The sequence below is a fragment of the Ascidia mentula genome, chromosome 3 (assembly GCF_947561715.1).
Source record: "Ascidia mentula chromosome 3, kaAscMent1.1, whole genome shotgun sequence".
NCBI classification, from domain to species: domain Eukaryota; kingdom Metazoa; phylum Chordata; class Ascidiacea; order Phlebobranchia; family Ascidiidae; genus Ascidia; species Ascidia mentula.
In genome coordinates, this window is record NC_138568.1 from 13549566 (window position 1) to 13667806 (window position 118241).

Consider the following 118241-nt stretch of genomic DNA (forward strand, 5'->3'; position numbering starts at 1 on the left):
TGAAAATCGACCTGGCTAAAGCACGTGACTCCCTGCTCAATCAACCCGAAAATTTATTGCAACGCATCAGCGGTTGCCTTGTGACATCACTGAGTTTCTCTATGACAGGGGAGTACAAGACGGGCATTCCCCGCGGGCGAAATGATTTACTGATTTACGGTCTTTACAGAAAACCGTGTTCGTGTTCGTGTTCGTGTGGTGTGACGGCCTCGCGGTGCCAGGCGCGGAAAATTCTGCCGTTACAGTTATATATTAGGTTTCTGCTTCCCATGATTGCTTTTTAGGCAGATATGCAACCTAAAACATTACGTCATCACTTGTATGACGTGATTACATGTCTTACGCCATCTTTAAGGTTGACGCGATGACGTATTAAAAATTTTTCAGTCAGTAAGGTGACTTGTACAACACGGTTAAAAAGTGTATTATAGCGCGTCATAATTAAAATCATTCACATATTTTAAAAGATTAAGGATGAAACTACTTGAATTACATTTAAATAAATTCTTGTGGTTACATTAACTTGAGTTTTTCCCCGCCGAAAAACGCCAAAATCGCATTTAACCCAATGCATTTTCATTTTGCGTAAAGTGTTACTCATGCGTGACGAAAAGAGTTTCCATTCCATGTTTTAGTATTCTGTGGTGGATCAAGTGATGGAAAAAACTTTGTGACCCGGTTTAAAAACCAGAGGGATGTTGGTTGATAAAAAAAATTGCCAAAATATGGGATGTATGGTTAATATTGTTTAAATTTGAGAAGTGGCGCGTTTTTTCTCGCGAACAAGTTTAATATTTTTGGATAGTATGTACGCCAAAGAATATCTGCGCTTAAGGATTTCAGATGCTTACTTATGGTTATGACATTGCAAACATTTCATATTCGAATATAAATGTAATTTTTTTTTAAATTTTTTCTTCGTTGCAAAGTTCAGCCTGTGATCTATGATTTTTTTTGTCAATTAACATCCCTCTGGTGGTGTAAAATCATCTTTCTGTGAAATAAGGCAAAAATCACCACCGTCATTTGGGCGAAATGGAAATTGGTTAAGACCGAAATTATTTCACGCATGCGTGAACACGGCTTCAACAATTGTGTTCACACAAAATAAGCATTAACTCACGAAAAAACATAAATGAGTTGTAATAACAAACATTTCAATCAGCAAAGTCTCCAATATTTGCAAAACAATATCTATACTTTATAATTGCAATTTTTGAACACCTATAAAGTATATCGCAAAGAAATGGGTTTGACTGCGGTCACGCTGTGTGAATCCCAGCATTCGGGTATTTATGGCGCTGCATACAAGTGCCAATTTAATAATGTTCTGGGACATAGAATTTTTTAAAAATTGGTGTAGAATAGGCTCAGAACATGTAGATTACATTACAATAACGTTTTTTGAACACCTATAAAGTATATCGCAACGAAATAGGTTTGACTGCGGTCACGCTGTGTGAATCCCAGCATTCGCGTATTTAACATTTAATAATGTTTTGGGCCATAGGATTTTTTGAAAATTGGTGTAGAATAGGCTTAGAACATGTAGATCACATTACAATAGCGTTTTTTGAACACCTATAAAATTCTATGTCCCGGATTATTATTAAATTGGCACTTGTATGCAGCGCCATAAATACGCGAATGCTTGGATTCACACAACGTGACCGCGTTCAAACCCATATCGTTGCGATGTACTTTACAGGTGTTCAAAAAACGCTATTGTAATGTGATCTACATGTTCTGAGCCTATTCTACACCAATTTTTAAAAAATTATGTGGCCGGAACATTGTTAAATTGGCACTTGTATGCAGCGCCGCTAACGCTGACTGCTACTCTTTGAGTCAAAGCCTTTGACGAATAATGCGCATGCATGCTGGGATTCACTCAGCGTGACCGCAGTCAACCCATTTTTGTTTTTTTCGTGAGTTAATGCTTATTTTTGTGTGAACACAATTGTTTGAAGACGTGTTCACTCATGCGTGAAATAATTTCGGTCTTAACCAATTTCCATTTCGCCGAATCTGCCAGAATGAGGTTGGTTTGGTTGTGAAGTCATAGAGGTGAAAACGTGTATTTTATTCTTGACACCGAATCGTATCTGCCAAATATGTCAAGAAATATAAAACTTTTTCAATGTCTTCATAAAACTAGCTTAACTGCTACCATTCGCTGCGTACTTTCAAGAAGTTATTCTTATTCAACTGGGCGTGATTTGTTGTCAGAGGATTTACCTGATTTGAGCAATGCCTTAGGTAGAGACAGTTATTTAAAGGATTATCTACAAAATAAAATTCAACAGTATGGTTTCATCAGGATGGATATATTCAACAAACTGGAAATGCAATTAAAGAACACTCACATATGCTCTCAGTCGGCAGCAACTCAGTTAATTTTACACAGTGGAAGGTTATGTGCTGAACTGGAACCATCTGTTCGAATTAAGGCTGCTAATAACATATTTTTTCTCATTGGTAACAAATCAACAGAATTTTACAGTGCCTATTTCCAAACCCGTTTAGAAAATTGTGACTGGTTTTCTCCTATGTTAGTTCAACAAAACCTTGTGGAGAGTGGACACAGTCTTACACCACAAGCTATTATGCCATGTTTGGCTCAGTATTGTTATAATGGCCATGTTGACGACGCGTTAAATACAATAAGCACAATGAAAGAAAGCAGTTTCGAAGTTCCATCCACTGCCTGGGGTTACTTGGCACATGCTTACTGTCTGGAGGGCAAAGCGGACATTTGCCGCGAAGTTGTCCATAAACAACTTACTCATGGTGAAGCAACTTGGCATTTATATCTGCAGGCATGCATGGGCTATTCCAAAGTAGGGAAAAACACTGAAGCTGTAGATATGTTTTGTAAAGGTGTTAATGACATTGGCGGGACAGTGGATATGGTGCTGTTTGTTCAAATGTTAGAAACTTTACTAAAAAATGGAGCTTACCAAGAGGGAAATAAAATAGTAACCTATTTGTCTTCATATGAACCACAGTTATTTATGCATGCTGTTCATCATCTTGCCCCCTGTCCAGATGGGATTAAAATCCTCCATGAAATGCAAAAAAGGCTACCCACACCCATTTTAGGAAATCAAATGGAAATTGAAAACACAGCATTTTGTTTTATTTGGCAGTGTCTTGTTCACTGTGACACTGCTGAAGAACTGTGGACATACTTGATGCAAGCACAGGTTACATTTGTCAATTTAGATGTTCTCGGTTATGCCCTAGAGACTTCCCTTACCAATTTTCCTGGAATGGCAGAAAAGCTGTTGCTTTATCTTAAGAGGGAACATATATGTAAGGACCATTATTTTTTGCCACTTTTGCTGAATGAATCAGTTAATATTGATTGGCAAAATATTTTTACTCTGTCAGAAAGTGATTTTCCGCAGAGGTTGATGCAGTTGGTCAGCGAGGTTATAGCAACTGAAACACAAGTAGAACAACACTGGTGGTTTGGCTACATGTATTTAACTAAGTTAAAGCTTTATGATCTGGGTAAAGATTTTCTTGAAAATTCCACCACTTTGCCACAAGTACAAAACTTTATGGATACAGTGCTTTCCCCTCGCCTGAAAACTGTGTTTTTGCAAAACTCCTTTGAAATAGTTAATCAGTGTCAAGTGGTGCACATGTTTCCCATGGCAAACTTGCTTAAAGTCCTCATTATTGCTTTATGTGATTACGGTGATATTGAGGCTGCTAGTAAACATGCTGTAAATTTACATACGCAGACTGGTCATTTGGACATTGACCTGCAGTTAAACTTATTGCAAAGTTCCCTTATTAACAATTGCCAGTTATCAGATGATATATTTTCTTTGTTATCATGTGATGTAAGAAAGTTGGAAAACCAGATGAAAATGCATAACCCGACTGCTGTCATAGCAACAGTGCAAACATTGTTGGAAGTGGAAAAAAATATGTCTGACAATTTTTTGTGTACTCTTGTGGATAGATTACCACAAAGTCAGTACACGACACTGGCTCATCAATCTAAAGCTTTGAACCAACATCAGCACTTAGTCATTACCAAAAAGATTTTGCAAAATTTCTTTGAATCAAATCCAGACGAAGCATATGATCTGATGATGTCCTTATGCAGCTTGCAAAACAAAATATTTGCATGGTGTCTGGTGATCCAACAATTCTGTGAACTATGTCTTATTTACAATCAAACTTTTATGTTTGAAAGACTTCTAACTGATGTGGAGGGTGAGAATAAGTTATTTGCAAAGGTATCAGCCTATCTTGCTTTTGCAGGTGCAAAAAATGAAGGAAATTTAAATATTTCTGCTGTTGAACACACCAGACAATTTCATTTAATTATACTTTACCTATCTGAAATAATAAAAACACATGGATCAAAACATCTTGTTAGACAACTTTTGTTAACAGCAAAAAAAAAGAATGATCAATATTTGTTTGAAACAATTTTTTCGAATTTAGTTGCTGTTGGATACAAACCGAGCTTGAGGCATGTTTTTCGAAACCTCCTCAGTCCTCAAAATATCAGCAATGTAACTGGATCTGTTTACAGAACTGTCACTCATGCGGAGGCTTTGATGGAAGCTGATCAAATTATGAGATCTTTTTATATCAAAAGTCCAAAGTGGGAATCAAAACTAAATTTCTATTTATTTCGACAAGCACTGTATTTGATGGCAAAAGATGCAACAAACTTGGACAAACTCTACCCTTATTTGTTGAACAGATATAACTCATTTGATCACCGAAAAAAGTCATTAGAATACTTCAAAAAAACAAGGCATTGGCATGATATTTTGTCTAATGCTATGATTACCAAAGATTTCGAAGATATTTACCTTGAAGTAAACCTCCTAAAACAGAAGAAACAAAAGTCCCGTGTAAGTAGTGATATTTCAATGTAGTTTCATGTATAATTTAACTTTTCTGAACATGGTTTAAAGGTAAAACTCCTTACACTGGTTGCACTACCAAACTAAATTTGTTGCTACATGCTACTCTGATTTTCAAAAATAAAATTTTTGCATTGTGTATGTTTACTGAAAGCATTGGAAGTGTGTTCACCATGTGAAACCTACATGTTGTTCCAAACTAATTAATACACAAAAATAAAAAAAAACTTGTTTATTGCACCGACTTCACCAGAAAAGGAAGCCAAGACACATATTTGCAAGTTAATCAGTTGGGTAAATTTTCTTCAAAGCAGGTCTCATGTGATATTGTGCTCCATCGTAGAAATCAAAATAGTCACCAATAGATGGATGTTGTATTTTTGTGTCGAAAAGTATTGCAATATTCTCCTCAACGACATAGGTTACTTGCGGACTTCTGCGGTATCGTGTGTCAACCAGAACAGCATAACTAGGCTGTTGTTTCCATTGCTAAAATAAAAATAAGAGATGTAAATTTTTAGCGCAGGGAGTTATGAGCTATTTGAAGAAACCTGGTTAGTGCCGTGGTTTTGTTGTATCCAAAATTCTGGTGCCTTGCAGGTTTTATCCCAACCCACAATCACCCCATGGTAGCCAAATAGCTTGTGTTTAATGACTTGCCCCACTCTAAACTTGATTTTATTTGACTTTCTATTCCGGGGTTCCATAGACACTATAAAAAAGGGTAAAATTTTTATCAGAGAGGATATGTGTTGAAAGTAATTTTCATTTGCATGGCCAGGGTTGAAATATATCAATTCCTTTTGTGAAACGTGGCACTACATTGTAGCTAAAGAAAAATTCACAAGTTCAGATGCACTGTCAGTACTTTTAAGCTGATCATTAGGTTGGCAGCTTAGGCATTACTGGTAATTTTTAAGCTAGTCAGCACTTGGGTTTTACAGTTATTGGGAAGACAAACTTCTCAAAAAGGTAGCTAAACATTTAGTTATCTTACAAGCAAACCATCCATCTGGACTTCGGTAGTAAAATACTTCCTCGGCAATACTTTCTTGTGGCTGGTTGGTCTTAGTTTTACTGGTTTTAAATGCGGTTGGTACACTATCTCTTTTGTCCACCTTTAAAAAATTTTTGTATTTATGGATTAAAAACAATAGAGTATAAAGAGACTGGCCCATGTTGTTATTAACACTGTCCAGTCTCTATATACTCAGAATTATGAGAAAACCTGTGAGTTGTGTTCCTGAAATCAATAGAGAAGTCAAAGATTTAATAAGTATAACAAAACTTTATTAAAATTTTGTCCTAGTTGAACATTTTGACTGAAATAGGTACTGATTTATAGTTAAATAGAAGGACTATTTATTAAATACCTTGAAGGTAATTCCTTTTGTAAGAAGCTGTTCTACGCATTGGTGGATCCAAATATGCCAAGAAGAAAAACTTAAATAGGATTTCATAAAGGTTTTTGCATTCTTCATCAAACTGTATATTTAATTTTTGGATAGTTACAACGTAATAATAAATATTATGTATCAGAAATTACCCATGTATTGATTCCACCCGGCTTGATTCTGTTTTTCCAGTCCATTCGTATAAAAAGTATTGTGTCGGCACAGCAAACATAATTAAAACAAGTTGCAGAGCTTGCATTCGATTTAGCTGTATTTCAGGCATTTGTGTTTATTTATTGTAATTTGTCAACAAATCACGGTCGTTTCGCGCGAACAAACGTCGTATTCGGGAATTCCCCTCAAGTTAAATCTTTCTTCGGGACACGTCATCTTACTGATGGGATCGGATGAGAATTCAACGAATTTTCATTAAATGCGAATGTATTTTGAACAATTAAGAAGTGCAGACGACGACAAAAATGCTGAATTGTGAAAAATATATATGGACCGCCGATTGCCAAAACTGTAACAATATGGGGTAGTGGCGATAAGTTCAGTGTAAATTTAAGAGAAATCTGCTAAAACTAAGAACATGAGCAGTCATTATATCTGGCTATCTGTGTTGCAATAATAAAGGACTGTAAAGTCCTACTACGATGAAAATAGAGACTTGGATTGTAAACGCAAACACGACACTTACACACAATGAGCTATAGGCTTAAGTCGACACACATATATATACGTTGTATGCAATCTTTCTAATAATTGATTAATCCGACGAATCCGGCTATGCATATTCGATGGAGTTAAAACGTCAAACATATTTTTTGGAAAGACAAAAGTCCCCTGTGTCTCCCCCGGAATTTCTACACGTGATAAATGTAGTCCCAATAGGCCTATAGCTTGCTGGGGTAGGTTGCAAAGTGTTTAATTACTGAATAGTTTATCATGAGGTTTGCAGGCTTGGCAGCCCAGGCTTGGCAGCCCAGGCTGTATGTAATATTACTGCGTTAGTTTTAACTTATATTGTTATTGGGCCCACTTGTATCAGGATAAGACAAATGAAGGGTTTATTTGTCATTAATATTCACCCCTTTGTCCTGCTGTTATATGCTCAACGCTATTGGATGTTACGCAGCCCGGCCTATCATCACATCAGTGCAATGAGGCTTTTCCTTAAATACCACGGTGGTGCCAAAATTCTCGTGACGTAGGCTACAATAAATACTCAACAAGCAATTCTTTTAGAAAGTCGCATTTACACATGCACCAATAAAGGCATTGTGCTATAGCCTACTTCAGTGTAGGGGTTTAACGAATCATGTACAATTACCGCGCTTTCAGGACAGTTGTTTTTTTCTACTATTGAAATATCCCAATATAGCAAGACAACATTCTTGCAGTTCGAAAAATGGAGACAGTGTAGTAATTTGTTGTTTAGTTGGCCAACGAGTGGTATTGAACAATAAGTTATAGATCGTGTTGGCCTGAGTCTTAATTCCTATATGACGCATTTTGCGGCCAAGAAAAAAAAGGTAAAAACGATGTCTAAAAAAGTTTATAAACTGTTGTTAAAAAGAAAACTTCAACAATTCATGCAGCTTGATTGGGATCCCTTTATTGCCGCCAACACCACGAACTTCGGGGCTGTGCTTTTACTATTACCGTTTTGCTGACAGAGGTTTTCGTTCTACTTTCTGACAGGTTTCGTTCTGCTGGCTGCCTGATATTTGGATGAATTACCCAACCACGAAGAGTCAAGACCATGCAAATTCAATGGATCGGTCGTGTTTGGTATGAAATCATCTCAATTCAACATATTCGTCCAAAACAAATTTTCTTTCAACGTATAGATTGTAGAGCAGAATCTAAAATAGGGATATAGTATTGTTCTGTTAATGAATGCGGTCGGTACAGAAGCAACAAATTCTTGATGCCACCGCTTCATACACAGGCTACATCGAAAACAGGTCGATTGCACACTTAAACCAACCATTGGCATGTGCCACATGAAGACCGGTCCAAAAACAGTGTCTAGGTTTACCGTTCCAATTGGTGCAAAAAGGTTGGGAACCTCTATTGTGGTCTTACATAACTTCTCCGCGACCTATTCATCGGCGACGACTATTGCAGATGTTTTGACTAAGATTTATACGTCGACATTGGCAGATCTTGCGTTGTATAATTCACATGGTTAGCTTAGGAAAAATCCCCAACGCCTTTAGGATATAAATGAAAACTAAGCAAAGCTGTAGTATACGAGAGAGACGTGGAAAAAAGGCGACGTCCTTTCTTTGCATGAAATGTCTGCTTTCGTTTTTGCCGGTGATTTCACATTTCAGTCTCAAAAGTTTGATTTTTGATGTACTAACTTTTCATAGTTTTTGCTTAGGCATAACCTTGAGGATTTATAACCAGCGTTTGTGACAAAATAGTACTATAAGCATAGGGGTATGCCCATTTGTAATAAAACAAGGCCATATAAGTTTTTTTTTTTATTCTTTGCCAATAGATATTGTTTGCAATGCTACCGTTGGTGTAATGCATTGACGCACCAAGCATGGACAATGGAAAAATTGTTTGGGGTCCGCATGCTGAGCATGGGTTCATTTTGGGAACAATTATTGATCTAGGTCATGATACGATCACTGTAAAACCTTCAGCTCAAAATGTTAAGGTTAGTATTACTTGTCATGACAATTGTACACATTAATTTTGTTTTTTTCGTTTGTATTTTCAGACTGCTGACTGATTTTACCCTTGAAATTCTCAGTACATTCATATTGTAAAACCAAGCACTAGCCATTATAATGGTTTCACAAGAAATGCAAATATTACCCTTTAATATGATGTAATATGCTCAACACAATTTGGCCTTTCACAAATTGTTCCAAATTTTCTTGATAAAATCATGCATAATTATCCATTATGATATATTGGTGTAATGTTTTTAAGCTTAATAGCATGTTGTCTTGTTGTGTACAACTATATCAAACAAATAATTTTTTTATTTTGCAGCCAATAACCGCTCCATACAGTCAAGTTTTTCCAGCTGAGCCAGATTCTAAGAAAGATGCTGATGATAATTGTGCTCTTATGTACCTTAATGAAGCAACTCTTCTACACAATCTCAGACTTCGATATAAAGCTGATAAGATATATGTAAACAACAAATTTTAGTTGTTTACTGTTTTTTATGGTTTCTTGGTATTAAGAGCTAAAAATATTAAATGCCGGCAAATGTAACTTTACAACCTTTCCAAAAAGTATACTATTTAGTCACTTAGCTGAAGATAACATGGTTTAATTAGTACACTGTGTACCGTACACATGACTTATGACAATAATTGTGTGATGTGTATTGTGCACATGTATTTTCTTTCTGCTGACAAAAAACAAAAGCTGTATCCATTAAGTTGTTCTATGATATTTACATTTTGTTTTCTGATTTTGATGTTTTTTTGTAGACGTATGTGGCCAACATTCTCATTGCTGTCAATCCATATCGAGATATTCCAACCCTTTACAATGAAAAACAGATCAAAAATTACAAGGGAAAATCTCTCGGTGTTCTGCCACCTCACTGCTATGCAATTGGTATTGAAGTGTTTTTTTTTTTGGTTTTGAATTTTAAAGATTAATATATTTTTATAAATTTTGCTGGTGTCTATAAAAAATGTATTTGCTGTTGCTGTCTGACACATCATTACTTTGTTTTGTACTTGAGGTTTGATATGCCCTTTTCTGTATTTTTTCATACTTATTTAGTAATGATTTGCCAAAAAAGTTACATTAGGTATGAAAGTTTCCATTCACTACATCTATTCCTAGTCAGCAGCATTATGTCATTTGTTAATGATTAACTATGGTTTGTATTGATTCATGATACTGGTGCCGACAAGAACCATGCCCTGAAAATGGTGGCAGCTTCACCATCCAACTGTGAAATATTTTATGATGTGTACAAAACCATTCCATTCTCACTGCATGCCACTTTTTTTAAAAATATTTATAATTAGAAGCAAGCATGTCATTTTAGGAACATATCTTGGGTTCTTAACGTTAATTTCAACTAATATTATAGAATGGTTCCAAAACAAGTGTAAGGTACATCAACAATGAATTTTATAAAAATAATAATTGTCAAAAACATGTCATTTCAGTTTTGTTATTGTACAGACAATCAAACAAATCTGTTGCTGATTATTTATTGTTTTTTTCCTTTTTTTGGACAATATTAACTTTAAATGCAAACATTTTTCTACGTTTTTACATTTTTAACGTTGGTATTTTGTAACTAAGCCATGTTATTATTAAGTTTCTTTATATCTTGTTATTAGCCGACAAAGCTTATCGCGACATGAAAGTGAACAGCTTGTCGCAATCCATAATTGTGTCAGGAGAAAGTGGTGCAGGGAAAACTGAAAACACTAAGTTCGTTCTCCGATACCTTGCAGACACATATGGTTCAGGAGAAAAAATTGACAAGCGAATTGTTCAAGGTAAAAATTTGTGTCACATGTGTTGAATAGCATGAAGATTTTGCTTTTTTGGACCATATTTAATATGTAAAAATTCAGTCGCCCAAAAGATTCAAGTATTTTTTTGTTGGGCTATGTATTATTGTTAATGTTTTTCACTGAATAATAATGGACAATAAGTAAGCAAACAAATAATGCTTTTATATTTTTAGCAAATCCCATACTTGAAGCCTTTGGCAATGCAAAGACCATGCGGAATAACAATAGTAGCAGATTTGGAAAATTTATTGAAATTCATTTTCTGAAGGTTTGCAATACAATTCTCAGGACATTCTTCCCATTTTGTAAAATCTGCCTGGGTCTAGAATAACATAAATCTTGTAATGGGCTTTGGGTTTAATTTACGCAAATGTTGCTATTTTTAATTTTTATACAAATATTTTTTTAATTGCCTTAAGCTGATCCCAGAGTAACTAAATTGTTTGAAAATGCTGTATGTTTTGCTAAAAAACTTTATGTATTGTGTGAAAGTAATAACACGAAAAGCCATTTCCTGATGACACAAATGTATTTGTGCAATAAAGCTAATATTCTATTTAACAACGCAACACATGTGTGAAGATTGGCTGACAGAGTTGTGCACTTGTTACCAGCGCATCTTGACCACAATATACCTCGCACAACACTGAGTGTTGGGTCTATATATTTATCCCAGTGTCATGAGTTTAAACCTCACTGGGAGTTTGACCTTTCATACTCCGAATTGTAGTTCAAAAGTGGCCGATCCAGCTAGACTGCAATGCCAGGGCTGCCAATCTTGTAATCCTACTTCATCAGTAGTATGAACTGACTACATCACTTCACAGAAGTGAGAATATACTTTTTTTTTAGGGTAAAGTTGTTGGTGGTTTTATCTCCCACTACCTTCTTGAGAAGTCGCGAATTGTAACACAGGGACCAAGGGAAAGAAACTATCACATATTCTACAGACTTTGCTGTGGAGCCCCAGATGAAATACGAAGCAAACTTTTTTTGAAGAACCCTGACAATTTTAAGGTAGCCTAATTGTCAATAAATGTTGAAAACCAATATTATTTTGGCTAACATTCTGTTTTGAATGAATATTTTATAAAAAAATAATATCCTAAACTCATGCCAAAATACTGATTACTATAAAAGCTGTAATTTAATGGAAGTAAAGTATAACACATTCCTGTTTGTATTTCAGTACCTAAAAAATGGCTGCACCCAGTATTTTTTGACAAAAGATGATATGCAAAAAGTTAAACCAGATCGACTCTCGGAACAGGTAAATTTGAGTACACCTCTTTAGGTTATCATTTTCAAAAAGTAAATAAAATTTATTTAGCACAAAGAAAAAGGTCAACTGCATGATATTCTCCTGAATGACTACAAAGATTATGACAGAATTGTGTCTGCAATGAATGAAATGGGTATTTCTGAGAATGACACAATGGAAATATTTCAAGTTGTGGCTGGTGTTCTGCATCTGGGGAACATTTTATTCGAAGATGCAGGAGGTTCATCAGGTAAAAATCATGATAACACTTAATAAACAGGCTTGTTTATTACATATTGTAGTTTAACATTTAAATGATGATGATACAAACCTCAAGCAAAATATATTTTAAATGCATGTTATGGCAAACTTGATTTGGTGTAAACGCTTGAAAAAGTGCATGTATTCTTGACCAAAAAAAGATTTGTATTGTACCCAATAGTTGTCAAATATATAAAGGTGGTTGCATGGTCAGTGAAAGCAGCAAGCAAACTGTAAACATTACATCTGAATTATTGGGGTTGGATCCTACATCACTTACTGAAGCATTGACAACCAGGTCTATGAGGTTAGCTGGAGAAACCAACACCATTAAGTGAGTTGTTTTATTTGGCCTTTCGGTAATATTTTTAGCAGCTGTAAAAATGTGCAGAGTACCGCTGAAGATGGATCAGTCATCCAGTGCCAGGGAAGCACTGGCAAAGGCAATCTACTCGCGGTTATTTGATCATGTAGTTTCCCGTATTAACGAGTGTTTTCCATTTAAATCATCTAATGGTTATATTGGCATCTTGGACATTGCTGGATTCGGTGAGAATAACTCATTTTACATTTTGACCTTTGCAGGCAATTAAAGCTAAATTAAAAAACACATTAAATTTTGACGAGATTAAAGACAAAAAAAAGAAGGATATGGATATAAATACGGCACTGTAGTAAGAAATAAAAAGTGTTTGTTTACTTAATTGAGTTTTTGAATTATGACACCAGGTATCTTGATGTAGAATGTTTAAAACATTAGTAGTGTTTTTTCACCTCTTATAAATATGCTTCGCCCCATCTTGCTTTATTAGTCAGCTTGATAATAAGGAACAGTTTTTCTCTCTTACCTAGCTAGACAGAAACTATTTCATTTATCACTAGACACCCATTTGTTGGGTAACAAACTATGAACAAAACAACCTGCACTATTGAGACATAATAGATTGAATCATTGCACTGTTTACATCTCACTGCTATTTTTTGGCTTTTTTGCAAAATGATTTCTTTAGATTTGCTACGAGTTTTCAAAGTAATGTACACGTTATGGAAGAAAGTTTTATCCAACACTTTGAATTGTCTCAACAAACTTGAAAGGTTATGTTTTGTGTTTGCAGAATATTTTGAGGTGAACAGCTTTGAGCAGTTCTGTATCAATTATTGCAATGAAAAATTGCAACAGTTTTTTAATGGGCGTGTGCTTCGTGAGGAACAGGAGTTATATGCAAAGGAAGGGCTTGGAGTTCATGAAGTAACGTACGCTGACAACCAAGACTGCATAGGTAAACACTAATAACTTGGATGATTCTTATTGGTAAACACACCAGGATGCTATCTGCCTTTAATCTAAAAAACTAGATAACGGCTAGAAGAGACAAACAAATTTATGCAAGATTATTTTTATACAAATATTGTTATCATAATAAATGACGCCTTATTTTGATTTTTATGTGAAGAACGCTCTTAAAAATGTAAGGATTTTTACAGACTTGATTGAATCTCCACGTGTTGGCATTCTTGACATTTTGGATGAGGAAAACAAACTTCCAAGGCCTGATGACAATCACTTCACATCGGTTGTGCACAGCAAGCATAAAGGACACTTTCGAATTTCTGTAGGTTAAAAACAGAAATTTTTTCTGATCAATGGTTTTATAAAACATGAGAAATTGTTTGCAATCTAATTTGTTGATGTCTTTTTTGAGTAAGATTAAATGCTTATGAATAACTTGTTAAAATAAAAACTAACCACTAACTTGTTCAGATACCCAGAAAATCACAACTTGCAAGTCATCGTAATATTCGAGATGATGAAGGATTTTTGATTCGTCACTTTGCTGGTGCTGTTTGCTATCAGACAGTAAGCAATTACTTTGTTTTACACAGAAAACATACTGTACCTGCAAGTTTGTAGCATCTGGTTTTGTATTTACTTTTTTAACAGGTACGGTTTGTTGAGAAAAACAATGATGCCCTTCATAACTCATTGGAACAATTGGTTTGTGGCAGCAAGCACAAACTTGTACGAACAATATTTGTAAACAAAGGCACGCAATCGACCAAGGGTAAACTGGCCTTCATTAGTGTTGGAAACAAGTTTAAGGTACATCAGTTATCTCATATATTCTATGATTAGGCTTAAATGGTGATAAACATCAGACAATTTATTCTTAATATGCCATTATTATATTTCACTTTTCATTGACTGAACAACGCAGTTGTTTGTAACTAATTATGTTTGACAAATTTATTTGTAATTTATTTTTGCTTTCCGGGATATATATAAAGTTCCTGTATAATTTATTGCTACTGTAGTAAATGTACAACTTGTAGCAACACTGGCTTTATACATAGGTTAATTCTAATAACCAAAATCAAGTCAGTTCATTAAACTTCCTAAGTGTTGGAAGCATATTCCGGGTAAGTGTGCTGGTATGACTCTTCACAAATAGCTTTCGTTTTCATGATGACTCACTAACATTTCTGGTGTGAATTTACTTTTCTGATTTTGCATGTTTTATTAGTTTTGGATTGCTGGAACATAGCATGTCACTTACTTTTATTGGAATTGTTCTTTTTTGTCTTGGTTGCTAGGAGAGTAGAATATTAACAAATTGGGTGGATATCTATTTAATTGACTCGATCAGAGTCCATGTTTTTGTTGAGTTTTGTCAACTTTCAACAAGGAATTTCATGTTAGAATTTTACATGAGTTGTAACTGGGCTGAAAAATTCTCCTTTTGTGTAACAAACTTACAAAACAACATTTTTATCCATTTTGCATTTTTCATTGCTACCACAAAGACATTGTAATAATGAGACATTTCACTCTGGCAGTTTTTAAAGCAAAACCTGCAATTATTGCTATGGCTTACCTCAAGTTTATGATGACCATTGCATCCAACCATGATGTTGCCAAAAAGTTCCAAACACTTTTTTTCATTGTTTTTTTTTTTTGTTTTGTAAATGTTTTTCCACACCTGGTTGCGTTGTTGGTTTACATTTTTTACACCAGTCAATTTGTTTTAAGTGTGATAAATTTTATTGTTAATCAATTTTGTTTTGTGTACACACCACACATAAGCCAATTTTTCCAGTTGTGAATCCTAAAAAAATAATTGCGCTGACAGACCCAACTCACACAACTGCTGGAGAAGCTGAATGTCACTGGATCAAGCTTCATACGATGCATTAAGCCCAATCTATCCATGCAGGACAGCTTGTTTGAAGGTGGACAAATTCTAAGTCAACTGCAATGCTCAGGTCAGTAATAATGTGAAATTGTTGTTGGATAGAAAGTATAACATGTATGTTGGGTAGGAATGGTGTCTGTACTGGATCTTATGCAAGGGGGATTTCCATCGCGTGCACAGTTTTCTGATGTCTACAACATGTACAAAGCTATAATGCCAGCAAAACTAAAGCGACTTGACCCCCGACTTTTTTGCAAGGTTGTCATTTTTGTAATCATAGTAAATTTGAATCTATACTAGTTTAACTGGGTATACTATAATGGAAATTCAATAAATAGTGTGATTTTTTCATGCCCAAGCAAGTGGAAAAGATGTATTTTGAGGTTTAGTTTATTAACATGACATATACTCCACAAAATACACAAATATGGACTTGGTGTAAAAAATCATTTTCACCAAGTTCGCAAATGTTGATTGTGAGTGATTGTGACGCTATTGAGTGTGTTGGCAGGCCCTCTTCAAAGCGCTTGGACTCGACGAAAAGGATTTCAAGTTCGGATTGACAAAAGTTTTCTTTCGTCCTGGCAAGGTAGGAGAGTGCTCTCGGTCGTCCATTTACCAAACCCTTCACTATTATAACACATCAACGCTTGTGAAACCACGTCAGCTCTTGTAGCGCGATTCTTAATGCAACTTGTTAAAAATTCATAATTGTACTTCATGTCCATGATTAATAAACTCATGCTTAAGTTAATTGATTCCAATGTCACACAGGGCAGACGATTAAACGTATTAGTCTGATAATGTGGGAGTCACTCCCCTACAAAAACAACATTAACTTTGTACAAAGGGTAATAATTAACTGTCTTTTCGCCTGGTGCGCTAATGCATGGGTGCTTGAATGTTGAGCTTTATCTAATGTTTGCTTCCGAGGTGAAAGTACATGTGTTAGACTTTTAACGTACGAACTACAATATCAAGAACCAAATTAAAACAACTAACAAGCGATACGTTGATCTTGTAACTTTAATAGTTGTTTCTTTGTGGGTATTTTACTGTTCGTTGTTACATGTCAATTTCAACAACTAAAATCAACCCGCATGATGATTAGAAAAGTTCGCCGTGTTACAAGCCCTCTTACTAATCGGCCAAATTGCTTTTATGATTTAATCTAAATAGTCATTGAGAATGAAGTACCAAGAGTACAAATGAACATTGTTAATGACATGTGCTTGTACATACAATACACAGTAAACGTAACAGTAAAGTGAAAGTCGTTCAACTTCCCAATAAAGTAATGAAATATTGAAGTTAATTCCCACACTTAAATGCTTCAATAATTCATCGTGGTACTGCCCTGTACAGTCTATATGGAAACGTCATATTCTAATGTGATATTAATTATGTATTTGTTTGGGAAACATTCAAATAGATTCGCATTCTGTTCTGTGGCGAGTTGGTCAACCACATTTTATTTGAGTAAAATTGTTCAACAAACGTTTCCTTTGTTAAATAATTCCACTGTCCACACTAACTCCGGGCCTACTCTTTTTATTTCTGTTTTAAAATGTTTAAGTTCAACTTTCTATTTTGCATCTTAAAGTTTGCGGAGTTTGACCAACTCATGCGTTCCGATCCCGAAAATCTGAAAATTCTCATTAAACGTGTTGAGAAGTGGTTGATCAGAGCCCGATGGAGGAAAGCTGTGTGGTGTGGACTGAGTGTCATCAAATGTAAGTTTACTGAGACAAACACTTACTTACCTGTTAAACATATTTTTATCAAACGTTAAGTGATAAATAGTTTTTGGTGTTTAATTTTGTCCCATTTTGCTTTGCCATGTAAGTGTTTTGATGCCACAATTTGTTTGTGTTGCAAATATATTTCAATATTAACTTGTGCTGTTGTTATTCTGTAAGATGCACGTTGATTGTTTACATTTTTTGTGAAATTTCTAGTAAAAAACAAAATACTTTGGAGACGTTCTCAGTACATCTGCATACAGAAATACATGCGAGGATATTTGACCAGAAAGAAACACCGACCTCGGTATGAAAACACTTCAACTGACTTACAATTTATTCTACTTCGTGACGAAAATGCATTAAATCTGTTTGGACTAATGTGTATGTGTAGTTGAATATTTATTCAACATTTTTTTTGCATATTTAGCAAAATTCCCTGTGTTGCCATTGACCCTTTAACATTCACAGCATCCGGGCTCTCGCCAAAGTGATGCCACTTCTTCGATCGCTGCCGAACATGCGTGATATGGTGAGCGTCCTCAAGGACAAGAAGGAAATGATGGCGAAGGTTGTGAACCACGAAAAGGCACTTCGATCTTACATCAACAAGATAAAGGTATATTTAGCCCTCTTTTTTTTTATTTTTTGAACAAAAATATCTCATATTTGTGTTCGTTTTTATTCATGATTTCAACTTTTTTCAAAACTAAAAGAATCTTTTCGCAAAGGCCACAACAATGGATGTTGCTGTGATGGAAAAATCCTTCCAACAGCTTATTAAACAGGAAGAGATTCTTCTGAAAGATCTTAAATCCCGAAAGTTAGCTCAGGAAGAGGCAGAGCGAGCCAGGAAGATAAAGGTAATTTTTGAGTCAAACAGAAGTTTCAACTACACTTATCAAAACCAAGTGGACTTCTTGGTAATTTTCGAGTTTTTGAATATTTCCTTTTTAAGGAACAAATGGAATTGGAACGAAAACGTCGGGAGGAGGAGGAAAGACGGAAGAGGTTAGAGGAAGAAGAGAGGGAACGGAAGAGAAAGGAGGAAGAAGAAATGAGAAGAATGTGGGTCTAAATTATTGTATTGAGAAGAATTAAAAGAATTAACATTTCAACCAAAAAGAAAAGAGTATAAAATGAAAATATAAACTATACTGGAACAATGCTTGAACCAAGCTACCCTGTCGGGGTGTCCTTCAACAACTGTATCGAGAGTTTCTGTGCAAAACTGAAAATAAGGTTCAAACAAGCTATAGATGTTAAATTAATAACTGTAGAGCTGTCTGTTTAATTGGTATGTTCAGCTTTACACAGAAACCTTGGAATACAATTTATTTGTGTTTTTAAACAAAGTTGATTCACCCCCAGTGTAAATATACTCAACGTTTTTGTGTTAAATGCAGCAAAGCTGAAATGGAAGCAAAGAGAAAACGTGAAGAGGAGGAGGAGCGTAAGAGAGAGGAGGAACAGAAAAAAATTCAGGTGACGTCGTAACTAACAATCCTCATAAATTGTTTAAAAAACTTTTTTTTTAAAAAAAGATGTTTCTTCATATTAGGCTCGAATTGAAGCTGAACTCGCTAAACAACGAGAGGAAGACGAGAAGAGGTATTTGTTTTTATATCAAGCAAAAACGTATAAATTTTTGTTCTGACAGAAGATGGTGAAAAACGTAATGTATTTTCTGCACGCAATATCCCATTGTCACTGAAAAAATATTTCTAGGAGAGCGATTGAAGAACAGGAGAGAAGAGACCGTGAACTTGCATTGCGTCTTGCACAGGATGACACTCATCCTCAGTTGGTTGAAGAACAACCTTCAAATGCTGCTGTTGTACAACTGCAGCAAAGGTGGATGTTTTCATGTTATATCACGTTATAAATATTTTTAGATATGTGTCCGTTTTTTTAAAGAACAATAAACCGCGTAGTTTACTTAAAAAAACGTTCAAATCTATTGATGTCATGTTATGTTATTGGTGATCGTGTGGGGGAGAGCAACCGAACCACGCTCCAGTTGTTTAAGATTATGTACTTTGTGCAGGGCTATAGCTGCTATGTCGTCGAACGTCGTGTCTGGAGGGAAAAAACACGATCTTACCAAATGGAAATATACTGAACTACGAGATACAATCAACACTTCAACAGGTTTGATAAAAAATTAATTATTTCCTAATGTGTAAGATAAAAAGCTTAACATGCCCAAAAAAATTTGACGTAAGATTTGCCTTTGGTCAAGACAAGATACTGCAGCTGGAAAACGATCAAAAAGTAGGCGAAAGCGAATGTACTCATATAAATTTATTTTTTATCATCCAGATATTGAAATGTTGGAAGCTTGTCGCGAAGAATTCCACAGGCGACTCAAAGTTTATCACCACTGGAAGGCAAAGAACAAGGCAAGAAACCAAACACAAGAAGAAAGAGCACCAAAAGCTGTCGTCGATCACGGTGAACCAAATCATATTTTCCACGCATCTGTTTTATTCACGAAAATTTTTCTGGATGTTTTTTTTTCTTTATTTTGTTAAACCTGTGTGTAGTCATCACGACGAATCAAATCCCTGTTTAGGTTTTAACAACATAAAAAATGTTTATTTTTTACCAATTAGCCGCCGCACATTCGAGTCCAGCTCCGAGCTCCTCCTCAGCTCCACCTGTCGCTGCTCCACGCGCAAAGGCACCCACTAGCGGATCAAATCCGAACACCGCACAACGATACTTCAGGATTCCATTTATCCGACAAGGCGACCAAGGACTCGATCCTCAACAACAGAAGAAGGGATGGTGGTATGCTCACTTTGATGGTCAGTACATCGCACGACAGATGGAGCTCCATCCAGACAAAGTCCCTCTGCTTTTAGTTGCCGGTAAATGCTGATTTTTGTCAGTTTTTACATTTCCGTGCAGAATTACAGAAGCACCGATTAAGTTACCAATAAACTTATAAGCTGTTACAACTAAATGGTATATGCATTGTTTTTTTTTGTGGTTTAAGGTAAGGACGACATGCAGATTTGTGAATTGAGGTTGGATGACACTGGACTCACACGAAAGAAAGGCGCTGAAGTACTGGCCAGGGATTTTGAACAAGTAAACCCACTTAACAATACACTGTTTATTGAAAAGGAAACATTTACAGCATTTTCATTCCTATGTAAATATTGCATAAAATAATAGGATTGTCTCAAATATTCTTCCAAAAAAAGTTCAGTATGATTGAATTAGGGCAAACGTGATACATTCGCACGCCACAGAAAACGCAATTATTTAAGAAAAGTTAATAAAGCTTTCCATCTTGTTATTAAGGTTTGGATCCAAAACAGGGGAAGGGAATATTTGTTGGCTGCAATTAAAGCCAAACAAGCTCGTCCAACTTTCGCCACAGCCATGATGCAGCAATATTCATAATGGGACAATTTGCTTGTAGTTCATTTAGATGTAAGAGGAAAGTCGTGAATGTAGACAGGGTCGCATTGATTTAATTTCAGCTTATGTCGAAGTTTGCTTCTCGCTATTTTATGTTCATTATATGATAATGTTTGCACCCTAGATCAGTTCATGGGTTTCAAGCCGCTTTTTACTAATCGAGTTTCAGTGTTTCGCATAAAAGTTTTAATTCCACGTGTGCAATCAACCAGCATGGCCTGTAATTGTTTTGTATCTCTGTACTATTGAAATGAAATATTCATTTGTACTTTTCAAAGTTTCCTGTACTACGAATACATTCCCTCGTGATTTTAAATGCAACATCCCACATCGCATTTCGAACCGTTTTGACCATTTGGATTGAATATTTTATGAAAGAAGCTTGTAGTTGTAGGAAATGTTCGATTTTAGGTCTGTGATTACTTTTGGTTTGCGCTCGTGCCTTCAAAGCTGCTCTATATGTTAATGGTACTCCTGGCTTCGGCCAATTTCCTCCGCATTTCATATATGTGCAATTTCGCAAATCACTGTTTGTTGCAAATTTTTCGGTTACTAAATTGTATACAACCACTTGAGCTGCCTATTTTAATAGGTTAATGAGCATCACGTACCAGCATTATTCAACCTAGTAAATTTACGTTAACTTAGTTTCCAGACCAACATTTTGCAAAATATTTATTGCCTTAATTTTACTCTATAATGAATTCTACTTTTGTAGATTTTGATGATTGTAGATTTTGTGCAAACTTGTACTTAGCAGAAGGATTTGCGTACAACATTATGTGTACGTTTAATCTTTCACAATACGTTTGATCGCCATGGTGTCGATCTTGGTTGACGATTTGTAGCAAACCGTTTTAGTATCGTGTAGCAAAATCGGTCGCCGTACCATGTACAAAGTAGCAAAATATCTTCAATCCGCTTGTCTTATGAGACAATACGTAATTTGTTGTTAGAAGCCAATAAATGATCCCACGGATGTCTCTGTTTGTTTTTCTATTGTTTCACCCACGCATTTCATCCAAAATGGATATCCTGAATAACTCCATCTTCATACATGTCAATGTATAGGCAGTGATGCAGCCGATGAAGATTTGGGTATAGACAGTGGTGGGATTCAGACGGTTTGCACTGGTTTTATAGAACCGTTTTACGAAATTTTATGAGATCAGCGAACCGGTTAGCATTATTGGTTACCGTCAATGGATTTTTGTAACAGAACCGGCTGACAAAAAAATTGAATCCCACCACTGGGCATATAGATAAATGTCCCAGCTAATATGCTGTCTTGAATGAAAGACGTTCAAAACATTGACTTGTCCATTGCTAGCCAGCATTTAAAAGCATCTTTAATTTTAATTAAAAGTTATTTGCTGTAGATTGTTTGCGGACAGTTGGAGGAAACGAAGCTTTTAATTTGTTTGTTCAAACACAATGCACACAGAGCAATCAGTTTTATGTTAGCATTTGCTCTTTTATACCAAAATTATTATTTTTCTTTTGCATTAGGTATGTTGCGAATAACGGTCAGACGTAAATACGCATAATCAAAATACACGAACAATGGATATAAATGGTGTTCTTATTATCAGTAGTTACACCATTTCAGCTTTTCTGCTGATGGTTCTGTTGTTTGTCGAAATTCTGATCAGACCATCGTGGAGGCAAAACTTTACTGGGTGGGTTGTTAAATTGCAAAGCGTTTAGATGTCAACTTTACCAATAAAGGCTTGTAATACAGATTTATTTGCTGGTTTGTATGTAGGAGTGCAGTGGGAATTAGGGGTATAGACTAGGTTACATGCTTTAATGTTGTTAGCCCAAAGTTTCGCAACAAAAATATTGTTTGGTCAAGTTTTAAAAGTTTATTTAACTTCCAAGCACTCAGCATATAAATATACGTTACTAATTAAAACTGGTAAAAAATTTACATAATTGAAATACAAAAGACAAACAAACTTGGTGTCCCGTAACAAAATAAAAGGCGCAATTATGTTCTGGGTAAGAGAGAATTAATTGGTTGCAACAGTTGTCAATACAATACAGATGGCATAAATATATGTGCAAAAAAAGCCATGGTATAAATAAAAGTAACGTCTCAATTAAAGGCCTAAGGTTTAGCTTAGCTTATCTCATACGATTATTGCAATTTGCAGAGTATTTGGCCGGTTTCGAACTTCCAAATCACAAGAAACTGCATCGTCATTTGGTGAGAATTAATAACCGTTGATTGAATTTCAGCTTTTAATAATGCAACGAATTTTCCAGGTGCCGCATCTGACACGGTTTCCAACAAGCAGTTATATGAAGTAAATAGTCAATCAAAAACGACTCGGACACAAAATGCAGAGGATAGCACATGTGCGTAAAGGTTTTAGGCCATAAAACTTTCAATTCTACTAAAGATATTTATTTAGACTAATATGCCACAAAAATTACAGCTGTTTATAAGGAACATAAAAATCACCAACTAAGCTGCAAAGCTACAAGCAGTACTAAAGTCAAAATGGAAGAAAAAATTATTCTGAGGGACAAAGATTTGATGGAACAAAATTTATTAGCACCCACGGAAAATATAAAAAGTAAGCGCTGCAATAAAGCAGGCCTACGTATTGGTTGCTAAAAAAACGGTAGTTTGTTGAAAAAATTTTTCAGGGAGAGAAAGGAAAACCGAACAAGATCCCGGTGCCAATATTCGTCACTCCATGTATGTTCTCCTTATTTGGAAAAAAATATTTTTAAATTCTCGGCTCTTACAAAAATATTTATATGATTTTCAAAGCTTTGCTGGGGACTTGCACGTTGCTCCAGGGGTTTGCGAGTTATCTTCGCCGCCCGCCAAGCTGCAATCAAGGGAGTTACGATCAAGTTTAATGGACATCCCAACCTTCAAAACAAGATCTGCTACTGGAACTTCCTTTCTTAATCGACTCATTGTACCATCCCGAGACATAGCTGGTCACAACAAACAAATGAAAAATGTGCCGCCACCGCCTCCTCCAATCGAACGTAATTCTACAAGTTGATAATTTTCGTACAACGTAGTATATTATATCCTACGTGGGTGAAAATATCGATGGTAATCATTAGTTTAAGTGGTGCCAAACGGTATAATGACGCTGGGTCATTGACGTACATAGTCAGGTGAAATTATTTGAAAAGTTTCAATGCTGTGGTCCTAAGCTTTTTTAAGTTGGATGTCGCCGAATACAAGGCAATTCTGAAGATAGTTATTGGCAAATATAACATAAAAACCACAAAAACTATTAGATACATTTTTTCCTTAGACACCGATGTAGCTATCTTAGACTAAAGATTTTGTTCAAACTCAGCAAACAGCGTCCCACGTAAAATACATCGCCAAATGAATAATGAGGCTCAGTTTTAAACACATTCGCAACCTCAAATACGTTTTTAGTTTTATAAATACATACTGTCCAGAACTACGCAGAAATAATACCATGCTTTCGCATAGCAAGGCAGGATCGCCCCACTGCGCAGGCCCTTTATATTTGGCGATCACAGCTCTAATATTCTGATCATAAGGTTTACAGGCTTCGCAGCCAAGCTGGATCAGCCACTTTTCCCGACAAGTCGGAGCGAGATCTGAAAAATCAAGCTCCCGGTGAGGTTTGAACTCACGACCCTGTGCTAACCTAAAAGGTACAGGAGCTCAGTGGCTTCACGGGGTATATTGTGGGAAAGTGCCTGATCCAGCTTGGCTGCGAAGACTGTCCAGAACTATTTTGAAGGGCACATCTTTGCAGATTTAACTGACTTTTACGAATAACTTACGTTTGTGCTTTTTACAGATATGCATTCCAAACGCCAAAAACAAGTTGATCCTGTAGATTTCATAGCTCCCTATGAAATCAGCAACTCAGGTAGGCTATGATAAGCCAATATGGAAAAATACTATTTCGCAATTAAACTTTGTTGATATTGTGTTATCACATTTACTATCAATAAAAACTCAGAAATCTGCAATAAATCTTTCACGTGTAATTTGAATCACAGAAACCACTACAAAAAATACTGGAGATGAATCACAGAGGCAAAACGGGTGAGTCTATTTTTACTTTATTCTGATTTTTTGTCATGGCAAATTTTAACTGAAATTCTTTTAACGTAGCAAAGGAGAGGATTCAGCTTACGTCGAAATGGTGCCAATTTCATCGATTGTAAAGAAATGTTGAAAATGGGTCGACGGTTTAAAAGATTAAATAACGGTACGGCATAACTACGATCGAATGAAAACTGCATGGGTCTAATTATAGTTTCACCACTCATCAAAATAAACAGACGTTTGGGTGTTACCAATACTCCTTTTTGAATAACGCTGTAGTCTAGCATAACATTTCAAAACTTTTAATTTCAGGGATCTTTATATACGGCATGAGACGAAGTAATGAGAAAGTGATGTGGAACAAAATATCTGGCGTGTTTTTTAATGCTATGTTTTCCGCCACTAATCTCTTTTTAAATTAGTGACGACTTTTGTGAATTAACAAACATTATCACAAACGCACACTGACGGATATGATAGTTTTTAGATGACCTGCACAACAACCATACAATTACCACAAGAGCATTTACATGGTTTGATTTTGTAATTGAACTTTCTAGTGCTTGAATTTATCATTAATTTCTCGTACAATGCTGCTCCTGTTTAAAATTTTTAATTTGATTATATGTGATAGAAGACACCAATAAATAACGCCCAAGGCACAGATTTATACGATAACATGTATTTGCAAATAATAACATTGCACCAAGCTAGCAAGGGGCAAACCCCCACATTCAACTGTTAAAATTCTATGCGGAATTGTTTGCGTTATTTGATGAATGAAAATTAGAATTATTGAACAATGGGAGAATATACAGTCCCAGTTAAGGACACCAACTCGAAGGAAAAATCCACTGGCACATTTGAACGTTTTACCTCATGGCCCAATTACTCCATGATTGCACATATGTTACTGATAACCCACACCGGGTTGTCGGGGCCTGTAACCTCTGCCAGCAAATAAACGATGAGGGTTGGAACCCCCTGGGGGTGCCTGACCCTGGGCTATGTACCCTGGTTGTGTTGCTGGGGGGCCTCGAGGTTGTTGGTATCCTTGTTGGGGAATTGGGTTTGGTGGTTGGGCATATTGACTTGGCTGTGTCGGCTGCGGTGAGCCAGTGTATGGGTTGGTGACTTTTGGTGATTGTTGTTGACGAGGGTCCTGTCTTTGATGATGTTGTTGTTGCTCATATGGATTGTATGAAGCATTTTGGTTGCCTGGAGTACCATAGTTTGCCTGTAGATAAGTATATATATTCCTAATGATATATACATTTTTCAAGAGCGGTTATTGTTCAAGATTGAATTTTTTTTTTTTTTACCAACACAAAACCTTTTCTGCAACACCAACAACCATATGCTAAAAAATTGATAGAGCTGTGTTTAGTTGAAAATCTTTTCAGATTTAAATTTAATAAATTAAGGCCTTTTACCTTGAAAATTAATGCTTAAAAGTATTAAAATTTTCTTCTACCCATTTGTAGGTGTTTATATGCAAATCAGTATTTGCTCATAAAGCACCAGTTGTAACAATTTTTTATCTTGTTAGTTTCATATGAAGGGAAAGCGAAAAAACACAAACCTGTGGAGCTGTATTCATTGGGTTGGGCATATTAGATGAAGTGTACTGAATACTTGTCACTGGATGATTTCCCTGCAATGGAAGCTGTTGTTGTTGTTGATGTTGTTGTGGTTGCTGTTGTTGTTGTTGTTGATGTCCATAGGGGTTATTCCCCATGTAGTTGTTTGACTGGTTCTGTAAAATTAAAGCTTATGTTGAGCAAACCAAAAATATGCACCAACTGGAGTTCACACTCAAGACAAAAGAACTAAAATACTTTTTGTCTGGTCAGGTGAGCAACAAGTCACATAAAACACTATGATGAACCAACCTGTGTCTGTGGTGGTTGAATTGTCTGTGCAGAAGAACCTGACATTGTGGTTTGAGATCCTGGTTGGTAACTATTTGGCATTTGCTCTGGCAGTGAGTTCTGTGTTGGAAAGTTCTGACCCGGGTTTGGAGGCATCATGCCAAATGATTGGTGCAAAGAATCCACTGATGTCGGAGTGGTGTGTTGTTGTTGTTGTTGTCGTAATTGTGCAGCTGAAGAAACACTTCCTAGACTTTCTACAGGACTTGGCACTCTGTCAGCTGCAAATAAATCTACCTTTGATAAATGACTAAATATGTGTCATATACCTACAGTACTGCTAGTGCACTGTTTTAATAAGAAACTGACTGTTAAACATTTAAACATAAAAACGAACTTTCGCGAGCTTGATTTCGCTTCCTTAGGTGCATCTCAAAACAGTGCACCAGCAAGCACTATAGGTATAGACCAGAGACTGACACGGTGCATTGAAGAAATTGAAATATGTCAGATAATGTTTATGGTATTGATACAAACATTTAAAAAAAAACAAATTAAAAGGGGGCAGTATGATTGTTTATTTTAAAAATACAAAATCAATTTGTCCTAATAAAGTGGAATTATTAGTTAATGCCTTATTCAAATATTTTAATAAACCGGTTACAGGAAAAGACTACTTGCTTAAAAACAGTAGTTCAAAAAAAGAGGATCATTATAATCTTTTCTAAAAACTGAAATTGGTTATATAGGAGATGGAAAGATAATGACTCTGTTTTGATTGGCTCTTGTCACAGTTCTGATATACAGTAAACCAGAATAATATTTAGCATAATCATTTTTAGAAATCCACAATTTGCAACAATGTTTAAAAGAAAAGTTTCAACATTTAAACTGTTTAAATGAAAAGTTACAGCCCCTTGCGTAAAATTAAAACCAGTGCCCTTACTCGTTTTATCAGGGTTTGGGGTTGGTTGGGCAGCGCTATTCAATGAAGTTGTTAGTGGGTCAAAAGCAGGTTCATATGAAGGTTGACTGACAGCAACTGGAGCCACTGCTGGCATCTGTTTTTCAGGCTGAGTCTTTGCCTCTAAAGAACATTCGGATATATACAATAGGTCCGGTTTAAGCGTACTTATTTCTCTTTACCAGGAGCTACATGGGTAGGATTTTCAGTCTTTACTTCATCTGTTGTAGTTTCTGAAGCAAGTTGATCCAAAAGTTTGTTTACTTGATTCCTGATTTGCATTAATTCACTTCGAATTCCAACCACGTTGCCCACTTGCTTAGTAACTGCTTGAGGATGTGCTTTGGCTGTAACATAGTAAACTTGAAAGTTACACAAAACTGTGTATATAAGTTTTACTCATTTATCGTTTTACAATTAGAGATGTAATTATAGTTTTAAGTAGTTTCAGTGCTTTTACTTGTTGAACACATAAACAATTTACATATTTAAACAACTCACTACTTAACTAACTCCCTGCTTTACGCATCCTAATTCTGAATTGTTGAACTTACCAAAGTAAATTTTGTATGTTGCTAAGAAGATTTCAAATGTGCCAATACTTTATAAACAATGCAAATGTTTTTTTTCGTTTTATGATGAATATATATATATATATATATATTTATTTATTTATACTTACTAAAAATTGTTAGCTTTAGTATTCTGCTTAGTTGTATTGCCAAGTTCATGTCAGAGTCATCGAAAATTGTGATGAGGTCTCCATCTTAAAACAATATAGATGTTTAGAACATATTTACTCTTGACATTGTAAAGCTAAACAATGCAAACACACCTTCATCAGCATACTTAATTGTAACTTCTTCGTTTGTTTCCAGAGTACCTCGAAAAACTCTTTGCATCATCAAAATTAACTCGTCGTAAGTAAGTTCTTCATTATAAATAGGAATTCGTCGTATGTCATCGCCCAAACGCGCCTTTATTATGAGCTTTCCAGCCAAATCTGCGCCGGCCGACGACTGGTTGTGATTTGTTGATGCAGCGTTTAACATAATGAACAATCAAAGAGGTGTCGAAGCTGGAATTAACTAGTGAAAAACCTGCGAAACAAGTAGCTTACTGTAACCCACAGGTACGTTTTCTGAAGCACAAGCAGCATAAACCTGTTTAGTCATGTGGCTGCGCCTGCGTGTCACTGTCACCCCAAGCGTTGCGTAGTAAATTCCTTGGCCACGAAGTTAAAATCAAATATGTAAGCGATTTGCCCATTAAAATCGTTTAATTTATTGTGTTTTGTTGTAAATAAAGGATAATTGCAGGGCATCGCAAAATAGTCAATAATTAGAAGTTGAAACGGTCCATCATAGTGTTCAAAAACTTAAAAATATTATTTACATAACATTAATTTGCAACTACACTTACGAAACTTTTTCTTTTGATGTCAAAATATACTGATTTACAAAATAATTGAAATTTTAACCACTCATGCGCGGGTGTTTCGAAAATGGCTATTACGGCTATTGCGGCTATTACGGCTATTACTGCTATTACTGCTGCCATCGTAGGCATTAAGCCTAGGTATTGTAGGAATCGTCAACAATTTGCATAAAACAGTTATGCAAGTTCGTTAAATTTGGTTTGAAAGTCTTCTCCCTATACAAGTTGGTGAAAAGCATACATGAACAACACAACATCTAAAAAAGTGTACCTAAAGAACTAAACAGCTAGTTAACCTCAGGAAGATATTAATAGGTTATCGTATAGTAGTAACAGTCGTAATAGCCGTAATAGCAGTAATAGCAGTAATAGCAGTAAAAGCCGTAATAGCCGTAATAGCCGTAATAGCGGTAATAGCCATTTTAGCAACACCGCTCATGCGCATCGACACTGACTGCAGGTACAACTTTTTCTTCGATCAAGTTTTTATGAAAACTGAAAAGCTGTTGTGTGTGTGTGTTTGTGCTGATTTTGCCTTTCTTGCATCGACTTTTTATGTTCGTACGTACAAATCTAATGTTGTCAAAATAAAACATACGCGGTAAGATGTTTGTGGCTTGAGTTCGTTTTAAAATTCGTCAAAAGTTGTTGGAAGCTGGTTTTGTTAAAGGGAGGCTGTGGTCAGCATCTGCATCACACCATCATCCACTCAAGATAAGACGTAACTGAAAGTAATCCAGAATGGCAGTAAGATCACTGACAGATGCCTTCCTTCTTCTTAGGAACAATGCCATGCAAAACAAGCACATGTTTGCAAACCACAATGTAAATATAGCCAATATGTATTAATGTATTGTATACATTTTGAAAACAGTATTTTATAATTTGCTTGCCTAGAAATGATGTTAGCTATAGGCCTACTGACTTTGTTTTAAGTTTTCTGCATTGTGTTTGTGAACTAGTTCTTATTAGCTGTAAATAAATAATTTCTTCAACAAGAGTTTTGTTTTGCATGTCTATTTACACTGAAAAAAAATTCAGAATGTGGCATATGAAGATGACACGATTGCTTTGGTTGGAAATTCTTCTGATGTTGAATCGTCAGTTTCATTTAGAAAGCAAACATTTGCTGACTGGTTGGTTTGATTACAATATAATTCATGTTTTCTGACATGCATAAATTAAACTACTGTATTTGCGGCGTTTCAGGACAGATACTACACAGGAACTGAACTACAATTTGGCAAGAATTGAAGATAAAAGTAAGTACAATAGATGTGATTACTTTCTATAACTGCACTATAAGTGAATCTGACTTAAATGATTTGTTGTGTAGACAAATTTTAAAACAAGCAAACATAATATTTTGATGTTTCACTGCAGTTCAAGAACTTACATTGTTACACGATAAGCATCTGAATCGACCGACTTTGGATGATAAAGTTGACGAAGAACAAGCAATAGAAATTCTTACACAAGAAATCACTCAGGTACATAAGTTTCTGTGTGCCTGATTTTAGGCTTTTTTAAAAGTTTAAACTTATATCGAATTGTTTTACAGCTATTTTACAGTTGCAATGGAAGTATACAGGTTATTGGAAGAAGATGTCAAAAGTCCAGAAACCAGGAAAAAACTATCCTAAAAAATGCCATGTCTTCATTTGCAACAACGTTACAAGATATGTCCGTAAACTTTAGAAAATGCCAGTCTGCTTATTTGAAAAGTTAGTTTGCAAGCTTGTATGACGCAGTGCATCATTTTCTTGTTTGCATATATATTGCAGAATTAAAACGAAGAGAAGAGAGATCAAACCATTTCTTTGGGCAATCAAGTGCACTAATGGTGGAACAAAATGAAGATGACATTGATGATGAGTATTTTGAAAAGGTTTGTTTAGAAAATAACAAAATTTAGTTTGTCAAGTTCGAAATGATTTATTCTCTATAATTAAACTCTGTGATGTTTGACATATACTAACATCCCACAGGGTTTTTCACAAGAGCAAATTGCTTTTGTAACACAAAATGCTGTCAACATTGACCAAAGGGAAGAAGAAATACGTTCTGTTGTACAAAGTATCACCGATCTTTCGAATATATTTCGAGATTTAGGAAGCATTATTGTTGAACAGGCAAGTTTTTTATTTCTTGACCTGAGAAAAAGACCAACGTTTAAATCAACATTAGTTCAAAGAAAAATGTCACTAAACTTTTATATTTTACTAGGGAACAGTTTTGGATCGTATAGATTACAACGTGGAGCAAACTGTTGTGAAAGCAGAAGCTGGTGTTACGCAACTAAAAAAGGTCAATTAAATTTATGTTGTTTCTAGCATTTAGGTCTGGTGTATTTTTTTGGTAAATTATTTTGTATCATATGAGACTTTGTTGTTGTTTTTTGTTAATATGCATCATTAGTTGGGTTTTTATGTTGTATTTATTGTAGGCGGAAGAATACCAGAAGAAGAATCGCAAACTAATAATAATAATTGTTATGGCCATTGTAGTTATAGTTCTTGTTATTTTGCTCATTGTGAAGCGACATTAAAAAGTTTTCAGTTTGGCCATTCGTTATCATTGCTGCTACTTCTGCTTTTTAGCAGCTTAACAATCATTTGTTTGAATGATTGTGGTCTTTTGACTAATGGCAACTGCCTATATTTCTTCCAAATATGTTAATGTATCTGTACCAGTTAGCATCATATAGGCATGTCATAAGTTATTGTTTAACAATAAAGTAACCTTATACTTCCCACATGCATTTAAAGTTGCAGATCCACTTTATTTTTCTTTCTGTGTAAACCTTGTTTTCTTATCGCTCCTTTCTAAATATTGCCAACAATTATCTTCACCTTACTTTGACAGTAAGCACATTGCACCCTTACTTATAAACAGTTGTCATTGTTAAAGTTATATGAATGCTGAACTACCTTGAAACTTACGACAAATTCAGTTGACACTGTGACAAGGTTCGGGTGCGTAGATGTTAAGTTGTGTAAACATAGTCCTTTTCGCTTCTGTTTAACTTTTTTATGAAAAGGTTTTTATGTTGTGTGACCATGTAGTGCAATAAAATGTTTGTTCTGTATTAGCTCAGGCTTTTAACGAATGGTGTTGATTTTGCAGAATGGTAGGAGTATGGATAATGTTGCCGAGCCAAAATCTAATCTCAAAACCTGTTAAATGACAAACGCAGACGTGTAATGTAGGAATAGTTTTGCAAAAGTATGCAAATTAGCGCGGGGGTTTCCCGGTTGGCGCTGATTCCAAGTTGGCGATGCGCTCATGCGGTTTGTTTCGATACTGAAGGAAGGAAGGAAGACGAACACGGACCGCCACAGCGATTTTGCTAAATTTTGAAGCCGAAGCTCGATTGAAGTTTGCACAGAAGCGCAAGTGGTTGTTAATATTGAAGTTGGTGGAAATGGCCGGCGAAGTGGAAAAGGCTCAAACAGCTCAACCTTGCGGTGATACTATATTTGGCAAGATTTTGAGAAAAGAAATTCCTTGTGACACAATATTTGAAGACGATCAGGTTAGTGACCAAAATAATATTTTAATGCAATTGATGCAACTGTTGTGCATGTATGCGCCCCTTCATAATGATTTTTAATCCTTGCTTGCTGCACAAATCAACAATATCATAATTTACATAGGCTGTCTATAAGGAAGATAAAGTAGAACAGGATGAAATGTACCTAAATAAATCACCATACCTCGAGTTGTATACTCAACTTAAAGGCATACATTGGCTCTCTTATCAAGCAGACATTCATGCTCAACATAGTTCATTTGCAAACAATATATAACTTTAATGTAAAGAATGGCAAGGACATGCGTGCAATCTTACCATTTCAGTGTCTTGCATTTCGTGACATCAATGCTGAGGCACCTGTTCACTTCCTGGTCATTCCCAAAAAGCCTATTCCAGGATTATCCAAATCATCTGATGAAGATGAACAGGTAGGATATAATAACTGACTAATGTTATGAGTTGTTCCATAGCGCCTGCAATTGTAGTGTTGGTGTATACTGTTTTTTTGTCATGATATAAACTATAGGCTATCCAAAATGCATTTTTTGCAACATCATCAACAACCATAACATAACAAGTATAGTTTTGTCATTGTCAAGTTCATGTAGTTTTATGTATCAAAGGTATAATGATAATTTGTTTTGACAGCTGCTTGGTCATATGATGGTTGTTGCCAGGAAGTGTGCAGAAAAGGAAGGTCTTGCTGAGAGTGGGTACAGACTTGTTATGAATGATGGTCGACATGGTGCACAAAGTGTCTTTCATCTTCACCTGCATGTTTTGGGAGGCAGACAAATGCGTTGGCCCCCTGGCTAGCTTTGCAATATTTGGATATACTTTTCATTTCTAAAGTGCACATCACCAAAACATCATGAAAAAAATTCATGCCAATTCAATAAACGAAAGTAAACCTATGCAATTCTTATTAACTTAAAGTGCCCATATGGAATGATTTCATTGCAGTACAGGTGTAAAATTTCATTCTGGACACAACTGTTTTCTGTAAAAGATGGTTCCATCAATCTTATATACATAAAAATTGCAAAATGTAAAGTAATTGTAGGTAAAAAAAGGTTTTATGGCTGAAATGTGTTCGAGGCGTGTGCAAAACATATACATGCATATGGGGGTATAGTTATTGTTCTGCAAACTTGACAATGTTTGCGTTTATTTTCGCGCAAAAGTTTGATAGCATGGATGCAAACGAATTTTTGTGGCAAAGGATTTCAGCGGCAAACATTGTTGCGTAGAATTATAAGTTAGAATATATATCTGATTTAAATAAATATATATATTTTCATATTTGATGTCTTTGGATAGGACAGCCTATGAACTTCAACGTGTGAAAAAATCAAGTCGCTATGTTGTAAGATGTAGCCGAGTTACCCGCGGCCAAATTTTGTTACCGGCGATTTTTTTAACTGCAATTCCTCTGGACAGTTTTGCAACGCTTTCAACTTGAAAGCCACGAAATCGCTACAATGAAAAATGTTTCTTGCGTTGTTTTACGGGCAGCTTGATACCTGCTGCAACCCAAGATCTCTTGGGTGAAAATATTGTGAATGCAAATTTTCGTAGATTTAGTATGGACAAGTGTCACACCACAGTGCAGGGTTTTTTCTCAGACCCCCCGTCTTAGATCATTTTGCAACCTGATTAGCGTTGAAAATACTACAAACAATATCAACAATAACGAATATCAAAATAGCGGTAAGTGTGAATTCTTCAGACGCGTAGTAAAAGAAACGAAAGAAAGAAAAAAAACTTGTAGCCTAAACAACTTTAAAATCGTAAGATACAACGATAGTGTAAGAACCATTCAAAAGTAGACTAATTGTACAACCAATGCAGTTATGAATTACTGCAGTGATTACTGCTAATACGCACTGTTTGAAACGTACTAATTTTTTAAGGTATCATTACGAACCCCCTTGCAGTCGTTGCGGACCCCTAGGGGTGAGTATCACACTACAGAGTATACCATGGGCACACAGTGGTTGATTGTACTATGACGTCACAAAACCAATTTTTCTCTGTCGCGTCAATTGACAAACTGATTTTCAGCAGAAACACGCAAAAAAAGTTATTAATCATTTCAATTTAACGCACAGACAGCAATTAATTTACAACATAATGTCATAAATTAGTAAAACTAAAGAAATGAACGAGAACTAAAAATGCTAACCTTTTTGTTACGTAATAAGGGCGAATATTACGAAATATTGCTCTACGCATACAGCTGACCAAACCCACCCTCTTAGAAGAAAAACAAAAAACGAATGTAATCTAATTATGTATTAAGTTGTTTCATAAATGTACGTTTTCGACCATAATGAAGAATGGTTTAAATGAAGTTCAGAAGCAGCGACGGTGCAGTTATGAACAGTCACCAGCCAACATGTTGCTCGAAAAAACAACCAAGGAAAAAATGGTAGAACTTCGTCAGTTACTTTCTGTGGGCGGTATGTCAAGTTCATGATTCTTGTGCGCGTTGAATTATCGGTTTTGCAGTATTAAAAGTAGCATGTTTTTTGCCGTGGCCAGGAGGCGCAATAATTAGGACAGTTACAAATAACCTGTTTAGACGAGTATGTCGAATCATATCCACGTGACCTAGCTGAGAAGCTGGATGTTTCGAGTGACGTTGTAGTAAAAATGATGGGCTTGGAAGAGATGCAAGCATTGCGCAAGAGGGCAAAAATTCTTTCTCGTCTGGAGGACTGTAAAATGCGGATAGTGACTGCACTTGAAATGGCCGATGAAACGGTCGGTATTGTTACTTAAGCACATACAACGGGTTCCCCGTTCGGGTGTGCCTTTAGTCGGGAGTGATACAGTCGTATACGCACGATCAAGAAGTGCACAGGCAATATACATTATTGTGTCATCAAAACCTAACATTTTTGCACAGAAATGGCAAGAATTTTCTTCAAATAACTTTCAGCAGCTTTTTAAAAGTTATGTGTTGTGTTTAGGTTTTTGGTTGTTTTAAATTTGTCTTTTCTTAGTTCTGGTATTCGTTTAACATTTGGTGAACATTCTTGCCCTATATTGTTGGCTATGTTTTTGAGGATTTAAGATTTTCTGGTATGGTTGGTACGTTAACACTGTGCGAGTACACGAGCAGAAAAATGTTTGAGAATCATTGCTTTACGTGTTCAAGCTAATTTTTACTGCGCAATAGTTGCAAGAAATCAAAGTTTTACTGAAGCTAATAGGCCGACGACATTCCTTGGGGAAAAGATGCAGAAGATGTGGAAACTCCAGATAAGGGAAGCAAAATCACTTTTAATGACCCAGATGAAGAAAAACTGTCTGAAGAAAAATGGAAACGTAAAACTGAACAATCACAAATACTCTGTGACATCTCGCAGTATATTCAAGCCTGCAAGACAAAGTATGAATGTTATTTATAGTAAACCCAGTCTTGCGTGTGTTGTTTAGTTTTAACAAATAGTTCCATGTATGCAATTTCATCAGTTTAGTCAGATGTCTGCAATCTATGGTCTTGGAGCCACATGTAGCTCTGTAGCGACAGCAAGAACATTTGGAAAACAACTATATAATTTCAAAAAAACATTTCAAAATTTTGGTGCACAGGGCGATTTTTCAAGGTTTTGTAAGTTTACTAAAACGTACAATGACGCTTTTTTATATTTTGTTTGCATTGAAGGGTCAAAATAATCTTATGCGTTTAGCGATACAGACCATTTCAGGGCTCAGTTTTTATGGCAACCTGCTGTTTATTCCAAAGCATTTTGACTTATGTATAAAAGGCAATGGACATATTTGACGTAAGTCTTATATTTTGTCAGGGATTCAGACATGGCAGAATTAATTGACTGGATGTCCAACTTTGCCTTCGAAATTACTTGGGATGAGGTTGGAGTGAAACCAATCGAAGAACGTGAAAGCGAGGAAATTGATACTTACCGGTAATTATTTTTATACGGATTGTTTTGAAGTATAAGTCGACAACCAAGATAAACTGAATTCTTTTAAATAAAGCTAAATTATTTTTTGATTTGCTGCCCAATCGATGTTACGTTTTTCCAAACCACGACAGGCAAAGAAAAAATTTTATTTTTTTGTCTCTTTGGAAAAATTGTTGCAAAATATTTTGTATGGAATGATGGTGCTAGCATAAGCAATATAAATTTGTTGAGTAAATTTACATAAAAATCGATAACTTCCAAAGTTATTGGATCTATTTTTGGGATGTTAATTTAATTGTAAATTACCTTGGCAAAATATGCCTCGAAAAGCAAAATATTAGCTTAAAAACTATTATTTTATCGGAATCTTGATAATCTTTGTTATAGCGGGATGGTGCTAGCATTACAAAAAGCATGGAAATGTGCGCGCAAGATTGATCAACTTATCCAACTAATTGTGTCGGATGACACGTATGACGTTTTATCAAGTAAATTTCCCGCGCATATTGCAGCTGCTCGAAAAAAGAGAAAAGCCATGCCTTCCCGTAAACTTTGGTGCAGGCAAGTACATGTCATTGTATTTTTTGCTAACTTAAAGTTAAAATTGTTCATGTACGTCGATGTTCTGAAAAATGTATTTAACTCAACGTGTTTCAGTATTAAATTACGAAACAAGCTGGAGCAGTACTGCAAGTTGCGACAGGCAATAAAAGACCCGTCTAGGAAGGGAAATCAGGACAGCTTGCCAAAACAAGAAGTGACCGTTTTAACTGCAGGTATAACTTTTACCATTGACCATGTTGATGTCTTTGTTAAAGAATGGCACTGGGTGTATTAAATTTATTGGCTCCAAATAAATAAAACTGCAAAAAATACAAAAACAATAGGACAAGAACCAGCAAATAATCCATACAAGGAAGTTGAAGCAATAATTTTGAGAGAAATCAGCAACTCGTGGAAAGAAGCAAGTCATGATATAACTTACTTCATAAAAGAAGTTATAACGCACAGATTTACAAAGGTAGCCAACATACTCGTTTATCCAACGTTTTGTTAAACTATATGTAAGTTTAAAGTTATTTCTGAAAAATAAATGGATTTCAAAAAAGTGGATTTGTCGGTGCTTTTATGCGTAGAAAGGATTAAAACTCAGCGATTATAGTAATTAAACGACTGAACTATAAAAAATAAATGATTTTTAGCCGTCATGTAAGAAAAGGCTGGAACGTGGTTTGCTGTTGTTGGAATTCTTAAACGCTGCAGTTGAAGGAAAGTTGATGGAAGCCAGTCAAACATCAGTTATTCTGAAAGACACACAAGCCACGGTTAGCAGGTGAAAAATATCTTGACAATGACGTACAACATGCCATATTGTGAAACCTAAAAACTGTTTTTGTTGCGTTAGAATACAAGAAGAGGCAACACAGATGCAGAAGGAAATAGCGGAAACACAAAAGGTTTTGCAAATGGCCCGAAGAAAGATCACGAAACAAAAGAAACAAGTGCGTTTTCTACTTAGTCGTGCACGAATTCCTATTTTGATGTTTCGCTTTGTTTCAGTTGGAAATGGCCTCCAAAGAAAACGAAAAACTTAACACGAAAATTGGAAATTTGAACGATCATATTGCATCACTCCAGAAACGCATCGAGGAACTTCAGGATTTGCCCAATCAATCTGAATTTGACGGTGATATTTAAAAAGTTAAAAGTGGCTCGCATGTTTTTGATTGTCCGTTTAAGAATTTAACTCATACGCAATGTTTACGCACGTCTTGATTAAACGCTGAATCCGCAGATCTGATAAAAACCAACCAATTTTTTTACGAAACACAATATAGCGCCACTTTTTTCGGCAAAAAGGGGTGGTCGTTGTATTCTGACCTTTAACAAATTATGGGGGAGGGCAATTTATAATAAAGTTTCGTCTGCATGACCCACAAGTCATCAGTGAGTTTTTTACCTCTAGGGGTACTTATATTGGCAATTTTTATTTAAAATGCAATCGCAGAATGCAAGGAAAGGTTGGACGAGTTGGAAGAAGATTACGCAGAACTTGAACAAGAAGTTGAAGAAGCAAAATCCTCGTTAAACACAAAAACTGCCGAGTGTGACAATCTAAAGAAAAAGTAGGGCGTGACGACGTTCTTTGGGTCCAATTGTTGTTTTAATAAAAGATAGAGTAGCAAGCATAATGGGCGATAAAAATTTATACTTCCTGCAACATGTGTCTTTTGTTCTCACACGATTTTTCGTTAAGGTTGGACGATGAGAAGGAAGTAAGCGCTAATCTTGCCGAGGAGGTTCAGACTGTGGAGGAAGAGAACGAAAAGATGCAAAAGCAAATTCAGGAAATGGAAGAAAAACTTTCAGCACAGGAGAATAACATTATGTCGTTACGTTTGATGGTTTACTACAAAGATGAGGTAAACCAAATAATTGAAAACCATTTCTATATTGAAATAACTTGTTTGTTTTCACTATGTTTTATTTAATATTTTTAAAACATCTTCGATAACCTACGGACGAAATTCCGCACATTGTTTTCCACCTTGCAGGTTATAAGGCGTCTGAAACAAGCAGCGATTGAATTAAAATCAAGCGAGAAGCAGCGAAAATCGCCAAAAAAACCTCCGCCGTCACCTGACGAAGAACCCAAAAAATCTTCCGAATCTGTTGTAGAAAAGCGTGAAGTGATCGAGACAATAACGCGGGTAAATGCGAGTCAAAGAGCCTCAATTAAATTTTCCAAAAGATTTATTTATCTGGTGGTTTTGGCGTCTGGATATCTTGCTTGAAACATACATCACCACTTTAACCTCAGACGCGCAACCTTATTTGCTGTTTTGTTTTTTTGGTAGTGCTAAAGAAGTAATTAAGTTACAAAACGAATGACCAAAGTGGTTTTTATGCGGTTGTGACCAAAAATATATCACGTCAGATAACCCACAATAAAAAATATGTAAATTATATCCTGCTTATCGAATGCGAGTTGTGTAGTTATATAACCTTGACTGGTTATTACATTGACTGTAAAAAAAAACTGTTTGATAATTTGCAGGCGGAAGCGAAGCCTAGCGAAGCGGAACCAACGAAAGTTGTAGCAGAACAACCTGCACCTGATCCGAAACCGACGGGCGTGGAGTTGGCTGAGAGCAAGATGATTGTGAAATATGATCAGAAATCTTTCAGTGACAGACTTTCGGAACAAGGTGTTGGACCCGTTCATGCTAATTGGGATTTCTTTTTGAATGCAATTCGTTGCTGCGGTGTTGGAAAATATACACAGCCCAATTTACTTACAATGATATTTTATTGTTTATGTTTTAAATTTATTGAATCAAATTTTAAATATATTAATTAAGAAAAATAGCAATACTGTCAAAGCGTAAACTGCATAATTTTAATGTTTTTTAATTCAAATTCAAATTTCCCATAAAAGGTTGGTCTAAACCGATAACGTTTTTTTTTTTTAAAGCCCCAAAGCCGATCAAGTCAGCGATGCGCACTCGTGTGATTTTTAAACAAGAGGAAAGACAGGGATTAATTGAAAACTGTCAAAGAGCTCATGGTAAAATTCAAGATTTGACGAAACGTTTGAACCGCATGTCTGAAGATTACAAGATGAAACTGAAATCTGCTGTGGACCAGGAAAAGCACAAGTCGGTGAGTCAGCATGAGATGCAGATGATTGTTAATGAGTTTAATGAAGCCCAACATGTTTGCAGTTTTTTTGAACATTTTAAAAATAAATATCGACCTAGGTTCTTGACAAAATGAAAAACGAAGAAGAACTTCAAAATTTGTGTTTTGCTGTTTGTGATGAGACGATGAGAGTGCAGAAGGAGCTGCGCAAGTTTAATCACCATTTATCCGGAGAATTGAAAATGTTAATTAACATAAAAGGTATGGTATGAAGTGGTATGATAGATTAAAATCAGCCAAAGGTAAAACGACAGAATCGTCTGTCATGAAATAAATTTGGTTACTACAGCAACAGTTTAGTTGAGGTTGAGAGTTCCTGATTATACAGTAAGCTACCCGCACACAAACTCCATGCGAACTTAGTGTGGTATATCACAGGCAAACTGTTTGAAGAAGCTAACGGGGACAGAAAGAAGACAACCACCGGAGTGATGACAATGCAGACTGCAGGGTTTGGCGGTGTCGGAGTGAAACATAACAACAAAGGACGTTCAAGGGGAAGGAAGGGTCAAGGACCCGGGGCCCAGGAAAGTGCTGGCGTCGAAAGCGAACAAAGAATGCCGGATATGATGTCTATGATGAGCGGTGGTATGCAAGGCAACCTAGATGGCGGCATGGGCGGTTTCGGAGGCGCAGGCCTGCCTTTCATGAGCGGCCAAGAGCAAGCAAGCGATGAAACTTCAGACGATTTGCAAAATGAAAATATTAAACCTGCTGACGGGAATTATTGGAAATCGCTGCGTACCGCAGTGGTGGGAAAAAACGTCCAAAAAGATCCTCCACCGGCGCCGAAAGAGAAACGCAACTCTTTAGCTGCAAGAGTTCTGGCCGAGAAGCAGCGTCGCGCAAGCATGGCTGTAGATAGAAACACAGACTCGATTCCACACTTTAGTTCGGGGTACAGCGCTGACTCGGAAACAAGCGATTCGGACATTTTACACCTGTTATTTCCTTCATCCGGTGTAGAGCATGACGATACATCTGGAATAGTCACACCACGGACAAACGACGAGTCTTTGGTTTCAGCGTCTCCCACTTTAGAGCCAACTCCAACAGGAATTATTGTGATCAGTGCACCCGAGACGGATCCAGTTTCAGAGGCAGGAGTTGGAAGCCATAACGAGGAAACACCCAAACTGTTGACTGTTGTGGATCGTAAGATGGCAAGACTGGGCCAGAGGCGAAGGTCGTCCATGGTACCCTTGCAGGACGTCCTTCAGATTGCCCGGAGGCAAAGCATTAGAGTCGCTCCCCGTCCTCGGGTTGTCAAATTTCGAGGCTTCTTTCCAGAATTCGGCGACGGTAAATCAGCATTGGACAAAAAGAGGGACGCGATGTCACGTGAGGCGGCTGTAAAAAGAAGAAAGGCAAAACTTGAGGAGGAGGAAGCAGCGAGAAAAAAAGCAAGGAAGAAAGCTTTAGCGGCAGCAACAGGGATCGAGGATGACCCACTTAAACAGGCGGAAGTTTTTGTACGAAACATTTCTAACAAGGTACTATTTTGTTTTCTATTGATTGCAAGCAGTCGGTCTCTTTTTTTACTCAATTGACACACAACAAGACAAAGTAAATTGTTTGCTGATATGGTATAGTCATACCTTGGTATTAAAATCATTTCAGGTTATGGGGTTTCTTTCGGGTATGAGTGCGAACTTGGTGGACGCTATCAAAACTGAAAAAACGCAGTCTGGCGCAAAACTGCAACAGATTGAGCAGGAGCTCGTGAATGTAAAAATGAAAGCTAATGCAGAAGTGGCAAATGCACGCAGAGAAAAAGAAAAAAAATCAGAAGAAGCAAAACTTGCCAAAAAGGCCCTAATCGCTCTATTAGCAGGAAAGGTATCGGCCCAGAATGTTTGTTATTTTTAAATAGTCGGTACAGTATTGTTCCATTAGAAAAGTTCCTTTGGTTGAAGCAAACAAAAAGCATTGTGTATGACATAAAAAAAATTTCAACAGAAATTTCATCTGTAAATTTTTGCCTAATGCAGTCACAGGAACAGTGGACTCCAGTTTCGGAGAAAGCAGAAAAGAGTTTTATTCCCACGCAAGTGCTGGTAGACCTGAAGCACTTGGAAGATGAAATGGTGGCAACTCAAGAGAGGTTGTTAAAAGCTGCAAAAAAACACACAACTCTCGCCGGCGACTACCAGTAAGAATAAATACAACTATATTTGGAAACGTTACTGAACATACAGTGTTGGGAAAGCTTTGAAAATAACTTCGTTTCAAACTGGCGCCAAATTTAGATTTTCTTTAGTATGTATGTTTCATCAAGTTTGTGTTACCTTTAAGACGTCGTTCTTTCGAGCTCTCGGCGCAAGTGCAAGAAAACGAACGAGCAAAACTCGAAGCTTTGGCCGAATTGAGACGCAATGAAGCTGAGAATAAAGCGCTACGCGTCCAACTTTACGAACTGCGAAAAAATGAAACCCAAAAAATGTTCCTTAGCATTCGGAATCACACAAAAAACAAACGCTGCATTGAAGAGTGCTCGAAGCTAGACTTCAACGTGAAAAAGGCAAGTTTTTAGCTTAAGCTGTAGAATATCGTGAACTGATTAAACGTTACGTTCATAATTTCATTTCACGTATAGTTGTAAATTGTTAATATTTACAGCTTGGATTGGAGCTTTTGGAAAAGTCTATGGCTTATCCTCGAATTCGGCTACAGAACCTGGTGGTTAGATATAAACAACATTACGCAATGCGAAGCTGCATCGACACATTGAGATGCAAACTGAAAGAGGAATACAGCTCAAGAGCTCGGATCCAAGGGCATCGCGAAACGGTATTGTGTAATCTGCTTGAAAATGATCAGAGTTTTTTTAAACCTTGTTACAAATTCTAAACTGTAATGAAACAGTAAAAAAATGCCAAAAATTTTCGGGGATTCCGTCAAAAAAGACGAAAGAGTTGTTATGCTCAAGCGGTTGTTTTTGGCAAAACCTCTGAAAGTTTTTGGCTTTTTTTTTACTTTTTCTTGTTTCAAATAATATCAGGTAGTACAGGTTTACAAATTCTCTAATGACTTCAAAGGTTAATAAATCGCAATGACAATCACTTACGTATAAACTATATCGTTTTCAATCGTGTTTGTGTTATTGTGATAGAAATCTGTTCGCTCGGAACGCCATCTTCTGCGCAACCTTCTTTCACGACTTGAGAGTCGGTACAGCAATCTTAAAGGCGAATGGGATGAGATTCGTCACAACTTGGAGGAGGGTCGACAAAAAACTCTAATCAAACTTACTGTTCTTTTTCATAATATACGCCAGGAAAGAAGAGACATTCACCTGGTACAGCCAACAATACTAAAAGGTAGAATAGGTTTCAGTTGTCGCTTGTAAATTCGAATACGCCACAAGATGTCCACCACTGGTGTGAGTTAGATTCTAGAGCCTGGTTTAGTGATTCAAACACGCGAATACATTGTCAAAAGGTCACTAACCTGCCAACCATATAACATTTTAATGCAGTTTCCGGGAAGGGCTGCTGCGGCGAGAAACGTATCAATAACTCGCCTGTTCCTTGTCCAGTCCGTGTAACCGGAAAAAACCTGCGGGTCGTTTTCCCTCTCAGTTCGTTTGAAGTGTGCGGCCAGCGAGCCGCCCCGAACACTCCTGTATCCGGTCCAAGCGAAACCGGAGACAAATGGAGACAAGAAGAGTCAATCGTGTCACCAAAGAATGTGTTTGACGTAATTGGCACGAAACCACCTGAAGATAAATCAAAATCAAAGAAACCACTGGCACAGTGGTTTCCAGATGAAAGCATCTTCTGCCCGTTTTCTAATCGCTCGGGTCGTCTTGCTCCCGTTAACTCACGCCTAAGTGTTGAAAGGGAGCCTAACGCTTACAAGAATCAAAAGCGGCGAAGCGTTACTTTGCCGCGATTGACGCCTGCAACTAAAGCAAGCATGCGTCGGCACAAACGGTCACCAACGTTTATTGAATTTCCTAGGATTCTTGAGCTTGACGTTCAGGCGCGGCTGAGAAGGGCGAAGGCAGCGGTTGTGAATAACTTGCGTACTTTCGAACAAATCCAAATAGATACAACTCACAGTTACAGTAGCCAGATACACATCCGACAATCGGACACAACGTCCAGCTGGAATTCATCAATGTCTTGGTTTGGTACGGAAAGTTTGGGGGAATTTGATATGGACAGCGGTTAGTATTTCTTCAAACCAATGTACTACGCACATTTGAAAAGATTTTCCCGAAAATTACAAGTTTTGCTGCATTCAACTATCTCAGATCTTTAAAGGAATATAAGCGTGAAACTAAAATTGTCCTTACAAGCGAAAAAATAGCAGTAATCAGAGTTTGGTAAATGAGATAAATCCTTCTGGTGTTTAAAAAAATCGCTTAATCAGACATAATATGTGGAAAATTGCATTTTGACAGATTTCAGCTTATCACCTCTCATGCCTGACTTGAAACGGCCTTCCTCGATACCGAGTCCCCAGCGGAGCGTCAACAAGCGAAAAATGAGCTCAGAAGCTTACAATGTAAAGTCGTCCTGGCTATTTGCAGATTCCACGCCTGCGCCTGGGTATGCCGTTTTGTTATATTGTCTTGTGTGTTCGGACAAATCAAACTTAACTTCGCAATCATGCTAGATAAAAAAAAGTTTTGAAACACAAATATCGTCTTCGAAACGACACCAGTAAAATCTGTTTGCTTTTTTAACTTCCACTGTCGCTTTGCTTGTTAACTCCGGGATGCTTTTCAGAAAATCGTCAGTACTTGATAAAACCCCACTGGAAGACTCATCATCTTCTGGATCGTCACAAAGTTTATCGACATCTTCTACGTCACTTCCGCCCATCCATGGCGAATAACTGTCTTTTTCAAAACGATTGTTGCAATTAAAGATATTATTTAATCACAATTCAGAAAAATTACATGTCGCCGAATCTGTGTTACACTTATATTGAAAAACAATAATTTTATTTGTTATTATATGCTTACTTGAAACGTACAACTGTAAAGAGATATACAGACCTATACATTCAACGAATTATGGTCTACATACACCGGAAACTGACGATGATTAATTTATTAAGTGCAAGTATGTGACTATAATCGCTGTGGTTTGGCTGTTCATTTAGTTTCAACTGAGAATGTTTTCAATCCAGTCACAACGACTATGTCCTGATGCATTAGAAAAAACAGAACAACGACACATTGGACATGAATCGTTGTGTTTTAGCCACTGTTCTATGCACACAAAATGAAAAATGTGCTTGCACGGTAGAGTCCTTGTATGTGCACAAGTCGCCAGTTGTGGAAGAGTGTCTTTTAATTCTTCCAGACAGATGGAACATGAATTAACACAGGAATCCCCATTTTTTATCTTTGTCTTTCTCGCGTTTTCTTTATTGGCAGTTTGTGGAATATGTACGTTGCAGTGCTGCGTTGGATTGTGGCATTCAGTTTTTGTTGCCCTAAAAAGGATAAGTTTTCCGGTAAAGTTGAACAAACTTAACTTTATGAGCTTTCAACTCATTCTGCTAGAATGCTATTGGTTAAAAAATAATAAGCTACATGTAATTAGCATAATGCCGAAAAAATGCACATTTTCGCAGTGCTCAATGAAGGCCTTCATTTGGCGATCGCAATTTCATCAATTTTGCCCTGCGCAGAAATCAAATGCGCGTTTCGATTCTTATACGAGTAGAAAGAACAAAGCGCATTGTTTGTTATTGTCTCTTTCTTAGAGGATACTTTGAAAGTGACATACTGTGGGTTTTACTTAGTGTTTTACCTGCACAATCCACTTCCCATCCACTGCTGAGTTAGGTCAACTTGTTGGTGGCTGTGTGAATTGTAACTGCGCCAGTGCCTAGGTACGTAGTGGCGCATTGCCATGCTACTAGAATCTATCCAGCATTCCTGGACCTGGTATGCTTGATTTCTGTAGTAAACGCGTCTCTGGTAGTCTGCGCCAAAACACAACGTCAAATTCTTCCATTACTATTTGAGTAAAATGCAACAAGATTAAACATAAACATTCTAGCTCCCCAAGAATGCACAAACTTGCAGTTAATTGCCATAATCTTTAAAGCTGCCTTTTAGCTTGACGAAAATACAAGCAAAAACTAGAAAAACAAAAGAACTTTTACCATAGGCCTAAATAAACTGCAAATTATGGTTAAAAATTACCTTGACGAGCACTTCCCACAACTTTTGAGCTATACATCTCAAATTTCCAAACCACAGTTTTTCTATGTCATGAGGTTACAAGTTAATGTCATGCAGTTGCTGGTAGTTATGCATGCTGATACTGACGCAAAACATATTTTGTGACTACTTCATGTGCACACATTGCATAACTTACCACGTAGCATGTAGTTTTTGACGCAATCATGAATAATTCAACACGTTTTGTGTCGCATCGAATTTCGTTGCACCAGGTTGGTGTCGCTGGCGGTTGTGACTGAATTGTTTATTGAGACCCAACTTTAACTGCTGCTCACTTTAAAAACAAAAATTATTCTTTGCATAGAACTTGTCTTCCGAATTTCGACTTTATCAATAGAAAGAAAAGCAAACTGAAAAATCTAACGCCAGGTGCTGTAGCATTTTTTTTCATAAACGTTTACTTACAAGAGTCAAAAAAAAAAAAAAATTTAGCTACGCATTCCGTAGTGGGATTCGAATATTTCAACATCCGATTCTTTTTACCGGAACAAAGGGATCGCGGAGGTCATAAAATTCCAAGAACCAGTTTTCACGAACCACTATATCCCACCACTGCACGTATCCCATAAGTTTGGAAACACGACAGAACAACCAAATTTCTTCGCTGCTTGTTCAGTTTACGCGACACTTTATTGCTACCACAAATCATGACGCAATAAAAAGACAAACGTAACGTATCCGGTTTGTCAAAAAGGGCGTGCTGCTGCGGGTGACGTGAAACTAGTGATACAACGCGATGTAAGGAAAACGGAGATGTGGCATAAAGTATGTACACGCGAAATACAGACAGACCACTTGTAACAAGGATTGAGTTGGAAACAAATCCAACCCCATCTGGCAGTGCGTTGCTTAATACTGAAACACTCCAAATAAGAAAGCAAAATGTACTTTTGATTTGACAAGCCGCTAGTATTTACACGTTAATTTTGAAGTTGCAACATACTATACGTACTTTGTCCCAAGGTTGTTTAAATACGTGCGAAGAATAGGGTACTTGACAAAACACGTTCAACTATTTGAACACAATACGTCTTCTAAAGCAATTATTCCAATTTTCTGGTCAAGTGTTGTCCGAAATACATTCCATTTCTGGAGCTCTATTATACGTGCACTGATGTTTTTGGCATGATTGCAGAAAAAAAACGTTTGGACGAAAAAACATTTCACGTTTATAAACAGTGTTACAACCCAGACATACACATTTGGCATAAACTTGATTTTGGCCGAAATAAAAATGAAACTTTTTATCGAATTCGAATACACTTTAATTCAAACATACTTCATTTCACAAAAAAATTTAGTCACGAAGTTCAGGCTGGGGTTGACAAAGATAACGACAGTATAGGAAAAGATATTGACAATAGTGCAAACCCTGATGCGAAACTTGACAGGGGTAAACAATGTACTGCTGCAAAAAAACGAGATGCTGTCGAGAATAGGAGGGGGTACTATATGTTGTAGAGAACACGATTAAAAACGCAGTGAGAAATTTGATTCAGAAATTTACATCAGAAAATGCTGCAGCATTACTTTTGGTCAAACATTTAAATATTGAATGACTTAATGTCAGGCAGAATCTATTGGCACCTGGTTACTTTTACAAACATTTTTTGACACGTTGTTCCTGTTGACTCTTGGGCCGCATTCTACTCAAGCTGAAACAGCTTTAACACATCAGTCATGGGCGTGAGGTTCTCCTATTGGCATTGTGTGAAGAACTTCATCGAGTAACTGGAGAGCTCTGAAAATATATAAAGTATATAATATTATACCCTTTGAGTTGACAAAATATTTTTTTTCTAGAAGTTAACATTTTTCTTTCATAATTAATTCATTTTTAATAATTGTTTATGGAAATAATTAATAATTCACACAAACATATTGTGATAAGTAAATTTGGGCAAGGGTCTGAGTATGTCGCATTTAAGAGCTGCTCTTACTTTAATTTGTTTGGCACAAAATACTCACCGGTGAAGTTGTATTTCTATCCAGCATGGAGTTTGCTTAATATCTTGTCGTGGGTAGTCAGGTCCCCAACCTTTCACAAAACTCATGCGAAGAATACACAACCTTCTTAAATCATCTACACCAATACCAGCAGCTGCTGAAAGGCCAGGAAGACCTGCAACATTGTTTATTGAACAATGTAACTACAAATTTTATTGTTACAAATTTGTCTGAAACAAATTCAATGTGCATGGACAAAACGTTTTTTTTTTATCGACAAACATGAATAAATTTTGGCATTAGAGCGTACCAATGGCTGGGGCGATGCCTCCAACAGAGCCTGGTCCAGGTATGTTCCCTGAAACAGCAGCTGCTTGGGCATTTGCCGCAGCTGAAGCAGTTTGTGCTTGTTGTTGCATCTGACGATGGCACTGACGAAGATCAAAAACCTGGGACAAATATTGGTGTAACCAGAAGTTTTAAACATCATGAAGATAATAAAATCTTTAGTTTTCAAAAAGGAAGCAGACTGTTAAGGAATAGCACTAAAATTGACATGTGCATAATACTGTTATTGTTCTTACCTTGATGTAGGCATTTGGATATATTTTGTGCACTGCATCACCCGGAGATCGGCCAGCTTCTCTGTCAAGGTAGTAACTTTGGACAAATACTGCATGGTCACTTAAACATTTCACCCATACATCTCCTTCCCCATGACATACAAGCTGCACACCTTTTCCAATGTGCAATCTGCAAAAATCCAATGTGCAAATTTGTGAAATTGGTATATAAATTTATGTTTGACATTAGGGAAAAGTCAAAATTCCAGCATTGGCTTTCTAAATTGAAATGCAAAGAAACCTGGGTAAAACCAAAAAACTAAAGATACAAAGTTAAAACGAAATCAATAAACTTCCAAACAAACCTTGCTTTTTCTGAAGCTTCAGTTCGATGAACATTGGAAAGTTGCCCAAGGCAGAATCTGTTTCCACCTGAATAAAAACCAAGCATGAATCCTGAACATTTTAAAACAAAAAAAGCAACAATACCTGATGGATCAACATATCCATCCACAGTAACTGCTGGACAAGATGAAGGTACCTTAAATGTTTCCCCCACCTGAACATCCATCTCATAAGCCGTGATTGAACACCAAAATTCAGGCCCTAGATAGATTGACAAAAATAAAAAATAATCTCAAGCTCAAAAACTGTCCAAAAACATATAAAATATCTTTGGTAACTTGATTGTACAATGATATTTTACCAGAAAATACATCATTTCAACAAGTGCATGTCTTTAAAGGTATAATTTGGGATGGCAATTTCGGTAAAATTGTTTTGTAGGTAGTGTCCTTATTTTCCCAACAAAAAAATAATGCCCAGTTTCAACCAATATGTTGCTTACTATTACAAAAAAGAGTTATCAACCTAATTCAAGCAAAAAAAAAAGACATTTTCCATAGTATATCTACCTGGATGAGTGGAGACTGGTAGGTAGGAAACATCAGAGGATGGTGGGTAGTATGGTGGGTTTACAGACGTGTTCATATCAGGTGTATACTGGGCAGTACTACCAGACTGCCATGACATTTGCTGACCTTAAACAAGTATAAATTTTAATTTGATCATCTTAAAAAAAGTTTTCGACCATCTATAAAGACTGTACATCGCTGGCTGGTCAGAAAAAGTTCTATTAAACTATATCCAGTTGGACACCCAACAAACAGAACTATATATATACTAGTATAAATTTTTATTACATGTTAAATTGTAACCATGAACAAAATGGAAACCTTAACAGTTATTTTTTTAATGTACTTAAAAATGCTTTTATACATACTTCGTTGACTGTACTGAATTAATTGTTGTGATGCACTTCCTATAGAATGGTTAGAATTCACATTAGCACTACTGCTTGGTGGATGAAATGACGCTCCTTGACTGAAATGCATTGAATTAGGACCACCCACCTCAGTCAAGCCATTTGATGCCCCTGAAAACAACAAAAATGAGATTAGCAAACCTTTTTGTTCAAATACAACATGAACATTATAGAAATGACTTAATCAAGGTGGCCAAAAATTAATCAATGTTAATTCCCACCTTTTATGTAACTGCTGCCACAATGCAACAATCAAATAAAAAAATTAAAGGTATATACATAGTCAAACAATTTATTATTTTGTTTCAGTGGCAGATCTAGAGAAAAAGGTGGCTGGTGACAACACCATAGAAAAATTTAGGAATATTTGTAGGGGGTCACAGATTTTCTGGGAAATTTTCTGATTTTGTTTTGAGTAGCAATACTGGTATGGTTGTTCTCTATATACATGTGTTTAAACTTAACAAAAAAGTGTGTACACTGTAATTGTTGCCCAGCTATGACTTGCATCGTTGCATGGTTGTGTTATATTACCAATAAACTCAAAAAAAAGAAAAAATTTTACATAATTTTTGTTCATGGAAAATCAAAATCAAAACTATTTATAACTGTAAAATTTAAGTTAACAATTAATTAACAAATATGAACAACCCAGAGTTAGAACATATCAATAAAATGAACCTGGTTTTGTCCCATCAACAGCTGGATGTTGAACAGTTTGTGCAGATGTTTGGGCAATTCCTTCTTGCTTTCCTGGCCCCATCCAACTGTTCTGTGCTTCCCCCTGGAATTCACTGTTCACTAAAGGTGCAGGTGGACCTTTAAATCAAACGATTTTAAAAGTTAAATATAACCACTTCAAAAAGGTTGTAAAGCCAATGTAACTTATCGAGATCAAATACCTGTTTGTTGCAATGTTAAACCCGATAGATCAATTCCAGGTGAAACAACTCTGTCGTAGTGGTAGGGATTAACACATACTGAGTCACACTTCAAATCAAAGGCAAATTTGCAAATTTTTAAATGCTTCAGTTCATTTTTATGCAAATCAGGCCACCGCCACAATCGAGCATAAATAACATGAGGAAATCCTTTTCTACCAGCCACCTATAAAACATATCACACATTTTTTACATATAATTGTACACCAGAAAAGATAAAATATATAATTAATTACATATGAATCATTTTAGTGTTATGCAACCAAATAAATCATACAAACACAAAAACAGTTGGGTATGTGGTCCATTAGTAAAGCAAACAGAACTTACATTACTGCAAAATGCAAAGTTATACAATCAACACAAAATTTATAGCAGCAACAAGTAGCTAATAGACAGTTTGAATTTGCACACCTGTAACCTTCCATCGAGTGTACGTTGAATAGTGACACATTTAGAAGGATGTGCTCCACTTGTGGTAATGGCAGTTATCAAACTCTCAAGCTCATCTTTCTTTTCCTTAAGTTTCTTCACCAAGCTTTCAATGGCACGCTTTGCGAATGTTTCACTCTCACCTCCTTGCCTGCACCACAAAAATCAACCAACTTGACTAAAATTTTATTCATGGTACAGTTTTAAAAAGTTTACAGTTTTATGTTGAAAAATAATTCAAAACACATGTTAACATCGTAGAAAAGTTAAAGAAAACAGCTCTGTGGTTCAAGTTTAGGGAATAAATTACTACATGTTACTACTTTTGTTTAGGGTTTATTAGGAATTAGAAATTCTTAAATGAGAACCAGATCATTAATAAATATTCATTTAATGCCAAAATAAACACTTGTTACCTGTGGCACATTAGACTGTGCACAATGCTTAAGCAGGCATCATTTGATGTTGTTGTGCTCTGCATCTTTTTGGTCAAGCTTGCATGCACAAAATATAATTTAAATCATGGTATTCTATGGGGTTATTTTAGACTTTGGAAAATCAACCACTGTGTGTGGGGCACAATTCTGCAGATAAATATATTGTAGCCTATATCATGTTCAATTAAAAAGTGTAATTTGCCTCTGTCCACCAAGGTTGGCTGTAATATGTGGTCAAGTAAAAGTTGTCGGTTACATTACAAGATGGTCAGAAACGCCACATTGACCATTAATGCACGTGAAATGCGTCACAGTCAGTCACAGGCCTGTCAACAACAACCTTAATTCTGCAAAAAAGGGACCAATCTAACATGCTATTAATAGCTGCACAGATAAAGTTAAAATATCGCTCATTTTGTTTTAGAACTTGCTCGGTCTTTTTGACTGAGTGACAGTCGCCTTTCTGATAAATTTTAAGTTTTTTACAGCAAATCCAAAAAGTTGCTACCGGATGTTTAAATTACGCTCATAGGACATCAAAAGCCGTTTAATTTTTTCTTCATTAAAGTTTTCTCAAATTAATCGAGAAGCAAAATGCTTAAGTAATTTACTGGAAAAATTAAATGTATTTTTAAAAAAGTGGTTGCTGAGAAATGAACGTATATTCTTGGTTAAAATACCACCCACTCGACTTTCGGAACTTGGAAATTGAAAATTTGCCTGTTTCGGACAATTTGCTTTTTTTCTTAATTTAGACATTCACGATTGTTTAATACGGATTTTCGGTCATTGAGAATAAAAGCAAGTTTTACATGTCATAACCAGGATTCGGGTGTATTTTTTGCTTCAATCGTTCATTCAAATGCGTTTCAGTTACATTTTGAATCTTAACAACTAGTTAGTGAGGTTTCTCAAATGCATTGTGCTCCATAAGTAACACCGTAATCACTCAATTGACAAATCGCCATTTTCCCCCCTCGGTTAAATCGGATTCGATTGGATCGAACAATTCTTCCGGGTTGGTCAAAGTCCCAGATAAATAGGTTCCCAACATTTTTCTCCAGTTTACCCCCTGCAAGCATTTAAAGACAAAATTGCAGCCATGTTTTAACAAACTAATTTTGCAAAATAGTTGTGAAAGCAATGAGGGATTTTGAAAAACAAACCCGAACGAATTTGTATCAAACATAAAACCACAGTGGCGAATTAAAGAAATACTGTAAAAATAACTGATGGTTTTTCCAAAATATAAACCTTCAAAAACTACACGACATAAGTTGGCAAATTTTTTTTAGCCCTAAGGTGCGTCAATTTACCTCCAAAGGGTATGTGCTTATAAGTACTAAAAAAACTGTGCAGCGTCATAGTAGGGTTGACTTAACTACAGATTTTCGTTCATAAAACAGTAGCGTGGTTTTGCCAAAATTTAATAATGAGTTCTCGGATGAAGTAAAGTGGAACTCTCATGATAATGTCAGCAATGTCACGATTACCATTACCAAGTACCGTATTTTACGGACCATAAGGCGCAACTTAAATCCTTTTTTTTCCTCATAAATTGATCGTGCGCCTTATAATCGGGTGCGCCATGGTCCGTAAAATACGGTAACTTGAAGTTGGTCAACACGATGAGCTTTTTTGTTGTTTGATTGTTTTTATTTAAAAGGCACAAGATTGAAGACAAAATGCAGAAGTAACTCAGTATAAATATTACAACAACCACAAGACAACAAATAACAAAAAACATTCAAATTACATTTTTTATAAGTTACGTAAATATCAAAATATAACTTCTGCTATAAAAGCACACACAATGCAATATAAATTAATATAAATGTATAACATGTTTTACAGGAAAGTGTCAAACTTTGGTAAAAGAAAATATTTGATTTTTCCTCAGTTACCACCCCCTATACATATAACAATTACAGCTCAGTAGACTGCCTTGACATAGCTGCTCAGCGGTGGGCAAATAACTGGGGCGTTTTCCTGGGCTTTTCAAATGATAGTAAATACGCAGGGCTGTTTCTGTCACGTTTGCAATGCACTTGTGCTTGAATCGTCGTATAGACCTGAAGTTCCTTTTCATCACCTGTCATAGTTGTAAAACAGCTATAAAAATGCTCGACTGCAGTTATAGAAACAATTTGATCGACGTTTTGGCATCAGCTTTTAAGTCGAATTGTTTTTAATCATCACCACAAAGATTTTTCTAACTTTTTCAACTTACACAGGAAGGGCGAATAATTTTGTCCAAAGAAAATCGTAATTCATCACTCGCTTCTCTTACGCGCTTGTCCGCATTATGTGAAACAACATTTTTCAAAATGGTTCGCAACAACCTGAGAAAAAAATGCGTTTGCTATGCAAATAAACCTGTATAGTCGCGTTTATATACAAGTAAATAGATACAAACAATTCTGCTTGTTGGGTACTTACGTGAAAATGTCATTTATTTGTTGCAATTCGTACATTGACCCTGTTTGGAACGTAGAATCGGAAATGAAAAAAATCTGCACATAAAGCATTGTATCACAACATTATACCATGAAGTTTAACCTGAAAGCAATCTCACGTTATATTGTTTCGAGAACAAATGACTTGTTAAATTAGGAGAATAAATGTGATTCTTACCGCATGTGGATGTCCCGGCACTTTCAACACCTTTTGTAAATTCTTTGCACTTCTTCCGACAGTAATTTTTCCCATTCCTTTCCAATACTGCCTGAACTCGCGAAAACACGAACCGGCGGATAAAGGAATGACATTATAGCAGCACAAAAATATTGCCGTCATCAATATACTGTGTGTAATTGAAAGAGCCATGTCTTACGTTTAATTGTGAAGTTATTTCCAGAACTGCAAATAATAAGAAACGATTTCAATACGAAACAACATTACGCGAAACCTCGAGCAAAATTACTGCAGCAATCCTGCAGAACCAATAAAGTTACAACAACAAATGTAATAAAAATATAAACTTTATGTCAAGTATTTCTTATTCTTAAAATATATGAAAGTTTATAACCAACTTTTGACGTCACCGATCTTAGCCCAGACAACGACAGTCGGCTTTGTCAGTTAGGGGTACGCGATCTCACTATATATACCTGCGAGTCACAAATAAAATCTTGATACCATCTTTCCTGCGGTTGATGCTATGCGGGGTTGGCCACACAAAGAATAGCACAAAGATTTCTGATATGTATGTGGAAATGCCCTATGGTCATTGCTTGAGCTACTCCACATCATGATTTGATTAAATAATAAAAAAAAATGTTTTCTTCTATTTTTGTTCCTTTCACATTTCCTCCTTGTAAGTGATCCGAAAAAAGAGGCTAAGTATAGAAATTCATCATTACTATTCGTAGTGACCCGTTTTATTGAATAAGCTTATTGACATGGTGCAGAGTGATTACCCCAAACAGGTAACTTTTCGCTACGTAGTCACGCAACAAGTAGGATTTCATCACGCTTGCGCCTTCTTGTGTCTCTTTAATAAAATATTTCATAACATTTCATAAACCCGAACCATAAAGCGACACTACAACAACAATACTACATTTGTATGCTAAAAAATGTGTTGTTTTACAAAATAGGCATTGGGCAAGAGTTGAAAATTACAACGTGTCAAAACGCAGTTTCATTTTAAAGAACACGTGTTTCGCTAAACAGCATGATAGTATAAACTGCGAAATCATTTTATAATGTAATTTTAAATGTGAAGTTTTCACCTATGTCACGCACAACAAGTAGTGCTGGAAAAACGTTGGTTGCAGGAAGAAAATATCAAATGTTGAATGAGAGTTCGTGTACTTACGTTTCATGGTCAGAACAATGTGTCAGAAAAGCGATATAAAATTGCAAAAAAGTGCTTTGCAGCAATGTTCGATGATTGCCGCAGAGTGTAAGGGACACTTTTCAGTCAAAACAACAAACAGTGAGCCCGATATAGTTAAAAGCACGCAAAAACAAAACCGTTCCCGTCGGAATTTTCTCCTAGATGGACGTATTTACGTCGCCTTGCCGCAGGGCACGTCGGACCCTGTAGCGTCGTATCAACTTGATCTTTGACCCGTAACGGGAGTTTGCGTCGGCACGCAATTGCACGCTCGTACGTAAAAGCAGTTGGCACAGGATGAACTAACGACCTTCTAACGTGGCGACGTTCCGTTGACGATAAGCTTTATGATAAGAACTGTTTGATGCATCCCCAAATCCCTAACTCAGCTGGGTTTTAGTGACTCGGTTGCAATGTAAATAAAAACATTATAAGAGACTTCCAATTAAACATGCTGGGAAACATTGGATTTTTAGACATTTGATGTTATATAAGAGACGTTGAAACCACAAATACACAATTTTACAAAATTGGTGAAATGCGTCATATTTTCCACCACCTTTAATCATTTGCTTTGTACCGCGTTTACTCTTGAAATTACGTAATTTTATGTTTTTTGTAGGCTAATATCAACGCAAATGTGTGAATCTCGCCATAATACCGAACTTGCGCCATGAGATATATCAAGGCATTGTCCTGCGGCTGATTCAATTGCGGATAACGCAAAGATAATGCAACTAGATTAGCGCACGTCAAAACAGGCGAGACATCCAAAACTTGGTGCTTGCCATGCTGTACATTTCCAGTTTGGCAAATTTTAATTGCCCTAATCAAATGATTTAAAATCGTAGGTTGTGAAATTGCATAAAACTCGTTGTAAATGAAACGTTTGGTTTGTATATTTGTGTGGTTAGAAACAGCTGTTTAGCAAATCATATGAGCTGTCCCCCAAACAACGTGTCGTATGTTTTCCGGAATTTGGTGACCGGCCCCAGCGGATAGGCACAAAATAACGTCAGTCCCCTTCTCAATATACCGTAAATATTTTTGGCGCCCATTTCCTATTCATGCCCAATTAAGTTGATGCACTGTCGGTTATGGCTTGTTTCAGCTTATCATAACACATTACAACACAAGGTGTTTATATGGCATAAGCAACGTGCGGCTCGTGTTTAGCGTTGTAAGATTATTATTTCGCCTCAGTAATCTTTGGCGGAAAATAATTTCAATATGTAAAAGTTGGAGAATTTCAATATGTAAAAGTTGGAAATACCTTGGGGTAGGGAGTTTAAGTCGGAAAACCTGCGTCTGACAAAAAGTTCGGATAAGGCATGTGTCAAAACAGAAAAGATTCGGATTAAGCTGAATCCGCATCTTCAGTCAAAAGGACGAAGCGTAACACATATTATGACATCATAAATATTCATATTTGTCGTAAACTACACTCGCCGTTCCCAATAACGGTTTGTATTTTCGCTGTAGCGACATATTTCCTATGTGGCGCTAAATTTGCTAGTATTTTTTCCCTGCAATTTAATTTCGTGTATAAATTGTAACGGCAATGCACGATTCAAAAAGCTCCTTTGTTTACATTCAAGTAAAGCATATGAAATGTAGTATTTGCTGTCAATATTCGGTTTTGATGTTAATATTTGGGTTCTCTGAATGGATGCTTAGGATGTAAATTGCATTAATCTTTCCAATTGTTTTATTTCACTACACCTTCTGCTTTGCATTCATAAGTATGTCAAATTTTGTGGTTAACCAATAACGTTTTCTGTTACGTCACGAGCTTTCCGGTTTTCGTCGCAGAAGATTTTGCCGGGAACTGATGATTGCGGCTCATCACGTTCACATTCTTGGACTGCCCCGGAAGAGTATGATAGTTTTGTAACTTTTTTTTATCAATGAAATGTTTATTTTTTTTCTGTTGTTTTATTATTGTTTAATGGTAGTCATGTGCATCAAATTAGTTGTAAGCACCCCCCATTTTGGTTGATAAGCGACTCACTCAATACAACAGGTATTTTTAGTTTTTAGGTAAATTGTGGTAATATATTCTTTATTGACCCACTTACACCGTTGGAAAATCATTACAATGTAACCTTCAGAAAAGTTAATTCAAAATCAGGGCTTCCCGCTTGTTAACATTTATTATGTTTAATATAGTGTTTTGCAAGTCAATTTGATAATATTTTTCTTACCATATTATACGATAACCTTTTGTATCTTTGACCAAACCAGGATATACTGGGACTATTTCCTTGTATTGGGGATGAAATAATAACAGTCCACAATCAACATGTCGTGATGGACCGCAGTTTATCCATGTCTCAACTAAACCATGCGTGTTTGACAGGAAAACGAATTGCAGGCAGGATTTTCTTCAAATTGGAAGAATGATTGTGAAACAACTTAGCTCACTAAATACATTGTTTCAAAAGTGCAGCACATTTTTCAATAATAGGTTACAGTTAATATTCTAATGTTAGGTTTTCCCATTTTGAATCGTCTGCCGATCATTCCAATCGTCTCGCTGATAAGAATTATCACTTGACGATAAAACATCCGTTGAACTCAAACAGAAAGTAGTTATGTCATGCGAAGGCATGCCCTGCTCCGAATATCTAGTAAATCAAGATACACTGCCATTGTTCAAACACTAGTCGGGTACAAAGACCTCAGAGTTGGCTTGCCTTCATCGCATTTGAGTAGAACCCGGCCTGAAGGTAAGTTGAAAAGGAATCCTTGGAATTAACGTGTACATTGAAAATCTTTTTGGAAAGAAGACATCATGAAGTTTCTTGTTTTGACCGTTATGTTGTTTGCATCTGCCAACGCAGATACATACTATCCAGGTACGAATTGCTACAAACCCGACAAAGTTGTGTATAAACTCACAAAAATACTCACCAGTTAATACATTTTTTTAGTCAAGCTTAACAGGCTGGGATGTTGGAAAGATACAGCAACCAGAGCAATTCCACCGAGAGAAGGAGACCCAATACTTGACGGAAGTGACTACACTGATCGAGTAAATGCCATCGCTAAATGTGCAAAAGTGGCACACAACAACGGCGATGACGTATTTGCTATCCAGGTACAATTTTTTAAAGTAAAAATTATTCTGAACACTATAGTTCCAATGACTTTACAAACATATATATAGAAAACAATGATAAAAACCCAAACTATTTTGGAAAAGTGAATACATACATATACGCGTGCAGAACGGGGGTTGGTGTGCAAGTTCTTCCAATGCAAGAAACACCTACAGGAAATATGGAGAAAGCACTGCTTGCAAAGCCGACGGCCAGGGTGGACCTTGGGCCAATGAAGTTTACGAAATTTCAAGCATTTCGAGAGGTAAGACATGATTTTACTCGATACAAATTGTCCGCGCAATAACCATTATTTAGGTAAAATGTTAGGCCAAAGTTGCAATGCAAGAAAATGCGTTACTACAAAAGTTCAACTGTTTATTGTGAAAGTGTTGCATTTTGTAGTGTCACTCGCCCACCTTGGATGTTGGAGAGATACTGCAGATCGAGCTATCCCAACCCTCGAGGGTATAGATCAATTCCTCGACGGGTCATACTCATCTCGTAAAGAGGCCGTCGCCAAATGTGTGCAAGCCGCTCACGCGAGGGGATACAACATCATTGCGTTACAAAACGGTGGTTGGTGTGCTGGGTCACGTGATGCAATAAAGACGTACAAGAAATATGGAGCAAGTTCAGAATGCGGTGATTCTGGAAGAGGGGGCCCCTGGGCAAATTTGGTTTATCGCATCGACACCGATGTCACCACGTAAGTTGTCTACCCCGAGTGCGTTATCATCATTATGCCTTGGTTTTAAAACTGAACGATTGAACGATTGTTTGCGTAAAATTTATCAACATGAATCACTACTGCTTAAATCATGTATTTCATAGAACATTTTAAGGAGGGAATCGTCAGTGGAAACCCCATCAACGCAATTGGATAATTTGTTCCATTTGTGTTAAGGAGGACAAATTGTGTGCTTTAATTTTTGGACAAAAATAAAATTGCAATTCATCAGAAATTGTGTCGCATGTTCTTGAAGCCTTGAACAGACAACTGCTTACATTATTTGAATAAATGCACAGAACAGTAAATGCCTTAATCGTTGAGCGATGCTGAGAAAGCGATAAACAATATTTTGACACACACTTTTAGCAACTCAATGATTTTAAATAATTTCCATGTTACTTTGAGCCTTGTCTTATCAACAAAAACGCTTAAAACACACCAAAATCAAGAATGCCATTTTCGTGAAATAAAATGCATACACATACATAGCTATAGTTTCTTTGAATTTTTCATAGACAGTGATGGAGAGAATCGACAAACAATTCGGAAACATCCTCAGGAATACCAGTGACCAAACTGTCGTTAAAGTTGACACACGTTGGAGTTGGTCAAACACACTTCCTTGATAAATAAATGACAAGTTGTGGACATAAACGCGATATTGATTAAAGATTAATCATCTTCTCAGAAAAGTACGTTTACATTGACGACAGACTATATTTGGTGACCTGGACTTCTATATAACTTGTATAAATTAATTCTTTTTAATATCTAAAAGCACGGCCGGTTGGCCACCTTTCGTCACATACAACCTGTCGCAACCCATACACATGATTTGATTCTATTCGAACCTAGCCAAACCTTTTTGAATAATGTCTTTATGTAAAAGTCAAGCATTCCTTTTCGAATAGCTTGGATTTTTCAGAGGCTCCAGGTTTTTGCAATAAACATTGCTGATTGGCGTTACAGTTCATGCCGATAATTTATCGGCGCTTCTGTGGCGCCTGTTTGCATCAGATGGATCACAAACAAAGGAAAACAAGTGTAGTGAAACCGTAATACAGCTTTAGTAATTGTCAAACAAAACAAATACAAAATTTAAAGAGAATGAAGTATAATTTGAAAGCTATTTTACTTAATAAATTTAAATCGACTCGTAAGCTTGTTTCCTTTGTAACATTTTACCAATACGGATAGGAAAATGTTGTGTGTTTCGGATGACTCATTTATTTGAACACCCCTCCCTCCCTCCCTTCCCCCGCCCACGCACACTGAGATAAGTTTGTTTTTCCCATGAGTTTTGTTATCTTGATAAGCCTAAGCCAACCCTTGAATTTCGAAAACGCCCGTTGGAATAATATTAGTATCGTTGGCCGTTAATGTTGGTACACATTGGATATTTATCAATATACAGACCCTTGTTAAACAAACATTAACGATGAGAGAAAAAGAAACTATATCGTCAAGTCGTTTTTGTCATCGTGCTTCGACATACGCGATCGAAACTAAGTTATATCTTATGGTAATTCCTAATATACTTTAAACAAGTTCCTTTGTGTTGATATATCGTGATGAACTTCTCATTTCATCAACAAAAACTTTCAATTTTGGTAACTGAAAATTATCTAAATTTAAGTGATCTTCTGGTATAAATTAACATGGGTTCGGGTTTGATATTTGTGTTTACAGTAACACAAGAGTATGCATACAATATGCAACGGGATAAAAAGAAACCACTGCTTCCTTAAGCATGTAGATATATAACTAGTGGGACCTATTACCAGCTGGGCCTCTATACCTTCAGCTACTTTACACTATAACTAAAACCGATATTTTCTGAACTCTACATGAAGTCAACCTCAAGAAATTATGTGTATTTGCCTTAATTTGTTTATGATGGTATTAAATGCAAGATGGAAACATACGAATGCGGCTTTCAACAGGGATTAATATGGTCATTTTACGTCAAAATGTTTTTCAACGATTTGTGATTTCTCCTATTATTTTAATGTGTCAAGTTTAATAATAAAAGCACAATCGTGCTGAAGTGATCAGTCCGAAAAATGTAAATAGTTTATAAAGGCAACTTGTTGGCTTCCTGCGGACAAGTCGCAATTAGGTTTATTCCACTTGCTCTTTTTGTTGAAAGGTTTTAGCAAATCATCATCATCAAAAAGAAACAAACAAAAGCATAATGAATTGTGAGCGCCATGAAATCAACAAGTTGCGTTTATAAATTAATTACTTTTTTCAGGCTGATCACTACAGCAATAAATTTTGAGAGTCAATACATTGCAATACGGAAGTCGAGAGCCTTTGGTATATTTTTTTAAAGCATTTTTTTCAGTAATGGGATTTTAACCTTAAATATCCTGGCCAGAGGAATCCTTTTCGGGTTTTGTTCTTGGTATTAGGGACGGGCGGTCGACCTTGGCCTATATTGCTGCCGTACCATGTAAATGTCGAGGGCGACATCCGGCGGTTACATGAATATCACAAACGCATAATTTGAAAAGAAACTGCAGTGGGGTTAGTCTTTTCGAGCAGGGGTACTCCAACTTTTTAGGATCAAGGCACTTTGAAACATCTATAAATACATTTGCACACACCAACGCTTTTAGGTCAATTTAAATTTTATTGGGAGCTATTGTTGGCAATTCAGCATGTCATAATTCAGTACCTATTAATATTTTGTTTAAACTTGGTCTTTCGTTACAGCTTTCATCTCTTTTACATTTACACCCCGTCTTTCTCACGCATTCGCTAGTTATTTCTCGCTTGCGTTTTACGTATTTTAACATGCGCTACTTCTTCTTTATAGTCTCATTCGTCGCGTAATCCCATCAATTATGTTTTTGTTACTGTCTCGATCGTCTTTGATGTCGTCGAATATATTTGCGACTCTTTCCATAAATAAACAGATCATGCCTTTTGGTCTCATAGATTAGAACTTTTGGTCTCACAGATTAATCCTGATCTCGGTTTTGGTCTCAGTTCGAACTTGGGTCCAAGAACAGACCGTCGGTGGCGGGACCTGCAGCCAGCTTGGTGCCAGTCTGAGACTTGCTTGTCTTTACTTGATGTTGTGTACGCGTAAATGCAAGACTACCAAACCTTTTAACAAAATCATCCGGCCCCTTTATTATAAGCAACAACTGCACATGCTGCGAATAAGTTTATTGGCCCTGCCCCTGTAATTAGGTGAAAAAAATTCGGGTTTGAAAAACGCACAAACCCAACAGTAGTAAAGGAAAGAAAAATAAACAAAGGTACGGAACATATGAAACGTTTTTGTTCAGGGACTATTTGAGGGAGCTGCTTTTAGGTAATGGTTTGTATTATAGACCCAACTTATTTTTTCTCTTCGCTCGTGTTGATATTTCCCCAAAACAATATTCAGAATTTTTTTTGGAACTAAACTACTACACAACTAGAGACTCGCCTTGCACTTTCGCATCAACGTGTGCCGAAATGTGCCCAACTGTGCCCGAATTTATGCTCGTCGAGCAAAAGCGAGCAGATCCTAGCACAGACCGGCACATCCCATCCCAGCACAACTCAGCACACGCGCACAATAAAACAAACAAGGAATCGTCTGTAGTGTAAACGGGCCTTAAGATCACATTCAACAAAAATTGACATTTTTCCCACCAGTGGGATTTTTTATTGTTAACAAAATTGTTATCGCTAATAAGAATCGAAGAGGCTATATATACTTTAGTTTTGTGAACCCAAAAACAAACAACAAACAGCAGAAATATGTGAATAGTAAATATTGTGCGCAAAGTTTCTTTTTCTAACTTTTTTTGCAGACCTTGCCAATCAACAAAAGTTTAAAATTAATGTTTTACCTCTTTCTTTTTTTGCTGAAAAAAAATCCCGGCGTATTTTCTTACGTTAGATTCACGTGACCAGATTACTCGAAATTAGACCAAAACAGACCGACGGAATGGAGAAGAGTAAAAAGTAAAGAGACAGGAAACTAATTTTAACACGTACAGTAAATGCTTGAAGCGTTTAGAAGCAACGAGTAATCTCCAGTGTCTTTAGTTAGGATACGTTGTAAGATGGCCGCAGATCTTTTGCAACTTGAAGACTGCCTGGAGGATAGTCCACAGGTTGTTCACACATATTTTTGAAATGATTTGTGCATCCTGACATGTTTGTATTTTAACGTCAGACAAGAGCGCTAATCGGAGTGTACGAAAAAGATTCTGAAATTTTGCTCCAATATGCCCAGGAGTTGCACGCTGCTTGCAAAAGAGTCACTTTAGCTCAGGCAAGTTTCAACATCTCTATAATATTATGGTTTGATTTGAGTATAAATAAACTAACTAAGGAAACATGGTGCTGACAAACTAGTTTTCCCTTCATTTGGGCATGTCCTATACCTGTGTATTTTTTGTACATATGTACGTATTTGCTAACCTGAAATATTGTATAGGGTGAACTTACGAATGCCACACAAGATCTTGCTGACAAGCTTCGCGATTTCCAAGGAGTGGTAAGCTAACTGTAACACTGTGTATAAGCTGCAGACAGATGGCCACTGTTTCGACCTAAAAAGGCCTCAACTGTCTGTTGCAGCTTATACACAATTCATATTATTGGCTCCACTTTGCGTAACACTGATTTATCTATTGGTTAAAATAATTTAAAAAGAACTTTGTATTTGTGTATTATCAGAAATTTGTTGTGGGAAATCAGGATGAAGTCATTGGTTCCACACTAACACAACTAGTCACCAACATTGATGAAGTATGATAAGTTTAATCATTTGTGTACTAAATGGTTCAGAAAATTTCTAAATGGTAAAATCTCATTGTAAAATGTACATAAGTTATTAAGTATTTAGCACAAGTTGTTTTATAAAATATTACAGACAGCAATTGTTTGTAATTTTGACAAGTTGCCTATTTGCCATATATAAAACGTAGTAAAAAATTATCAAAAAATGTTATGTTGGAAAATTGTTTTCAGATATCAAGTTACAATGCAGTTTTGCAAACTCAATTGTCAGAAAACATGGACTATCACACATCCCAGTGAGTATTAATATAAACTTAGCAGCATTTTTGAAGGTTTAACAAATCCCTTATCTGTGCAGATTTTTAAACAAAGATTTAAATGAATATCTTCGACTTAAATCAAGTTTTGCAACAAGTGATAAATTGCATGAGGAAGCTGTGGCCAAACTTGCGAAGATTTCTAAACGGAAACATAGTGAAAAGGTTTGACTAATACGTTCCCCGACTGTGATTTGTTATTATTCTGTATGTAATTTGAGCATTGTGTAAATCAACTGTTCTGCTTTAGAATGCACAAGAAGCAACAGATCAATTGTATGCATCCAGAAAGTCCTTTCACAATGTTAGTATATTTCGGACACACATTTATATATGTATATAAATACAAAATTTAATTAAAACTTGTTTTTACTTATTTATAATACTCTACATAAATGAGTTCTTTTTGTATGGATTTGGAAAATTTAAAAGAGTTGGTAAAATTTTCACCAAAACTTTTTCAAACAGTTTGCTTGGCGTTTGTAAAATGACGCTTTATTTTAGACATCGATGTTGTATTGTTCATGTCTCAACTCACTTCAAAACAAGAAAAAAATTGGTCTGCTGCGTCCGGTTATCTGCTACTTGCAATCACAGGTTTGTAAATATATTTTTTTCAATCACAACTAGTGTATTACAATTTTTTTGTCACTTTATGCATTGTGGCAAGAAAATTAACTTTTAATGACGTCTGAACAAAATAAAAATGGATGACTGCAATGTTTACACAATCCAAACTATTCTCACACCACAAAATTCGGGGTAGTCAATAGAGATATATTAAATTCAACAATAACTTTTAATTTGGTTACCTTGCTTTCATCACTGTTACACTGTCCACAAAGTCGTGTAAAAAAGGCATTAAATACAAATTTTTTTTACAGATTGCTTTTTTCCGCATGGGATCTGAAGTTAGCAAAGTTGAACTGGAACAGGTTTTAGGAAAACTCTCATCAGACTTAACACAGTAAGTGTAGTATAAGTTAGTTGCCAGTGGTAGATCTATTATGCTATAAACATACACATTTCTATATAGTATAAGCTGTTTGCTAAACTAACTTTGTATGTCACCTATTTTACTACACTTTTGAAGGCTTGAAAAGGAAACAGATGAAAGTCGGGAGCTGTATGTAGAAAAGATGGATCGCCTCGATGCTGCAAGTACACGCGCTTATATTCCTGATCCTCCAGTGTCAATGAACTTTCCAGACTTACCTGTCGACCGCGCCCGAACACAAACCAGTGGTTACTTGTTTTACAGGAGGTATAATTAAATTTACGGCTTAAATTCATTATGTGCATGCGGTGACTTTTCAGAAAAGGTCAGAATTATTGGAAGCTCTGGTCTGTGAATTAAACCTCTTTAAAGCTACAAATAAAACTATTGTTTTGGATTGATCAACTAGTGTAAAGCTGTACATAATAATTTTTTTCCATATTTGTTTAGTCGTGGTACGATCCTGTCCCAGTGGCACAGAAATTACTTCTTCACTCAAGGTGGAAACCTAATGATGCAATCAAAAATGGAGCTAGCTGGCCAACTTTTCATGGATTTGGATGGTTGTGTTATACACTTTGCTGATATAGATGATAGAAAACATGTCTTTCAGGTGTATTTTTCTTGACATATTGAACATAAGTGATGTTAGACTGATGTATGGTATCAATGCGAAAAATCTCTGGTAATAATATTTATAAACATGGACGTAGGGGTCCGGACCCCACCTTTTGTGAAATATTTTGGTCTGCTTTTATAGCTAAACAAACGCCACTGTATTTTTTTGGTAAAAATCCGTGTAAAAACCAGAAATGTTCATTAACTTTGATCTAAAAACCGCATCCTTGAAAACAACTGTTAGCGCTCGCTTAGGTGCGAAGAGGATTATTAGGCTACTGCTTGGAAAATAGTTTTTATTTGTATGTTTTCTTGATAACGTTTCTTGATAAAGCCCACGTTTGATCCCTTTTGGTTACAAATAAATCCAAGCCTTTCTTTGAAAGTAGTAGTAATAAAACTACGGCGCAAGCACTACTGCAAAAACTCATGTCGAGTGTTCCATAGCGGTACACAATTGAAAAGCCAGAAAAAAATTTTGGACCCCCCCTATGCAAAATGCTAGATACGCCCTTGTTTATAAATATTGATGTATCGGTTACTATGCAGCAGCCTTCATTAGGATGTGGTCTTACACATTTATAGATATTATTATGTCAATATTTATAGATATTACCAGAAGAGCTTTCAGTAATGTAATGTATGGTGTATTTATGTTGAACAGATTGTTTCATCTGATGGCAGACACACAGTTACATTGCAAGCTGAGAGCAGGCACAAATGTGAGGAGTGGGGTGCCACCATTCGAAACATTGCAGCTGGTTTATATCTTCATGATAATCCCCGGCAAGCTGCAATGAAGGCTCTGAAAGCTCAAGGTCCCCCTGATGTAAATCTTTCTGCCTCCCAGAGCAGTTTGGAATTAGTACCAGGTATGTGCGTTCCAGTTTGCAAATATAATTGATTGGATGCAAGTATATGAAATATTCATGTAATATGTAACAGTTAATTCAGGTAAGTTTTGTTGGGTGTAATCCATACATTAACAGCAATACAGCAGAAACACATTAAAATGACTTGTATAAAGATACTGATAAATTTCATTTTTATCATGTGACTGATTGGACATTGACCATTGCAAAAAGTTAAGAAGTCTTTTGTGGGATTCAATCACAGGTCAAGCAACCGCTCCAAGAGAACGTGCACAATCAGGTGACCAATACCAGCAAGTACAAGGAGGCTCTTTCGAAGCCAGGCATGAAAACATGCGTCCATCTATGTTTGAGCGTTTGAAAATGGCTGCCACATCCTTTATGGCAGAAGAAAAACCAGTGAAAGAAAGTCGTTCAGATTCCACATCAACTCCTTATGAAGCGAGCGAGTCCAGCTTTGATTTAAAACCTGACCAAAATGAACCAATTCTCTTCGACCTTCCATCCCCTGTGTCTGAGACTCCACCCCAGGTTTGCTTTCACAGCATCTCTGTATGTTTAAATCATTTACTTATTAAACCACAACCATTTGTAGCAAGCAAAGTGCAATAAGCTACTGCTTAACACTAGTATTTGTGAAGGCTTCAATGTTTTCTTATTGTGTAAATCAGCAGGCTATTTTTAATAAAAACTTTTTGTTGGGTGCCTGAACATTCGTTTAATTTAACTTTGACTAGGTTTTAGTCAGTATTTTATTTTCATCACTACCTGCACAGAACTGCGTATATTTGATGCATTATTTATAAATAATTAAGTGATAATAGATACGTTTAAGCTTTTTGTTAGGTTGCCTGTAAACTAATATTGATGTTCCACATGTTTTTTGAAGGAAAAACCAGCAGACTCTGATGAAAAAGATCCTTCTTCTCAAACTGCAGGTTTACTGTTTCACCACTTTTTCTTCATTAATATATTTGAGTGTTTGAAATATTACCTTTGGGGGGATTTAAATATGATACCATTCAACTTCTAGTTTATATATGAACAATTTTGTCGTCAGCCCCAAATTTAGAAGTTCTTGGTTCTATCAGTCTCATTAACATAAGTTAAAATTCTGATTTCAAGAAAAGCTATGTAATTTATGTTTATAGTTGAGGGCAATCAGCCAAGACACAATCCTTTCACAGGAGATGAACCAGCAGTGATCGACACCGAAGAAGCTGCATTTAAAGCAATGTTTGTTGTGCGCTTCTTAGGTTGCAAACAGGTCAGTAAACAGAAAGTTACAAGAGCTTGGTATATACATATATATTGGCTACCATAAAGCATCGCTTTAAATAAACTGCACAAAGTCATGCTTAAGTCTCCTAGTCACCAATCATATTTACCATCTTATATGAATCATAACATTGCAGGTTAGCCCTGATTCTCACCTGGATAGTGCTATTGCCGAAACAATTTGTCATGTGATGGCAGCAAGAGCCTATCACAAAATGTTCCGCATGAACGAACTTCATCTGGCTATTAGCGATTGTGCAATTCGCTTGGTGGATCCAGGAACTCAGGTGCTTCAAAAATTATATTTTTTTAAACTAATGGTAAATTTTACTTGCAAGTGTTTGTGTTTTTTTTTAATTTCATTTGTGGTAGTATGTGGTAACTTTTAGCAGCATTTCATGATATTATTTATTCACTTTAGCCAGATTATGTTATGTCTTGTCCATGGAAAAAAAATCGTTTTCTGCTAAAGCCGATAACTCTACACACTCTTATTTGTTTTCAGTTAACCAAATGTATTTATTACTTCAGTTCAACAGGGAAACCTTTCCAGCTTCGTCAGTGCTAAGATCCAAAACACTTGCCGATAACCCACGATTGCTTGGTTTCATCGCTAAGCACGGGTCGTCCAATCAACTGATGTGTTACACTTTTGAAAGCAATGCTGATGGTGATGACGTGTGCTGTGCCATCAATACAGCCCGAATTATGGAACAGAGCAAGGTTAGTTGTTGAAACAGAGAGTTGTCACCAGATTGTACTTGGTGTAGCCGAGATAAAAAAGTTGTTGATTTTAACGCGCTGGGTGTTGTATTTCCTAATGGATGAAGCAATGCTTTTGGTAACAAGTTCTCATAAACTTGATTACCACAAGTTGTTGTATGATTACCTTCATTTAATAGTTATATAACAGCGCGAAACCACGCTTACATTGCTACTTTTTTTGGCTTAAATAATTTTTGGGCGCAGATCGAACATGAAGAAACCGCAAAACAACGACAGATTGAAAATGACCTTGAAGCCCAAAGTAAAATGATCGCAGCCTCCGAGAGTCCACAAGAGGAAAGTGAAGTCAAACAGGACGAGGTAGATCAAAAAGAAAGCGGGGATGCCCCTTGATTGGCCTTGTCCGCGTGTGGTTTAACATTGACTTCGGCAATCGATTTTTTCGAGGCGTTTTTCAACAACGTGTAGAGGTATCATATAAGTGCATAATTGTGTATATGTAGTTGTTACACCACTTGTACTATGTGACTGGATGTCGACTGTGGCTCGTTGCAACTACATGTGCATTAGCAATGCAAGCCTTAAACGCAAATGTGTTCTGTTCTCTGGTTCCTGTGTTTTTGTGTCGAGGATTTTTTCTTTGTAAACAGAAGACTTTGTTTTATGTTTTAGAAGTTGGTTTGAGTAACACTGAAACGATTTCCTTTCAAGAAGTTACATAAGTTTACCTATTTGTAAAGCAAAAGTATTAAAAATGAAAGTTGAAGAATAGTGCTATAGCTATGCGTTGCTGTAATTATTCCTATATCTTGCTATTAGTGTGTGGAGTGTCTGTGTTTGTGAATTAACTCGTACTCGCACTGAAATCATTCATCTCAGTTTAGAATCTCCATTACGAGGCGATTTCAATGCAATTGAAAACTTGCAATAAACAGCAAATTTAGCAACTGCTCTCGTCTATTGTTTTCAAGTCGTAATTTTAAGATTTTGTTTATGTCATAATTCAGACATTAGGCAATTCTGTTGTGATTTAAACAAATATTAAAAAACATATATATATATATAATATAGCAGTGTTTCTGAACTATTTTCCATGTGACCCAGATTTCTTGTGGTTAAACTGCCAGGCCCACTTCTCTGTTTGCTTGGGTTGCCTTAAAATATATTTTTAATATTTGATTTTCGGAGTGAAAACAAACGTGTTTTTATGCAGGAACGTGAACATAGCGGCGATTTCTTTCAGGATTTCTGATCAGGAATTTCATGAGTCGGGTTTTCATATGTGAAGACTTCTCACGTGAAGCAAATTTCTCGTCGTGTTTTTTTCAATTTCAGCAATCACAAGGAATGCAAAAATTATTCGTTTAAATTTAACACATACAACAACATGATGTGCACTTACTGTACGAATTCCCCGCACCAGGAATACAAGATAACCTGACAGCACTAAGAATTATGTTGCAAGGCGATGGGGCATAAAAATAAGCTAATTTGAAAACTGTCCAATTTATAAATTTTACTCAAACAAAAGAGCCACCTTGTAAGGTTGAACAGTGTTTACTTCAGGTTGTTCAAAAAAACGCACAAATTGATCACACATACGAACGCTTAACACAAAACACAAACCGGGTCGGGCACAAGCCAAAAAAATATCATTCGCAAAATGCAATTTGGGCAAGTTTTCGCTTGATTAAATATAAAGCTGTGTAGCACTTCGCTAAATGAGATGAATAAGGCACGGTGAGTCTGACTAGCGCACCAGCTTAACAACAAGTTGGATGCAAAAACGTTTTCGGAACAAACTTAACAGGAATTTTTGATTCATTTTTGAAAGTGTTAGGCAGCAAACAGATTTTTACGAGGGCAGATGAAATATTTGACTCAAAACTTTATGTGGACTTGCTTAACTGACAAAAACTCAAAACACGCTAATTAAATAACGACAAAAATTATACTTTAATGGTGTCCGCGAAAACAAGCAGTGTGCGACTGTAAAGTAGAAAATACAAGTCATTTCATAAATCGGATAACTACGATAATTCATTTACAGGATTCGCACGCTGATAACTTGCTACACTTCGTAAATGCGGACGAACGAGCCATTAGTTTGTGTATGATTGAACAACGTTTTGTTAACTAAGATGCTTAACCGCAACGTCGTAAGCTTTTCGGGAATATTTCGCTAGAACAACGGGTAGAATAAGGATATGCAGACACGTAGTAAATACGTTTAATTTTGCGAAAATAATGCAAGTTTAATGTTTTCCACTATACCATCCTCGATCACTAACTCCCGAACATGAGATAGAGAAAGAGGGAGAGAAGAGCAATCAAGATGGCGGCGGTAACATATCGTCGATGCTGGAAAAAAAACATGTTTTCATATGAAATAAAAATGTAAAAATTCAGAAAACTTGGCGAAAAAAAATAACTGCAACAAATCAGTATATATGAACATAAAGTCAAAGTCGTAGACGAAAATGCACTAATTTTCACGAATAAATCAGTGAAAACTATAAACCCAAAAGATGAATCAAGTCTCTCCGTTAATATAATCTTACCGCTATCGAGCCGTCTAATTTCTGGGCGTTTTCCTCTCGCTCTCGTATCAACTGCTGACATCTAGTGGTCACCTCAGCGAGCTCCTCGTTCTTGTCTCCCATCGACGTCACCAGCTGATGTGACGTCACGCCGTGTCACGTGATTGAAAGGGTGAAAAGAGAAAAGGAGACAGCTTGTTAGTGAACAGTGTTAATGGGGGCAGGCGTATCGAGATGACAAAGCATTTCGACTAAAAGGCCGGTTACCATGCGAAATCGAGCGCAGTCAGTCAGGAGTTTGCAGGTAGTTTGTAAACAACTACATCCCGAACCAAGCTTCAGCGATAATGCACAGTGTTACATATTTTATTCACCATCACCACTTAAAAATATCACAAAAAGGCAAAAAAAAAAAAATTATCATAAAGCACTGTTTATTTGGACTACAGAAAGTAATCTAAAAAAACTCGGGATAACCACTTTTACCAATTTAACTTCATTGCAGTTATTTTGTTGTTTTTCTTTCTTAAACAAAAACAACTTTAGTGGTGTAAAAAGCACCTTACAGCGTGCTTCTTAACGCCGGTAAAATAAAAATATATGTGCACGCATCCAAAAGATGGTACACATTATCTTGAGGCCAATAACACCGCACGGGCAAGAACAGACACGTCACCAACACATTATAAAGTATAAAATGTCTTTACCACTAACAAAGCTCATGAGCATTGCTTTAATAAAAGCTGCAATGATATCTTTACTATTTTGTAAATACCGTTGCAAAAGCGATGTTTTTCATTCACTATTTCAGCACATGAGCACTTTTAGGTTTTGCGACTGTTGTGTGTTAAACTCACCCCAACCAAAACCAAACAATCATTTGGAATTAGCAAATCAGCAACCAATCGTTGGGCGAGAGTTAGACCACGTGATCAGTTACGAGCAATGAAAATACTACCATCGAACGCTACATGTTAGGACTGGTTAATTAGTATTAATAGCAACTGGAAAATCTAAGAAAGTGGGGACAAAACAAGCGATGAGGTCGCTAGTGAGTTTCTACTACTGCGTGGTGGGAAGTCACGTGGTCTCCACCTGCCAATGGGAAACAAGTACGTTTAGTTTGCTTGTTTGATACTTTTGATGCTGAACGTCTGCCTCCCCCTTTGTATTGATAACTCGGGTTTGAATATCACATCCATGTTGCTTGCAATTGAATAAAGGAAATTGTCCCTGGCATGGTTTTTGCACGAGCGTTTCAAACGAGTTACAATAAACTATTTACACATTCAACTACCAAGAGTATCAAATTGATTGTGAGTCGAAACAGTCGAAAGCCGGTACCTTTTCACGTATGGTAAAGCAACAGTACTTTATCGGTAAGCAAAGTTAATTTTACCTTTTCTCTTTCTTGTAAGGATTTTTCAAGAAGGGTTTTGTTTGATGATAATTCTTTTTGCAAAGCTGCTTCTTTCTCGGCGCGAGATTCATTTAACCGCTGGAGCTCAGTCTCTATTTCATTTTTCTCACGCTGTGCCCTGAAAATATTAAAACAAGGTAATCATTCCACCACAGAAATTTGAGAGGTTGAATTCTAAACTTCTAATCTGCTCAAAATGCAAATTTATCAACCTTTCAACCACAGAACATAAAAGGGTTTCCTTGAATATTAGATATGTTGATGCGTATATTACACTTATATATATTACACACACTGTAGTCTGCTTTAAAAATGTAAATTCTACTAAAAGTTTCCCTCTTCTAACTGCTCTGCATGAGCACGTCCCCTGTTCTATAATAATATATTCTAACCATTCTCTAATTCGCTGAAGTACACTGCAATGCACAGTCAGTTTCACGTCATTGCTATCTGTGGGATGACGCAGGGCGTCTTCGTGGTCTACGAGTCCAACCAGCTTGGGCACGAAAACACCATTGTTACTGTACGTTCCACTGTGGGCGCTACATGATGGAACAGGATCAAACCCAACCTCCTCGTCCACTCTAAGTTCCGTTTCATCAAGTAAAGGCAAATTATTTCCTTCACATTTTCTCATAATCTCATTAAAAATAGCGTCGGACACTAAGTCCCTCTGTCTGTTTTTGTTTGAAGGTTTTGTCGGTCTGTCAGCAATGATTGTAACTGTGTGGTTTTGTAAATTCCGAGCCGAACGTCTGGGAGACGGCGGAACCAGTTTACTCCGGTTTGATCTGGTCGAACTACACGGGGAGATGTTGGAAAGGTCGGAACGTGGCGTGGAGCGAACTGACGTCACTCGTGAAGGCACAGGAATTCGCGATCCCCGTCTCAAATTTTCGGGAACAGACGACATTGTATGACGCTACAACAGCATTTGCATGATCATTATTGTACGCTATCACCTTGCAATTTGAGCAATTCACAGTTAAATTTTGTTTGCAAATATATCCACATCTAACTGAAGTAAACTTTAACTTCCAAACTGACACAAAAACAATTCCGAGGGACATCTGCAAATACCTAAACTTGGTTTCGTTTAATATCTGTTGCCATTCTGACATCTGAAAACTCCAACTTAAACCAGCACTAAACAGAGGTACGCATCAGTTGGTTAATCTAGTTGTTGTTATTATTATTGAGTGTGAATGACCTGACTTTGTTTAAAGGCTCAACCTTCTCTTACGTCCCAAAATACCAGCTGTAAAGTAGCAGCACTGGTAAAGAGGCCACTTGATTTGAAAATATTCACAAACCCCTTCACTAGTCAATCTACTTACGTCTGTAACAGGTTGGTAAGAGCATCAAAATCAGCTTTTACGACGTTCTTCTCTTTACTGCATTCGCTCAACTCTTCGTCCAACCTGGCGATCTGATTCTCTTTGCTGAAAGGTAAGCAAGCTCGGTAATTGTTGTTTTGTCGATGGGAAGGACAAAACACATGTGATTATGTCGAAACAAACAAACGTAACCGAACAATGGGGATTGTTGTTAAACAATGCTTATGTTTTCTCATAAGCGGAGTTTGTTTAATTGTATCCAGCCATAAATTAAACGGTTTTAGTTCGGGACAAAGAAAGTGCAACATTAGTTTGTTTTCCTATGATGAAAATGTTTCAAACACTTTAAACGCGGTTGTGTTGAGCTTAAATATTGTTTCTTTGAGAACATTTAAAGTTATTTACAAAAATAATTATTATAACTATAACTTTTATTCACTTTTTCCGCATCTTTATGAAAGTTAACAAAGTCAAGATTTAAGGTTTCGGTGTGATCACCTACTACAACGGAAACTTCTTCAACAATCTTATAATTCTCATTACATTTTAGTAAATATTACTTGTTTCATAATTACAATGAACAAAACAAGTAAAGTTTACAACTTTTCCTGTTTTGCTTGCTTCAGATTTAAAGAAATGACTCACGCAATAAGTTGATTTGTGTAATCTTCCAGTTTGCCTTTCAGTTGGATTTCATTTTCATTAGCAGTGTTTATAAGTATGATCTGTCTTTGAATTTCTCCTTTTAGGGATTCAATTTCACTTGCAGAACCAGACAGATTTTTTGCATCTTCATCAACCTTGCCTGGCAACAAAGATTTGCCAACATTATAACAAACAGAAATGCAACTTCTATGTTGCAAAAGTTACACAAACAAACATGAAACCCTAAAAGTTCGGGCACTACAACCTATTACTTTGTACATTATAATCTGCCACTTTAACAAACCTTTCAAAGAACATATTTCTTGCTGGGCTTTCTCTAAAGTCTGTTGATGGGTATTTAGTTTGTTTTCCAGAGTTGAGCATGTTCCATGACGTTCCTGGAGAGTGTTGGAAAGTTGTAAAACCTCTTCTTCCAACGTGGGGACAACTGCAGCAGACTGCCTTGCAACCATCAAATCGCCTGCAAAACAACAAACATTAAACAAAAAATAGCATAAATCAACATTACTTTTGAAGTAACATGGAAATACATGGTTTTAGACAACCAAACAAACATAAACTGTACACAAAAATCCTAAAAGATTATAAACTTTAAACCCTTATAGATAGTACATTAGTTAACTGTGTGATGTTGCACAAAACCAACAAAAAGTTTGTGGTCTTAAAAGAAAAACATTTATATTGACAGAATAAGTTTTAACATTTTCACAAATTACCTGATATGGGAGGACACCAACAACAAAATAAGTAATCTCGCAACTTGTACAACGCATTTTGAAAAACAACCAATAATGAAGTCATAATAAACATAAAATCACCAAGCCTGCCATTGTCACTGAACAAATCCATATACATAAGGTTTGTATCGAAACATGTTTTAGACAAGTTATTTAAAAGTGAGAATATAAAACATGCAATCCAATCGAAAGCATCCACAAAAATTTGCTTTCTGTACTTACAAAGCTTTAAAACTATCCAAGTTTCTATAAATAAAGAATGTTAGTTAGCTTCAAATTAACTAGCAAATACCAAACCAGACCGATCTGCATTCAGTCCATTTGGCGAGTCCTGTTAAATATGCCACTTTCATTTGTCTCATGCATTTTTCTGAAAATTGACTGCTACAACAACAGTTCAGCTACTGCAGCTTGTCATCTGTGATAGGAAACAACAAAAACCCGCACAGTGCAACCCTGTTTCCTGAAAATGCTTGGGACGCTGTCTTCACATCATTGACATGCTTAAATGTCATTAGCTTGCATTAGTGCAATAGAGTGTAACAGTCAACCTCACATAATGTCTACCAGTGTGGTTATTAGAGAGGGGAAGCATCAGCTTCTGCTGTTGATCGATACAGACCGACAGTCGAGATCAATGAAAATTTGATTAACGATCCTGCCCAAAACGTTTGAGCATTTTCTCAATTAAATGAATGTAGAGAGAATTGAACAAAACGGATAACTCTGTGCCATTGTTGATGGACAAACTATAGTGATGCTTATGGAACTAACCCAACTGCAATATTTAAAAAAAAATAAACTCTGGAAGAAATTGTGGTAAAGCTTTGATACAAAAAAGTGGTAATCAAAATTTATAAGGGTGCTAAAAACAAGTCACAACAATAAAAATCCTAACTATAATATCACTAGATCTGGAAAGTAAGTAACTTATCAAACAATTTGTTTTTCTTAGTGCTTACTTTGAAGTTGCAAGACCTCCTCTTCCTTTTTGACAAAGTTTTGCAAAGTTTTTTCCAGCTTTGCTGAAGTAGATTGAAGAAGTTCTTCTTTTTCTTCTAATTTCACTTCCAAAGTTCTGTATGTATCGACAGATGCAACGGAGTCTTCTGTAGCTTGAAGAAGTTCTGAAACCACCTCTTCTACATTCAAGGGAACTGTAAAAAAAAGTGTGAGTATAAGTGCCAAAATTTGAACTGTCTTCCAGTGCAAAATCCCAATCAATAAAGGTTGAAACAACATAATAATAAAAATAAAACATGCATTTGGTTTTAACTCGGAGAATAAAAATACTGGCCCGAAATGGTGGTAAAATTGACATGAACAAACAACTAACCATGACCTACAATACAGACATGTACAAGCAAGTTAATGCTAACTGCATCGTGAGCAATCAGTTTATTTATAAACATTACTAGAATTGATAAAAAGCACCATGTAGTGCTAATGTTTTAGAACTACTAAACTCTTGCAACTAAAGCCAAATGTGCAGTATATTGTTGTAAAGATTTTACTCGTGTTGGTAAAAGTATTATGAAAACACAAACTTACCTGATTTCTCCATGGCAGCTGCTAAGTTCATAGACTCAATTTGCTCTGAAGGATTTACAACAAAATTAAACATAGCCCCAAAAAAAGTTTCACACAACAATCCAGGTACCTTTCAAAATGAAGTTTTCTTCTTGCACTGCCAAGAGTTCCTTGTCAGAACTTTTAAGCTTATCTAAAAAGTGAAGTGCTGATTAGAGGACGCACATGTGCAACCTAAAGCTAAAGCTGTATGTACGTAGGCATGATATCACAGTCATGAATAAACAACTTATCCCTTAGGGACACTTGAAAGACAACTAATGTGGATAGTTGTCTGCCGCAGAGCGAATAATAGACCAGGAAGGTGGGTTCTTAGTATGTTTTCACAACAACATCAAAAAGCTCAGTCAGCAGAAGAGTTGAATACAAAAAACATTGAAACTTACTTTTAAGTTCCCTTAACTTGGCTTTAAAAATGACGAATGTCGTCGGCAAGATACTGTTTTTATCTGAAAGTGAGTAACATTAAAACAGTCTGTTCTAATTTTTAAGAATTAATTACAAGTAATTTCCTTTTATTACAAGTGCATTTTTCAAAAGTTTATTTCGTTGACTGATTTGTTATTTGTAAAGTATTTTTTAATTCACCATCAGGTTCAAGTTCTTCTGCTTCACTTGTACTTTCTGATGAAGAGTTGTGGCACATGTTCAACATCAATTCGGACTCTTCCACTTGAAGTCGAACATTTTCTTCACGTTCAAGCAAACTTTCCCTAGCGCTGAGTGCTGCCTGCAGCTCCCTTTTTATGCAAAAATTTTGATAAAGACTAATTTTTAATTAAATAATTGGTCAGACATGTAGTAATTAAGTTCTTAAATGGAATATCTTTAAAGGTTTCGAGTTATAATTTTAACCAATGAGTAGGTTTTGTAACTTTGTTTCATTAAAAAATTAAATGACACAGGTCATCAATTTAATACTCATATTAAGTAACTAAGTTCAATACACGACAACATTTTTTTATGTTTTTGTTGACAAATGCAATTACCGTACCTGCTAGCTTCATTGATTTCAGCTGTCTGTCTGTCTCTATCTTCTTGTATTTTTACCATTTCATTCTCAGCATATTTTCTGCTCTCTAGCTCCTCTTTGTGGGCATCTTCTATTTCCTTCTTGCTTTTTTCAAGAGTAGCAACATAAGCTTGAAAAAAAATTGTGTTGAAACTTCTTAATTTTATAAAAAGCCTAATCCTAAAAAAAAAAGTTACCAACATACCTCGCAATTCCGCCATTGTTGCATTTTTACAGTCAAGGTCTTGTTGCACTTGACTGAGCTGATGTTTCAGATCATTTGTTGCTTGATGCAGCATTTCATCGATTTCTTCATCTTTAGTTTTAAGTTGAGCTCTCAATTCAGAAACTTCATTGATGTTTTCCATCACCTCCTCTTTATTACCAGATAAAGTTTCTATAGTATCAAAAAAGCAAGTGAAATTGCACCATGTCATATAAGTATCCATTATTTGCAGTAAATAGGTCAAACAATATAACGAGACACAGACAAAAGATTATCACCCACAATTCAACACTAAACCAATTTCCAAAAAAATACATGTTACATGCCTCGTAAAGAAAATGACACATTCATGGAAACATGTGTAAAACAGATATTTAATATCTTGTAAACATGTCAGTTTAATCTATTTAAAAGAATGCAGGAATTACCTTTTAGGTCTTCAATATGATTGTGATTATTCTCAATTATGTCCTCTTTAATTTCCACATCAACTGTCAAAAATGTTGGTTTACTGATTGTTGAATGTATTTCAAAACATTACAGTTAACATTTTTTGAATGTCCAGGAATTGATAACTTTCAGTTTAATATCATTTGAAAATGCTATCAAGTAATCCACAAAAGCACAAATTAAATTAATGTAAAATGTTGTATTTATCATAACTGAATTTATTGGATATATGCACAATAGTGAAATGCTTCATAGATTCTAGTGCTACATACTAACCTTGAATCCTTTGTAGTTGCAGCAGTTTTGTTTTAAAGTTGTGATTAACATCTGCAGAGTTGATTAGATCTAAAACAACAAAACTTCAGCTGTAAAAAGCACAAAATGATGCAGCTGATGCATGAATTTGAATGCACAATCAGCCTCTTCTATTCAAAAACAAGCAGGACAGACTTGTTCCTGTATTTTTTTACGACAATTTCACTTCACTGCTTTTATTTAAGAGGAAAAAGATTTTCAACAAAGTTTGCAGCTAAAAATGCAACGTTTTTACAACAACATTTTGCACTGTACTAAGTTTGTTCCTTAAACACACATTGTTAACTGCAACTGATGCCAATCACTTCCTTCTAAGAGCACGTGGTGTTTCCTAATTACCCCTCTATTAAAATTATGGTGGTAGATGGTTTGGCTGCACTAGAGAGAATGGTCTACTCATCTTCCCAAAAATGCATAAACGTCAACAATTACTTCCAACACACTAAACTGCATGCTGGTAATGAATTTTTAATCTGCTGCTCCACAAAATTGAACTATGTAAATTTAATTATGTGACGCTACACTTGACCAGACAACGTGTCTTTAGTCGCAGCCAACCAACTGTACGATTGGCAAAGTTCACCAGGAAGTGCAGCAGAAGAAGCAAACAAGTTCTGCAATTAATCAATACACAAGGAACCAATATGTACATTGCATTAGTTTGCAAACTCGAGTTTTTTTTAATCAATTGCAGAACAATATGTACATAAATTGCTAACTTGTTAACTGTTCAGAATCGTTCAACAACTCCTCCAAACGGTGTCCAAGATCAGTTTGTACACCTAAAAATACTTCAATAAATAAAATACAAATCATCCCATTGTAAATAAATTATTTCATAAAAGCAAGGCCATCGTAATTTACAGCAATGCATGGAAGTTGAGCAATTGATATAGCGGCAAGTCTATGAAAGAGCATTACCAGCAACTAGTTGGGCACAAAACCAAGACAGGAAGTTTGTGACAGACAATAATCGTTTTCAACATTTTGCAGCACTTCGCAAATGTCATACATACCTCGTTCTTCTACAGAATTGTTGTTTTGCAAATGGTTGTCGACTTGTTCTACAATGTTAAAAAATATTTTGCTTTATTACAAATTGCTATTAAAAATAGCCACCTGCAATCATTTTTGCCCTTCTAAAAATTTAAAAGTGTGGAAATAAAAGTTTCATTGCTATTTAGCATTGACAGCTACATAAACCATGGTGAAGTCGATTAATCTACATACCATTTTCAATTTTAAAAGCCTGAAATGCATTTGAAACCGTTTCCTTCTCTTCTGATATTTCATCAATCCTGCCTTGCATTTCCTCTTTACTCTGCTCAAGTTCTATGACGGTTTCCTTGTTTTTCCTTTCCATTTCCTGAATATTAGGAAGAAATTGCAACTACAACCAAATTTAGGACACTGATTTTACATATTTGTCAATGACCAACATTGATGCTTGTCATGCAAGAGATTTAGAGAAGACAGACATGATTACAGAAAAATAACACAGTTCTATGTTCAAATTAAATAAAACATTCTGTACCTGGAGTTTTTCAGAAACTTCTTGAATTTCTTTGATTTTTCCTTGATGAACTGTTGCAAGTTCAGTGAGTTCATTTTGTGTTTGTTCGTGCATTTGTCGGAGATGTGTACATTCATCCTCAGTATTACTTAACGATCTCTGATAAAAACATCAACCCTATAAAACCCATCTGGTATGCAGTTTCTCCATGACAACCTACTCAAGTTCAGGTTTGTATTGTTATTATTAATTAACATGTTGGATCAAGCATGTGACATTAGAAATATACCATCAACACCTTCTTCAAAATTATCTGCTCTAAACAACCCAATTACTTAAAGTTAAATGTTTACAATGAAGATTTTGCTAACAAAAATCTCAAAAGTAATAATTTGTCACCTCTAAGTTAGACAGTCTGCGTACAGCCTCTAGTTTTTCCTGTAAAGCTTGCCGCAATGTTTCCTAAAGAAAACATACACAGATTTAAAGCACCCATGAAAAAATAAGTGATTGTTGTAAGAAAGTAGCTTCTATCACCTTGGAAGTTTTTTCATAAATGTATTTTTCTTCTTGAATCTGTTGCAGTTGTGTTTGTAAAGAATCTTCATTTTGGGACTAAAAGCAACAACAGGATTATAAACAAATTGAACATTATACAGGTAATTCATAATTACATAAACACACGTTTCCCAATAATTCTGCACATACCAGTTATGAATATAAAAACTTATTTTTTATTTAGTGTAACCAGTAACAGTTCGGTTTCTATTCCTGATGAATTTTTATCAATCGTTGGCCAAGAAACACAAAAATATACCTTATTGAAAGTTTGAAGTTGATTCTCCAAAAACTCCAAGCGAGACAATAGCCGATCTTCATCGATTAAAGCTTGCCATCCTTTTTCAGATGCATCGTGGGAGGTGACGACGAGTCGCTGTAGAAGTGCAAGTTTCTGTTCCAGCATTTGCTCTCGATGCAACGCTTCCTACAAATAACAAAACAGAAAGTTTTTGTAGATTTAATGTCATAGTTAAAATTTTATATACTGATTCATTAAAAAGTTAAGACTTATGCAGATTATGGTGTAAAATTGACTATTGAAAGTGGAGAACTCTTTATTTTCGCTCATTACCCTTGGTTTGCTTATTAATAAAATGTCTACAAACAAATAATATACAACACTAAAGTAATGTTGACAACCTCAAACAATAACATCAACTGGGAATCAGCATTTTTCACCAATTTCTTCAAAAACTCATCTTCACTAGCTGCAGATTTTTCATGTTTCCTCATAAGCGAATAAAGCGCATCCATTTTGATTGTTATGTATTCAACACATTATTAGAAAACTTTGCCTTGTAACTAAACTATGGCACAACTTGATGCCTTTTGCTAAATGTATTTCTATTACACTCCTTGATTAAAGCAATTTCAAGCTTATAAGCTTAGCAATTTCAAGCTATTAGCATAGTTCTTGATTGGTTGTGAAGTATTAAAGCAACACACTAATGTTTCATCAAAGTGATCCTACAAAAACTATTAGAAAAACAAATGCATACTTGCAAGTACTGATGCAGTTGATATAGATCTTGGGATTGAACAACAGGATATATGTTGTTGTAAGGCACCTGAAAGAATTCAGTTTGTAATGTCAATTGGCAAAAATGACAGTTTGCAAGTTGTATATAGTATATGTTGGAGTACTAGCATATGTTGGATATTTTTATATCTGGTGAAATCTACAATGTAATAAAATACAACGGTCATTAAAGTAAACAAACCTTGTCCATGATTTGATTGTTCCACGCATGGTTGCTAAACACAATAACATCATAGTAAAAACATCAAAAATATAACCTTACCCTTATCCATGTTTTTTTTACTTTGACAAGTTGCAAGGACTTCAAAAGCCTTACGAAGTCACAAGCTAATATTGTCAATTAAGCATGCAATTGTGAACACATATATATTTACTGAAAAAATATTTTGAAGTATATACCTCTGTTTTGCTTCTTCACCATTTGGCAGATAAAGACGAAGTTGGGATACAATGCATCCATGTGTTACTGTAAACAAAGCAATCCGTTACACACAAGGAAAATTGATTTGAATAAACATATAATAGACACAACACATCTCTCTTTTTGTAGAGGTGGATGAACTCACAGTTGTGATTTGAAATCAGCTAAATGTTATGCTAACCTTTTTTTGTGTTATCAACAACATCAACACCAAATTGAACAATGTCGCATGAGTTCACTTCCACAGCTGGACTTTCTTCTGATGCTTTACTGAGACGTTGATTGTTCACAAATGTTCCATTGCTACTTTTTGTGTCTTGAAGGTAAAACTACCACAATGGAAAAATATTTTCAGACAAAAAAAATCATTTGCAATAAACTTTTATGCTATGACCAATTTACTCTAAAAAAACAGGTTTTAAGAGCACATGTTTTACATGTTCAAGACATAACAGGCCAGTCAGCAAAACGCTTCGTTCCAGCTATGTCTGAAAAGTCACTCGGAACTTGACTCATTTAATAAATTGTACATAAATCTTACCTTTCCATTTTCATACCATAACAGTGCATGGTTTCTGGACAAAACCTTGCAATCAAACACAGCATTGTTAAGGGAAGGTCTACATCTTGCAACAGATCTTCCAATTTTTGTTGGTTCTTTGAGGGTGAGTTGTCTGTCTTGGAATGGGTGAGAGTTTGGTCGACAGTGAAAGAATGCAATGGCAGTCATCAGCTATGCAAAGTATATTTTTCTAAAAAATCAGATACGCAAAACACAAATTGACATAATTTAAATCAGAAAAATTAAAAAACAATTTGAAATAATCAATATGCTCATCTTGAAGAGCTTGGAAATATTTAATAGGTTTTGCTTTTTGATTTTCTTCACTTCTGAGCATATTTAATGTTAATATTAGAAATTGTATGGCAAACAATAAGAACTTACGAAAAGTGTTGACAATTAGGTGTGCAACACACAGCTGAACTTTTAAGTAAAACGGTTGATAACAGGTTCAAAAGATTCAGTTTAATATCCATAGATGTGTTATATCTTGATGGTCATATTTTCTGTTGAACTTTATGCACATAATTCTCAAAGAACTTGTATGAACCTTACAACATTGGTGGTCTGCATATATACAAATTGCAAAATGTTCAATTGTTAAGTGAATAATAAGTGTAACAATGTTTGCAAAAGTTTCTTGACACGGTAGGCTATAAGGGAAAGAAAGCAGTATTTTTTCTTTTTCCCAAAAAACAGTAAAAAAACAATGCATTTACTAACAGTATCCCAGTTTTTTACTTGGCCTAGCACAAAAATAACAAAGTGAGGAGACAACACGGGACTCGAAGCAGCCTAACAAACTCTTACTGCCATAGAACTTTTACTATGCCATTTAACCAAGTGCATAATGTGAACAAATCGTACTTTAAATCCACGTATTAGTATATATTATTAGGAAGAGTGGTGGTGAATGTTAAACAATTAATAAGGAAGAGCATAGCATAATCACTCAGTTTGTCACAGTTTTAAACAACAACCGAATCTTTCGATCCAGACCACCACAGGTTCCATGTTTGGCTATTAATTTTTGTGATTTAACATGCTCGACGAGTCTCATCAGTTTTATTTCAAAACGTGTTTATTAAATACACATTGCAAGATCTACGAATTACACAATAATATATCTTTATCCTTCACCGAGTAGACTACACCCACCAAAACACAAAGAACCAACCAAAACGACTATGCTAACTCTTGATGAACGTAGTTTTAAACATGACGTTCATCACACTTTTGCAAAAAAACTTGAATAACTACAGAGACATAATATTTAGTTCTGCACATTACAGTTTTATTTAAATGAGAATTGCAAGCGCACGACGATTCCCTTATTGACAAACATGACCTGTCAATAGAAGTCCTGAAGTTTGTCCCTCGGATTTAGTATGTAGCAAATTTCCTCTCTAATCCTGTTTACATATGCTTCCTGACGCAATTGTATTTTGCATTATAGGAATTGTTACAGTTTGAGCTAGACTTCGATAAAAACTCGACTTAAAAACTAGTGAAATGTATCTTTTGCCTATTGCAGAAAATTAAGGACTTCAGTTATGACGGGCAGGATATACGGGTAGGGCCTACATTACACGTGTAAAAAAGTAGCTTAATACGACCACAAGTTTCGGGGATACATCTGATCAAAGTTACGTATAATTGTTGCGTGACGTCACAGTCGGCGCTTCAGTGCCTTGCGTGGAAATGGAAAACATTGCAAAACTGCCTTAGTAGTTTTGCATTAAACAGGAGCACAACAAGTGAAGAAGCGCAAAAAACGGATTTTGCTTGTATATTGTTACGGACAATAAGCTCCCCAGTACAAAATAATTATTTCCCGCCAGTAATTTTTGTTGTCGACGTCTTGTGACGTAATAAGCACCTACTATCTTATGATCCCCACGTTTCTGCCGGTTGACACTTAAACCATCTCACGGACAGGAGAAACGGGATTTCCCCGGTTTTCGTGATATGTTAAACTAGCTTTTCACACGTGTTTGTTGGAAATATCATTCTTTCTGAACTAAAATAGTTATCAAGGCATTGTATAGAGGTATTTTCCATCAACGAAACGTTTGTTTCGTTCACCAAGTGCTTCGGCAATGCTACACACGTCCTAAAATATCAAAATTCTTGGTCTTTAGGCAAATCTACCAAAAAACAATATGCTCTTAGTGTGTAACAACGTTTTTGCATACACAAACTAAATATTAGAGTTATAATATTGCAAAGTCTTCGTGAAAACTAATGTTGAGTAGCCACGCATGAAACGGTGAAGTCCCGTTTCGCCCGTCCGTGAGGTGGTTTAAGTGTCTACCGTTTCTGCCGGTGTAACGTTGAGGCTGGTGTAATGTTGAGGCCGGTGTAACGACCCTGTATGTGCTTTAATATTCTTTTTGAACAGGTGTGGTCGAAATCTTTCAAAATCGCAACTTAGAAATTTATTTCGAGAATACTGGAATTAACGTGAATATTAAAACTTGACCGACCTTATGCAACCAGTTAAAGAACTATAAGGTGAAATTGAGGAAGGACTTGAATTCCACATGTATTATTTGACCTGCAGACAGATAGCCGCTGCTTTGGCCTATTGGGTGTCTTTAACAGCATTACAAATCATACTATACACCAACAGACAAAAACAAAAAGTCGACACAGGGATGTAAATTGCAATGCGAACAGTCACCTCTATTTCCAAGGTTTTTAAAGCGTTCAATTGATGCTTCTACATTAGAACAACAGGCAAAGCGTGAAAAAATGACATTGCACCAACATTTTAGTTCAATGTCACAATATGTACGATATATATAGCATATTAAAATTCAAACGTTAAAAAAGAATGCCACGAGGAATGACTGGCTGTCAAGTTAAATAAAACAATATTAACATACGTAACGACAATCTGACATCCAATAATTCACTGGATTTATAAAAGTTGCGTTGCAAATATAGGCTACTACTTTATACATTTACATACACAAAAATGCTTCCACATTATACATTCACATTGACATACACTACACTTGAAGAGTGAACTGTTGGTAGGCGGGTAGTCAACATCTTGACAAGATCAGATGTTCGAGGTCTTAGGTATGGTCTGAATCGCCAGCACTGGGTCATTACAGAGTACCTGTGTAAAACATTACATCAGTATCGAAAGCGACAGGGAATAAGTTAAAGCAAAATATTAGGCTTCTCTATTATTAATTTAAGCATATGTCTTCCCCTTAACCTATTAGTCAAGAAAAACGGTTAGTATTACAATCTGCACCAAACAAGGAACAGTAGCTCACAAGTGATTACTGCATGTTGGAGGTTGAGCCATCCTATGTCCTTCTTTGATAAAGGAAAGCATATTTTCGAAGTTTATATCTGGGTATGGCTCTTTTCCAAGAGTTACAATTTCGTACAGCAAATTGCCGAATGACCATCTATATAAAAGAACAACCGTTAGACACACACACCTTTAAATGTAAACTGTGTCATTATTTTTTCTCACCATAAACCATTACATTATTAAATGCGCGTTTTTTCAAACGTAGCACCAAGATTTTGGTCGACGCTGTGAATAACTGATACACGACGATCGAAGTAAGCAGATTTTACAGCATGGATTGCGAAGAAATTATCTTAAATTTGGCTGGCGGACAATCGGAAAAAACACAGATGGCCGTTATTTGCCGATGTTTGATTTATTGCATGGAAAACCATAGCAATAACAATAAAAACGTTTGAAATCTTTTGAAAACGCGAACTAAGAGGGGTGAAAAAGTAGATCAGGAATAATTCATACATACACGTCACTCTTGGTAGTAATTGGAGCTTTTCCTTCCATTAACCGTTCAGGACTCACCCAACGAAATGGAATGCACTTTTCCATTTGCGTCTTTATTAAACCATATCTACAAACAGTAACGACAAGATCATTTTTACCAATGAGTTATTTGTTTGTGTTCCACAAGTGCTTGCTATGTAAGTTACCTGTAAACATCGTTAGCAAGACCAAAGTCGGATATTTTGCAGACGAAATTTTCACCGACGAGCACATTTCTTGCAGCTATGTCCCCATGTATAATTTTGGCACTGGACAGAAAGTTCAGGCCTTTTGCGACGTCTAATGCCATGCCGCGCAAAATTTGTTCGCTCAATATTCGTAAAGGGGAATTCTCTTCCTGTTATAAAAGTTCAATTTACACTTGTGGACAACTTGGGCTTGGATGGATGCAACAGCATGGAACCCTAAAATAGTTTTACCTCCCGCACACCGACCAGAAAATGTAACAGATCCCCGTATTTCATAAACTCTGTGACCAACATAACCGGCCTCAAAGAGGTGCAACATCCCAACACTTGTACTATGTTATGGTGGTGACCAATGTTGAGCATAAAACTGATTTCAGTCAAAAAGTTATGCACGTCTTCCTCTTCCTGGTGATTAGCTGGGGAAATATTTTAATTGTGATTTATGTATTTGTTCTAAGAACAGTTGATTTTTGCACAGAAATACTGGAAAGAGGCCGTTGACCCAAAATTTTGTTCATTTGTAAAACATAACCCAAAATTTACCGTTTAAGAGTTTCACGGCAACTGTTACGTTTTCTCCAGCGGTTTCCAGTCGTCCTTTGTAAACTACTCCTTGGTTTCCATTTCCAAGCTGATCTTCAATCAAAACAGTGTCACGCTTGAGTTCCCATCTTTCACCAAAGGTCGGTTGATGTTCACCCTATACAAGTTAAATCAAAAATAACATCTTTGCCAATCGAAGCTTGTAGGTTTATTGGACTTGTTATTTACTCCACCTTGAAGTCCGGCAGGGCTTTATCTGACAAAAAAAAAAAAAAAACATGACTGTGGTGGCGGGAAACAAAAATTGTAGCTAATCTCAAGCGACGTGTCGCGGTCAATGACGCTCGGTATGAAATATTTATTTCCCGCCAGCACAGTTATGGAAACCTTGTGGCGCAGAAAGCACCTTATATTCTCTCCATGTTAAGGTCAGTAAAATGTTTATTTAATTTTTTGTTGTAGCCGTTAACCAGTATGTGATAACATTCTAATTGAATAAGGCGTGGTCCAAAACTTTTAAAAACACTCAAGGTTACAATTATGAAACTATTTTGGTTGCCTAATCTTGATTGCATATTAAACGCCAGCCGACCTCCATTCAACCAGTTGGAGAACTGTAAGGTAGAATTAGCAATGTTATATATTCCACGAGACGTATTTAAGGGGGTGGCTTATAATAGCCAAGAAACGACCATAATCCCATTTACTTATATTTTCATGTCACACAAAATATTTGTATTGCTAACTTTTTCACCAAAGAACTTTACCTCGATTTGTGGCACTTCAAACACAACGGACGTCGCCTCAGCGTGAATCGGCCAACGGTGTAAATGAAAGTAGATGTAGACACGATAACCGACTATGAATGAAACCACCAGCATTATAACTAAAACTACTGATAAAACCGCTGGGAGAATGACGTTTCTACAACCGGTTCCCTTTCTGAAACTACAACATTAGAACGTCACTGATTTTTCCCTTCATAAAACATCACATAAAATAAAGAGAAAGTTAGGTTACTTAGGTCTAATTAGTATTGAGAATATTATTTTTATTTTTTAATCTGGCATCAATGCAAAGTTGAAAGAATAACTCTAAGGGTGTAAAGTTTCATTATGCGGTTGTAAATTACAATATATACGAAAGTTTTTAAATAGGTTAGAAAAGTCACCCATCGCCGATGTTGATTGGTGGACATCTACATTGTGGTCCATAATCTGTTGATTCACAAATCGCTGATTCATGACAGATGTCAGGTTGTGTAATACATAAGTCGATGGGTGTACATCCGAAATCGCCAAAATCAAGTTCTCCCACTAAATATGGTGCATGTTGTCAGGTGAAATTGTTTGTTGCAAACACAAAACATGATTGGGATATTTGACATCACTGATATGGAATATGCTGCCAAAGGAATATTAGGCAATGAAAACCCACAGGGCCAATACATGACATTTTTTTGATCTGTTAAACTTAAGGAATTGTTTCCAAAACTTTTTTTTAAAATCTGTGCTCTATTTCTTGTAATTGGACTAAAATACATTACCACAGATCATAAAAATCTTAATTTTCACCTTCGCTGGAATTCACGCCATTGCCACGGTAACCTTCCGGACATTTACAATCCGTTACGTTTTCGTTGTCTATCTCAAATGGAATGCACTCAGCTTTCTCATCGCAATAGTTAAACGTGGGCTCACAATGAATATCTGGTAATATATGTAATAACCCATTCCTCAGGCTCAAACCGACAAATATACGTTGTGTATTAAAAGTGTATTAACAGATTGAAAAAAAAACCTACCCGGCGTCTGAAAAAAAAACGTCTTTACACACTCCAAACCCATGCATTTGTAATCTTCATACACGGATTTGATTGTAACAAAAACCAATGCTGGCTGTAGGGGCCAGTGTACGTCCAACTTTTGCGCGAAAACTTTTTCATTTTCAATCCACATTGAAAGGTTGCGGTCTAATTTTTTCTCAACCAGCAACTACACACAGTTGGTTAGCAATATTTTTTGCAAAGAACTTAAAAAAACTTTCGTCGATAACACAAATTCGCCGCAATACGTTCAACAATCATAACAGACCTAGTTCATGTTGTTGCAAATTTGGATTAATATTTCAGGTAAGGAACAACATTAGTTTTAATCGATTTCGACAAAAAGAATAAATAAAAAACTTACAATAGCGTTAATGATTTAAGATATGTAAGATATTAACAAAAAATGAGTAAATACTCACCAAACATTTTTCATTGTTATCAAAGCAAATTACGTTTTTTCCAATATCGTTTTCCACAAGATTGATGTCAAGATCGCTCCATAAGTAAGTACTAGACAGCTGAAAGCCGACCAAACCCTCGGTAACCAAGGGACTAAGCCAGGTGTAAATCCCAGTCGTTATACGGCTGTCATAATAATAGTCGAACGCCACGTACCCAAAATTTTGGGGTTTTCTTCCAGGAATTTTGTTTTCTGCAAAAAAAAAAAAAAAACTAAAGATCAGGTTTCGGAGACTTAACCTAAATTTTGACCCATTGCGTTTACGCCATTTATTACGATTGTAAAATAACCTACTCAGACATATCTTTGCAGCATTCCTGTAAGAAAATGACTGGTTCATTACCAATCCAACACAATCAAATGCCGGAGGAATTTTGACTGTTGTTAGTTCACTGACATTTTGTCTGCAACAAACAGGGTCTTTGTATTTCTGACAAATTTTGTAACTAAATTACGTACCTTTGATATGCGGCTATTTTGAAAACACTAGGTTTTCGAAAGGGAACTCTGAAAGTTGCATTTCTTTGGTTCTAAGTTAAAACAAAAGCGCAAATCAACATAATTCTTTGCTTATTTGTTAAGATTGATAAATTTCACTTACAATAATCTTATTTCACGTTTTTGTCAAGTAGGCTATGGTTTTATTTTTATTATACCGTACCCGACTTATTGAATAAAACCCTTGCTTTCCAATGTATTCCTCACACAAATCTTGGCTATCCACGTTTTTTAAATCCTGACAACGTTGTAAAGTCGAATGTTCTGTGCAAACCGAACCGTTTCCAATGTCCGTGGTGTTTGATTTGCGAATCCAATATTGCTCATTTGGTCTGGAATTGTTAATTCTCAGTTTAATAAACCTCATCTTACAATACATTGTAATTATTTGTCACGCAATGTACTAACAGTACGGAACTAACCCTATATCAACATGTCTTAAAAGGATTCATAACATAAAATAGATCTTACGCAGTGCATTTGTGAGAGAGAAAAGTGCCGTTACTCGAACTGTTGCTATCGCCCATTCCAACAATAAGGCCATCAATATCTGCGAATAAACATATTTAATTTCTCAAGTAATAACTTTAACCAGTGTTGGCTTTACTGTAAAAATATACCCACCTTGAATGGACGAGACAATCCAGGTTATAACAAGATTAAGATTTACTTTTTCTGATACTGTAATTGAAGCAAAATAAGCTGCTTCAACATTGCTGACAACGGATTGCAACCCTGCTGCGAAAAACATTTACAAAAAACACTGTTATGTGAATACAGAAAAAAATAGTACCAAAATTTACAGCACAAATTCTTACCATCAACGAAGCGGTCGGAGCCATTGAATATGGTATTACTGATTAGAAGTAATATTGCAACTCGGTTAAAACTGATAGTCGCCATACTTGCACTCCTAGCTGTACTTTGTGCTACAAGTCTGCCTATTAGAGATTATGTCATTATTGTACTGCTGTATTTATAAAGGATTAAGTACTTATACGTGCGTCTTGTATCTAATAAAAGCAGTAAATATGTAAATTATTTGACCCTGCCCAAACATTACATATCGGTCTCAATGTCAGGGAACCACTTTCACACTTGTCCGACAAAAACGTTTTAGTAATTGCCACCCACCTATAATGTCGCGACAGTAATTCTCACTTCGTGTAGCTGTTTGGTTGTGACCTGGGAACCAATTTGTAGCGTTTTCAATTTATAATTTGCATAGAAGGTGTATTTTAACACTTCACAGTAATCCAGTTTTTTTTATCTATGTTGACGTTTTATGGCAACCCCAGAAAAGTTTTCGCACAAATTTTTGATATTGATTCATTTACAAAGGCAGTGGTGGGAATGAAATATTTTAGCATCCGGTTCTGTAACTAGCAGCATGTCATAGTAATCGCGGGAATACATTGTACAAAGCAATACATAGGTTTACAGATAGGGTTGTTAACAAGCGGTTTGCGTGGGTCGTTAAATTCCAAGAATAACCGACTGAATCCCACCACTGGGTGAAGGTCTGGTTTAGCGCTGCATCGCAGAAACAACTCAGAAATAAACAACATTTCTGTTTTTCAAAAGCACAAATTTTCTATTGCGTGTTGCAATTACCGGATGCGAATTGTTTTTGAACATTCCTAACATCAAGTTTCCATGTCTATGTTTTGCAAACTGCAAATAGTTATTTTTCTGGCAAGTGTTTAAGGAGGGCTAAACATAACGCCTGTGGACACAGTAGTAGGCCTAGTTATTTTTTAAGATTTTGCATTGTGTAGGCTGATGCTGTAGATACCTATTGCACCTTTGTAACAATTAGGTGAAAGCAAACGCCTGCATCGTTGATTTTTCCAAAATTTTATCTCACCAAGTTTAAAGCACAAAGTTTCAACTCATTGTCGGCGTGTTGTGTGTCATAGAACAAAAAAATAGCCTTTCTTCTCCATTCACAAACTTGATATACTCTTGCTACAGTTGCACCCACTCAATGCACAGAGTTGTTTTATTGAATGTGTATCTATATATTAGGCACAGGATTTCTCGGCACTGACCAAGTCTCTATTAAATTGACATAATTATGCAGTATCGATTCTTTGTTTCGAAATAATTCTTGTTCCAATTCTTTGACAATTTCCGAGAAGGTGGGTCTCGAACATCGCTTCCAACTCCAACACCTCATCATCAGAGAATACCTAAACAAAAAATCAGGTAACTTTTTACGTTGTTTAATGCTTTTTTTGAGCAAAATATTTATTTTTTGCATTTTTCAGTGAAAAGTGTGCTGTTTTTGTATGTGGTGTCCAGTAAATGTTGTGTTGACAATGATCAATTTTTCATGAAACACTTCAAAGATCCCATTTGGTGACGTTGTAGTAGGCCTATTAAAAACGTACACTTACATGTGACAGCTGCAAGTTGGTGGCTGTGACATTCGATGACCAGCTTCAAGATGTTCAAGAAGTACGTCGAAGTCGAGGTTTGGATAAGGTGGACATCCGAACGTTACAATCTCATACATTAGGTTGCCATACGACCAGCTAAACAAAAAAAAACGGGTATAATTAATTTCAAAATCGTAAGAGATATGAAAAACTAAGTGCAAATACAGCAATTGTTTTCAAAAAAATGACAGTATAGGAATGTCAACGAAACAAATTAGCTTTTTCTTATGTAGCTGGAGGCTGGAAAACATGAAACATGTTTTACAACTCCAACACAATTAAAACTGTAATATTACTACACTGGATGACAACCATTTATTATCTGTCGAAAACTTACACGTCACTTTTAGTTGATATCGAAACTTTTCCGCCCATTAAACGTTCCGGACTCGCCCATCTAAACGGAATACACTTCTCCGTCTGCGATCGAATAACGCCATATCTAAAATAAATTTTCCTTTATTGTAGCTGCACAAATAAAGATTATAGTGTTTGTTATTTCTTCCGCATAGTTATTTAGTTAAACAGTGGTGTTGTTTTAACAGCCGTTCCAGATCCCTAAAGAACGTGATATTGTTCTGAAGAACCTTTTGAAACTTGAAGGCTGCACTTTCCATGTAATTGGGAAGTGTTAAAAACTTCCAATGTCAGAAAGCATCCAAATTGTATCAAAGTTGAAGTGACCGTGGCATCTTTTTTTGACATGTAATAATTCCATGTACATTTAAAGCGTGTCTCGAATTACTAAATGCCTCATTTTCCCATACGGTGCTGTTTAAAACAGCTTCCTATTAAAGTGAACGACGTTGCTAAATAATGTGGCACAAATATTTTTTACAAACCTGTAAACATCATTTGCGAGACCGAAATCGGATATTTTGCAAACTTGATGATCTCCAACCAGTATATTGCGAGCTGCAACATCTCCGTGAATTATCTTAATTTTGGAAAGATAACTGAGACCCTTTGCAACATCGAGCGACATTTTGTAGAAAACCTCGTACTTGAAATTGTCAGGAAACAAATCGTAGTCCTGAACAAACCAAATGAAAACAAAGTTCATAACAGGGGGTAGGCTTGATTTGGATAAAAATGCAAAAATTACCAATCAAGATTTAAAATAAAACTATTCGCAACAGGAAGGTCTTGTTCGTCACATGTTCTATATACAACTCTACCTCAATCACACAATTATTTACCTGCACACGTTCTGAAAGGTAGGTCAACAAATCACCGTGCTTTAAATATTCCGTGATCAACATCAGAGGTCTTGTGGTTGTGCAGCACCCAATAACCTTCACTATATTATCGTGGTGTCCTACGTTGATCATAAACGAAATCTCAGAAAGAAATGCACGACGTCCTTCATCGTTTCGAAACATTTCTGTTTTTATAAAGAACTCTTTTGATGTAACTTTAAAACACTGCAAGAAATATATAATTAAACTTTGTTATCACGGTTATGTATTTGTAAAAATACATTTCCTAGTAATTTGCCAATGGCTTATTTTTTTCCGCTCCATACCCTATTTGTATAACGTCTCGCTTTCCATATGACTGCAAAAGTTAGTTTAAGTACAACTAAACACAAACATATTTCGTTCATGCGCTTCGTACCATTCAACATTTTCACAGCAACTTTTGTCTCGGTATTTTCTGATATGTATCCTTCGTACACAGTTCCATGGTTCCCATGTCCAAGTTGTCTAACAAGAGAAATTGTTCCCTTGGCAATTTCCCAACGATCGCCGAAAGTAGGAATACAGTGATCCTGTAAGGTTTGTTTCAACTTAATTACTACAGAACTACAAAGTAAAGATTTGTAGGTATGTAATATTTGTTTGATGTTAAGTTGTAAGATTTCTAATTAACAGCCACACACGACCCCCAATGGGTTCTCCAAAATGTTGTTCAATGTCAGGAAACCTTATTGTTCGGTGCCTGGGTTGTTGTGGAGCGAAGTGCTTTTTTGCGCGCGGCTGTGGCGGTTTTATGCTTGTACAGTTTGTGGCCAATCAACGCGGCAAACAGGATGAAAAGAAGAGAACCAACAGAGACAGAAAACGGAACAATAAAAAACGTACATTCATTCCCATCTTTCAATCTGCACAAAAGTTTATGATTAGTGGAAGTTTGGATTTTTACAAACGAAATATGCCCTGCAGAAAGTGACAAATAAATTTCCTTTTTGTTTGTTTACATTGCGATTATTTTCATTACCCGTCGCCGGTGAAAAGGAAACGACAAGTACAGTTGGCTCCGACATGTGGGGCTTTACGGTCCGTGCAGTAAGCACTTTCATCACATGGATTCCTTTCCATGCTACATGAATTTATGTCCGTGCAGCCAATGGGTATCTCGGTACCTATGTGTAAATGTTTGTTGTACAACATTTGATCTGATCATAACCGGATTATCTTTTTCTAATGCATTCAAACGCAGACTAAAAACAAGTCAATGACTCTTGAATAAGAAACTGATAATGCCGTTGTTGCCGAACTCGATTTTACAATGATTTTATTGTAAAGAAACTAGTTGACATCAAACTAAAGTATTTTGTTTTAAACTACTAAACTCGGCATTTTTTAATTTTGTTACATGATTCGTCACTATCGATGGACTTTGATCTGTAACGATTTATTAAGTTAATATTCTAGTTTTGTTGTTATCTTACCCATGGTCTTGTTTGTGTTTATGCCGCTACCTTCATATCCACTTTGACACACGCAGCCCGTGTTAATCTCAGATGTTAATTTTTCGCAGTTGGCATTTTTGCTGCAGTATTTAAATTGTGGTTCGCAGTGAACATCTGCATCAGAATAACGTGACTATGTAACTCCAGAATATAGTTTTTACGTTTCGCATGGTTTACCTGGTTTCCACTCGATAACCGTTACAATACATTCCCCTTCAGCGCATTGGTAATTGTTGTAAACCGCCCGAATGACTAATAAATATTTTTCTTCTCTTATTAGAATTCCAGACGTTGAAATATTGTGCTTGTATGCGACATGTTTTCCCAAGATGTATGGGTGACTTTTGTCAAACATGACGTCAAAAATAGGCTTAAAAACAAATATTTATTGACAAATTTGGAAAATTATACATTTACGTATGTCATAATTTGAGTATAGTGGTAAAGCAAATTAACATTTAATCAGCAGTTTAACAGATTAATAAAGTCGTAATTTTACATATGATCATTAAACTTACAATTTCACTAGTCAGATCGTCCGGTTCCTCGTATAGAGCATATGAAACTGCCTTTGATTTGGCCATCGAAGAAAATAGAGTTTCCACAACTATAAACTCGACAAGTCCATGCGTATGGATCGGGCTTATCCATGAAAGTTCAACCAGTGAAGTTCTTCCTTGCAGGTCGAACTCGGTGGTTTTCAATGTGACATTGTGCACGAGTCTGTCCGTGATACCCAAGTCTAATGGAGAATGCAACACGAAGTTTTTTAGTGTTTGCCTCGAATTTTACATATCAGCAGCAACTTTCCATGAATGTTTCTGAGATTTTTCCATATTTGCAGGTACATAAGCCATTAAAATATTAGTTGTGCCTATTTCTGAGAAGCGTGTTTAAGTTAATATTAATTTGCGTATAGGTTTTTTCTCAATTCGGTTTGGTTTCGCTAGAACTGCTGCAGAATATCATGCAAAATCCTGCATTGAATGTTTCTCAACGAGTTGTGACCTATTGGAGATCGATAAGTGCAAAACGAAACTCCGATAAAGAAGTTTTGCTACATGTAAGTAAATTCGTCTTTTGAAATAAAAAACATTGATATTTTTTGGAAGTAAGCTTACAACGGCCCAACAACGTAAAATGACGCACCAGTGTGTCGCAACGCTCGACTTGGGAACTTCAGTTATGACCTAGGTGGATAATAACCCTGTATGTAAGAGTATTGACATTTCCTATTAGTCATCTGAAAATAGGAAACAGTTGATTGTCGTAAAAGGGGTGACAATATATCAAGCCCTTGACAAGAAAAATGCATCAAGGATCCATCATCAAAATTTTCAAACGGGTCACCTTAAAAACGCCCTATCTCGTTTTTTTTCTGTGAAATTGTGTTGCAACCATTCAGCGTTGAATGCACACGAATTACCCCACAGTCAATATATTAAATATCAGGTTATGAAAAATACCTCACAAGCTTTTTACTTACTGAGGCATATTGTAGCGGCTTCAAAGTATGAGAGAAAGCTATCCATTAGCATACCAATGCAGTTGTATTGCGCCTTGATAATTCTCGTTTGAGTGTTGCCAGTGCAGTTCCTAAACAATGTTTTTTTGCATTTATTCAACGACAACTAAGTGTGAAACTTACCTTCGGTATGTGGCAGTGAAAAACGTAAATTCCTGTCCAAACTGTACTTCAAACACAACGCGTTCCGTTGTCTGCAAATTAATACAACAATATGCATTATTGGCCGAGATTTTTTTCTTTGATAAGCAAGTTTTTTTACTATACCACATGAATTAAAGAGTAAACCACTAAATCACGTGCTCCAACCAACCAATACGCTTGACATATAACCACTACTGTGATTCACTTGCGCATCATTGGACATTTCACTCAACAAAAAAAAGGAATGTTTTTGTGATCTTGCTTACAACTTACAGCTTTTATTGCAGTAAAACCTTGTTCATTGTGAAAGTGACACAAATTCCCATATATTGCATCATCGCAATTAATCAATGAAACATCAGGGTCTGTCACAGTTTCGTTTTTTCTGAGAAATAATAAGTTTAAAAAGAAGAATTTTTTTTTATTTTGTAAAATTCTAAGCAACAGCAATATTTAAATTTCGTTGATCGTATGACGACAAAGTGAACAAATACACATACCTGTGAGAATATGTTTTGTTGTTACGTCCTTGAAGTTTAATCAAAAACCAATCAGGCTTTTCTGAATGAAGAAAGCAAACAGTCAGTATTTTTCTTGCGCATATTATGTCGAAAAAGGTTGTGAATTATATTTACCAACATTTATATGGCTCAAAAAAACATGTAAAAGCAATTGTACGGACTTGGTTCCATTTTCATTGGTTTGAAACTCCACTGTATGTTGGGTCGAAATCTTGATTTTATCGTTGTATTCTATGACAAAATAGGGTACCGATGGTAGCTTCTATAATATTGCTGAGAGTAGCTTCTTTAAAGAAAACGATTTAAATACATTCATTTATTCTTTTGGATACACAAAAATAGTATCTTTGATTTGATCCCCAGCTTAAAAGGTCATTGTATAGATGCAATAAAACCAACCTTTGCATGCTGTTCCTTTCGTCGATCCATACAAACAAGTAATTATCACTAATCTAAGCAAACAACTCATAATCTTGTTTTGTAATTTCCTCTTGTCTAAATAACCCTGAACGCAGACGAACACCTCGCTGCCTTTCGGGATCATCACTTCAGTCAAACATCCCCAGGGCAAATTGGCCAGTGGCCTAATTACAGTCCTCCGACAGCATACAAAGCCACGAAAATGGGTGTCGCAAGATAATCTATAATGCTTACACTAGTATTTTTTACGAAGTATCCAGGGATATTCATTTTATGTCGAAACAGTGGCCATCTATATTCAGCTTACACAAAAGAACAGAACTGTACAAAAGTATTGGCCATACATTGTACACAGGCATAACATCGTTATTAAATAGGTTTACATTCTGTTCTGTAACATTTACTTCAGAAGTGAAACGGAAACACCGTAAATAACGGAAATTAAAGTTTTAAAATCAAAGTTTGACGAGACACTTTCCAGTAAAACTTGTTAAAAAACGATTATGTACCTGTAATGTTTTCGTTTTTGGTCGCTGTTCTCATTGGTTAAATGGATTTTACAGACTTATTTATGTTTTTGTGATGCATTTTATATTATTGTTTTGGCACAAAGCGATTAGGCATGATAGGGCAAGAAATCGGTTAACAAATCACAAAGGCAGAACACCAGCAAGCGATGACCAAACTGTTAATTAATTATACAATGGCTATTTGCGCCAGCAAGTATTTTTTTGATTGGCTTTTGCTTTTTATTCATATTGCTTTATATTTTCAAGGAAAACATCTTGTCTGGCTTTCATTCCATCTTTATTGCATTCTTCGAAATACGGAAGTTTTTTCATTCGTACAATCCAATCGTGTAGTTTTGGGAATGGCTGTACCCAGTGTAAGCACAGAAATCCATGTCAAAACAGTTGTTATTCCGAATAAATCTGCAAGTTTCATAGCGGTATTGATTATAATATGTTTATTTAAACATTAGGTACATGAAAAATTCCTCATTATGTACGTTGTCGTCGAGTTAAAACGAAAAAAACTAAGTGATTTGTCGTGATGATATCGTGTTTTTGTCATATGTATATGTGCATAAATATTTCGCCGTATAAAAAAACATCGAGCAGTAAGGTCTCATGAGTCCAGCTATAGTGACTGTGCGCTATGTGGTACATTTTACTCAATGTCGATCCGTTGGGTAATTATAACTGGGTATATTCCAATCAACAATGAGGGGCATACAGTGGCCGAACAAAATTGTTTGGAATCCCTTTGGTGACGAAAACTAATGATTCACAATCCATGCACCACTAGGAACAAAAGTTGCACCCCTGCTGGTTGATATTTCGTGGCTTGCGCCTTAGGGCGTCTCACACATGCTTTCGAGTCACCAGTGCCAAAAGTACGCTGGATGGGTTCGTTACGGCAAAACAATTCTAGCCGGTACGCCGATCCGGTAGGAATTCAATGGCTGTTGTGTCCCAAAAAGTCATGAGAAACTTCAATGTAGTAAATTCATTACAAGAAATATCACATATTAACAAGAAAAATAGTATACGAAATAGAATCTTTTTTCTTATAAATTCAATCAGTCCAACAAGAATTTTTTTACTTTTAACCTTGATTAACAAAATTGTATTACGTCATAACTCACCGGCGATTGTGAGGTGATTTCCTGCCAAATAATCCCCATTTTCTAGAAAACTATTCATAAATTGAAGTGCTTTCTCGACTTTCGGAAGTTTCTCCTTGCGCATGTTGTGTGCGTAGAAAAAAAATTCATGCAAGTTTTGCAGAGATGATCTTTAACCACAACGTACTCTTTTATATATCTTTGTATTGCAAACTATCAAATCGACTTCTTTTTTAAATTTGATATCAAAATTTGTTTATCATTGCAAATGGTTACAAGAATTTGTTTATTTTTTTGCCATAAATACTCTTTGCTAATTTTTATTCACCAAGTAGTTGTAGATTATATTGTAAACCCAGTCAACTCTGGACAGCATCATGTCTACGACCGCCCTTTCATGTACTTCTGATGGATACAACCTTTTTTTGTCGTCTGTTGCGTATTTGTTGCAAAGGTATGCAGAAATTGCACGACTGAAAGTACTTTTTTTAGAAACAACGGCCCTCAACAGTAAAAAACACTGACAACATATTCATCAGCAGGTCAGGTATCACTTTTACACAATTACCTTTCAGCAAGATTAAAACCCCCATCAAGAATAACCGGAACTAAACCGAATGGATTCATCTACATTTTTTTTTATCCAGAGCAAGCAAGTTTAGTTCTTCAATGTCATGTCCTAGGTCAAGTGCTTTAAAGGTCATGTAAACTGCGCGGGAAGGTGGGCTGGCGCTACTGTGATAAAACTTTATTGGCATTTTACCTTATGTTCGGTGACGTTAGGTTAAAGCTGAGAATATTGAAGTAGCGTCACAAAATGCTCGCCTATACAATTTTAGGCATAAGTTTAAGCACAAACACGAAATTACTCTGGCTGCACATTCGTGAGCTTTCGTGGCCCATTAGCCGTCAGGAGCCCATTCAGGTTTAACACCACCTCGCAGATTCTATTTAGTTGCGGTATTTTTACAGTTGTAAACTTACGGACTTTAACTGCAAGAAATACTGGTTACAAAGTTTGAGATCAATGAATGATCTATTGTATTCAAGGCGGAAGTTGCCTAAGTTGTACGCAGTGATATTCTTTTAAGTAGCTTAATTACCACGTGTTTTCACTCAGAACCCACAAAACAATCATTGATTCTTGCTCAAGAGCGCTTCAAACTGTACAGCACAATAAACGATCTTTATCGTCTAATTCGAAAATACAGCAGTAGATAAGAGTTCGTAATTGGAATGTCCATACAAGAATAAACCTGAAATCATTTATTACAAGATTTCTGTCAACTATGTCAAACCACAGTCAAGTGTGCATAAGAGCTGCTCTATCGTGTATCACAACATTCCAGTCAACTGCGCGAAACCGCAATCAGGCTCACACAAGCGCCAGACATGACGGATTAATCCAGTAAAACACACGTGACTGCAACCGATGAAATATTTGCCCGTTCTTAGTGCTGAGTTCAAGTAAGTAATTAATTCCGCTCAGAAGCCTTTTTTTTTTTTTGTGTAGCACAAAAGAACTTTTTCGAAGAACCGCTACTTGTCCTTTCTTCAAAATATGTGTCATGCTTGATACCCAATACGTGCTTACATTTGATCATCATTGTTTGACCTGTAATTTCGTGTTATATACAACTAGATGAGGTAGCCTACAATACACTTTTGCTGAACGGAGGTTTCCACTGTTTGAACCCTCTTTCCACACAGGCACTACTAGATTTCTACAACTCTTTGCGCCAGTAAAGCGATAGTGCACAATTAGGAACATAACAGACTGGTTTTTCTGAATCTCCAATACAAACAAAATAGCCAACGCAATAGTCGAGAATTTCACAAACGAACCCTTCAATCGTTTTGAGTGCAATACGAGCAGAATCCAACAGTTAATTTAAGTAAAACAAGCTCCTCTGCAAAAGAAAAAGTCTTTTAAGTGACGGAAAAAAAGTTTTTAGCAAGCAATTGACATTGGCCTAATTGGTATTTAACTTTGGTAAAAACCTTTGTGGCACTTTGCTAACAATCGGTTATAGGGTTGTTAACAATCGGTTCGCGTAGATCGTTAAAATCCAAGAGTAACTGCTTGAATCCTACCACTGGGTGAAGGTATGGTTTAGCGCTGAATCGCAGAAAGAACTCAGCAGCAAAGAATATTTCCGTTTTTCAAAAGCACAAATTTTCTATCATCTGTTGTAATTATCAGATGCGAATTGTTTTTGCACATTGCTTACATCCAGTTTCCATGTCTATGTTTTACAAATCGTAGATAGATATTTTCCCGGCAAGTGTTTATAAGAAGGGCTAAAAATGACGCATATGGCCACAGTAGTAGAAGTTTTGTATCATGTAGTTAGATGATATAAATACCTATTGCACCTTTGTAACAATTAGGTTAAAGCAAACGTTGATTTTCCAAAGTTTCATTTCACCAAATTTTAACTTTTTCTATCATAGCACAACAAAATAGACTTTCTTCTCCATTCACGAACTTGATATATTTCCCTTTGCTACAGTTGCACCCACTCAATGCACAAAGTTGATTTATTTGATGTGTATTCTATATATTAGGCACAGGATTTTTCGGCACTGATCTAGTCTCTATTAAATTGACATAATTATGCAGTATCGATTCTTTGTTTCGAAATAATTCTTGTTCCAATTCTTAGACAATTTCCGAGAAGGTGGGTCTCGAACATCGCTTAAAACTCCAACACTTCATCATCAGAGAATACCTAAACAAAAATCACGTAAATTGTTTTGTTCTTTTATTGCATTTTTTAACCCAAATATTTGTCTGTTGCAATTTTCAATGGAAAAAGGGTTTTTGTGTTTTTAAGTTTGTGGTGTTTCTCAAATGTTGTGTTGACAATAAGAAACTTCTATGAAAAACCCCAAAGATCTCGTTTGGTATGAGGTGATGGCTGTAGTAGAGGTCTACTAAGAACGTACATGAGGCAACTGCAAGTTGGTGGCTGTGACATTCGATGATCAGCTTCAAGATGTTCAAGAAGTACGTCGAAGTCGAGGTCGGGATAAGGCGGACATCCAAACGTTACAATCTCATACATTAGGTTTCCATACGACCAGCTGAACAGGAAAAACGGTTGTAATGTTGAAGTCGCAAGGGATATGAAAAAATAAGGGCAAATACAGCAATTGTTTTCACAAAAAAAATGACAGTAATGAAATGTCAACGAAACAAATTAGCTTTTGCTTATGTAGCTGGAGGCTGGAAAATATGTAATTCTTATGTCTTGCAACTTCAACACAATCAAAACTGTAATATTACTTCACTGGATGACAACCATTTATTATCTGTCGAAAACTTACACGTCACTTTTAGTTGATATGGAAACTTTTCCGCCCATTAAACGTTCCGGACTCGCCCATCTAAACGGAATACACTTCTCCGTCTGCGATCGAATAACGCCATATCTAAAAAAATGTTCCCTTATTGTAGCTGCACAAACAAAGTGTTGGTATTTTCTCCACATGGTTATTAACATGGACTTGATTATGGTCACTTAACTTATACGGTGGTGAGGTTTTAACACTGTTACATATCCCTAAAATATTGTTCCGAAGAAACTTTCGCAACTTCAACTCCAAAACTTAAATATTTGGCACTGCACTTTCCATGTAATTGGGAAGTGTTTGAAACTTGTAATGTTAGAAAGCATCCAAATTGTAACAAAGTTGAAGTGACCGTGGCACCTTTTTTAGACAAGTAATAATTCTTCGTACATTTAAAATGCGTCTCAAAATACAAAATGACCATTTTCCAATGGTGCTGTTTACAACGGCTTGGTTCCCACAGAACCGAACGACGTTTACCAAATAATTTACCTTTGTGGCACAAATATTCTTTACAAACCTGTAAACATCATTTGCGAGGCCGAAGTCGGATATTTTGCAAACTTGATGATCTCCAACCAGTATATTGCGAGCTGCAACATCTCCGTGAATTATCTTTATTTTGGAAAGATACCTGAGACCCTTTGCAACATCGAGCGACATTTTGTAGAAAACCTCGTACTTGAAATTGTCAGGAAACAAATCGTAGTCCTGAACAAACAGAATGGATTAACAAACACAAATTTCGTGATAAGGAATTTTATTAACAAAAATAAATTTTCTGTCCCAGTCATAACAGCAGGCCACACAAAATCATTTTTTTTGAGTAATGGGACGCTTAAATGATAAATACTTCCGAACTACCAAAAACATATTGTGCGCGCGGTAAAATGTTTAACGCTAGATCGGTTGTTCTCAAACTGAGGTTAAGGGGCACGCAAATAGTCACGTCTGTAAGTAGGAGAGATTTGGTACAATGTGCAAGATATGTGTTGCCTGGTTTGGACAAAAATATCAAAGTGACCACTCAAGAATTAAAATAATAAAAAAAAATTCCGCAACAAGTTATATGTTATATGCAAGTTATATGCAACACATAATTATTTACCTGCACACGCTCTGAAAGATAGGTCAACAAATCACCGTGCTTTAGATATTCCGTGATCAGCATCAGAGGTCTTGTGGTTGTGCAGCACCCAATAACCTTCACTATATTATCGTGGTGTCCTACGTTGATCATAAACGAAATCTCAGAAAGAAATGCACGACGTCCTTCAGCGTTTCGAAACATTTCTGTGTTTTTTTTAAGAACTCTTTTAATGCATTTGGCTAGAAAGGGCTAGAAATTTATAACATAACTTTTTATCACGGTTATGTATTTGTAAAAATGCATTTCCTACTGATTTGCCAATGGCCTATTTTTATCCGCTCCCTATATATATAACGTCTCGCTTTCCATGTGACTACAAAAGTTAATTTAAGTATAACTAAACACAAATATATTTTATTCATGCACTTCGTACCATTCAACATTTTCACAGCAACTTTTGTCTCGGTATTTTCTGACATGTATCCTTCGTACACAGTTCCATGGTTCCCATGTCCAAGTTGTCTAACAAGAGAAATTGTTCCCTTGGCAATTTCCCAACGATCGCCGAAAGTAGGAATACAGTGATCCTGTAAGGTTTGTTTCAACTTAAGTACTACAGAACTACAAAGTAAAGATTTGTAGGTATGTAATATTTGTTCTACGATAATTTGTAAAAGTTCCAATAAACAGTCATACACGACCCCAAAAGGGTTTTCCAAAATTTTGTTCAATGTCATGAAACCTTATTGTTTGGTGCCTGGGTTGTTGTCGAGCGAAGTGCTTTTTTGCGCGCGGCTGTGGCGGTTTTATGCTTGTACAATTTGTGGCCAATCAACGCGGCAAACAGGATAAACGCAAAAGAACCAACAGAGACAGAAAACGGAACAATAAAAAACGTACATTCATTCCCATCTTTCAATCTGCACAAAAGTTTCTGATTAGTGGAAGTTTGGATTAACTTTTACAATTAAATATGCCCTGTAGAAAGTGACATAATAAATTTCCTTTTTGTTTGTTTATATTGCTATTATTTTCATTACCCGTCGCCGGTGAAGAGGAAACGACAGGTACAGTTGGCTCCGACATGTGGAGCTTTACGATCCGTGCAGTAAGCACTTTCATCACATGGATTCCTTTCCATGCTACATGAATTTATGTCCGTGCAGCCAATGGGTATCTCGGTACCTATGTGTAAATGTTTTGTTGTTGAACATTTAACCTGATCATAACCGGATTGTCTTTTTCTAATGCATTGAAACGCAGACGAAAAACAAGTCAATGACACTTGAATACGAAACTGATAATGCCGTTGTTGCCGAACTCGATTTTACAATGATTTCATTGTAAAGAAACTAGTTGACATCAAACTAAAACATTTTGTTTTAAACTACTAAACTCGGCATATTTTAAAGTTGTTATATGATTCGTCACTGTCGATGGACTTTGATCTGTAACGATTTATTGAGTTAATATTCTAGTTTTGTTGTTATCTTACCCTTGGTCTTGTTTGTGTTTATGCCGCTGCCTTCATATCCACTTTGACACACGCAGCCGGTGCTGATCTGAGATGTTAATTTTTCGCAGTTGGCATTTTTGCTGCAGTATTTAAATTGTGGTTCGCAGTGAACATCTGCATCAGAATAACGTGACTATGTAATTCCAGAATACAGTTTTTACGTTTCGCATGGTTTACCTGGTTTCCACTCGATAACCGTTGCAATACATTCCCCTTCAGCGCATTGGTAATTGTTGTAAACCGCCCGAATGACTAATAAATATTTTTCTTCCCTTATTAGCATTCCAGACGTTGAAATATTGTGCTTGTATGCGACATGTTTTCCCAAGATGTATGGGTGACTTTTGTCAAACATGACTTGAAAAATAGGCTTTAAAACAAATGTTTATTGACAAATTTGGAAAATTATACATTTACGTATGTCATAATTTGAGTATAGTGGTAAATCAAACTAACTTTTAATCAGCAGTTTAACAGATTGATAAGGTCGTAAATCTACATATGATCACTAAACTTACAGTTTCATTTGTCGGATCTGCCGGTTCCCCGTATAGAGCATATGAAACTGCCTTTGATTTGGACAAAAAAGAATGTAGACTTTCCACAACTATGAACTTGACAAGCCCATGCGTATGGATCGGGCTTATCCATAAAAGTTCAACCAATGAAGTTCTTCTTTGCATGTCGATCTCTGTGGTTTTCAATGTGACATTGTGCACGAGTCTGTCCGTGATACCCAAGTCTATAATGGAGAATGAAACACGATGTTTTTTGGTGTTTGTCACGAATGTTGCATATCAGCAGCAACTTTTCAAGAATGTTTCTGAGATTTATTCATACTTGCAGATACAAAAGCCAAAAAATATTAGTTGTGCCTATTTCTGAGAAACGTGTTTAGGTTATTATTAATTTGTGTAACATGTTTTTTATCGATTTGATTTTGTTTCGATAGAACTCTTGCAGAAATATTACGCAAAATTTTGGATTGAATGTTTTTGAACGAGTGGAGACCTAATGCAGATCAATGTGTATTTTGGACTCCGTAGTTTCCACTTCATGAACCGATAACGCACTCACCCCCTTCGAATTGTTATGGACACGAATAAAAAATATGACAAATTTTGAAAGATAAATCTGCCAATACGTATAACGATAGGCGTTATACATTATGGTATGTGCAAAATGAAACTCCGATAAAGAAGTTTTCCTACATGTAAACGAATTCTTCGTTTAAAAAAATAAACATTTATATATTTTAGGAGTAAGCTTACAACGGCCCAACAGCGTAAACATGACGCACCAATGAGTCGCGACGGCCCATTAGGGAAGTTTTGCTATGACCTATAGGTGGATAACATCCCTGTATGTAAGAGTATTGACATTCTCCATTAGTCTTCTAAAAATAGGAAACAGTCCAGTGTCGAAAAAGGAGTGACAATATATCAAGCCCTTAACAAGAAAAATGCATCAAGGATTCATTAGCAAAATTTTTGAACGTGTCACCTTATTAACGCCCTTTCTCGTTTTTTTTTCTGTGAAATTGTATTGTAACCATTCAGCGTTGAATGCACACGATTTACCCCACAGTCAATATATTAAATATCAGGTGATGAAAATTACCTCACAAGCAATTTACTTACTGAGGCATAATGTAGCTGCTTCAAAGTATGGGACGAAGCTATCCATTAGCATACCAATGCAGTTGTATTGCGCCTTGACAATTCTGGTTTGTGTGTTGCCAGTGCAGTTCCTAAACAATGTTTTTTTTGCATTTATCAAACGACAACTAAGTGTGAAACTTACCTTCGGTACGTGGCAGTGAAAAAAGTTAATTCCTGTTCAAACTGTATTTCAAACACAACACGTTCCGTTGTCTGCAAATTAATACAACATTATGCATCATCGGGCGGGGTTACTATTTCTTTGGTTTTATTTTTCTGAATGATGAAAATGGTTGCCATACAAAATGGACTTTAAGATTGCAGTTCAATATGTAAATAAGGTTTTTTATTTAAAAAAACGAGTTACTATTCCACGAACAAGCAATATGCTTAAAATGTAACCACTACTGAAAGTCACTTGCGCATCATGGAACATTCCACTCAACAATAAAGTAATGTTTTTGACTAATGGGGCCAGTCTACATCAGTAACAACCCTATTTAACTTTGAACTTGTTTACAACTTACAGCTTGAATTGCAGTAAAACCTTGTTCAATGTAGAAGTGGCACAAATTCCCATTTAATGCATCATCGCAATTAATCAATGAAACATCAGGGTCTGTCACAGTTTCGTTTTTTCTGAGAAATAATAAGTTTGAAAGGAAGAATTTTTTTTATTTTGGCAAATTCTAAGCGACAGCAATATTCATATTTCGTTGATCGCATGACGACAAAGTGAACAAATACACATACCTGTGAGAATATGTTTTGTTGTTACGTCCCTGAAGTTTAATCCAAAACCCATCAGGCTTTTCTGAATGAATAAAGCAAGCAGTCGGTCTTTACATTGCGTATACTACCTCGAAAGCGGTTGTGAATTATACTTACCAAAATCTAAGTGGCTCAAAAAAACATGTAAAAGCAATTGTACGGACTTGGTTCCATTTTCATTGGCGTGAAACTCCACTACATGTTCGGTCGAAATGTTGAGTTTATCGTTGTATTCTATGACAAAATAGGGTACCGATGGTAGCTTCTATAATATTGCTGAGAGTAGCTTCTTTGAAGAAAACAATTTGAATACATTCATTTATTCTTTTGGATATACAAAAATAGTATCTTTGATTTGATACCCAGCTTAAAAGGTTATTGTATAGATGCAATAAAACCAACCTTTGCATGCTGTTCCTTTCGTCGATCCATACCAACAAATAATTATTGCTAATCTAAGAAAACAACTCATAATCTTGTTTTGTAATTTCCTCTTGTATAAATAACGTTGAACACAGACGAACACCTCGCTGCCTTTCGCGATCATCGCTTCAGTCAAACATCCCCAGGGCAAACTGGTCAGTGGCTTGATTACAGTCTTCCGACAGGATACAAAGCCACGAAAATGGGTGTCGCAAGATTTTCTGTTATGCATAGGCATGATAGGGCAAGAAATCGGTTAACAAATCACAAAGGGAGAACACCAGCAAGCAATGACTGACTTGTTAATTAATAATACAATGGTTATTTGCGCAAGCAAGTATTTTTTGATTGGCTTCTGCTTTTTATTCATATTGCTTAATATTTTCAAGGAAAACATCTTGTCCGGCTTTCATTCCATCCTTATTGCATTCTTCGAAATACGGAAGTTTTTTCATTCGTACAATCCAATCGTTTAGTTTTGGAAATTTGGCCGCACCCATTGTAAGCACAGAAATCCATACATAAAACAGACGTTATTCCGAATAAATTTGCAAGTTTTATAGCGGTATTGATTATCATATGTTTATTAAAACATTAGGTACATATAGTTTTTCATAAAATTTTCGTTTATAGGTTGCATAGGCGCTTAGTTAAATGTTCGTAACTTCCTTTATTGTTGAAACCTCTTTGGAATCGAAAACTAATGATTCAGAATCCATGCACCCCCTTGGAACAAATCTTGCACTCCTACTGTTTGATATTTCGTGGCATACGCCATAGAGCGTCTGAAAATTAAGCTGGATCGGTTCGTTACGGCAAAACAATTCTAGCCGGTATGCCAATGGCTGCTGTGTCCCAAAAATTTATGAGAAACTTCAATGTAGTGAATTCATTTACATATTTTAAAAATATCACCTAGTATACGAAATAGAATTTTTTCCGTTTAAATTCAATCGATCAAACAAGAATTTTTTTTACTTTTAACGCTGATAACAAAAATCTTTTATATATCTTTGCAATTGCAAACTATAAAATCGACTTCTTTTTTAATTTGATATCAAAATTTGTGATTAGTAAATAAAAACTCGATCAAAAAACCAAAGGCCCCTGGCAGGCTGTCGATCGCACAACGTATCAATAATAATGTATTAAAATCCCAACACAGCGATCTTTAGACAGCTCAGATGGATTTATTTAGAGAAAAATATATTTCGCCTAAAACGGCAATTGGCAGTTTTGGTTAATGGAGAAACTGATGATGCCGTTTCAGGCGAAATATATTTTTACAAATTTAAATATGGTTTCATGTACAGGTGAAGGCAGTGGTGGGAATGAAATATTTTAGCATGTTCTGTCACTGGCAGCATTTCATAGTAATCGCGGGAATACAATGTACAAAGCAATACTTAGGCCTACAGATAGGGTTGTTAACAAGCAGTCCGCGTAGGTCATTGTTTCTCAAACTTTTTTTGCTGAACGCACGTTCCACCAAGTAAGAGCTAATTACGGAAAGGTCCTCGCGTACCACCTGGAATGCAGTCGCATACCACGAGTGGTAAACGAACCACCGGTTGGGAAACACTGACTTAAGCTATAAGAGAAAATTTGTCACCAGGGGCGCCCCAATCGCCCATTCAGTCTCCAGCGCCTCCATACGATTGCAAACGTATATAGGGGGGCGCTGACGCCCACTTTGAGAACCACTGGCAAAGGTCGTTAAACACCAAAAGTTACTAGCTAAAACCCAACACTGAGTGAAGGCCTGGTTTAGCGCTGCATCGCAGAAAGAACTCGGAAGTAAACAATATTTCTGTTTTTCAGAAGCACAAATTTTTTATTGCGTGTTGTAATTATCAAATGCGAATTTTTTTGCACATTGCTTACATCAAGTTTACATGTCTATGTTTTCCAAACCGCAAATAGATATTTTCCAATTGTTTTTAAGAAGTGCTGAAATGACGCCTATGGACACAGTAGTAGACCTAGGTTTTTAAAGATTTTGTATTGTGTAGGTAGATGCCGTAGATACCTATTGCACCCTTTCCAAAAAATTTATTTCACCAAATTTTATTGAATGTGTATTCTATATATTAGGCACGGGATTTTTCGGCACTGATCAAGTCTCTATTAAATTGACATAATTATGCAGTATCGATTCTTTGTTTCGAAATAATTCTTGTTCCAATTCTTGGACAATCTCCGAGAAGGTGGGTCTTGAATATCGCTTCCAACTCCAACACTTCATCATCAGAGAATACCTAAACAAAAATCACGTAAAATTTTTGGTCCTTTACTGCATTTTTTAGCCAAAGATTTTTTTGTTGCAATTTACATGGAAAATGTGTTTTTGTGTTATTAAATTTGTGGTGTTCCGTAAATATTGTGTTGGCAATGAAAAATTTCCATGAAACACTTTAAAGATCTCGTTTGGTGTGAGGTGATGGCTTTGTAGTAAGCCAACTAAGAACGTACATATGGCAGCTGCAAGTTGGTGGCTGTAACATTCGATGACCAGCTTCAAGATGTTCAAGAAGTACGTCGAAGTCGAGGTTTGGATAAGGTGGACATCCGAACGTTACAATCTCATACATTAGGTTGCCATACGACCAGCTAAACGGGGAAAAAACGGTTGTATTGTTGAAATCGCAAGAGATTTGAAAAACTAAGAGCAAATACAGCAATTGTTTTCACAAAAAATGACAGTAAGAGTATGTCAACGAAACATAGATTTGGTTTTGTAGCTTGAGGCTGGAAAATATGTAATTCTTATGTCCTACAATTTCAACACAATCCTAACTGTATTATTACTATACTGGATAACAACCATTTATTATAAAACTTACACGTCACTTTTAGTTGTTATGGAAACTTTTCCGCCCATTAAACGTTCCGGACTCGCCCATCTAAACGGAATACACTTCTCCGTCTGCGATCTAATAACGCCATATCTAAAAAAGTTCCCTTATTGTAGCTGCACAAACAAAGATGATAGTGTTGGTATTTCTTCAACATGGTTATTGACATGGACTTGATTATGGTCACTCAACTTATATGGTGGTGAGGTTTTAACACTGTTCCATATCCCTAAAGAACGTAATATTGTTCCGAAGAACCTTTCCAAACTTCAACTCCAAAACTTAAATATCTGGTGCTGCACTTTCCATGTAATTGGGAAAGCATCCAAATTGTATCAAAGTTGAAGTGACTGTGGCACATTTTTTACACAAGTAACAATTCTACGTACATTTAAAATGCGTCTCAAATACAAATAACCATTTTCCAATGGTGCCGTTTAAAACGGCTTGGTTACCACTGAACTGAACGACGTTTCTCAAATAATTTACCTCTGTGGCACAAATATATTAACAAACCTGTAAACATCGTTTGCGAGACCGAAGTCGGATATTTTGCAAACTTGATGATCTCCAACCAGTATATTGCGAGCTGCAACATCTCCGTGAATTATCTTTATTTTGGAAAGATACCTGAGACCCTTTGCAACATCGAGCAACATTTTGTAGAAAACCTCGTACTTGAAATTGTCAGGAAACAAATCGTAGTCCTGAACAAACAGAATGGATTAACAAACGCAAATTTCGTATTAAGGAATTTTATTAACAAAAATAAATTTTCTGTCCCAGTCAAAACAGCAGGCCACACACAATCACTTTTTTGCCTAATAGGACGCTTCAATGATAAATACTTCTGAACTACCAAAAACATATTGTGCGCGCGGTAAAATTTTAAACCGCTGGTGGTTCTCAAACTGGGTTTCAGGGGGTAAGCACGCAAATTGTCACGTCTGTAACTAGGAGAAATTTGGTACAATGTGCAAGATATGTGTTGCCTGGTTTGGATAAAATATCAAAGTGACTATTCAAGAATTCTCAAAAACTCAAAAAAATATTTTCGCAATAGGAAGGTCTTATTATATACGCAAAAGAGCCAAGAAGGTTTTGTTCATTACATGTTTTATATGCAACTCATAATTATTTACCTGCACACACTCTGAAAGATAGGTCAACAAATCACCGTGCTTTAAATATTCCGTGATCAACATCAAAGGTCTTGTGGTTGTGCAGCACCCAATAACCTTCACTATATTATCGTGGTGTCCTACGTTGATCATAAACGAAATCTCAGAAAGAAATGCACGACGTCCTTCATCGTTTCGAAACATTTCTGTTTTTTAAAAGAACTCTTTTAATGTAATTTTAAAAAGTGCAATATATATATACAATTAAACTTTGTTATCATGGTTACGTATTTGTAAAAAAGGCATTTCCTACTGATTTGCAATTGGCTTAATTTTATCCGCTTCATGCCCTATATATATAACGTCTCTCTTTCCATGTGACTACAAAAGTTAGTTTAAGTACAACTAAACACAATAATATGTCGTTCATGCACTTCGTACCGTTCAACATTTTCACAGCAACTTTCGTCTCGGTATTTTCTGACATGTATCCTTCGTACACAGTTCCATGGTTCCCATGTCCAAGTTGTCTAACAAGAGAAATTGTTCCCTTGGCAATTTCCCAACGAACGCCGAAAGTAGAAATACAGTGATCCTGTAAGGTTTGTTTCAACTAAATTACTACAGAACTACAAAGTAAAGATTTGCAAGACACGAAAAATAAAATACTTTTGTATGTAATTTGCTTAACGTTGTTGTTAAGCGAAGTGCTTTTTTGCGCGCGGCTGTGGCGGTTTTATGCTTGTACAGTTTGTAGCCAATCAACGCGGCAAACAGGATAAACGCAAAAGAACCAACAGAAACAGAAAACGGACCAATAAAAAGCGTACATCCATTCCCATCTTTCAATCTGCACAAAAGTTTCTGATTAGTGGAAGTTTGGATTAATTTTTACAAAAAAATATGGCCTGCAGAAAATGACATATTAAATTTCCTTTTTAATTGTATTGAGATTATTTTTATTACCCTTCACCGGTGAAGAGGAAACGACAGGTACAGTTGGCTCCGACATGTGGGGCTTTACGATCCGTGCAGTAAGCACTTTCATCACATGGATTCCTTTCCATGCTACATGAATTTATGTCCATGCAGCCAATGGGTATCTCGGTACCTATGTATAAATGTTTTGTTGTACAACATTTGACCTGATTATAACCGGATTGTCTTTTTCTAATGCATTGAAACGCAGACTAAAGACATGTCAATGACACTTGAATAAGAAACTGATATTACCGTTGTTGCGGAACTCGATTTTACAATGATTTCATTGTAAAGAAACTATAGTTGACATCAAACTAAAACATTTTGTTTTAACCTACTAAACTCGGCATATTTTAATGTTGTTACATGATTCATCACTATCGATGGACTTTGATCTGTAACGATTTATCGAGTTCATATTCTAGTTTTGTTGTTATCTTACCCATGGTCTTGTTTGTGTTTATGCCGCTGCCTTCATATCCACTTTGACACACGCAGCCAGTGCTGATCTCAGATGTAAATTTTTCGCAGTTGGCATTTTTGCTGCAGTATTTAAATTGTGGTTCGCAGTGAACATCTGCATCAGAATAACGTGACTATGTAACTCCAGAAAAAAAATTTTACGTTTCGCATGGTTTACCTGGTTTCCACACGACAACCGTTACAATACATTCCCCTTCAGCGCATTGGTAATTGTTGTAAACCGCCCGAATGACTAATAAGTATTGTTCTTCCCTCATTAGCATTCCAGACGTTGAAATAGTTTGCTTGTATGCGACATGTTTTCCCAAGATGTATGGGTGACTTTTGTCAAACATGACGTCAAAAATAGGCTTAAAAACAAATATTTATTGACAAATTTGGAAAATTATACATTTACGTATGTCATAATTTGAGTATAGTGGTAAAGTAAATTAACATTTAATCAGCAGTTTAACAGATTAATAAGGTCGTAAATCTACATATGATCACTAAACTTACAGTTTCATTTGTCGGATCTGCCGGTTCCCCGTATAGAGCATATGAAACTGCCTTTGATTTGGACAAAAAAGAAAGTAGACTTTCCACAACTATGAACTTGACAAGCCCATGCGTATGGATCGGGCTTATCCATGAAAGTTCAACCAATGAAGTTCTTCTTTGCATGTCGATCTCTGTGGTTTTCAATGTGACATTGTGCACGAGTCTGTCCGTGATACCCAAGTCTATAATGGAGAATGAAACACGATGTTTTTAGTGTTTGTCACGAATGTTGCATATCAGCAGCAACTTTTCATGAATGTTTCTGAGATTTATTCATACTTGCAGATACAAAAGCCAAAAAAACATTAGTTGTGCCTATTTCTGAGAAACGTGTTTAGGTTATTATTAATTTGTGTAACTTGTTTTTTATCGATTTGATTTGGTTTCGATAGAACTCTTGCAGAAATATTACGCAAAATCTTGGATTGAATGTTTTTGAACGAGTGGAGACCTAATGCAGATTAATGTGTATTTTGGACTCCGTAGTTTTACTTCATGAACCGATAACGCACTCACCCCCTTCGAATTGTTATGAAGACGAATAAAAAATATGACAAATTTTGAAAGATAAATCTGCCAATACGTATAACGATAGGCGTTATACATTATGGTATGTGCAAAATGAAACTCCGATAAAGAAGTTTTGCTATATGTAAACGAATTCGTCTTTTAAAAAATAAACATTTATATATTTTAGGAGTAAGCTTACAACGGCCCAACAGCGTAGACATGACGCACCAATGAGTCGCGACGCTTCATTAGGGAAGTTTTGTTATGACCTATAGGTGGATAACATCCCTGTATGTAAGAGTATTGACATTCTCCATTAGTCTTCTAAAAATAGGAAACAGTCCAGTGTCGAAAAAGGAGTGCCACTATATCAGGCCCTTGACAAGAAAAATGCATCAAGGATTCATCAGCAAAATTTTTAAACGTGTCACCTTATAAACGCCCTATCTCGTTTTTTTCTGTGAAATTGCGCTGTAACCAACTAGCGTCGAACACACGCAAATTACCCCACAGTAAATGTACGAAATATAAAGTTATGAAAAACACCTCACAAGCTATTTACTTACTGAGGCATATTGTAGCTGCTTCAAAGTATGAGAGAAAGCTATCCATTAGCATACCAATGCAGTTGTATTGCGCCTTGACAATTCTGGTTTGTGTGTTGCCAGTGCAGTTCCTAAACAATGATTTTTGCATTTATCAAACGACAACTAAGTGTGAAACTTACCTTCGGTATGTGGCAGTGAAAAAAGTAAATTCCTGTCCAAACTGCACTTCAAACACAATGCGTTCCATTGTCTGAACATTAATACAACAATATGCATTATCGGCCCAGGTTTTTTTCGTTGGTTTTATTTTTCTGGATGATGAAAATGGTTGCCATACAAAATGGACTTTAAAGTTGCAGTTTAATATATAAATAATTTTTTTATTTAAAAAAGCGGGTTGCTATTCCACAACCAACCAATACGCTTGACATATAACCACTACTGTGAGTCACTTGCGCATCATTGAACATTTCACTCAACATAAAGTAATGTTTTTGACCATTGGTGCCAGTCTACATCAGTAACAACCCTATTTAACTTTGAACTTGTTTACAACTTACAGCTTGAATTGCAGTAAAACCTTGTTCAATGTAGAAGTGGCACAAATTCCCATTTAATGCATCATCGCAATTAATCAATGAAACATCAGGGTCTGTCACAGTTTCGTTTTTTCTGAGAAATAATAAGTTTGAAAGGAAGAATTTTTTTTATTTTGGCAAATTCTAAGCGACAGCAATATTCATATTTCGTTGATCGCATGACGACAAAGTGAACAAATACACATACCTGTGAGAATATGTTTTGTTGTTACGTCCCTGAAGTTTAATCCAAAACCCATCAGGCTTTTCTGAATGAATAAAGCAAGCAGTCGGTCTTTACATTGCGTATACTACCTCGAAAGCGGTTGTGAATTATACTTACCAAAATCTAAGTGGCTCAAAAAAACATGTAAAAGCAATTGTACGGACTTGGTTCCATTTTCATTGGCGTGAAACTCCACTACATGTTCGGTCGAAATGTTGAGTTTATCGTTGTATTCTATGACAAAATAGGGTACCGATGGTAGCTTCTATAATATTGCTGAGAGTAGCTTCTTTGAAGAAAACAATTTGAATACATTCATTTATTCTTTTGGATACACAAAAATAGTATCTTTGATTTAATACCCAGCTTAAAAGGTTATTGTATAGATGCAATAAAACCAACCTTTGCATGCTGTTCCTTTCGTCGATCCATACCAACAAATAATTATTGCTAATCTAAGCAAACAACTCATAATCTTGTTTTGTAATTTCCTCTTGTATAAATAACGCTGAACACAGACGAACACCTCGCTGCCTTTCGCGATCATCGCTTCAGTCAAACATCCCCAGGGCAAACTGGTCAGTGGCTTGATTACAGTCTTCCGACAGGATACAAAGCCACGAAAATGGGTGTCGCAAGATTTTCTGTTATGCATAGGCATGATAGGGCAAGAAATCGGTTAACAAACCACAAAGGGAGAACACCAGCAAGCAATGACTGACTTGTTAATTAATAATACAATGGTTATTTGCGCAAGCAAGTATTTTTTGATTGGCTTCTGCTTTTTATTCATATTGCTTAATATTTTCAAGGAAAACATCTTGTCCGGCTTTCATTCCATCCTTATTGCATTCTTCGAAATACGGAAGTTTTTTCATTCGTACAATCCAATCGTGTAGTTTTGGAAATTTGGCCGCACCCATTGTAAGCACAGAAATCCATACATAAAACAGACGTTATTCCGAATAAATTTGCAAGTTTTATAGCGGTATTGATTATCATATGTTTATTAAAACATTAGGTACATATAGTTTTTCATAAAATTTTCGTTTATAGGTTGCATAGGCGCTTAGTTAAATGTTCGTAACTTCCTTTATTGTTGAAACCTCTTTGGAATCGAAAACTAATGATTCAGAATCCATGCACCCCCTTGGAACAAATCTTGCACCCCTACTGTTTG

At 36.1% G+C, this 118241-nt stretch overlaps 13 protein-coding genes across 20 annotated transcripts; 8 read left to right on the forward strand and 5 right to left on the reverse strand.

Annotated features, from left to right (window-relative positions):
- The first annotated feature begins 2036 nt into the window (after positions 1-2036).
- LOC145894253 (uncharacterized) lies at positions 2037-4910 on the forward strand. Its single transcript, XM_082982782.1, has one exon. It carries the CDS (start codon positions 2115-2117, stop codon positions 4908-4910), a length of 2796 nt encoding a protein of 931 aa, XP_082838908.1. The 5' UTR covers positions 2037-2114.
- Positions 4911-5008: 98 nt separating this feature from the next.
- Positions 5009-6644, reverse strand: LOC145894254 (uncharacterized). Its single transcript, XM_082982783.1, has 5 exons — positions 6445-6644; positions 6272-6383; positions 5896-6016; positions 5450-5610; positions 5009-5387 (listed from the first exon to the last, which is right to left on the reverse strand). Exons 1-5 carry the CDS (start codon positions 6573-6575, stop codon positions 5181-5183), a joined length of 732 nt encoding a protein of 243 aa, XP_082838909.1. The 5' UTR covers positions 6576-6644; the 3' UTR covers positions 5009-5180.
- Positions 6645-8502: 1858 nt separating this feature from the next.
- On the forward strand, positions 8503-21667 carry LOC145894463 (unconventional myosin-VI-like). Of its 2 annotated transcripts, XM_082983057.1 has the most exons (32): positions 8503-8617; positions 8805-8969; positions 9311-9454; positions 9760-9889; positions 10633-10794; positions 10986-11080; positions 11665-11829; positions 12002-12082; positions 12143-12323; positions 12533-12668; positions 12726-12883; positions 13450-13614; positions 13820-13947; positions 14097-14192; positions 14277-14435; positions 14687-14752; positions 15463-15595; positions 15653-15783; positions 16037-16114; positions 17129-17258; positions 17484-17574; positions 17739-17886; positions 17999-18130; positions 18226-18335; positions 18674-18752; positions 18829-18878; positions 18996-19121; positions 19315-19418; positions 19590-19721; positions 19883-20140; positions 20269-20363; positions 20580-21667. In XM_082983057.1, exons 2-32 carry the CDS (start codon positions 8853-8855, stop codon positions 20679-20681), a joined length of 3882 nt encoding a protein of 1293 aa, XP_082839183.1. In that variant the 5' UTR covers positions 8503-8617; positions 8805-8852; the 3' UTR covers positions 20682-21667. The 2 variants fall into 2 exon arrangements, with proteins under 2 accessions (XP_082839183.1, XP_082839184.1); XM_082983058.1 differs by lacking the exon at positions 14687-14752.
- A 551-nt stretch (positions 21668-22218) lies between these two features.
- On the forward strand, positions 22219-25216 carry LOC145894506 (uncharacterized). The gene is made up of 10 exons (XM_082983120.1): positions 22219-22378; positions 22856-22908; positions 22968-23060; positions 23141-23281; positions 23355-23406; positions 23482-23708; positions 24512-24583; positions 24717-24762; positions 24832-24928; positions 25078-25216. Exons 1-9 carry the CDS (start codon positions 22263-22265, stop codon positions 24893-24895), a joined length of 864 nt encoding a protein of 287 aa, XP_082839246.1. The 5' UTR covers positions 22219-22262; the 3' UTR covers positions 24896-24928; positions 25078-25216.
- Positions 25217-25394: 178 nt separating this feature from the next.
- LOC145894505 (uncharacterized) lies at positions 25395-28758 on the reverse strand. Of its 2 annotated transcripts, none has more exons than XM_082983118.1 (7): positions 28436-28758; positions 28283-28366; positions 27783-27947; positions 27583-27723; positions 26658-26929; positions 26348-26521; positions 25395-26002 (listed from the first exon to the last, which is right to left on the reverse strand). In XM_082983118.1, exons 1-7 carry the CDS (start codon positions 28650-28652, stop codon positions 25676-25678), a joined length of 1380 nt encoding a protein of 459 aa, XP_082839244.1. In that variant the 5' UTR covers positions 28653-28758; the 3' UTR covers positions 25395-25675. The 2 variants fall into 2 exon arrangements, with proteins under 2 accessions (XP_082839244.1, XP_082839245.1); XM_082983119.1 differs by having other exon boundaries at positions 25403-26002; positions 26658-26917.
- Positions 28759-29475: 717 nt separating this feature from the next.
- Positions 29476-32091, forward strand: LOC145894410 (syntaxin-16-like). 5 transcript variants are annotated; one of them, XM_082982993.1, is made up of 10 exons: positions 29476-29497; positions 29708-29862; positions 30079-30173; positions 30247-30299; positions 30421-30527; positions 30599-30761; positions 30822-30925; positions 31026-31169; positions 31264-31344; positions 31484-32091. In XM_082982993.1, exons 2-10 carry the CDS (start codon positions 29779-29781, stop codon positions 31583-31585), a joined length of 933 nt encoding a protein of 310 aa, XP_082839119.1. In that variant the 5' UTR covers positions 29476-29497; positions 29708-29778; the 3' UTR covers positions 31586-32091. The 5 variants fall into 5 exon arrangements, with proteins under 5 accessions (XP_082839119.1, XP_082839116.1, XP_082839117.1 ...); XM_082982991.1 differs by lacking the exon at positions 29476-29497 and adding an exon at positions 29520-29638; XM_082982992.1 differs by lacking the exon at positions 29476-29497 and adding an exon at positions 29582-29638 and having other exon boundaries at positions 29683-29862.
- A 223-nt stretch (positions 32092-32314) lies between these two features.
- Positions 32315-33663, forward strand: LOC145894559 (adenosine 5'-monophosphoramidase HINT1-like). The gene is made up of 3 exons (XM_082983182.1): positions 32315-32572; positions 32896-33000; positions 33221-33663. The coding sequence occupies exons 1-3, from the start codon at positions 32462-32464 to the stop codon at positions 33386-33388; spliced, it is 384 nt and encodes a 127-aa protein (XP_082839308.1). The 5' UTR covers positions 32315-32461; the 3' UTR covers positions 33389-33663.
- A 1241-nt stretch (positions 33664-34904) lies between these two features.
- Positions 34905-45054, forward strand: LOC145895672 (uncharacterized). The gene is made up of 25 exons (XM_082984467.1): positions 34905-35034; positions 35157-35338; positions 35791-35969; positions 36388-36507; positions 36895-37068; positions 37165-37283; positions 37395-37528; positions 37710-37840; positions 37913-38009; positions 38068-38194; positions 38516-38633; positions 38765-38930; positions 39063-39218; positions 39566-39716; positions 39983-40170; positions 40269-40410; positions 40588-41702; positions 41830-42048; positions 42201-42361; positions 42505-42730; positions 42829-42999; positions 43322-43529; positions 43688-44380; positions 44618-44765; positions 44946-45054. Exons 1-25 carry the CDS (start codon positions 34905-34907, stop codon positions 45052-45054), a joined length of 5364 nt encoding a protein of 1787 aa, XP_082840593.1.
- Positions 45055-45326: 272 nt separating this feature from the next.
- On the reverse strand, positions 45327-46518 carry LOC145895673 (uncharacterized). Its single transcript, XM_082984468.1, has 3 exons — positions 46379-46518; positions 45981-46155; positions 45327-45660 (listed from the first exon to the last, which is right to left on the reverse strand). The coding sequence occupies exons 1-3, from the start codon at positions 46413-46415 to the stop codon at positions 45327-45329; spliced, it is 546 nt and encodes a 181-aa protein (XP_082840594.1). The 5' UTR covers positions 46416-46518.
- A 516-nt stretch (positions 46519-47034) lies between these two features.
- LOC145893972 (SMAD family member 4-like) lies at positions 47035-52229 on the reverse strand. Its single transcript, XM_082982393.1, has 12 exons — positions 52041-52229; positions 51607-51775; positions 51154-51358; positions 50933-51070; positions 50210-50362; positions 49842-49967; positions 49417-49533; positions 49293-49359; positions 48949-49117; positions 48675-48813; positions 48386-48539; positions 47035-48158 (listed from the first exon to the last, which is right to left on the reverse strand). The coding sequence occupies exons 1-12, from the start codon at positions 52103-52105 to the stop codon at positions 48092-48094; spliced, it is 1569 nt and encodes a 522-aa protein (XP_082838519.1). The 5' UTR covers positions 52106-52229; the 3' UTR covers positions 47035-48091.
- A 6392-nt stretch (positions 52230-58621) lies between these two features.
- LOC145894758 (uncharacterized) lies at positions 58622-59888 on the forward strand. Its single transcript, XM_082983404.1, has 5 exons — positions 58622-58760; positions 58836-59002; positions 59133-59268; positions 59409-59712; positions 59838-59888. Exons 1-5 carry the CDS (start codon positions 58697-58699, stop codon positions 59845-59847), a joined length of 681 nt encoding a protein of 226 aa, XP_082839530.1. The 5' UTR covers positions 58622-58696; the 3' UTR covers positions 59848-59888.
- Positions 59889-63570: 3682 nt separating this feature from the next.
- On the forward strand, positions 63571-70712 carry LOC145893831 (DCC-interacting protein 13-alpha-like). Its single transcript, XM_082982192.1, has 20 exons — positions 63571-63731; positions 63787-63854; positions 63917-64015; positions 64181-64240; positions 64423-64494; positions 64717-64781; positions 64844-64967; positions 65053-65106; positions 65307-65399; positions 65687-65769; positions 65896-66066; positions 66250-66412; positions 67082-67289; positions 67534-67820; positions 68179-68227; positions 68441-68556; positions 68705-68854; positions 69099-69290; positions 69537-69653; positions 70507-70712. Exons 2-20 carry the CDS (start codon positions 63804-63806, stop codon positions 70543-70545), a joined length of 2193 nt encoding a protein of 730 aa, XP_082838318.1. The 5' UTR covers positions 63571-63731; positions 63787-63803; the 3' UTR covers positions 70546-70712.
- A 132-nt stretch (positions 70713-70844) lies between these two features.
- Positions 70845-84245, reverse strand: LOC145893829 (uncharacterized). Of its 2 annotated transcripts, none has more exons than XM_082982191.1 (28): positions 84067-84245; positions 83662-83853; positions 83302-83449; positions 83099-83165; positions 82881-82914; positions 82659-82727; positions 81917-82084; positions 81637-81714; positions 81499-81561; positions 81121-81258; positions 80817-80952; positions 80603-80650; positions 80306-80368; positions 79548-79616; positions 79250-79312; positions 78801-78992; positions 78578-78725; positions 78172-78323; positions 77970-78032; positions 77654-77716; positions 77545-77589; positions 76956-77150; positions 75540-75716; positions 75236-75395; positions 74591-74695; positions 73233-73371; positions 71855-71968; positions 70845-71654 (listed from the first exon to the last, which is right to left on the reverse strand). In XM_082982191.1, the coding sequence occupies exons 2-28, from the start codon at positions 83848-83850 to the stop codon at positions 71580-71582; spliced, it is 2961 nt and encodes a 986-aa protein (XP_082838317.1). In that variant the 5' UTR covers positions 83851-83853; positions 84067-84245; the 3' UTR covers positions 70845-71579. The 2 variants fall into 2 exon arrangements, 1 of the variants encoding a protein (XP_082838317.1); XR_014401520.1 differs by having other exon boundaries at positions 71620-71654; positions 71855-72928.
- Positions 84246-118241: the final 33996 nt, after the last annotated feature.

What these genes read in the sequence shown, in the direction of transcription:
- LOC145894253 (XM_082982782.1), top strand. Translation starts at nt 2,115, where the DNA reads ATGTCAAGAAATATAAAACTTTTTCAATGTCTTCATAAAACTAGCTTA.
- LOC145894254 (XM_082982783.1), bottom strand. Translation starts at nt 6,575, where the DNA reads ATGCCTGAAATACAGCTAAATCGAATGCAAGCTCTGCAACTTGTTTTA. An exon ending in TCCAGATGGATGGTTTGCTT is followed by an intron (nt 5,611 to 5,895) that starts GTAAGATAACTA and finishes CCTTTTTTATAG; the next exon opens with TGTCTATGGAACCCCGGAAT. An exon ending in AAAACCACGGCACTAACCAG is followed by an intron (nt 5,388 to 5,449) that starts GTTTCTTCAAAT and finishes TTTTTATTTTAG; the next exon opens with CAATGGAAACAACAGCCTAG.
- LOC145894463 (XM_082983057.1), top strand. Translation starts at nt 8,853, where the DNA reads ATGGACAATGGAAAAATTGTTTGGGGTCCGCATGCTGAGCATGGGTTC. An exon ending in TGACAACCAAGACTGCATAG is followed by an intron (nt 13,615 to 13,819) that starts GTAAACACTAAT and finishes GGATTTTTACAG; the next exon opens with ACTTGATTGAATCTCCACGT. An exon ending in AAAAGCTGTCGTCGATCACG is followed by an intron (nt 19,722 to 19,882) that starts GTGAACCAAATC and finishes TTTACCAATTAG; the next exon opens with CCGCCGCACATTCGAGTCCA.
- LOC145894506 (XM_082983120.1), top strand. Translation starts at nt 22,263, where the DNA reads ATGGATATAAATGGTGTTCTTATTATCAGTAGTTACACCATTTCAGCT. An exon ending in TGGAGGCAAAACTTTACTGG is followed by an intron (nt 22,379 to 22,855) that starts GTGGGTTGTTAA and finishes TGCAATTTGCAG; the next exon opens with AGTATTTGGCCGGTTTCGAA. An exon ending in ACCGCCTCCTCCAATCGAAC is followed by an intron (nt 23,709 to 24,511) that starts GTAATTCTACAA and finishes TGCTTTTTACAG; the next exon opens with ATATGCATTCCAAACGCCAA.
- LOC145894505 (XM_082983118.1), bottom strand. Translation starts at nt 28,652, where the DNA reads ATGTTAAACGCTGCATCAACAAATCACAACCAGTCGTCGGCCGGCGCA. An exon ending in ACTAAAGCTAACAATTTTTA is followed by an intron (nt 27,948 to 28,282) that starts GTAAGTATAAAT and finishes ACTATGTTACAG; the next exon opens with CCAAAGCACATCCTCAAGCA. An exon ending in TTCAACCACCACAGACACAG is followed by an intron (nt 26,522 to 26,657) that starts GTTGGTTCATCA and finishes TTAATTTTACAG; the next exon opens with AACCAGTCAAACAACTACAT.
- LOC145894410 (XM_082982993.1), top strand. Translation starts at nt 29,779, where the DNA reads ATGGCAGTAAGATCACTGACAGATGCCTTCCTTCTTCTTAGGAACAAT. An exon ending in AAGCAAACATTTGCTGACTG is followed by an intron (nt 30,174 to 30,246) that starts GTTGGTTTGATT and finishes GCGGCGTTTCAG; the next exon opens with GACAGATACTACACAGGAAC. An exon ending in TTACACAAGAAATCACTCAG is followed by an intron (nt 30,528 to 30,598) that starts GTACATAAGTTT and finishes ATTGTTTTACAG; the next exon opens with CTATTTTACAGTTGCAATGG.
- LOC145894559 (XM_082983182.1), top strand. Translation starts at nt 32,462, where the DNA reads ATGGCCGGCGAAGTGGAAAAGGCTCAAACAGCTCAACCTTGCGGTGAT. An exon ending in CAATATTTGAAGACGATCAG is followed by an intron (nt 32,573 to 32,895) that starts GTTAGTGACCAA and finishes TTACCATTTCAG; the next exon opens with TGTCTTGCATTTCGTGACAT. An exon ending in CATCTGATGAAGATGAACAG is followed by an intron (nt 33,001 to 33,220) that starts GTAGGATATAAT and finishes TTGTTTTGACAG; the next exon opens with CTGCTTGGTCATATGATGGT.
- LOC145895672 (XM_082984467.1), top strand. Translation starts at nt 34,905, where the DNA reads ATGAAGAATGGTTTAAATGAAGTTCAGAAGCAGCGACGGTGCAGTTAT. An exon ending in TCCAAGGGCATCGCGAAACG is followed by an intron (nt 43,000 to 43,321) that starts GTATTGTGTAAT and finishes TTATTGTGATAG; the next exon opens with AAATCTGTTCGCTCGGAACG. An exon ending in GGAATTTGATATGGACAGCG is followed by an intron (nt 44,381 to 44,617) that starts GTTAGTATTTCT and finishes GCATTTTGACAG; the next exon opens with ATTTCAGCTTATCACCTCTC.
- LOC145895673 (XM_082984468.1), bottom strand. Translation starts at nt 46,415, where the DNA reads ATGTATAGCTCAAAAGTTGTGGGAAGTGCTCGTCAAG. An exon ending in TGTGGGAAGTGCTCGTCAAG is followed by an intron (nt 46,156 to 46,378) that starts GTAATTTTTAAC and finishes GTTTTGGCGCAG; the next exon opens with ACTACCAGAGACGCGTTTAC. An exon ending in ATGGGAAGTGGATTGTGCAG is followed by an intron (nt 45,661 to 45,980) that starts GTAAAACACTAA and finishes TATCCTTTTTAG; the next exon opens with GGCAACAAAAACTGAATGCC.
- LOC145893972 (XM_082982393.1), bottom strand. Translation starts at nt 52,105, where the DNA reads ATGCAGAGCACAACAACATCAAATGATGCCTGCTTAAGCATTGTGCAC. An exon ending in CACAGTCTAATGTGCCACAG is followed by an intron (nt 51,776 to 52,040) that starts GTAACAAGTGTT and finishes TTTGTGGTGCAG; the next exon opens with GCAAGGAGGTGAGAGTGAAA. An exon ending in GAAGCTTCAGAAAAAGCAAG is followed by an intron (nt 49,118 to 49,292) that starts GTTTGTTTGGAA and finishes GGATTTTTGCAG; the next exon opens with ATTGCACATTGGAAAAGGTG.
- LOC145894758 (XM_082983404.1), top strand. Translation starts at nt 58,697, where the DNA reads ATGAAGTTTCTTGTTTTGACCGTTATGTTGTTTGCATCTGCCAACGCA. An exon ending in ATGACGTATTTGCTATCCAG is followed by an intron (nt 59,003 to 59,132) that starts GTACAATTTTTT and finishes ATACGCGTGCAG; the next exon opens with AACGGGGGTTGGTGTGCAAG. An exon ending in AATTTCAAGCATTTCGAGAG is followed by an intron (nt 59,269 to 59,408) that starts GTAAGACATGAT and finishes TGCATTTTGTAG; the next exon opens with TGTCACTCGCCCACCTTGGA.
- LOC145893831 (XM_082982192.1), top strand. Translation starts at nt 63,804, where the DNA reads ATGGCCGCAGATCTTTTGCAACTTGAAGACTGCCTGGAGGATAGTCCA. An exon ending in ATAGAAAACATGTCTTTCAG is followed by an intron (nt 66,413 to 67,081) that starts GTGTATTTTTCT and finishes TATGTTGAACAG; the next exon opens with ATTGTTTCATCTGATGGCAG. An exon ending in TGGTGGATCCAGGAACTCAG is followed by an intron (nt 68,855 to 69,098) that starts GTGCTTCAAAAA and finishes TTATTACTTCAG; the next exon opens with TTCAACAGGGAAACCTTTCC.
- LOC145893829 (XM_082982191.1), bottom strand. Translation starts at nt 83,850, where the DNA reads ATGACTGCCATTGCATTCTTTCACTGTCGACCAAACTCTCACCCATTC. An exon ending in AAGTTTCTGAAAAACTCCAG is followed by an intron (nt 80,953 to 81,120) that starts GTACAGAATGTT and finishes CCTAATATTCAG; the next exon opens with GAAATGGAAAGGAAAAACAA. An exon ending in AGAAATATGTTCTTTGAAAG is followed by an intron (nt 75,396 to 75,539) that starts GTTTGTTAAAGT and finishes CTTTGTTGCCAG; the next exon opens with GCAAGGTTGATGAAGATGCA.